The sequence below is a fragment of the Castor canadensis genome, chromosome 7 (genome assembly GCF_047511655.1).
Source record: "Castor canadensis chromosome 7, mCasCan1.hap1v2, whole genome shotgun sequence".
Classification (NCBI taxonomy): Eukaryota; Metazoa; Chordata; class Mammalia; order Rodentia; family Castoridae; genus Castor; species Castor canadensis.
The window spans coordinates 77,810,910-77,955,088 of record NC_133392.1 but is presented as its reverse complement, the minus strand read 5'-3'; the positions used below and the strand labels follow the sequence as shown (position 1 = coordinate 77,955,088).

At 44.4% G+C, this 144,179-nt stretch overlaps 3 protein-coding genes across 3 annotated transcripts; all 3 read right to left on the bottom strand.

Moving 5' to 3' along the window:
• Positions 1 to 26,162: 26,162 nt before the first annotated feature.
• On the bottom strand, positions 26,163 to 42,895 carry C7H10orf53 (chromosome 7 C10orf53 homolog). The gene is made up of 3 exons (XM_020160088.1): positions 42,799 to 42,895; positions 26,906 to 27,025; positions 26,163 to 26,227 (listed from the first exon to the last, which is right to left on the bottom strand). The coding sequence occupies exons 1-3, from the start codon at positions 42,893 to 42,895 to the stop codon at positions 26,163 to 26,165; spliced, it is 282 nt and encodes a 93-aa protein (XP_020015677.1).
• A 10,768-nt stretch (positions 42,896 to 53,663) lies between these two features.
• Positions 53,664 to 111,635, bottom strand: Chat (choline O-acetyltransferase). Its single transcript, XM_074079555.1, is given in 18 exon segments — positions 53,664 to 56,789; positions 58,777 to 58,914; positions 64,397 to 64,459; positions 64,614 to 64,755; positions 66,329 to 66,451; positions 68,595 to 68,723; positions 69,563 to 69,663; positions 72,969 to 73,138; positions 97,092 to 97,269; positions 99,281 to 99,461; positions 103,395 to 103,448; positions 104,734 to 104,852; positions 105,483 to 105,674; positions 108,662 to 108,771; positions 110,639 to 110,717; positions 110,720 to 110,830; positions 110,949 to 111,048; positions 111,562 to 111,635. Coding segments are annotated over 18 exon segments (2,322 nt in total). The 3' UTR covers positions 53,664 to 56,531.
• A 676-nt stretch (positions 111,636 to 112,311) lies between these two features.
• Positions 112,312 to 114,649, bottom strand: Slc18a3 (solute carrier family 18 member A3). The gene has a single exon (XM_020160086.2). It carries the CDS (start codon positions 114,284 to 114,286, stop codon positions 112,685 to 112,687), a length of 1,602 nt encoding a protein of 533 aa, XP_020015675.1. The 5' UTR covers positions 114,287 to 114,649; the 3' UTR covers positions 112,312 to 112,684.
• Between the last annotated feature and the right edge of the window lie 29,530 nt (positions 114,650 to 144,179).

The window sequence follows — 144,179 nt, the reverse complement described above, 5'->3', positions numbered from 1 at the left end:
TAAAAAAAAAAATAGGAATGAAGGCCAAAGAATTCTACCAAGAGAGTAGAACAAAGACTAAAGAAGAGACATGGAGGACGTATAGATTCCCTGGCAAGAATCCTAGGAGAAACATGATGGATGCTTCTGCAGGTGGACTGGTCTGCCTCTTGACAGTTTTGATGTCAATATCCTCACTGTGGTGTTGCAAGATGGTACCATTGGGGGTGTAGGATTTATTTCCTACAGCTGCATATAAATCCCTTACTGTGTGAAAGTAGTTAAAATGAATTGTTTGTTATTGAGTTGTCACAGTTGCTCATATAAACTACATATGAGTCCTTTATCAGATACATATTTTGCAAATATTGTCAGTCTGTGACTTGTATGTTGATTTTCTCTAAGAAAAATTCATGTTTTCATGAAATGTAATTCATTATTTTTAATAGTATGTGCTTTTCTGTGTCTGTCTTGGTACATTCAGGCTGTTGTAAACAGATGGATTATAAACAAAAAAAGTTTATTCCTCATAGTTCTGGAGTTTGGGAAGTCCAAGATAATGCAATGACAGAGTCAGTGTCCAGTGAGAGTTCACTGTCTTGAAGATGCTGTATTTTGCTGTATCCCAGTGATGTGAAAGGCAAACTAGCCCCCATAGGCCTCTTCTATGAGAGGGAAAAGCCCACTCATGAGGCCTCCATTCTCATGAGCTAATCACCTCCCCAGGGTGATTACCTCCACAGCTCCTAACACCATCCCCTTGGGGGTATTTCCACATATGAATTTCAGGGTACACAAACTTTCAAACCATAATGATGTCCTAACTAAAAATTGGTTTCTAAAACTGATGCCACAAAATTTTTCTATTTTTTCTTCTATATAGTTCATAGTTTTAAGGCACAGAAACATGTTTTGAGTTATTTTGCATATGGAGTGAGGCGTGGGCCAAGATTTAGTACCTCCTATACAATGCTTGATTGATCCTGTACAGTTGTTAAGAAGACTTATATCATTGAATTAACTCGGCACCTTTCTGTATGTACAATTATTGTGATTCCATTACATAGCATCAAAAATGAGAAAATGGCTCCTGTGATAAATTCTCCGCCCGCCTAGCACGCATGAGGCCCTGAGTTCAAACCCCAGTGCCATCAAAAAAAAAAAGAGAAAATGGGCTCAAGACCAGTATAGTGAGAGTATAAGTGAGTTGAAGATTAATAAGTGGAGAGTTATAAATTACAAGGCTTAATGCTGTTAAGAGTCAAATTTCCCTAGATCTACAGATTCTATACAGTCCCCATCTGAATTACATTAAGCCATTTAATAGAAATTGACAGGTTGATTCTAAAATTTATATGTAAATATTTAGATATACCAAACAACTTTGCAAAGGAAAAGCACAGAAGACTTACATTACCTAATTTCGAGATTTAGTATAAAACTGTAATAGTCTGCTGAGATTTTGATTGGCATTATGGTGAATCCACAGATCAATTTCAGGAGAATTGATACCTTCTAGTCCATCAGTATTTTCTAGATTTCCATTTATCTTTAGAAATTCCACTTAGCAGTGTGTTACGGTTTTCAGCATATAGGAATAATATGTGTTTCGCTATATTTATCTAAATATTTCAATATTTAGTCATTGTAAAAATTATTTTTAAGCTTTCAATTTCTAACTGTTAGTATATTAATAGGCAATTGATTTTTATATGTTTGGGACTATGCCTATCAGCTTTAATGGTGTTTTAAAAAATTACATTATCTTGGATTTTCTACAAAGGTAATCATGCCATCTGCAAATCCAGTTTTGTCTTCCTTTGTAATCTTTCTGCATTCTGTTTTCCTCATCTTATTGCACGGGCTAAGACTGCTATAATATGGGAATGCATTTTGGCTTTCATCATTTTTTTCCTTGAGGTGCTGGGGATTGAACCCAGTGTTGCCCATGCTAGGCAAGTGCTCTACCACCAAGCTACCTCCCCGACCCAGTCTTTCATCACTAAGTTAACTAACGTTTTTTTCTTGGGTGTCCTTTATCAGGCTGAACAGAATTTTCTACTCCTGTTTGCTGAGTGCTTCTTTGCATCCTAATAAAGACTAATACTTATTCTTACCTACTGAGATGGGCATCCTGCTTCTCCTTTTTGATCTATCAACAAGCTACAGGACATTGGTAGGCTTTTGAATAGTAAGTGAATTTTGCATTCTTTGAATAAACCCATGTGGTTATGATGTGTTCCTTGTTTTATATGTTGATAGACTTGACTTACTAAAGTTTTGGTTAGGATTTTTGCACCTATGTTTATGAGAGATATGGTTTTGATACATTTTTTTCTTGTAATATCTTTTTGAAGTCTTAAAAATTGTTACATTGTTTAAGATTGACAGTTTTTTTCAATTGTTTTTCTTTCTTTTTCATTTGTTTTTTTAAGACAGAGTCTTCCTATGTAGCCCAGACTGGCCTCAAATTCTCAATCCTCCTGCCTTGGCCTCCCAAGTGCTGGATTACAGGCATACACCACTGAACCCAGCTTTGTCAGCTTTTGATATCACTCAAGAAGTGTTCCATCATCTCCTATTTTCCAGAAGAGATTACATAAACATTATATTAATTCTTTAAATGTTTGGTATAATTAACCAGTGAGCTCACCTAGCCCTAGAGATTTCTTTGTGCAAAGGTTTTAAACCATGAATTCAGTTTCTTTAATAAATTTAGGACTATTTGTGTTATCTGTTTTCTCTTGAGTGAGTCTTTTAGTTTGTGCTTATGACAGGCTGAATTGTGTCCCCCTAAATTAAAGTGTTGGTCCTAACTGCCAGGACCACAGAATGTGACTACATTTTGGAGATGGGGCGTTTACAGGGGTAATTACGTTAAAATGAGGTCATTAGGTTAGTGTCCTAATAGAAAGAGGAGATAAGGTCACAGACATGCACAGAAAGACACTAAGAAGTCACAGGCGGAAAACAGCTATTAACAATTCAAGGAAAGAGGCTTCAGAAGAAAACAACTCTTCCAAAACCTCGATCTTGCATTTCTAACCTCCAGAATTTTGAGAAATTTCTGTTGTTTAAGCTAATCAGTCCATGGTACTTCCTTACAACACCCTGAGCGGACTGATGCAGAGTCTTGCAATGAATTTGTCCATTTTAGACTTGTTGGATTTATTACCATAGAATTATCCATAGTGCTTCTGTATTATTTCTTCAGTGTATGTAGACTCAGTACTAATGTTTCTTCTTTCATTCCTGATTTTGCCAATTTGTGTCTTCTCTGATAAGCCTGACTTCAATTTTTAAAATTTTTGGATTTTTGAAAAACCTGACTTTGGGTTTTATTGATTTTTCTCTACTTTTTTCATTTTGTACATCATTGACTTCTCATCTTACTATTTTCTTTGCCTTATTTTAGGATTCATTATGAGAGTTTTAGCCTATCAGTTTCTGCCTACATCTGGTTGCTTTCTGATGCCTCAGACAATTGTTTGTTTTTACATTTTGTCCTGTTTGTAAATTCTTCTGGCTGAGGTTGCTCTTAATATAAGCTAGAACCACCATTTCTGAAGGACAGTTTGGCAAGAGGCACTAAAAATTCATATGCCTCCATTTCTTAGTTTCTGTTCCAGAGATGTTCTTACATATGTGCAGATACAGGGAATACAAAGATTTTCCAGTATTGTTCATAATAGTGAAATAATAAAAACCCTACATATTCTACTACAAGGGTCACCAAGCTTTTTCTGCAAATAGTCAGATAGTAATTTAGGCCTTGCAGGCCATAAAAATCTCTAGCAACAATTTAACTCTGCTGAGGCAGTACAAAAGTAGCCTTCAATGCATAAATGAATACATGTCTGTGTTCCAATAATACTTTATTAGTGGGCTCTGAATTTGAGTTTCATATAATTTTCATGTACCACAAAACATTCTCTTTTTTAATACCTTTAACCACTTAAGAATGTAAAAAATATTCTTAGGCTACAGATGATATAAAAAATAGGCATTTGGACCAGATGCAGCCTGTGATTCTGTGATTCATAGTTTGCCAATCCTTATCATATTAACTATACACAAGTCATTTGTTTCTTGAATTTTAATTTCAAAATAGTTATAGATTGACAAGGAGTTACACAGATAGTACAGTGATCTCATGTACGCTTCACCTAGTTTCCTGTACTGGCTCCATCTTATGTGACTGCAGTGTAGTGTGTGTGTGTAGTTTTACAACATTTTATAACATATATGGACTTGTGGAACAAACACTGCATACAAGAGGCATATTTATCCATCACTACAAAGATCTGCCTGTGCTACCCATGTGTGGTCACCGCCCACTGTCCCTGACCCTGGCAACCATTAATCTCTTTCCACATATATGGTTTGTCATTTGAGGAATGTTATATAAATGGAATCACACCATTTTTGCATGTCACCTTTTGAAACTGGCTTTTTTTTTTTTTATTTAGCAAAATGCCCTTACCTCTAAAAGGTAAGTTTGTGATCAAGAAAGCTAAAAGCAGTAAGTTGAATGCTCTGATTGTATGGCATGTTTTAGGCTTTAAATTGCGGTTACTGATTTACTCAGGATTTCCATCTTGTCACTTAAGGAGCAATTTCTATCATTTTATATCTTGTATGTTTAAATTCTCTGACAAAGCATCTGGTGTGGGGTCTGAAACCTCCATGGCCTGGTTACTACTCCAATTTGCCTCTCTCTCCAGCTAAGAGCTGGACTGGATTTTCTTATAATGACATCTTTAGCCAAAAGGTCCTGAGATGCTAGGGAGTGAGCAGTCCTAAGGAGTCCCTGGAAATGGGGCTCCAGCTGCAGAAATGACAGCAAAGTCCTTCCCTTGTCCCCACAGCAGTCAATGATTCCCTGCTGCTAAATAAGTACACTAAAGGGTCAGGGTCTCCTGGAGTGAAGCTAGCTGGAGAACCACACCTGCCACCCTGGGGATCTTCAGCTACTCTGAACCCTGCAAAGAAAAGGACTCCCTGAATTAGGAAGGCAAAGATCTCTGCTGGACAGAGCCAGATCCACTGAGCTGCTTCCTCTACCATCCCTGCCTGGGGATCTCAGCTCAGCCCACGGTGGGGAGGGACAGTGAGCATTTGCTTTCTAGGGTGGTGGCCAAAATAAAGACTTGGGAATTGTAAGGGTCTGTATTTGACCATGCTATAACATTTACTGTTCTTTCTATTTCTTAGATAACAAAAATATCTCAAATATAAAGAAAAGAGGCTATGAGAACAAACATCAAAAACTCATCAACCTTGATCAAATCCTGATGTCTTGCTTCACATTTTTTAATCATTTTTACATTTACTTACATGTGTATACATTATTTGGGCCACCTCCCCCCCTTGTTTTTAAAACAATAAAGCATAACAACTAAAAGTTGAAACTGTTATTTTTCATATTGAAATTTACATGCTCCCTGTAAATTCTGGAATCTGATCCTGGACAGTTAAGTACAACAGTATCCTTTTCTAAACTGTAGCTTACTTCTTCATTGTATTTATCCTTCTATTTATTTATTTATTCATTTTGCAGTACTGAGGTTTTAACTCAGGGTTTCAAGCTTGCTAGACAGGTGCCCTGAAGCTTAAGCCACACCTCCAGCCCTTTTTTGCATTGGATATTTTGTAATGGGGTCTCATTTTTTGCCCAAACTGTCCTGGAACTGGGATCCTCCAAACTTCAGCCTCTCAAGTATCTAGGATTATAGACACAAGCCACCAGCCCAGTTTATCCTACCTTTTGTTGAATAAAAGTTTTAAATTTTCTTGTAATTCAATTTATCCTCTGCTGATTTGAAAGCAATAAATATTGATATTCTTTTTAGTGTACATTCTAAGGGTATGATTTTATGTTATTTAGTATTTCCGAACTCCTTTTTAACGAAGGAACATCACAAATTTTATTTTATTTATTTATTTATTTATTTTTTATTTTATTTATTTTTTTCTTTTATTATTCATATGTGCATACAAGGCTTGGGTCATTTCTCCCTCCTGCCCCCACCCCCTCCCTTACCACCCACTCCGCCCCCTCCCTCTCCCCCCCACCCCCTCAATACCCAGCAGAAACTATTTTGCCCTTATTTCTAATTTTGTTGTAGAGAGAGTATAAGCAATAATAGGAAGGAACAAGGGTTTTTGCTGGTTGAGATAAGGATAGCTATCCAGGGCATTGACTCACATTGATTTCCTGTACGTGGGTGTTACCTTCTAGGTTAATTCTTTTTGATTTAACCTTTTCTCTAGTTCCTGGTCCCCTTTTCCTATTGGCCTCAGTTGCTTTTAAGGTATCTGCTTTAGTTTCTCTGCGTTAAGGGCAACAAATGTTAGCTAATTTTTTAGGTGTCTTACCTATCCTCACCCCTCCCTTGTGTGCTCTCGCTTTTATCATGTGCTCAAAGTCCAATCCCCTTGTTGTGTTTGCCCTTGATCTAATGTCCACATATGAGGGAGAACATATGATTTTTGGTCTTTTGAGCCAGGCTAACCTCACTCAGAATGATGTTCTCCAATTCCATCCATTTACCAGCGAATGATAACATTTCGTTCTTCTTCATGGCTGCATAAAATTCCATTGTATATAGATACCACATTTTCTTAATCCATTCGTCAGTGATGGGGCATCTTGGCTGTTTCCATAACTTGGCTATTGTGAATAGTGCCGCAATAAACATGGGTGTGCAGGTGCCTCTGGAACAAATTTTAATTACCTGTCAGTAAGTCTTCTTTTCATCCGTTTACATGAATTCAACATTGTTCATCACAGAGATTGTTATTTTAATATGACTATTTTTATTGTTAATTCAATTTAATGACCCATGCTTAGCAACTTCTCTTTCAGTTCATTTCACTTCAGACTGAAATACAACCTTATATTTCATTTTCTGATGATGTGACATCTGGGGCCTTGGTGACCCTGGAGGGACTGTTCCTATTATCCCATTCCTAGAGATAATAAACAGCTTCCCTGAGAGCTGGCCTTTCCCAGGCAAACCAGCAACTCAAGAGCCCACACCCCAAACAGCATCCCTAGAGCCAAGTACCTGTGCTGAGTGATTATTCAAAGCTTGCTGAAATTATTCAAACTAGCCAGTCCTAAACCTGCTCACCCTCCCTGTCTGTTCCTTCACATGGAAACCCTGGAGGCCCTTGCCCACATTTTACTTTCACTCACTCTGCACCCTGACTGTCCTGGTGCTTCCCTCATGGCTCGCAATGTCCTGTCCTGTCTCCTGCTTGAAAGGACCTCTGAGAATAACAAACTTCTTCCTTCATGATGATCCACTCTGAGATCCTTCCCTTCAATTCTGGAAATTTCTCATCTATGCGTATTTTTTTCTATTTTCCCCATTTTCTGCTTCTGAACCCTTGTTAAATGTCAGAACATCTCAAAGTAGATTTCAGGTCTCCTGACTGCTTTTTCAAATACATCTTCTTCATTTCTGTGTCTCTGTATCTTGAGTCTTGGGTGAATTCTGCAGAACTGTCTTCTAATTCACTGTTTCTCCTCATCTAGTTTCTATCTAGAATTTATTCTCTTCATGGAGTGTTTAAGATTGTCAGTGCCCATACTTCTTTGGGATTTCTACATTGTTCATAGCTACTTGGTATTTCCTTGTAGTACGTATCATTCATTTCTACCTGTTTAAAAGTATTGGATTGTATTTCTAATGAGTGTTATTTTTCAAAATATCTTTGAGCAGCTTTTAATTTTGAAGAATTGTGAGAATATTTGTTTGTTTTGGTGCTGGGGAATGAACCTGGGGTTCATACATGTTAAGCAATGCTGTTATCATTGAGCTCCCCCCCGCCCTATTCAAACTGTTTTATCAACTTAATTTTATCTGTAGTGAGTTTATATTCCAACTGTTGATTTCATTGACTTTTTTTCTGTATTTGTGTTCTCCCTTCTATGTTATACTGCTGATTAGCTGGCTTATTTTAAGTAGGTTGTTTCAATTTGTTTTGTTCTGTTTTCTTCTCTTTTCTGCCTTATCTACCACTTTTGCATTTTTTTGTGGTTATCTTCACTAAGCCACAACTAGGACTCAGCATTATCCACTAGTCCCCCTTATCCTTAGGACACATTCTAAGAACACCCCCCCCACACACACTGGATGTCTGAAAACTTGCATAGTACCAAAACTTACATACTCGTGTGTTTTTTCCTGTCCATCCATAATGAGGGTAAAGGGTAATTTACAGATTAGGCACAATAAGAATTTAGCAATAGTAACTTGCTGTAGAGCTTAGCAACCTCAGCGTGTGATTTTTTTCCTTGTTGAGGACTTGTCTCACATAATGGAAACACTTTACGGCATAGCTGAATGCCAGCACCTACTCTTCACTTTAGGGTTACTGAACACAGTTACAGCAACTGTCACAGTTGGGCTGATGACCAACATGGCTCCTAAGTGACTGGCAGGTGGAAGTGTACACAGCATAGATATGCCGGACAGACTTACATCCCACTCAGGACGGAGCAGATAGTGGAGATTTCAACAATCTTCTGAGAATGCACGCATTTTAAAACTTACAAATCATTCGTTTCTGGAATTTTTCTTTTCATATTCTCTGATCACAGTTAACCATGAGTAACTGACACTATGGGAAAGTGAAACTGGAAAAGGAGACCACTGCAAATTAAACTTGATCATAAGTACAAATGCATAGGAAAACACAGTTCACACAGGGTTCGGTACAATTCCTGGTTTCAAACATCCACTGAAGGTCTTGGAATGGATGGGGTGGGGAACCACTGGAGTGGAAACTTATGGCTTCTGTGGTGATGCCAGAGAGATCCTAGTCATTTAGGCTTTGGCGCAGCCTTCTGTTTTGGTCCTGGCGTCATGGGCAGTGAGTTAAAGTTTGTTTCAGCCCTACTTCCTAGCCAGTGGATCTTAATGTCTGACTTTAAGTGGGGATACAGGAGCCAGTGCTCCAGCTCACAGGGTATTTTTAGTCCTGTTACCTTGGAAAGCCAAACTCCCAGGTTTGTCCCTGCTCTGGCTCCATGTGGCTGCTGTACCACCCAATATATTGGCCTTCTCTCTTGTTTTAGTCTCAAAGATATTTATCTTTTTTTGAGCTGACAATCTTAGAGTGCTCCTCTTTTAAAATGTTATCTGTCACTGTGCTGAATTTGGAGCAGAGGGGCATGCTAAAGGAGGATGATTCTTTGACAAACGCCTTGGCATTCTTTCACTGTGGGTCACAGAAACGACCTGTGGAATTGCACGTAGGAAGTCTGAGGGGTCAAGCATGGAGTGGAGGGATGTGCCCAGAATAATTCTGGGCATCTGAACCACAGGAATTAATGGAGAGCCTGGTGTGTGCTCTGTTCCCAAGATGAATTCCTAGATTTCTAATCACTTTTAAGCATCTTTTCACTGTCTCTGAGTCAAATTCCAGGAAAGAATATCTGATTGGTGTTTCATCGGCCATTCGTATCTTTCTTGGAGTAAGTGATTGACAGTTGGCCTAAGACTGTATGCAATGGGGGATGAGCCCCCAATTAAAATTGGCACGTGGTTTCCAGAAGGGGATATGGATGGTGGGCAGAACAAACTGTAGGTGCCCATTCCACATGCCACCAAGGCAGTGTGAGGACAATCATATCATCTGGTATGTAATTTATCTAGTGCCTTCTAGCCCTTACTAAGTGTCAGCTCCTGCCTTTCAACCCTTCTGCTAATAACTCCTGTCCTCACCACATTCCAGGAGGCACATGTTACTTTCATGTTATCAATTAAGACATTGAGTCTCAGAGAGGGTAAGTAACTTTCCTAAAGCTGGGAGTCACACCCATATGGCAGGGTCTAGAGTCCTTTGAGCCACTGAGCCTTGCTGCCTCTGGACTGAGGTGCTTCTTCATAAGGTGTTTGTGAGAACTGGGAGTGGTTGTATGAGTTGAGCACTCAGCCCATGGCGTTATCAGTGCCCAGCCAAGTTGGTCAGTGTGGGTCTGCGTGGAGCTCACTAGATTTTCTGCATGTTTGGGAAGTGGGAGGGAATGATGGAAGCTAGTTCCTCTTCGAGCATCTGAGGAACTTTCTGACATAGTACTGTCGGAGGGGAATCTCAAAATCCAGAGGATGGAGTAGAACTAGGTTACAAATTACTTACCTCCACATGCTGTTCATCACTTCTCTTTCCAACTGAAGTACAAAGTGAAAATACCTTTTGGTCATTTCCTTCTTGGTACTAAGAAAGGCCAAAGAAAAAAGCTGTATGGCTTCATTGCAGCTGCTTGTAAAAAACAAACTTTATGTTTTTCCTAATGGGAAAAATAATATATGTCCTTTGAGTACAAATGAGAAAGTTTAAAAAAACAAACAAAAAATAATAATCTCTAACCTTTACTGATGGTTTACTGGGTACCAGTGGGCTCTTCTCTTTATATTATTTCATTTTATCCCCCTAATAGTGTCAGGGGGGAGTTGTTATTATGATTCCCATTTTATAGGTGAGAAAACTGAGAATTGAGAGACTAAGTTTTCAGTAATCCAGATAGTAAGACGGGGACTGATTCACGCTCATCTCTGAATCTTTGCTCTAGAACTCCACACATTGGGTGATTGATAAAGAAACAAGTTTTGTCTTTTTTTGAATGTCCCTATTCCATCAAATGACATATTCCTGTCTATGTAGCATCCTAAAGCATTCTCCCAAACATAAGTGTGCCCCCAGCTTGTCTTGTTCCATGAAGGGATTTGGGGCACTTGTCAGCCTGTTGAAATGCGTGTTTTGAATATCTGTGCTGGGTGGGTCCAGGCCTCATCCAGCATACATGTCATGATGTCTGGAAAACAGCAATAGTCACTGTGACAAACTGAACAACACATTGGGAAAGGGAGCTAATTTCCCAAACATACCACAGTGACAATCATTTCTCTCAGGAAAATCACAGCATATACTTCTATTCCTTTGCCAAAAGCCCTGATGTGTTTAAACATCTCCACATCTAACAAAGCGAGTCGTAGTGTTCCCGACCACTTTGGCAGCTTTCTCCTGCGTTCATCAGCAAGCTGCTTGTCTGAGCCATTTTCTTAGCTTCTTCTGGGTCATGCAGACCTGGGTTTGAGCCCTGACTCTGCTGCCAGCAGCCCTGGGGTGTGGGAAGTGGATTTGGCTGTTTGAAATACTGTTTGTTTCACATAATTCAACACAGAACAGAGAATTTTGAATGTTTTATCTTAAAGAAATAACAAGTGTTTGAGATGCTGGGTAATCAAGTATCCTGAATTGATCGGTACCCAATGCACAGAAGTGCAGAAGCATTATACTGTACTCTGTAAAGATACATGGTTATTATCAGTCAATAAAAAAAATCCAGATAGCAAGGTTCGTCAGCTTACAGATTGGCGGGGACTCGGGAACATATTTGAAGAACCTGCCATGGTTTCCTCTGTCAGAACAGATGGCAGGGTGAATTCCCAGAACTGTGCTCACTTGGAATGGAGACAGGGGAGGAGTGTGCAGTCTGGAGAAAACGAGAGTTTGCTTCTTAAGGAGGTGGAAACAGGCAAAGTTTATGGGGAACTGGGGGAAAAAGGGAAGGACTGGTCTGGGTGGATGAGACAGAAGAGCCTCGGGGAGCCACGCAGCCTGAGGAAGATCATTCTTTTGCTTAAAAAAATTATCTTTAATTGACACATGTAATTATACACACTTATGGGCCAGGGTGTGATGATTTCATATACATTTTTAATGATCAAATATGTCATGCAAGATGCTTACTGTTTTTTGTGGTGAGATCCTCTCTTCTAGCTATTTTGAAATATTTTTAACTATGTCACCCTCCAGGTGGGTCAGGGGGCATGAAGGTAAGTAGAGGAATAAGTCACTGTGTCCTGAGGACAACATTGTTTTTGTCCTGGGAATTGAACCCATGGCTTTGCACATCCTAGGTAGGTGCTCTACCACTGAGCTATAGCCCCAGCTCTTTTTTTGTTAATTTATTTTAATTTTTTTTGAGATAGGATTTGCTAAGTTGCCAGGCTGGCCTTAAACTTGTGATCCTCCTGCCTCAGTCTCCCAAGTAGTTGTGATTACAGGTGTGTACCAAAATACCTGACTTCAGGAAAATGTTTATTTTTCCTCTCCTCTCCTTTCACAGTAGTGATTGAACTCTGGGCCTTGTGCCTGCTAGGCAAGCGCTCTACCAACTTGAATCACATTCTCAATCCTTTTGCTTTTAGATTGTTCTTCAGAGAGTCACACTCTAACTTTGCCCAGGTGGTTTGGGACATAAATCCTTCTACATTCAATGCCTACTGTATAGTTGGGACCACAGATGTATATCACCATGCCAGCTTGTTTCTGAGATAGGGTTTTGCTAACTTTTTGCCTGGGCTGGCCTTGAAGCATGATTCTGCTGTCTCCACTTTCCGAGTAGCTGGATTTACAGGCATGGGCCACCATATCCAGCTTGAGGAAGACTTTTAAAGCACTTGCTGTGGGTATGGCATAGAAGCCTTTGTTTCTCCTTAGGAAATCTCCCACAATTCGTAATTCGGGCAAGGGTTTCTCTGGGTGAGTGGCTTATTTAGAGGTTCCCCAAATAGGGGAGCAGCAATAGTCACCTCCTACCAGAGCAGGTGGGATTCAAGTCCCAGACTGGAGTGGGATGTACCAGGAGCTGCAGGGAAGTGACCTGTTGCTGTGCAATGGGTGGCCCTGGTTCTCCAGCTGTTCTGGGAAGGGGCTAATTTCATCTTGCTGAGTACCCACTGTTGTTTTGGGTGGCTGATCTAGTAAATGACATTTTGATGCCTAGTGGTAGAACATATAATTCATGCTGCCTAAGAAAGGCTGAGGCCTGAGTTGCAGCAGCAGCAGGGCAGCAGAAGCCTCACAGGCCACAGACACCTAGAGGCAGGGAGAAGTGCATCCTTAAAACAAGAGGACCATTACTGTAAAAAGGAGGAAGAGAGACAGCCAAGAAAACAGCCACTGTCCACCATAGTTGCTGAAGGAGAGAGACAAGTTGCCCCTATTCCCCACTCACAGAGTGTTGCCGGCCACCAGGACCCGAGGGAGACAGTTTTCTCCAGGAAGTCAACTGCTCCCCAGAGAGAGATGCCAAGAAACTGAGAGCAATAATTTGTACTACGCATTGTCCCCTGGGAGCATTTAGACACTCCCCAAGATGCTTTATGAAGCACGAATGCTGCACTGCCCTCTGGACAAGCCTATGGTTTCTGTTCAGGCCCAGGGGGATGGAATGTTGATCGCCTTCAGGTGTTGACTCGTGTGATTTTGGAGGGGTGGCTGGGTGACATGTGCTGTGCTAGGCTCTGGAGTCAGAGGTGCAAAAAATATGAAAGATGACATGGCTACCACTTTGAGGTGTTCTGTGCCCCCTCAGAAAACAGATACACACAGGTACAAGGTGCCAGGCATTCACTCAGCACCTGTGGAGCATAAGGGTTGCAGGAGACCAGAAGAGGAGCTACTGTTGTTGGGAGAAAAGGAATGAGAGGCAAGATGATATCAACAGGAGGCATTTGAGCTAGGCAGCATTTTAGCAGGTAGAATAGGGATGATGGGAGGACGAAGGCCAGGAAGTGCAAAGGGCCTGGTGCCGGTCATTTAGGGTTATGGGGTGTGCAGTGGACCAGTGGAGAGGGAGTGAGACCTGGACCAAAAAGCGTATCTAATGCCTGGTTGCAGAGTTTAGACTTTGTCTTTAGGGTGTGTTAGTCAGGATTTGTCACTGTGGGCAACAGAACTGACTCTGGCTGGGACAAGTCAAAAAGGAATTGTTGGAAAGGAAACCAGGGAGCTCAAAGAATTGCCAAGGAGCCTAAAGAAGTAGACTGGATAAAAGACAGAGACAAGAAGAGACTCTGAATCCAGAGGTATAGCCCAAGACATACCACACAACCAGGCCTTGTAGGAGCCCATGGTTATGGCTGCTGAGGCCAGACATGGCAGCTTGCACCTCTGACCTTGATGGGTGCTGGATGTGGGGTTGGCATATTTGCCATGGTTTCCTCCCAAAAATGGATGTGGATGTCATTGTTGGAGCCACAAATGCATCATCCTTCCTTTTTCTTTCCTTTTTTTTTTTTTAATTGGCAGTACTGGAGTTTGAACTTGGGGCCTTACATTTGTTAGGCAGGTGATCTACCACCTGAGCCATGACTCTAGCCCTTTGTGCTTTGATTATTTTTGAGATAGTCTTGTATTTATGCCTAGGTTGGCCTCATAACTGGAATGACAGCTCATGCCAGCATACCAAGCTTTTCTTTCTTTCTTTCTCTTTCTTTCTTTGTTTCTTTGTTTGTTTGTTTCTTTCTGTCTTCTCTCTCTCTCTCCTTATTAACATTTTTACTGAAATTTTGTTTAACATTTTTAAAACTTTTATTTGTTGTAGAAGCAGGATTCATTGTGACATTTACATATGTACACTCAGCTCTTTATTGGTTGAAATGGGGTCTCGCTAACTTTTTGCCAGTGCTGGCCTCAAACTGCCATCCTTCTGATCTCTACCTCCTGAATACCTAGGATTACAGGTGTGAGCACCATGTCTGGCCTTGCATTTTTTCTTTCTCTGTCCTTGTGCTGCACGTTCTAGAGTCAAGGTGTGACCCACTTTGCGCTCATTGCACATGTAACTCTGCTTCCAGCAGAATGTGGGCAGTTCCCATACATAACACGATGGTGGGAAGCCCCAAACTGACAAACACACAAGGAAGAAAGGGGAGATTTGCACTTTAGATTCTTTTAGCAGTCATGTGGAGAGTGGCCTGCAGGAGGAAAGTTTAGTGACTGAACCACAGGACAGGAATCCAGTACAGCAGTTTAGGCAGGAGATGTTGTGATCCCAATGAGGCAGAAATGCTGGTGCTAGAGTCATGTGCTTTAAGTGTCCCCAAAGATCCATGTATTAAAGAGAGAGAGGCACTATTGGATGGTGGTAAAATCTTTAAGAGATGGGGCCTAATGGGAGGTGTTCTACTCATTGGGACTTGCCCTTGAAATGGATTGTGAGACCCCAGTCCCAATCCCTGTCTTTCTTTTGCTCCCTGGTCTTGAAGTGAATCATTTATTCTGCCACTCACTCCTGCCATAATGTGTTCCCTTGCCACAGACCCAAAAGCAATGGGGTCAATTGATCAGGGACTGAAAACTCCAAAGTAAACCTTTTTCTCTTTATAAGCTTCGTACCTTGGCAATTTGCTGTGGTGACAGAAAGCTGATTAACTCATTGAGGAAAAGGTAGTTTGGTGATATATCAGAAGAAGAAATAAAATGATGAAGAAGTAATTATGGCTGCTCCAAGTTTCCAAATTAAGTAGGTCATTAGTCATAACTTTACTTTGCATGGAGGATACAGTTGGAAAAACAGAGTTGGAGAGCTGCACTGAGTTTCCCACAGGTTGCTGTAGGATATCTAGTTGGAGATGTTCAGGAGGTATGAGACAGCTGTCCTTTTTGGCTACTTACCACCTACTATCCCTCACTCAGTAAATGCATCCACCATTTTCCTTTTGGGAAACAAATCCCTTTCCCACTATCAATTCTATTGGTTCTAATAGGATTGGGTTCTTTGCCTCTCTTCCCCAGGAGTATGTGACCGGGCCTGACCAACGCAGGTCACAAAGATTGGTTTGAAATGGAAAGGAAAAGCCTTCTTTCCATTGGGACATCCAAGCCAGTGGGCATCATCTTGGAGCAGCTAGTGGCCATCTTGTGATTACTTTGACTTAACAAAGCCAATGCCAAATAAAGCTCAGCCAGGGGGCAGAGACAGGGACCTGCTGTCACCCACTGACCATTTGTGCCCAGCCATGATGGAAGCTGGCTTAAACAACTTGAAGATGAAAATGTCCTGGCTCAAACACTGGGATCTAGAATCTAGCACTTAGCAAAGATCAAGACTGAGAATGACATTAGGAGCTAGAGCCGAGCTGTGGGTGTGACTACAGAGTGCGGGGGAGGAGGTGAGTGTGAATAGAACCACAGACAGGCCATTGTTTGTGCACTGGTACAAAAATACATTCTGAAACACTTCTAGCTCCAAAGCATTATACCTAAGCCCTTCTTATAAATGTAATGTTTATTGCAAATTGAGAAAAACTCCAAAACAGCTAAAAACACAAGATCAATAGGGTCCCTTCCCCTTTCCATTTCCAAAGAAAACCACTGAGATCAGATGTTTTGGAAGCATTTTTTTTTCTTCAGAAAAAGGGAAAACAGATGTCTCTCTGAGGACAATTTCCAGATTACCCACTTCTCAAATGCCGTTGTGCCATGCTGGGCTCTAGTGCTCCTCTGGGGCTTCCTCAGAAAGTACAACAGTCAACAAGTAGTTTGGGATATTTCCCATTGTGAAGGAAGCATTTAACTCATTTAATCTATTTCCCCAGTGATGCTGAATCCCTGGCAAGCGTTTAAATAACCAGAACATCTTAAAGGCAAGAATCGATCAAGTCTTGGAGCCTGATCACCAGCTGCTCTGACCCCCTTTGGTGGTATTTAGGCTCTTGCTTAAATTTTGGTGATATTTGAAATCTGTTGCATGAACCTGGTTTATCTTATGTGAATGCTGGATAGTGCTTGCCACTCATTGTTGAAGTAGACTTCCAGAAGTTCAGCTTGGGGAAGTCACAAAAAGATCCTGAGTCCTATTCCAGTAATAGGAGGGATAGAGCAAGAAAGGTTAGGCTTGGGGGTCTCATGGAAGTGGGCTATGTCCTTCAACTTGGCCACTTCACCGGAGTGAGCCATCCAGATTGACCCTCACCTCTACTGAGACTCAGTTTCCCCATCTGTTGAATGGAGAAAATACTGTGTAAACTGGATTCACTGACATCAGCGAAAAAGGAGATCGTATCAGTTGTCCACACACTCTTTCAGTTGGTTCTTGTTTTTCTTGTCTGCAATAAACCTCTGCTATGCTGGGATCTGGTTTCTCTGTCAAGCTAATCCTTTATTTTTTGAAGCATTATTTTTGAATAGGTGATGTAATATGTGCAAATTTAAATTTAAATACACATTTAAAAAATAAAAGGACATGGAGTGGAGAGGTCTCCCTCTCACTGCTGTCCCACTGCCACCCTGCCTCCCACTCTGAAGGAAGTTGCCTCCTGTTTATTACTTTATGCAGATTCAGTGTAAATACCTATTTTCTATCTCACTTTTTCAGGAATTGTAACATAGGGTATCTACTCTTCTAATACCTTACAGCAATACATCATGGAGACCTTGCCATAGCACTTCTCCAAAGATCTCCCTCTTTCTTCTGCCTAGTCACATGGGACTTCATTGCATGAGTGACGCAGAGTGTGTAACCGGTCGCTTGTTAGTGAGTGTGGGGCAGGTTGCATCCAAGTTTTTGTTATGACAAGCCAGGCCGTAAAGAGTTTCTTTGTTCCTGCATAAATTTATATGCAGATATCTTTAGGATAAATCTCTTACAGGGTATAATTCTGAATCAAAGGATATATGCTTTAAAAATGTGTCTCTGGTGGTACTGGGGTTTGAACTCAGAACCTCACACTTGCAAGGCAGGTGCTCTACCTCTTGAGCTATCCCTCAGCCCTTTTTACTTTGGTGGATTTTTCTTATATCGTCTCCCATATGTGAAGCCCCTATCTCTGCCTCTACGTAGCTGGGCTACCACAACCAGCTTGTGTTTAAACTTTTTGACAAATAATGCCAGGTTGCTGTGCAAGCATTTTATCAATTTCTGCTGCTTCAGACATGAGTGTCTGTTTTCCATATCCTCACCGAAATAGAGTACTAGTGCTTTTCTGATTTAATATCTGTTTCAATTTGCACTGGTCTTATTATAAGTGAGGTTAAAACAACTTTTACTATGTTTAAGGATCCTTATACGTCCTTTTCTGTGAATGCTCACTCCATTTCCTTTGCATTCCCCCCCCCCACACCGTTGGCTGTTAGTCTTTTTATTGATCTGTGGGAGTTCTGTATGGATTAAAGATATGAGTTGAAAATGCTTCCCCATCCCCCATGTATTTTAATTTTTGATGCTATCTTCTCTTTTCCTCTCTTGAGACAGGGTTTAATTATATAGCTATGCTGGCCTGGAACTCAGTGTGTGGCCCAGAGTGCCTCAGCATGCTGGGATTACAGGTGTGCACGGCCATACCTGTTTTGCTGTTTGTTTTTTTGTTGTTGTTTTAAACACAAAACCACATGTATTCTTATTGAGTCAAATTTATCCATTTATGCTTGTCTTTAGGTTTTGAGTCATACTTAGAAAAAGTTTTTTTCTAAGCTTGTAAAATTTCAAATTTGTGATTTAATGTTTACATTTAAATATTTGGTCTGTCTCTAATTGATTTTAGGATAAGAGGGTAGGTGTGAATCCAACTTTCCTCCAGAGAGATGTCCAATTTTCCTGACAACACTTTTAGAATAAGCACTCTTTCCCAATCATTTGAAAAGCTTTATTATATGTTTGTCAATTTTTTGATTATGCTCTATTTTGGACTACTATTGCTTGATAATATTTCAACATAATCTTTACAATTAGTTTGTCTTGTTTTAAAAAATCCCTGTTGTCATTTTTAATGGGAAACAGGAAATATTTACATAGGGAGAGTTGATGTTTTATGATGAATCTGCCTGGCATATTTAGTGGGGTAACAGAGGTATAATAAGAGGAGGTTTAGAACTGTCTAGAAATGTTCCCAGACCTGAAACACTAACTTGTCCCAGGACTAGGCATCATGACCCCTCAGTGATGACTGCTGCGTGTGTAGCAGACACCCTGTGAGCCCTGACAGAGCCAGCACATGCAGCATGTGGCTGAGGCTGCTTGTCACCCTCCATTTGCCTCTTTCTCATCTACTTCTCTAACAAGGGGTTTCAGCAGTACCCTGCTGCTTGACTGAATGTCTCGACTGAATGTCTCCCACTCCCAGTTCCTTTTGTCACTGGGTTTGACCATGTTAGTAGAGGGTCATGTGGAGCTTCTGAGAATTCTTAAAAGAGAGGGGGCAAACCTTCTTGTCCTTTTCTTTTTTCAATTGTCTGCAACACATATTTGGTGACTGAAACTCATTAGTCATGATGGACAGAGGGCTCCAAGCTTAGATGACAGAACAGAAAGTAGATGGAGTCAGGATCTCTGGGGACTGAGGAGTTCTAGACTTTTATATTAGCCAGTGTTTTCCACAGAAACCAATCTGATGTTTGCATCTCTCTAGAAGTATATTGATGTGGAATTGGCTGAGAAGTCACACATCTGTTTCTTTCTTCCTTTTCTTTCGTTCTTCCTTTTCTTTTTTCCGTTTCCTTCCTTCCTCCCTCCTCCCTCCCTTCTTTCCTTCCTTCCTTTCTTCTTTCTTTCTTTGTTTTGTGTGTGGTACTGGGATTTGATCTCAGGGCCTACACCAGCCCTTTTTGTGAAGGATCTTTTCAAGATAAGGTCTTGTGAACTATTTGCCCAGGCTGGCTTTGAACCTCGATCCTCCTGATCCTTCTGAGTAGCGGGGATTATAGGCGTGAGCTGCACTATCTGCATCTGGAAGCTGGAGATCTTGGAGAGCCAGGGGCATAGTTTCAATCCAACTCTGAAGGCCTGAGCACCAGGAATACTGGTGGTGTGAGTTCCAGTTCATGTGCAGAGAACCAGTGACCCAGCTTGACAACAGTCAGGCAGGGGAAACAAATGCCCCACCCCTTGCTCTACTTAGGTCTCCAGTAGATCTGGATGAGGTTCACTCAACATGGCAGGGAAGGCAGTCTGCTTTACTCCATCTACTGATTCAAGTGTTAATCTCACTCACAACCCCTTCCCAGACACACCCAGAATAACATTTAACTAAATATGTGGGCACTCTGTGTCCTAGTCACATTTACTCATAAAATTAACCATCCCAGCTTGCTACTGCTGACTGCTTTCAGCCACTGTTAATTTGGACGTTTCCTCAATAGGGTGCTGAACTGGATCCACTCTGAGGCAGAGTGATATCTTCATGACAGAGCTTGTTGGCTAGGCAGAGGCATCCAGGAGACCAGCAAGCCAGCATCCTCAGCATGTCATACCATGTGGTGGGAAGTACCCATGAAGTTGAGCCTGACCCTGTCAGGGTGAGTTGGGTGGCTCCAGGGAGGGCCACAAAGAGGGTGTGATAGGTGAGTGAGGACCTGAGGGATGAGCAAGATTGTCACCTGGGGAACACAGCACCACAGACATTCAAGAAGGATGGCAGAGAAAGGAAAAAGCTGTAGTTTACTTTGAGGAACTGTGAGAACTTTGGGGTGACCAGATGACATGTGTGCAAGCTAAGGTCCAGGTCAGTGAAAAACCACAACAAATTTGGGGCACAATTTGTAGTAAAAGGTTATAGGAGTGTTCAGAAATATAGCTAAAATAAAGTCAATGGAAAAAAGAGGGTTTTATACAAAACTCAGGACAGTGGTTCTCAGCCTAGTTTCCTCCCATTCAACACAAGATCACACCGGTAGCAGGTGTTCACTAAGCTGCAGGTTTGCCTGCTGCATAGGCACCATGTCTGTTATACAGCCCCCACCGGAAGTGTCTGCACATTTGACAAGCCAAAATCTGATCAGTCCTTAGGGAGGTTCACACCACTCCTGCCCCTCCTCTCTACTGCAGTCCTTCCCTCAGGAGTCGTTACTCCCTGACCAACCCTCAGCTGGAGCAATGCAGGTCTGTACTGCCTTTTATTCAAAGTAAAAGCCCACCAGCGTAAATATGGATATTATAAGTAGGTATTACAGAAAGGCAAATAAATTTTAAATATACAACCTAAGTGCTACCTGGGTCTTCTTGGTTCATGGGTGCAAATGAAAGATTAGTGATAAAACTCCTAAAGTCAAAGAATCTTCTCTGGACAGGAGGGTGGTGGAGACTGTGTGTCAACGGTATTCCATGTCTGGAAGTCTCCCTGCTGCTGACTCACCCCCAGCAGAGTCCAGAGTTACCGACTGAGTTCTAAGGCCAGGGCTGCTGCCGCCCTGCTGTGTTGGGAGGAGTTCCCTTCCTGCAGGCCTGTGCCCCCATCCCAGGAGCAGAGTGTCACTATTGCTTGGAGTTTGGGTCTTAAAAGTAGGCCTCTCCATGCCACAGCTCAGGTGTTGCTGTTAACTGTTAGCAAAGTTAGCTGGAGGGCCACGGATAATTGGATATGGGGTACCAGCCTCAGAAATCATGCCAGCCTAGCCCCCAACCTCCCTTCAAGCTCTGGAGACCAGCTTTTCTCTCCCCACAGAAGTATTTCTAAGCCCTTCAAGGGTTCCTGGAATCCAGGCTCAAGAATACGAGGCCCAAAGGGAACAAAAATCCCATTTCCGCTCTCTAGGGATAGCCTTCCCTTCTCTTATTCCCTTCCCTTCCCAGAATGACTGACAGAGCACTGACCTCTACCTACAGGATATGGTCTTGCCCTGACATCTAATGCCAACTCTTTCAGAATGCAGATGGCCTTCTTACATCAGAATCAGCTGAAAGCACAACGCTAAAAATGCAGATTCTTAGGTCCCATCCCAAACCCGTTAAATCAGAACATAAGGAATGGGTTCTAGAATCTGCCTACAAGAGACTGTAATGTCAGTGTATTCCTTGGAGTTTGGGTTTGGAGAACATCAGCAGTACAGGCTGCACTGATCTCCCCCTAACTTGTTACTCCATGTGAACAGGGATCTGGGACTTACTATATTCTTCAGCTTCTGGATGTCAGCTGTTGATGCCCTCTGAAGGATCTCTCAAACAGGAACATACATTTTCACAATGGCCTGTGACTATGCAGTCAGATGCAGTCTAACACCTCAGAAAGAGGCATCCCCATCGGGAAGAATGACCCATGCAGTCAGCTCTTCCTAAACTGCACTACTGGGTAGGGCCACAGGAGTGGGTGTGCTTCTCAGGTGTCATTTCAGAGCTGTGCAAACAGACTTTGCTTTTTCTTTTGCATAAGCAAATGGTTGGGCCAAGCGTTTCACAGGAACAAAGAGTCTACACACACCACTGTTGTAGACAGGAAGGCTATGGACCCCTCATGATGGGTAGTCATGAAATTTATGGGGAAAAGGATGCTCAAACCAAAGGCATATCTGGAATGGTTCCAGGTAAACAGAAAGAGAGGATCATCCTGCTAACAGGCTGTGACATGCTTGGTTTTGTTTTTCAGTTGGCTTTGTTTTTTTTTTTTTTTAATTAAGCCAACACTTTAAAATCAAGTTTGAAGATCTGGGTGGTAGAACACATATCTAGCATGTGCAATGCCCTTGGTTCAATCCTCAGCACAAAAAAAAAGGGAGGAGGGGAAGCTAAAATAGAAATCCAGACTTCTAGTCTTTCTGGAAAAATTCAGAATATTGAGAGAGCCAGACCTACCTCCTCCTGCACACAGCAGCAGCATTTGAGCTAAAGAGGCAGCCACCGCTCTGAGCCTGGGCATCTGGTATCTAAGTCCATCCTGCTCCTCCTGACCCCTCTGTCCCCCCCACAAGGCACTCACTGTTCTGTCTGTCCAGTCTTCTTATATAAGCTTAGCACTCACCCTGCTGCTGCCTGGACCCTACAGGAAGATATCCAATCTCCCTCCTATGAGCCACATCACCAGTTCCCAGCCAGGACAGAACAGAGGGTCACATCACCATCTCATATGTCCTCTTCCACAAGGTCTTTAACTGTTCAAATGATTTGGGAAGAATGTCTTTCCATGCCTACGTCAGACACCTGGGCTAGCATTTTCTTGACTTTCACCGGGATTTGCCCAGCTGGTGTGTTTTTCATGGAAACTTGGCACCCACAGGGCATATGAATATTGTCACCTGAGCTGTTCCTTTTCTGTAACCCTATAATGCTTGCAAATCCACCAGCTGGAGGCCAGTGTTTTAAGGAAGGGGATTTGAGTGTCATATCCCAGAGTCACTTTGTCTGGGAGATATGTCCAAAGGAATAGCCACTGAGGGTTCAAGGGTCCCTTCAGGGTCCTTCCTGCATTCCCTTACTGCTGAAATGTCCCTGAAACTTACCTTAGGAACTGAGTTTTAACACAGTTATCTTGTATATGGCTTTGTGGTACTTGAATTTGAACTCAGAGCCTTGCAATTCCTAAGCAGGTGCTTTCCCATTTGAGATATACCCCCAGTCCTTGTAGATAGCTTTGTCGAAGGATTGTCTGTCAATGTTTTAAAGCATAAACCTAACAAAGGCAGCAGGTATGGCAAGTAGGGCCCCAGGGAACAGCCCTGGAAGACTCCTGAAAATCTGTTCTTTTTAAACTTTAAAACTTAAAAGATGATGAAAATTTAGCGATTCCAAATTTCCTTTTAAAACTATTGAGACAAAAGTATGCTTCTAATTTTATTGTAAGAAGACACGTTCCTTAGATGTTCCACTAAGAGTGACATTGATTTAGTATCTTTTAAAACTTAAAATGTGATTTAATTAAGTGGTGTTTTAAAAGCATTAAAAGGCACCCAGATGTCTAGCTTGTTGAAGCACAGAGTACTTTTGGCTTGATAGGGACCAAGCTGGGCTTCCTGGTTCTAGGCAGGGAGGGTGCTCAGCAGACAGAAGACAGAAGGAGGAGAAGCAGAAGGAAGAAAAAGGATGGGTGACTGCACATTTCCTCAGACATTTCAGAAAAGGAGCCCTTCTTAGCCACTGATGGAGGATGATTAGGTCACATGGTCCCCAATGGAATGGTGCTGCAAGGTAGTGGAATTGCCTTTCTAAAGAGATTAATGCTGGTCTCCCTGAGTGGGTTAGGTCTCACAGAAGTGGATTAGTTCCCTCAGGTGTTGGTTATTATTAAAAAGAACAAGTCTATCCCTCCTCTGGTCTCTTGCTTCCTCTCTCATAGGTGATATCATCTTCCATGTTGTGATGCAGCCAGAGGGCCCTCACGAGGCACTGTGTCATGCTGTTGGACTTTCCAGCCATCAGAACTGTGAGTCAAATCAACCTCTTTTCTTATGCATTGCATAGCATCAGATACCGAATCACAGCAACACAAAATGGACTGAAGACAACCCCTTATTCACAGTCACACACAAGAAGGAAGACTTTTCCTAATTTAGGACACAATGCTAGGTGCCAATAAAAGGATGAATGGATAATGAAAATGTGGCATATATACATAATGGAGTATTATTCAACCATAAAAGAATGAAATTATGTCATTTGCCAGAAAAATGGATGGAACTGGAGATCATCATGTTAAACAAAATAAGCCAGATGGAGAAAGACAAATATCACATATTCTTTCATATGCAGAATCAGAGGGACTGTTGGGGGATAAAGAGGAGCTAGAAACAACGGGGGAGAGTGAAAGCGAGGGTCATAGGGGAGTAAATATGATCAAAATAATTCATATGCTTATATGAAAACAGAATAATGAAGCCCATTAAAGTTTTTTAAAATGGGGAGAAGGGTAAGAAAATAATGGGGGGTGAGTTTGATCAAAGCACATTACATGCATGGACATATCACATATCATATGTGGATGGACAGATCACAATGAAACCTCTTTGTACAGTTAATACATGCCAACAAAATAATACACACACAGCGCTTGAGCTGGGGCCATGGTTCATGTGGTAGAGCACCTGCCTAATAAGCATGAGGCCTTGGGCTCCATCTTCAGTACTGCACAAAAAAATAAATAAATAAAAAGCAGTGCTGGGCAGTCAGCAAATGCTGTCGCACAGGAAGAAGCTTGACACAAAACAATGAGTTAATGTGATTCTGAATGGGTAAAATCAATTTCTGCATGTCTATGTCTTTATGAGTATTCAGACATAAATAGAAGAAACCTAAAGTGAAATATGTCAACAGATTATTAAATTTGTACTTTATTATTAGTTGTATTTTTCCATTTTTCTTTCATGACAATGTATTCCTCTTAGGCACCAAGATATTTATAATGAAACCACGAGAGAATGCTATATCTATAGTAACTGAAGGTGGTCTTTGGCAAAAGGGACTGAATCTTAGGGTTTTTAAAGATACCTGAAAACCAACACCAGACCCTGGAAGGAAGAATTTTTTCAAGCCTCAGTTTCTCAGTAAGGAAATGATTCAATATTTTTGAAGAGTTTTAACATTGAAGATTTATAATCTCTGCTAAGTGAAACTTGGGCAGGGGTTTTTAAATGATATATTCTGCTTCATCGCATGCAAGACGAAGCTTGTGCCTGTAGTTTCAGAGTCCTGTTGGTCTTTGTGCAGGAGGGTTTCAGCTGCCCAGGGCAGTGGTGAGGACAGCTCTGGGGGGCCGGGGCTCCTAAACTCTGAAAGCCCTGCTCTTTCAGCACAGGCTCCAGGCTTCTTTAGGGGGAGTCTGTCTTTGATCTAATGGGTGTGAGGCCCCCTTGCCATGATCTCAGCATTAGATCGGTATCTGAGTTTCTCCCCTCTCCCTTGCTCTATGGTTAAGAATATATACTACAGGTCAGTGTGTAGGACTTGGAAGTAAAATGAGTGTCATTTTGACATGACTGGAGCTAAAAACACCTTTATGTGGGCTGTGTTCTCCTCAAAGGGTCAGGGGAGTCACTTTTGGCTTCTGCTCAGGCCTCTTTCCTGCCCTCTTCAGAACGTCCTGTTGGACTGGCTAATGCAAAAGAAGGCAGATACTTTTCTTGTTTTAAATGAGGATAGCTGAAGAATGGAGTTCAGCTTATTTTATATTAGCAATTTAAAATATTTATTCCAATGAGAGCAAGAAGTAAATCTGTAGGAGTAGCCGGGTTTCCAAATACTATACTGACACTGACTTTCGGCTCAGACTTGCAAAAGCCTCGATTCTCACCGCCCCCAACCCTCTTTAATTTTACCTGTTTCTAGTTCTGCACCCACTGTAGAATGGAATGTCAAATGCTTCTGGCAACTGTGCGTTATTAGTAAGAAATGGCGCTCTGTTATTAGATTGCATTTTATTATTTCCTTCAGCTCAGTGTGTATCTGATATTAGACAGCTCTCCCTATGGGTTGAGACTGAAAGCTGCTGCCAGTGCTGTGGTTTTATTATTGTGCAGCTGGATGGGATGGATACCTGAGGTAGTATAGGCAAAGGGACAAGTGGTACCGTCTTATCCTGACTGGAAGAGCTCAGTGACCATGTGCCCGCAAAGCCCCCAGTACTGGCATCTCAGACTGGCCAGGAATAGCTGATGTGCGCTTTGTCTGTTCCACAAGGAGATCAGTAGGCATTTAGCACTGCAATCCTGGCAGCTTTGCACAGTGGGTCCAGTTTACCATCACCTCCTAGGGAAACATAAAATTTTGTTTTGGCCGGGTTTATACACAATTTGATGTTGGGCTTCCACCCAGAGTACATTTTCAAAGGCTCCAGGCATGTAAAATGTTAACTAGTCTGTTTTAATAGAGTCTGTGGATTGCAAAAGCTCTTGCTATTGAGCACAGGGAAGCAGGCACAGTGCCAGCCTGCCAGGCCAGAAGCCCTCTAGGGCAAAGAAATCACTAGAACGTTGATAATAATGCCACGTGCTAAAGGCATATCGACTCAAATTGTCTCAGTCAGTCTAGATAGGATAAATAGAATAAAAATCACTTTGAAAGAAAATAATAATAAAACACACATTATTAAAGTACAAAAAAACCAAACCAAAACAAAAAAAATCCCCAAACCCATTACCCTTAAATTCCATCATCTATTTGAGGTCCAGGGTTTAACTTCATTTTCTTTTCTCTTCTGTTTCCAGCATTCTGGAAAGAAGAGCAGTGACAGACAGCCCTTTACCATGTGTGGTTTAGGATGCTCTTCCTCACATGCCATAGGGTACAGGTCTCTTAGTACAAATTTAAAATAAAAAAAAAACCCAATTTGAATCTAGGCATGATATACTGACCATTTCAACTAGAATCGGGGAGACTCCTCAGACGGGGCAAAGGGCTAAGTGGAACCTTTGCTTCTGGGCTTACCAAACTCCAAGTCCTTAATGTTGCACTGGAAGACGATTTCCTCATTCACCAAGAGTTCCACCACATTCCAGTACTCTATTTCCTCTAGGATGACCTTGTGCCCATCTTTGGCCAACACAGCTAGAAAATGGAGAGGGAGGTGGGTGACATGGGGACAGACACCAGATTGACCTGATATGTACATACCTTCACGCACAACAGCAATTTATTTTCTTCCTGGTTGTTCATGGCTATCACTTAAATCACTTGGTGAGTGCTTCCCTGAAACTGGCTCCTATGTGCCCTCACCTTGGCTGGAAAGCACAGCAAGACAACTGAGCAATTCAAGTCTTGGATGCTAAATTACCCCAGAAGATCTTTAGGCAATGACCTTTCTCTAGGAGATGGCTTCTGGCTCTCCACAGGCTTAATTGCAGAGATTCCATGCTCAGAGTTGGCCAGCACTTGGGGGATTGGGCAACTTCTCACCCTGCTGATGAAAGTATTATAAATTTGTAGCCTTTCTACAGGGCAATTAGCATTAAAACCAAAACCTCAAATGTGTTTCTAGTTTTTGGCCCAGGAAAATTGCACTTGAAAGAAAAAAAAATCAGAAATACAGGTAGATTTTTTTTTTTACTAGAATGTCCTTTTCATGGTTATTATAATAACAAAATTCTATGAATAACCTTCATGTCTAACAATAAAAGGATGGTCAGGTAAACAGTGGGATGTCCATGTGATTAGATTTTATTTGGACACTTAAAAATGCTCAAGAACTTTTTAAATACTGAGAAGAGTACTTGTGGGCGGGTGGAGTGGCTCAAGTGGTAGAGTGCCTACTTAGCAAGCATGAGGCCCTGAGTTCAAACCCCAGTACTACAAAAGAAAAAAGAAAGCATAATACTTCCAATATAAACAAAAAATGAGGATACAAATATGTATAATACAGTATTAAGAATATATAATCCAGTATCAATTAAAACATGTATGTAAAAAGAAAAACATCAAGTGGTTATCTCTCTATATGAATCTTGCTTTATGAAACCCTTTTCCTCATTAATCTTTTAGCATTTTTCAGACTGACTGTAATAATCAGAAAAACATGTTCTTTAAAAAAGTTAATGGACTTTTTATTTTTACCTTTGGAGTGTGCAGTTTGGTTATCTATATATTCAAGGCTCCTTCTCAGAGACCAGGCACAGAAAAGCCGTTAGGTTTTGTGGAAATGCAAGTGTGTGTGACGTAGGAGAAATAATCCGCATTGAAAAGCCCAGTGCTTGATTTTTCTCCAACATGGTTTCCCCCAATTTTCTTGGAATATTAACCCTGAACTTCCACCTTACAGGTGGTGTGCCAACTCACCACCTTGGGCAGTCTGATGAGAATTTTGTTTAAGATAGAAAGAGAAATCAGATGGGGCCATTTTCTTTTTAAAAGTCTTAGCATTTCAATCAGTCTTAGATGGAGAAAAACAGACATTTATTGTCAGTTAATTGCATTTAATTACAGAGACAATTGCTGCTTGAAAATGTTGGCTTGTCCACCACTTCATCTTTCAATCAGTTCAAGAACATCCAGCCCCAACTGTGAGCATTTTAATTGTGTGATTTTAATTTCACTTCTGGAAAGAAACTTCAGAAAGACTCAGCCAGGATCTCCATTAACAAGACAGCGCTCCTGGGGCACCAATGGTGGCCCTAATTGACTTTTGTCAGATAACGCCTCTCTCTAAAGAATTCACGCATTGTTTTCTTGGCATATTTGTGTCATCGTATCCTGTGTAAGTGTCTTATTCTTAAACATCTTTGAAGAAGGCACTCAGCGTGGCCCAATGACTTGTTTAATGAAGCAGTCGAGATGCTTGGAACGGCAGTTGATTGTCTGGAGAGATGTGAGGACAGTCCACGGGCAAAGATTCCTGGGCTCACATGGTCCCTGAGTGGTGCCCCCTCAGAAGGGAGCAGCTGCAAGTGGGGATACAACCTGGTGCCCATGACTTTTGGCTTTATATGGTCTGAAGGCAGTCCTGGAGACAGGCTTCAATCTGACAGGAAGAAATCAGGAACAAAAAGTCCCATTTCCACCTCGCACCCTACAGTGGTGGGGGACAAGACACTGCCGCTCTGCTATCAACACCCAAGCTAGCTCTCTCAGGCCTGCGGAGTTCTGGAGGGAATGAGGGTTCAGATATGGGGTGTGTGTGGAGGGGGCAGCCCTGCAGGAAGAGACCCTGGGAGGTGAGCACATGCAGCCTGCTAATGTCCTCTTCCTGCAAGCCTCTGGGTTTGGAGTTTATTTTATGGGGATAACATCATTCTTAGAAGCAGGATTTAATCCACAAAATAACCTGCCCTATGGGGGTGGTGAATAGTGAGGTTCCATTGCACCTATGAGCAAATGGAGCCCCCACAGGAAGACACTCTCTTATTGTCCATCTCTCTCACATTCTGCCTTCTAGGGGCTTTGTGGTCTGTAAAGGATGTGACCATGAGCCCATCGCTGCCCCTCCTCCAGGTGCCTGCTGTTAATACAGGCTCCCTAAAGCAAGGGGCTCAGAACAACGCTGGGCACCACCAGCATGCCCAGCGACTCTTGTGCAGCAGAGTGATTTGTGTTAGAGTGATAATTGCTGCAAGATCTACATCATACATTCAGCCTCAGGACACCATTAGTCCAGGACTTGCTGAGCCGGGCCGTGGGGTGGCCAGTGCAGGCTTAAGGGATCAAAGAAGAAGGAAGTCCGGAATTCCTGCAGCTCATCCAAATGCCACTGCTCAACATGGAGGACTCAGGTTTTCCTCTGAGCTGATGTGGGATTGTCTCCTCAAAGAAAGGTCAGCTAAATATACTCCCCAAGAAAAGGCTGCAGAGGTAGTGGCTAGGCTCCAGCATAAATCAACCAGAAGCTGGAAGACCACCCGCAGGATGTGCATCTCTTTGAAGTGGCACCTCATTCTTCAAGGGGGTTCTAAGTGAAGGGAAGGGACGTGGGAGTGGCTCTGTCCTCTCCATGCTGGTAGAACTGTGCACCATCTGTGGAGGATTTAAATGCTGCCGGGGAGGAAGTCAAGGTATACAGACAGATTGCTTTCCTCTTCTACTTAGCACAGACACAATGCCAACCAATGGCCTTCAATGAGTGCAGCTAATGCATAGCTAGGGTTGGGAGAATGGCACTTCGAGTATCTTAGCTAAATAAGGACGGATTCTATTTTTAAGGGTCCATTTCAATTCCTTCCAGTTCCTTTGAGTGGGTCATTTGGCAGGCTAGAGTACAGCAGGCACGGAGCAACGGTGGCCAGGCAATTACTTATAACTCTTTGTTAAGCCTTAGTTTAGCTTCATCAGTATTGAGGCCATAATGGAGACACTTATTTTTGCTGAGCTATTATAATTCATGGATAATAAAGAAGGAACAAGAGTTCTCAGATTGCTTAAGGCATGGTAAGTTCAGAAAAGATCAGGCATCTTTCTAAAGACAGCAGGGATTCGGGAAATGATAAAAGGCTATGATTTTTTAAAAAGTAACACACAGAATTCAAATGCAGATTTCACAGCAGAGGGCTTGCAAATAGACCTGCTTGCTGTGATGGGTCTAAAGTGACCGGGAGGGGTGGGGGACAGGAAGGGGGAGCAAATGTTCCCTGCTTTGTTGCTATTAACACCCTGGCCCTTGTCACTGGCCTCAGTGCATGTTGGCAGTCAGTATTAGATGAGTTACCAAGCACGATACACAGAGCTTACTTTACAAATCAACCACCTGCTGATACCTTGCAATCCTCAAGTCTCCTTGAACCACAAAAAATGCTCCCCTGGATTTTTTTCTAAACACTCCGTTCCCATCCCTCCTGGGGCAGGCAGCCTGTGCTGGTGGCCTTGACTCTTTGCTCTATGTTCTTTGCACAACTTGCCCTCTCCAAGGTCCCGAAGCCATTCACACATTTGGTGGCTCATCAAGTCTCATCTCCCAACCATTCTTTCTTTCTTGCTTCTCCTCTCCTCTCCTCTCTCCTCCCCTCCCCTCCCCTCCCCTCCCCTCTTCTCTTGCTTTCTTTTCTTTTCCTTAGACAGAGTCTTGCCTGGAACTCACAATCCATCTGCCTCAGTCACCCAAGTGCTGGGATTACAGACACACATCACCACACCTGGCTCTTTCTGGCTTCTTGAAAACACTTTTTCTGGAAAAAACATTTTAGATCTCAAAATTTTTATCAGATTATAAAGGTAATGACTCATGACTTTTTTTCTGCTGGGTATTGAGGGGGTTGAGCGGGAGGGGGTGGAGTGGGTGGTAAGGGAGGGGGTGGGGGCAGGGGGGAGAAATGAACCAAGCCTTGTATGCACATATGAATAATAAAAGAAAAATGAAAAAAAAAAAGCTTAGAAATTATAGAAAAGGCCAAAAACTTTAAAATCACAATTCTTCCCCACTCTCTTGTCTTTGTCAATGGAAGTGGGATCACTTCCCTGGAAGTGCTTTCTCCCTTAACACTGTGTCGTGGTGACCCAGACCTGTGAATACATAGCCTGTTGCATTATTGTTCACCACTGCATTGTATTTCACATGTTGCATGTCTGCAATTTATTTAGCCATTCTGCTTTCTGGTTGTTTCCCAATTTTTGTTTTCACCAAGAATGTTGTGGAAAACATAAGTAGCACACCTCCTGTGTATATGCAATTTTGTTTAAATAAGGAAGATTTTTAGAAGTGGAATAACTAGATTGTACAGTTTGGGTTACATTTTAATAGACACTACCAATTTGCCTTCCAAGGTCACTGACCAATTTGCCTTCCCATCCAGAGCGTATGAGAATACTGGTGGTCTAAGTCCTTCATTAGCCACAGGCTCCTTTGTCTGGAAAGATAACTCTTGCTTACCAGTTTGGTATCCATGGGCCACTTATCCCCATCTCATCTGCCTTCTTGTGCATCGACATTCTCCCCCACCTCAGTATCACACCATCTCTGGCCTCTCCTGTCAACACTCTCTGCCCTTCAGAGGTAGTACCTCCAACACCTGCCATCCCCTTGTTCTCTTCTCTTTCCTGCTTCCTTCATAGTCTCCTCCTGTGCTGCCAGTGTTGGCTCCCTGTAGATTGACTTACTTAATTAACATTTATCCATCCTTATGATATATAGGCAAAGCAAAGACTTAGCGCCAGGTGGAAGCTGCCCTGGAGAGCTCGAGCCGGGAAGTGGGTGTGGCTGGAGTAAATGAGGGGACAGGGTAACTGCTGGGAACAAGGGAATGAAGTCAGCCAAGTCACATGGAGTTTAGCAGGGTGGTCACATGGAGCTGGGAGATATTGGGATGTTCTTGGAGTTGAAGACCACCCTCTGATTCAAGTTTACAGTGTTGTTTGGCTTTGGTCCTGAGAACAGGGGACCAGGGCAGACACAGGAACTCCAATCAGGAGGCCAGGGGAAGCATACAGGCCGGAGGTGATGGTTGTTGGATGCAGAAAGTAGAGTGGAGGAGGGAGGCTAGAAGGGGTGAAAAGGATTGGATTATGGAAGTGTTTTGAGGACAGGGCTGGGGGAGATGTGAGAAAGAAGAAATGACTGTAACACTTGGCCTGGGATGATAGAAAGAATGGAGAGGCTATGACCTGAGGTGGGGAGCAGTCAGGAGCTGCTGGGGTGGAGTGTTATTAGGGTCCAGTTTGGCAATCTTGAATATACTCAGTATGAGGTGTCTCCTTGACTTTCTGCAATGAGAGATCCCCATTAAAAACACGCACTTGGAATTCATCAGCGTGTAGATGCCGTTTAGAGCCAGAACTACTCCTAACTCAAATCTCCTGCTTTTACCTTTCTTCTAAGCCCTAGAACATAATTGTTCACTGCTGACTTAACTTCGTAATTCATTTTCCCATTTCTCCTCCACACATCTCTTCCTTCAGAATTGGCCTCTTAAAGTAAAGAATGATCTCATCATTCTTCAGCTCAAGAACTTTTGCTGGCTCCCTGTTGCCAAGGCCAGAAGAGGCCCAGCTCTCTTGCTGCCAAACATGTCCCACGTCCCCCTCCTTTTCCCAAGGACCCCCTCAGGAATAGTAAGAACACTGTTAAGTTCTTACTATGTGTGGGTGATGTTCACTCCATGCATTTCTCATCAGTGAGGCAGGGATTCATGTTCTCCTCTGCCCACAAGTAAACTGAGACTCAGAAAGGTAAAATATTTCATTGTGATTTTGTTCACAAGGCCATTAAATGATGGTGACTAGCTCAAGACTGTATTGGATGGACTTCATAGCCCCTGGGCTTCACCCTTGCTCATGCTAGCTCCCTGGCCACAGTGCCAAGAATGTTAGCAGGAGACAAGTGACCAGGGAGGTGACTGAGAAAGAGATAGGGTTTGTGAACCAACTTGGTAAAAGACTTTTCCCCTCAACACTTATGAGTTGTACATCTAAGAAAATGTTCACTTATGCATTCTACTTTAATATAATATTGGCATATGATGTAATTGATTATATATGACCATGTTGATTGCGGAAACAGTAAGAAACATAATTAAAAGTGTCTGCAGCCATCAACAAAATTGTAGAGTAGACAGTCCCCAGTTCCTGTATCTCCAGAAAAATATCAAAACACAACCAGAAGTATCGGAACCAACTTTGTCAACGCTCTGTGAAACAATCAAAGGTCTACAGCAGCCATGCGAACACCAATAAGGCAGAGGCAACGTTAAAGCAGCAGAAAAGCTTTGTGGCATTTTTCACTTGTCCTGGCCTGACCTCTTCCTGATTTGGTGGCAGTTTTGAAGACAAGAGACCACATTCCTGCTATGGACCTCATTCTTAATTCCAGAGAGGGCAGAGTACATCTTATTTGCAAATGCTTGTGTTTGTGTGTTCTAACCCATCTGTGGGCTTTCTTTAGGGCTGTTGAAAGGCAATTGTCTTTGCCTACCTTGGAACTTACATAGGGTAGAAAAATCATTGAGCAGCCCTAAAATACTGTACAGCAAATGAAAGACCCACAGCTACCCGGAGAGTTGAGACATGCAATATAGCTCATAAAGCCAAAGAGGAAAAGCCAGAGAGAGGAGAGAGAGAGTTTCTTTGGGAAATTAGAACATTCAAAAGTGATCATGTATACTGGACAGTTGAGAAAGCTGAGGGTTGCCTAGGGCAGGACACATGCTCAGAAAAGACTGGGAAGTTCCTGAACTTTCACCACTGTCTGACCTACAGGCTCAGTGAGAGCAGGAACCAACAGCTGAGGAGAATTGCAAGCAGCCTGGCTAAGTGTCAAAGGAGCACCCATTCAGAGCCAATACACAAAAGAGGGAAAGGTTTTTGTCTCTGGATCGAAGGAAATGTTAGTCAAAACACGGACTGAACACAAGCCAAACCTTTGAAAATTGACAAGGGCAAACTCTGAGGAAGGAGGAGAATCTCATTTACAGACAGAACACATTCTAATATTTGAATAACCAGTTTTCAGCAAAACAATCAGAAATCAAACAAAGAAATAAGAAATATGACCCATTCAAAGGGAAAAAATGGACAGCAATTGTCCCTGAGGAATCCCAGATGTTGGGCTTACTTTAAATCAACTCTCTTAAATATTCTCAAAAAACCAAAGGAAGCCTTTGACAAAGAACTAAAATGTACCAGGAAAATGTTATATGAACAAAATGAGAATATCAATCAAGAGATAAAAATTCTAAAAAGGAACCAAACAGAAGTTCTGGGGTTGGAAAGTATAATAAACAGAAGTTCTGGAACTGTAAAGTATAATAACTGGAATTCAAAAATTCACAAGACACTTTCAACAGCAGATTTGAGTAAGCTAAAGAAAGAACCAGCAAACGTGAAGACAGGACGAGTGAGTTTATCCAATCTGAAGAATAGAGAGGAAATATAATGAAGAAAGATGAACAGAGATTTGGAAAGGTGTTGGACACCTTCTTTAACAGCGTATACATGCAGAGGGAGAAAAGAGACAGAAAGGGGCAAAAAGAATATTTGGATAAATAAGGACTACAAACTCCCCAAATTTATCAAAAGTCATGAAAATACATATCCAAGAAGTTTGACTAACTACTAGCAGGATAAACTCAGAGAGATCCTAAGTGTCCCACTAAGACACACCATAGTCAGAGTTTTAAAACTCAAAGACAGAAAATCTTGAAAGCTTAGTGAGAAAAGTGAGTCATCATGTGCAGTGCGCCCTCAAGATTAATGACTGATGTCTCATCAGAAGCCATGGAGGCTAGAAGGCAGTGGGATGGTATATTTAAAATGCCAAAAAAAAAAAAAAAAAAAAGAAATTCTGTTATATTAGTCAGAGTTTTCCAGAGAAATAGAATCAATAGGAGACTTATGATGGTTATATCCTGATAAGCTCACTATAAGTTGAAAATACGATGAGTTGAAAATGTATTTAACACACCTAATCTACCAAACATTATAGGTTATTAACACAGTTGTGTCCCCTCATGATCACGTGGCTAAGTGAACTGTGGCTCACTACCACCATCACAGGAGAGGATCACACCATGTATCATTAGCTCAGGAAAACAGCAAAGTTCAAAATTTGACGTGCAGTATCTATAGGATGCATGCTGCTTTCATGCCATTATAATCCATAAATCAAATTATAAATTATTATAAGATATTCTATCTATCTACCTACCTACCTATCTAAACATATTTATTTAAGAGAATGGCTTAGAAGTCAGGCTGGAGACCCAGGCAGGGTTTCTAAGTTATAATCTTGAGAATTCTTTGTTGTTTGGGAAACCTCAATCTTTGTTGTCATAAGGTCTTCAATTGGTAGGAAGAGGCCACCCACTTTATGGAGGACAATCTGCTTTACTTCAGGTTTACTGATGATAAGTGTTAATCACATCTAAAACATACTTTACAATAACCTTCAGATTACTATTGACTACACAATTGGGCGCCATCACAGCTGTCAACTGCAGACTCTGGCAAAGCTATCTTTCAGGAGTGAATAAGGAGTCAAGACATTCCCAATGGACAGAAGCTGATGGCATTTGTCACTAGTAGACATGTGCTATAAGGAAGACCTTCAGGCTGGAATCTTTGGACCCTGGACAGTAACATGAAATCAAATGAAGAAACAAAGACTACTGTAAAGGTGACAACACAGGTAAATATAAAAGAAAGTATTACTTCACCTTTTGTTCTTAACTCTTCATTTTTCCTATATGATTTGAAAAGCAGTGTCTTGCTGTGTAGCCCAGGCTGACCGAAAACTTGTGATCATCCTATCTCAGCCTTCTGGTAGGGATTACAGGCATGTTGCAACCATGCCCAGCTCTATAAATCTATGTTAATGAGTGAATGTAAAGATTTAACTCGTGACAGCAATGTAAAGGAAGGGTAAAGAGATGTACTGGAGCAAAGTGTTTGTATATTAGTGAAAACTAAGTGTGCATTATTTAAAAGTAGTTGTTAAAAGTTTAGGATATTAACTGTAATCCCCAAGTTACCCACTAAGAAAGTAACAAAAAATACAAAAAAAAAAAAAAGGGAATCAAGTGGTATACTACAAAAAATCAACTAAACACAAAAACGGCAGCAATAGAGGAATTGAGGAACAAAAATCATATAAGACAAACAGAAAACAAACAGCTAAACCGCAGAAGGGAAGTGTCTCCCTATTAGCAATTACTTTAAATGCAAGTGGATTAAATTTTTTATTAAAAGGCAGATTAGCATAATAGATAAATCCTTTTGTATGCTGTCTATAAGGGACTCGCTTTATTTTTTTTCTTTTTTGCAGTATTGTGATTTGAACTCAGGGCTTCATGCTTGCAAGGCAGGTGCTCAACAGCTTTGAGGCATGCCTCTAACCTCTGCTTATTTATTTCTTAAGAGATTCACCAAGTGGTCAAAAGTGAAAGGATAGAAAGATATTCCATGCAAATAATGACCAAAAGAGATGTAAGTATCTATGTTGTTATCAAAGTAGATTTTAAGAGAAAAAGTTTAAGAGACAAAGATGCACATAATGCATTAATACAAAGTTCAATCCATCAGGAAGATATAATAATTATAAACACGTACATAAGTAAGAACAGAGCCACAAAACATATAAAGCAAAAATTGACAGATTGAAGGGAAAAATAGTTTTACAATAATCTCTGGGGACTTTGATGCATTGATTTCAATAATGGAGAGAACATAATACACAGATGATCAGTAAGGAGCTAGAGGGCTTGACCAGCACTCTAAACTAACTAGACCTTGCAGATGTACATGGAACATTCCACCAAACAGCACAGTACATATTCTTCTCAAGTTCACAGAGAACCTCCTCCAAAACAGACCATATTTAAGGCCACAAAACAAGTCTTGATAAACTTAAAAATGACGAAATCTTACAAAGTGTTTTTCCAAATCACAATGTCATGAAACCAGAAAACAATAGCAGAAGGAAAACTGGAAAGCTCATAATGTATGCATATTAAACAATATCCTCTTAAGCGACCAGTCACTCAAAGAAGAGCTCACAAGGGAAGTCAGAAAAAGAATTTGAGATGAGTGAAACAAAAAACACATGATATCAAAACTCATGAGATGTAGTGCTCACAGGGAAATTTATAGCTGCAAATCCTTACATTAAAAAAGATCTCTAATCAGTAACTTAGGTCCATCTTAAGGAACTAGGTAAATAAAAGTAGACCATCTCCAATGCTAGCAGAAGGAAGAAAATAATGAAGATTAGAATGGAGATAATAAAATAGAAAGCAGAAAAACAAATGGAACTGAACGTTCTTTGAAAAGAGCAATAATATTGGCAAACCTTTAGCTAAATTGGCTAAGGAAAAAAGAGAGAAGACTCAAATAACTATTACAGTGAAAGAGGGAACAATACACCTGACTTTATAGAAATAAGAAAAGATCAAGAGGATACTAAAATCAACTAGATTTAGGTTATCATTAGACAACCTAGATAAAACAGTTGAATTTCTATAAGCACAAACTACTAAAACTGTCTTAAGAATAATAAAAATCTGAATAGACCTATGAGAAGTAAAGATATTATATCAGTAATCCCCCCTACCAAAAAAAAAAAAAAACACCCCAGGACCAGATAGTTTCATTAGTAAACATCACCCAAAAGAACTAACACAGATATTTCTGAAACTCTTCCAAAAACTAAGAGAGGAGGTAGAACTTGCAAACTCATTCTCTGAGGCTAACATTTTCTAGATGCCAAAGTAAAAGATGCTGTAAGAAAATTATACACCAAGGTCCCTCATGAATATTCATTCAAAATCCTCAGCAAAAACTAACAAGCCAAATTCACCAGCATAGCAAAAGGATTATGTACCAAGACCAAGCAGGTCTAATCCCAGGAATGCAAGATGTCCACCATATGAAAGCAATAAATGCAATTTATCATATGAGTAGAAATGAAGGGCAAAACCATGTGATCATTTTAGTCAATCAGAAAAGGCATGTGACAGAACACAACACCTTTTCATGATAAAAAATAAACAAAAACCTCAACAAGCTAGAAATATAAGGAAGCTTCCTTGTCATGACAAAGCCTATTCACATGAAACACCCACAGCTAGCACACTCACACAAATAGAGCAAAACCTTTTCCCCTAAGATCAGCAATGAGGCAAAGATGCTGGCTTATACCACATCTATTCAACTTAGAATTGGGATCCTACCAGAGAAACTAGGCAAAAAAAATCAAAGCAAAACAAAAGAAAACAAACAAACAAACAAACAAAACCATCCAAATTGGAAAGGAAGAAGAAAAACTATCTCTATTTACAGATGGCATGATCTGTAATGATCCAAAAATCTCTACTGTCTACAAAATGAAAACAAACCCTGTTAGTGCTAAAAATGAAGTCAGCAAAGCTGAAGGAGACCAAATTAACACAAAGAGGCAACTGTACTTATAGACACTGGCAATGAACAATCTGAAAAGGAAATTAATCCACTTAAAATAGCATCTAAAAAGAATAAAACACTAAGGAAAAGAATAGAATACTAAGGAATAAATAAAACAAGATTTGCAATAAGATGCAAATCTTGTACATTGAATGAAAGCTACAAAAATTGTTGAAAGAAATTAATGAAGACCTGAATAAATGAAAGTACATCCTGTGTGCATGGATTTAAAGACTTGATATTGTTAAGATGACAATACTACCCAAAGCATTATACAAATTCAATATGATCCCTATTAAAAATCTCATAGTGTTTTTTAAGAAATGGAAAAGCCTATTCTAAATTTTATACAGAATTTTTAGGGGCCCAGAATAGTCAAAACCAAGTTGGAGGACTCACATTTCTTGATTTCAACACTTACTACAAAACAACAATAATCAAAACAGTTAGTACTAGCACAAGGGTAGGATAGAGAAAAATGGAATGGAATTGAGAGCCTAGAACCAAACCTTCACACTGATAGAGGTAAATGATTGACCAGTTCATTTTGATATGGTGTCAAGACCATTCCAAGGGTAAAGAACAGTCTCTTTAACAAATGGTGCTGGGAAAACTGGATAGCCATATGAATAACTTTTGGATTAAGTTGGAGCCTTACATTACACCATATACAAGAATTAACTCAAGGGCTTGAGGCATGTGATAGAGTGCCTGTCTAGCAAGCTTGGGTCCCTGAGGTCAAACCCCAGTCCTGAAAACAACAACAACAAAACTACAAAATGGATCAAAGATCTAAATCTAGAAATTTAAAAAACTTTTAAAATAAGACCTTAGAGTATAACCTTAGATCTGACAATAGTATCTTAAACCTCAGAGCACATGCAACAAAAGAAGAATAAACTGGACTTCATTAAAATTAAAATTTTTGCACATTAAGAAAGCAAAAGCACAACCTATAAAATGGGAGAAAATATTTGTAGATCATACATATGTTAAGAGTCTAGTATCCAAAATCTATAAAGAACTCTTCCAACTCAATAACAAAGGAACAGCAGCCCAGTTTAAAAAAGGGCAGAGCATCTGAACAGACATTTCTCCGAAGATGTACAGACAGACTATAAGCACATGAAAGGATGCCCAATATCATTAATTTTAAGGGAAATGCAAGTCAACTCCATGAGAAATCATTTTATACCTATTAAAACTGGGGATAAATAAAGCAAAATCGTAAGTGTTGGGAGGACTATGGAGGAGCTGGAACCCTCACGCATTGCCGGAGGGATGAGAAATGGGTCAGCTGCTTAGGAAACACGACGAAAGGTCTCAAAAGTCAAACAGAAGCTGGGCGTGGTGGTATGTGCCTGCAGTCCCAGCTCTGGGGAGGCTGAGATAGAAGGATCTCCAACTTGAGGTGCATGTGGACTACATAGCAAGTTCCAGGCCAAGTTGGGTAACATAGCAAGCCCCTGTCTCAAAAAAAAAAAAAGTTAAATACAGTTATCATATGATTCAGGACTTCCAATCCCTTGAAACAAAGGGACTCAACCAGATATCTGTTCACTCATGTTCACAGCAGCTCTATTCACAATAGCCAAAAAGTGGAAACCCAAGTGTCCATCAAGAGATAAATGGATAAACAAGCCTGGTATACACCTATCACAGAATATCATTCAGCCATAAAAGAGAGTGAAGTGTAATGTGTGCTGCAACATAGGTGAATCTTGAAAATATGCTAACTGAATTAAATCAATACAAAAGAACACATATTGTTGGCTTAACTTATTTGAAATATCTAGAACTCATACAGACAGAAAGTAGATTAGAGGTTATCAGAGGCTGGGTTGGGAGGAGTGACAGTTATTATTGACTACTGCATATAGAGTTTGGGGTGTTGAAATAGATGAGTGATGGCGCTATAATACTGTGAATGTAATTGATGTCACTGAGTTGAAACTTGAAATGGTTAAAATGGAGAGTTTATACATTTTACCACAATTTAAAAATCGGAAGACAAGAAATAGCTGACCTGCCAGAAAATGTGGAGGTAGGATGTAGAGGGAGGAGCTGCCCTAAATTTGGGGCAAAGAACAAAAAAAGTTCTACAGAAGTCAGGAGGCTGGGGACAAAGCGAAGAAATACAAAAGCTGTCACCTTGAGTGTCTCTTCAGCTGTCTAAGATCCATGTTCTCTTTAGAGAAATGCTGTAGCTGTGGGTCTCAGAATTCAGGGGACAAAAGCTGAAGGTGGGCTGTGTGGTGAGCGAGTGATGGCAGGAAGAGAAGCCGGTTACTGGGCTGTGCCAGTATTTTAAGCATCTCTGTAAGACACTGCTGTGCGCTGGACTGTCCTCCCTTCCCCTTGGGTTGTGTGTGCATTGGAGACTGGGCCTTGAGGAGGTAACCGGGGCTTTATAAAAAGAGAGCACTTTGCCTGCTGCCCTCACCTTTTCCTCCACCCACCCGAGAGGGTGAGGAAGAAGGCAGCTGTCAGCAAGTCAGGAAGAGAGCTCTCAACCAGGGCTTGACCTTGACCAAGTACTTCTTCCTTCCAACTGTAGGGAGATAAGATTTCTGCTTTTGAGATCAGCCAATCTGTGGCATTTTGTTTTGGCAGCCCTAGTACACCAACACCAACACTGAGCTGTTTACACCAGAAATGTCTTAACCATTCTCCCAGAAAGCAACATTCTCTGCCAGATGAGGTCCTTCAAATTTGAACTCAAATACCACTTTCACCAGAAGCCTCCCCTGATTGCTGGGCCAAAACTGATTTTTCATGTCCTCTGAACTCCTATAGCATTTTTCCAGGAAGATCTTTAGTTTGGATTGTATAATGGAGTTCACCAAGTCTCAGTCCTGGACTCTCTTCCACTCTGAATGTTCTCCTGTAACTGGATCATTCCTTTCTACTTCCAGTTTGGACTTTTCTTCTGATCTCTAGAGCTGCAGATTTGACTTTCTACCTCCACCTAGGTAAGCTACAAACACCTGAAGTTTAATATGTCTGAAATGGAACATGTTCCTCCAAATTGTCCCATCTTTGCTGTTTTCAGTTTTGGTGGAAAATATTTCCATTCAGCAGTCTCTAGCAAACCCTGATGGGATCCAGGTGGCATCCTCTTTACCCTGCCTGCCATTTCCACCCTCTCAGGCTGTACAGTAGCTCTTACTTTCAGCCACTGTCCCCTTTATGGCTGTCCTTTCCAGGCTCTCCTCTCAACTGTGGCCCACCACGGCAGCCCTTAACTGGCTTCCCTGCCTCCCCCCTTGGCAGCTCTAACTTGCTCTCAGAGCAGCCCTGCCTAAAGCTTTTGGTGGTCCTGCAGGATCTGACTCCTGTCTCTCTGTGGCCTCCCCTCTCACTGATTCAGCAACTCCAACACGTGATCATGTTGCTGGCTTTCGTAGGTATCAGTCCTGCCTGGAGAGCCCTCACCTCTCCTTACCTGGTTAGTTTCTACTTATCCTTTAAAGCTCAGCTTAAATGTAATTTCCTCAATGAGTCTCCCTTAATTATGAACAGTCACAGGCCCACTATGGGGAGATTCCCATGGTACCCTCTACTCTGTCACTTAGTAGTCAACAATGGGAAGACTGCAAGTGTGTACAGCATTGTTCAATGGTAATCCCTCAGTACCCACAAGGGTCCCCCCTCCACACACTAGATGTTCAATAAGGATTTGCTACATGAATGAATGATCAAGGAATAGAATCTCAGCACTTGTCATTTCCCAAGTTTCCCAATTCATAAAGGGGGGTTAGGTAATTTTTTATATTAAGATAATGTGGGTAAACTGCCTGCACTCAGTGGGCCCACATCTCAGGTTTGTTCTCACTTTTATAACCAAGCAGGGGAAGATACTAAATCACCCTGGGGAGTCTGGCTCTTGGAAGACTTCCTGGAGGAGGTGGCTCTAGGTTGGGGGCTGAGGAAGGAAGAAGGTCTAGGCAGACGTTTCAGACTACAAGGATACCGGAGCTGGGGCACACAGATGGTTACGGAGCAAGGTGACCCACCTTGCAGGCCCTCCAGGCGGAAGGTGCGGTGTTCCACCGACAGGCCCGCCGCGCTGTACGGCCCGTAGCGCATGGTGACCACTGCGTTCTTGGGCATGAAGCTGCAGTCTGCGGCCAGGCCCGCGGCAGTCAGGGATGCCGCGCGGCACCTGCTGCTAGGCAACCGCTCGTCCCTGTGCGGTGGGCGTGGCCACGCGCGGGGCGGGGCCAGAGAGAGGCTGGGGGCCTCCGCCCCCCCGCGCCCCTCCCCCCCACGCTGGTGCACTGCCCTGCGCTGAAGTTGCCCTACCGAGCCTCCAGGCAGGTGACGCAGCAGGTGTCAATGGTAACTAGCCATATACCCATAGCTATAGGAAGTTTGTGACCTGCTGGTGCTAAGCACAAAATCATCTCATTTGATCAGAATGCCATCCCTCTAAAGCGAGTTGCATTTTGTATTTACAAAACGAAGGCTCAGAGAGGCCAAGACATTTTCCTAAGCCAGGCAGGGGTGTCCTTTGGACTGGAAACCATTACCTTTCTCTACTTTCTTAACTGTTTTTGAATTCAGTATATAAATATATATAAATAAATATATACAGTGAATTAAAAAACAGGCAAGTACATATATATATATATATATATATATATATATATATATATATATATATATATATATACTGGGGCTTGAACTCAGGGCCTACACCTTGAGCCACTCCACCAGCCCTCTTTTTGTGAAGGTGTTTTCGAGATAGGGTCTCATGAACTACTTTCCAGGGCTGGCTTTGAACCATCATCCTCCTGATCTCTGTCTGCCTCCTGAGTAGCTAGGATTACAGGCGTGAGCCACTCGCGCACAGCTCAATATATTTTTAAATCAATTCATTTTCCCCCTTTGTTTGAAACTTGTTTCTGTTCTCTTACTATAATGAGACAAAGCTGTAGGATGGCCAAACTCCCGTTCCTTTGTTCTGCTCTGCCAGTTAAAGAACATCACCACCTCTATCCTTGGCTTCTAAAAAACGTCTCCCGCTCCCCTGCTCAGAGGAGATCCGGCGCGTTCAGGGTGGTATGGCCGTAGACCGCACCCCTGCTCGGGATCCGGGATGAGGGATCACTACACGCCAAGAACTTGGACCCTCGAATAGCTGTCCTGAACACAGCCCACCAACCAGCATCAGTCTATGACAGGAGCGAAAGGAAACATCCATTCTGTACCCGCTGAGATTTGGGGGTGGTTTATTGTAGCAATTAGCCAAACCTAACAAATGCATTCTTAATTTCTAGAAATCAGTGGTAGTTGATATTTTTATCCTCCTTTTGGACAGTGCAATGATTTAAAGATCTTTTCCATTAATTCCTTTCTCAACATACGCTACTGTTGCATTTTCATTTCTCACCATGTATACAACCTGTTCTACTATAACACCTATTTCTTTGAAGAGGATTAATTTATACATGGTTGGTAAATAGAGGAAGCATAAATTTTTTCCCTCAACACATTATTTTGCACCATCAAATAGCAGTATATGAACTCCCCAACATACTGAACACAGCAAACTCTGGAGGAGTGCAGAACTCCTGGTGTTATTGTTCTTTCTGCTGGTACAGTATGGCCACATGCCCTCCCTTGGAAGGACCTGTTGTCTCATTCTCTCTAAAATCTGTGTGCTTTTCAGAAGGCAAGAATCCTTTAGTCACTGTGATATTTTCACTTAGTAGAAATTTAGCTTCCTTGCATTAACTCTGCTAAAAATTTTTATAAAGATTGCCATTGCTTTTTTTGGTTACTTTTTTGTTTTCATGTTTCTTCAGCTCTTGCTTGTATGGTTTCACCATAAGGCGCCTTTGTGTTTCTTTTTATTTATCCTGCTTGGGATTTGTGAGATTCTTGGAACTGAATGAAGGTCCTTCTTCAGTTTTGGAGAAGTTTGAGCCTTTGCTTCTTCACATATTGCTTATGTGACATTTTCATATCTCAGGGACTCTACTTAAATGTATGCTAGACCTTCTCACTATGTTCTTTGTCTCTTTTGTATTTTTCTCTTTCCCTGTGTCCTTCATCTGTATGTGTGCAGGCATGTGTACTGTACACATGCATTTGTTCATTTTTATATATTATCCACTTTACTAATTTTCTTTTCAGCTGCATCTTAGCCAGTATTAAAGCCATCCACCTGGTTATATTTTTAATTCTAGAATTTTAGTTTGTTCCCTTTCAAATATTCTGTGCCATTTTCAGTTTCTTGCCAAGTTTTCTGGGTTGGTTTTTTAATCTCCTTGATCATAGTAAAGATAGTTATTTGATAGCTTGTGTTTGAGAAGTCCATTGTTTGGAGACCTTGTGTTTCTTTTGCTGTTATTTGTTTCTGCTAATTTTATCTTGTCACCTTAAGTGTCTGGTTTACTTTAATTGTGTCCCAGGTTAGTCATTGTGGGGCAGGCTAGCAAACAGGGAAAATAATTTATCAGGGGCTCTCTTCTCTTGCAAACAAAGCTAACAGGCACCCCAGCTGGCCTGAGCCAACTCTACAGCAATAAATACCCTGGTGATTGTAAATATAATTGCAAGATAGTGTCCAGAAGAGGTACCTCTTTGGGCCTGCCTTGCTTGTAAAAAAAAGGCCTGCGCCCAATTTTGTCTCCCAGACTAAATCCTCTTACTTAAGACCTCATGAATATCAGTCACATCTCATACATACAATTAAAGACCAAATATTAGCATAAGCACATGCGCAGACTACCCCTGTTATGTGATAGCTGTGTTAATATACCTGCCAGCCACCCTAGCTCCTCCCTAAGGACTGCCCAGATTTTTCCTGTCTTACAACTTATGAAATGGACTTAAGAAAGAAATTAATACTTCTGTGCCACCTGGCAGGGGCCCACCACTTCCCGTGAGGTGCTTCCTCTTACTCTTTCTTCCTTTTCTTTCAGTAAGTTTTGCAATTTGTGTCTCTGTTCAGGCAACACAAGGACTTGGCGTCTTCTGGACTAGTGTCTTCTTAGACTACTCAACCCAGTAAGTATTTGAACTCAGGACGCCATCTACTCTACTATGTGAGCCATCTCCCCAGTCATATTTTGCCTTAGTTATTTTTTTGGAGAAGGTCTTAGACTCCCTCCCACCCCCAGGGCTGGGATGACAAGTGTGTACTACCACATCCACCTCAAGAAGATTTTTTTAAAAAGTTGTATGCCATATTTTTCAAGATTTCTTTTGTAGGAACCTAGTCTGAATTAACTAGACTACCATTATTAAAAGCAAAAAATTTTCCTTGTTGAGAATTTGACTGAAAGTGCATTGAGTCAGGAGATCAGTTTAGACAATCAGATGTCTTTCTGAGGCTTTCTTGTTCTTGGCTTGGACTACATCTCCTTTATTTAGATCTTGCTCAGTGTCTTTCAGTACTGGTTATAGTTATTTGCATGTAGTTTGTTATGCATTTGTGAGTTTTGTTCTGGGAGCTATTTTATTTTATTTGTTTATTTTTTTTCTTTTATTATTCATATGTGCATACAAGGCTTGGGTCATTTCTCCCTCCTGCCCCCACCCCCTCCCTTACCACCCACTCCGCCCCCTCCCTCCCCCCCCAATACCCAGCAGAAACTATTTTGCCCTTATTTCTAATTTTGTTGTAGAGAGAGTATAAGCAATAATAGGAAGGAACAAGGGTTTTTGCTGGTTGAGATAAGGATAGCTATACAGGGCATTGACTCACATTGATTTCCTGTGCGTGGGTGTTACCTTCTAGGTTAATTCTTCTTGAACTAACCTTTTCTCTAGTACCTGTTCCCCTTTTCCTATTGGTCTCAGTTGCTTTTAAGGTATCTACTTTAGTTTCTCTGCATTGAGGGCAACAAATGCTAGCTAATTTTTTAGGTGTCTTACCTATCCTCACCCCTCCCTTGTATGCTCTCGCTTTTATCATGTGCTCATAGTCCAATCCCCTTGTTGTGTTTGCCCTTGATCTAATGTCCACATATGAGGAAGAACATACGATTTTTGGTCTTTTGGGCCAGGCTAACCTCACTCAGAATGATGTTCTCCAATTCCATCCATTTACCAGCGAATGATAACATTTCGTTCTTCTTCATGGCTGCATAGAATTCCATTGTGTATAGATACCACATTTTCTTAATCCATTTGTCAGTGGTGGGGCATCTTGGCTGTTTCCATAACTTGGCTATTTTGAATAGTGCCGCAATAAACATGGGTGTGCAGGTGCCTCTGGAGTAACAGTCTTTTGGGTATATCCCCAAGAGTGGTATTGCTGGATCAAATGGTAGATCGATGTCTAGCTTTTTAAGTAGCCTCCAAATTTTTTTCCAGAGTGGTTGTACTAGTTTACATTCCCACCAACACTGTAAGAGGGTTCCTTTTTTCTGGGAGCTATTTTAAACCTAGGCTTTTCACTGGTGGAGTGGCTCAAGTGGTAGAGCACCTGTATTGCAAGCATGAGGCCCTGAGTTCAAACCCTAGCACTGCCAAAAGAAAAAGAGTTACTATATAAACCAAGTCTTTTCAGTTGGGATTTTTGTTTGTTGCTGGTGTAGAAAATGAAATTGACTTTTATATAGTGATGGTATATAAGCTACTTTTATCTTATTTATTATTTGTTAACTTATTTGTTGATTCTTTTGGGTTTTCTATGTAAACAGTCACACTGTTTGCAAGCAATGACAGTTTTACTTCCTTTATAAACTTTTCTTTTTTTTCTTATCTCATTTCACTTGCCAGAACATCTGTTACAATAAAAGCAGTGATAGTACATATCTTCTCGTTTGTATTGCTTTTGAGGAAGGGTCTGGCTAACTTTGTCCAGGTTGGCCTTGAACTCAACATCCTTCTGCCTCTGCCTCCTGAGTAGCTGGGGTTAACAGGCCCTGCTGTTATTTAGCTGTTTGCTAACACTGAACTACCTACCTTGGTCACTGATGTGTATATTTTCTTACATACCCTTAACATTTATTTGCTTAGGATTTCTGCATATACATGCATGAACAAAATTTGCCTGTTTTCTTTATTATATGTCTGAGTCTGGATTGAATATTACACTTTATATTAGCCTCAGAGAATAAATGAGGGAGAATAGAACACAATTAAAATGATCCCTTCTTTGAAAGTTTGACAAAATTTGTCTCTCTCATCTTTTTTTTGTATCTAAGTTTTGCTATATTCTCTTTTATCTTTTAAAATGCTATTGACATTATGTCAACTTTTTATTCATAATATTATTTATCGCTGAATTTTGCTTTTTTAATTGGTTTTACCATACTTGTCTATTTTGTTTGTCTTTTCACAACCCATTTTTGCTTTGCTTTTATTCTCTAATTTTTTTCTTAAAAGCTATTCCTATATTTAAATAATTTTTTCCTTCTACTTTCTTTGAGTTTATTATTTGGTTCTTTTTCTTATTTTTAAAGTTATACTTAACACATCTTTCCTATCTTCTGATAAAAGTATTTAAAGCTATTTAATGTCCTATAATCACATTTGCTATATACTAGAGGTTTTGAAATACAGTGTCGACCAAGTAGGCTTCATCCCAGGGATGCAGGGGTGGTTCAACATACGAAAATCAATAAACGTAATAAACCACATTAACAAAAGCAAAGATAAAAACCACTTGATCATCTCAATAGATGCAGAAAAAGCCTTTGATAAGATCCAACACCATTTCATGATAAAAGCTCTAAGAAAATTAGGAATAGAAGGAAAGTTCCTCAACATTATAAAAGCTATATATGACAAACCTACAGCCAGCATTATACTTAACGGAGAAAAACTGAAACCATTCCCTCTAAAATCAGGAACCAGACAAGGATGCCCACTATCTCCACTCCTATTCAACATAGTACTGGAATTCCTAGCCAGAGCAATTAGGCAAGAAGAAGGAATAAAAGGAATACAAATAGGTAAAGAAACTGTCAAAATATCCCTATTTGCAGACGACATGATCCTATACCTTAAAGACCCAAAAAACTCTACTCAGAAGCTTCTAGACATCATCAATAGCTATAGCAAGGTAGCAGGATATAAAATCAATACAGAAAAATCATTAGCATTTCTATACACTAACAATGAGCAAACTGAAAAAGAATGTATGAAAACAATTCCATTTACAATAGCCTCAAAAAAAAGTCAAATACCTAGGTGTAAACCTAACAAAAGATGTGAAAAACCTCTACAAGGAAAACTATACACTTCTGAAGAAAGAGATTGAGGAAGACTATAGAAAGTGGAGAGATCTCCCATGCTCATGGATTGGTAGAACCAACATAGTAAAAATGTCGATACTCCCAAAAGTAATCTACATGTTTAATGCAATTCCCATCAAAATTCCAATGACATTCATTAAAGAGATCGAAAAATCTACCGTGAAATTTACATGGAAACACAGGAAGCCACGAATAGCCAAGGCAATACTCAGTCAAAAGAACAATGCAGGAGGTATCACAATACCTGACTTCAAACTATATTACAAAGCAGTAACGATAAAAACAGCATGGTACTGGCACAAAAACAGACATGAAGACCAGTGGAACAGAATAGAGGACCCAGATAGGAAGCCACACAACTATAACCAACTTGTCTTTGACAAAGGAGCTAAAAATATACGATGGAGAAATAGCAGCCTCTTCAACAAAAACTGCTGGGAAAACTGGTTAGCAGTCTGCAAAAAACTGAAACTAGATCCATGTATATCACCCTATACCAAGATTAACTCAAAATGGATCAAGGATCTTAATATCAGACCACAAACTCTAAAGTTGATACAGGAAAGAGTAGGAAATACTCTGGAGTTAGTAGGTATAGGTAAGAACTTTCTCAATGAAACCCCAGCAGCACAGCAACTAAGAGATAGCATAGATAAATGGGAGCTCATAAAGCTAAAAAGCTTCTGTTCATCAAAAGAAATGGTCTCTAAACTGAAGAGAACACCCACAGAGTGGGAGAAAATATTTGCCAGCTACACATCAGACAAAGGACTGATAACCAGAATATATAAGGAACCTAAAAATCTAAATTCTCCCAAAACTAATGAACCAATAAAGAAATGGGCAAATGAACTAAACAGAACTTTCTCAAAAGAAGAAATTCAAATGGCCAAAAAACACATGAAAAAATGCTCTCCATCTCTAGCAATAAAGGAAATGCAAATTAAAACCACACTAAGATTCCACCTCACCCCTGTTAGAATAGCCACCATCAGCAACACCACCAACAACAGGTGTTGGCGAGGATGTGGGGAAAAAGGAACCCTCTTACACTGTTGGTGGGAATGTAAACTAGTGCAACCACTCTGGAAAAAAATTTGGAGGCTACTTAAAAAGCTAGACATCGATCTACCATTTGATCCAGCAATACCACTCTTGAGGATATACCCAAAAGACTGTGATACAGGTTACTCCAGAGGCACCTGCACACTCATGTTTATTGCGGCACTACTCACAATAGCCAAGTTACGCAAACAGCCAAGATGCCCCACCACTGACAAATGGATTAAGAAAATGTGGTATCTATACACAATGGAATTTTATGCAGCCATGAAGAAGAACAAAATGTTATCATTCGCTGGTAAATGGATGGAATTGGAGAACATCATTCTGAGTGAGGTTAGCCTGGCCCAAAAGACCAAAAATCATATGTTCTCCCTCATATGTGGAAATTAGATCAAGGGCAAACACAACAATGGGATTGGACTTTGAGCACATGATAAAAACGAGAGCACACAAGGGAGGGGTGAGGATAGGTAAGACACCTAAAAAATTAGCTAGCATTTGTTGCCCTTAACGCAGAGAAACTAAAGCAGATACCTTAAAAGCAACTGAGACCAATAGGAAAAGGGGACCAGGAACTAGAGAAAAGGTTAGATCAAAAAGAATTAACCTAGAAGGTAACACACAGGCACAGGAAATTAATTTGAGTCAATTCCCTGTGTAGCTATCCTTATCTCAACCAGCAAAAACCTTGTTCCTTCCTATTATTGCTTATACTCTCTCTACAACAAAATTAGAAATAAGGGCAAAATAGTTTCTGCTGGGTATTGAGGGGGTGGGGGGAGAGGGAGGGGGCGGAGTGGGTGGTAAGGGAGGGGGTGGGGGCAGGAGGGAGAAATGACCCAATACTTGTATGCACATATGAATAATAATAATAATAAAAAAGAAATACAGTGTCTATCATTTTTCTATAAGTATTTTAATATTTGTGTTGTGATCTCTTCTTTGATGAATTTTGGAATTAAGTGTTCCTTCAGTTCTGAAATACTCTAAGCCACTTTCTCTTTGACTAGTTCTTTCCTTCCATTCTCTCTATTTTCTCCTTTTCAAGCTCCTACATGTATGTTCTATCTTCCTTGTATTTGTTTAATAATTTATTTAAAAATACTAAGTGTATCTATTTAATAGTTTCTTTTGACTCATCTGTTATCTCAAGCCTTTGTGATGTCATCTCTCCTGTTTGCCTTATCTGCTGAGTCATTTCATGTGTTATTTGTATTTTCTGACTGTGAACTCATCTGCAAACATCCCCTGTAGGCGTTGGTATGTTCCAGGTGAAAAGTAGTTTTGTATGTGATTCTTATGAGTTCCTTTGAGCCTTACTGACCCAGGCCAATTAGTATTATTACTTTTTGGTGGTTACTGGGGTTTGAACTCAAGGGCCTCATGCTTGCTAGGCAAGTGCTCTACCACTTGAACCACTCTGTCAACCTGTAATAGGCCAATTTGACCTTTCAAAATTATTGGGTTGGCATTCTATCTTTACACAGAAGTTATGTAAATCCAGGTTTTTCATCTGCCCGTGGCACAAGTCTGTGGCTTTGATTTCTTATAGGTGTATTGCTCCTATCTACAGCCCCGAGTGAATGGCAGGCTTCCTTGTTCCTCCCTTGGGTTGATGGGTCTGGTTTGATCCACATGCAGCTCTGCTTACTGCTGTGTGCTGTGAGTGTCCTCCTCTTTTTCTGGAACATGAGCATTTATTTTGCTGCTTCTGAACTCCATTATCTATTTTTAAGGAAATTCCCTTTTGAGTGTATGTTTCTGAAGGTGGAGGGAGCCCTTCTGCATCTTCAGCTTGCCATATTGCTGTACCTTAATTAGAAATAGAGACTATGGACAGAACTCTGGGGTCCATTGACATAAGGGACAGATGTAGGAAGAGAAATCCCTGAAAGAGATGGCCGAGCATGCCTAGAACAAGGAGAGAGTTTGTGTAGAAAGGCTCTTCCTTTCATGATATGAGGCCAGCTCTTCCTAGGAATGGCACACTGTTCATCCTTCATACTTGAGTGACTTTTCTGAAAGCAAAAAATCTGAGAAACACAAAAGCAGGGAGAAGGGTTGGATTTATAAAGGGAGCCCAAGGCACTGGTTTCTCTCCAAGGAGAGCTGCTTAGGGGTAATTTGGAAACTTCTGGGTGCTCTTGTGTAATTCAGAGGTTCTTCCCGGCATTTGTACTCATGGGGAGGAGTGGCATTATTTTGTATGCAGGAGTTGGCTTCCTGATTGTGCTTTTCTCTCTCTCTGTTGTCTGTCTTCTTACTTCTGAATATTTGGGAGCCACCTGTGACATATATAGTAGATAAAAGCAGATCCACATACTTTGAGCCTCCACTCCTACTAGAATATTCTTAGGCATTACCTCTTTGAATAATTCCTTCCCCACATTCCAGCCAGCAAATCCACACACTTCAATGTTCCTTTTCCACTCTAATTGTACTTTTTTTAATGGTACAGGGGCTTGAACTCAGGGTCTCACGCTTGCTAGGCAGGTGCTCTACCGTTTGAGCTACTCCACCAGTCCATTTTAGGCTCTATTTGGAAAGCCTCTATTTGGAGGAATCATGTTCCAGTATTGTGAATTGCTGTACCCATGGAGAGGATCTTACAGCTTGGAGTATAGCTGTGGACTGGGCAGAGCAAAGGAGTGTGCCCATGTGTCTGCAAGCCTGCAACGAGAAGGCTAGGGTTTTACAATGCTTCCTTCATTTTCAAGCAATAACCATGTCACGTCACCCCACCTCAATCTGAAAGTGAGCAGTGCTGATCTTAGCATTCCACCTTATGGGTGAGGATTCAGGCATAGAGAGGTAAGGAGACTTCCTCAAAGCCCATGGCAAGTAAGGGCTTATTGTCCAGGCATCTGAGCCTGGTGTTTTCACCTCCACTTTGTGCTGCCTCCATGTTGTACAGGCATAGAGGGAGTCATCCGTCTCTACACCCAGGTTCCTGCTGACCTGACCATATTCAACTGACCACAGATGTTCTGTGAGGCCACTTGCCCTTCATCTCCACTCCATGGTGGTTTGTCATACACTAGGAGAGACTTAGTTCCCTCCTCCCTTTACTTTCCTGGCCATATTATCTTTTATTTTGATTTCCTTTTGAGACAAGCTCTTGCTATGTCCCTCAGGTTGGTTTCAAACTGGGCTCAAGCAGTAATCCTGCCTCATCTTCCTGAGGAGCTGGAAATGCAGGCGCACGCCACCCTGCTGCGTTTCCTTGTGTCTTTTAGACATCCACCACTGCTGCTGGAGGAGCCCAGACACAGGCCAAAGGATTGCTGACCCTCTCACAGAATTTACAGCATTGTATTTTACAGCACTGTTGGGAGGAACAATGGCAGCCTCATCTTTCTTGGAATTACATTTTATTGAATTCAGACTCACAATCTTTAAATAACTTGAATAGAATAGTCTCAATATACAGTTCTTTAATCATACATATATTTCTTTAAAGCACAAAACTATAAATTAAAATGGAAAGGCTATAAATACACATATACATATTGCCATAAATCTAGAACTATTTTATAAAAATAAAACTCAAATATTAACTTTATATATTTTGGCAATTTAGCAGAGTTGTAAGTAGCCACATTAACTATGCATCACTGTTCTAAATGTCTGTCTCATTGTCCATCTCTTTGGGGACACATGGTCTCCTTTCCCAGGGTCCCCACAAAGGAGCCCATGGCCATGGCTCAGTGTTGCCTGTGCATAAGGACGGAGCACACCTTCTTGTTCATGGAGGGGAAGACCAGCTTCCAGCCCCTTCTTCAGAGAGAGGAGGTGTTCCCTCCAGCCGGGTGTCTACCACTCATAAGTCTCAAAGCCCTCACTGTGCATGACTTGATATCTGAGTTAATGATGTGAGTTCCCTTTCCCTGTGCTCAGATAACAGCAGGTATGAGCTTTGTTCTCTCAGATCAGTGTTAATAGTTGAAAAAAAAATCTCTGAAATAATGCTGAGGAATGCCATCCCAAAGGTGGACGCTGCTGCCTACCTGCTGTGCAAGGTCTTGATGCACATGATCTCCAACCCTGGCAAGACAGGGACGTTCTTGTTCTCATTTGACAATGGAGAGAGTTGAGTCTCTGGACAGCTAAGTCACTTGGCCAAACTCAGTGGGGCTGCCTGACCCCAAAGCCAGAGTTCTGTGCCTGCTCAGAAATCCATGGAGGGAAACCAGTAGAGAACTCAAATCTACCTGGGGTCATAGAGTGAGATCACACAAGTGGCTTTGGATCAACTTACAGCAGGTGAATTGCTGGTCCCCAGGAACCCCTGGGGCCTTTGGGCTGCAATTTGCCAAGGGGAGCTAAAGGTGGACATAAAAGGGAAGGAGTAGAGACCTGTAGAACAATAACTTAAGTTTGTGCATTGGAAGGCCAGTTCCTCATCATCCCGTAGAGAACTTCTACATAAAGCTAGGGGCTCAAGGACTTCCTTGCTCCAGGTCTTTGTGTTCTCAAGGAGTGGAGCAAAGGCCAAATATCTGCCCACTCAGCCCATGTGCAAGGTGCAGAGAGCTTTCACAATGATCCAAAGAAGGGACACTGGCAGGGGCCTTGGGCCATGGTGGACTGCTCAGAATGACGTAAAGCCCCACAGAATTGGGGAGGAGGATTTCCAGAAACACTGCAGAGGGGATGGAGCAGCCTAGTGGGGGAATGGACTCTGGCTGCCCTATACTTTCTGCACTTTTGAATTTTAGGGTTGCTTTAGAGTTCTCATTAAAAAGTCGAACTCATTCATAGTTGAGAGTAGAATAGTAGTTACCAGAGTCTGAGGAGAGTCGGAGGAAAGAAGGACAAGGAAACAGGCTAGTCAATGGGTACAATGCTGGTTAGATAAGAGGAATGAGCTCTGATGTTCCATTGCACAGTAGGGTGACTATAGTCAATTACAATGTCTTGTGTATTTCAGAGTAACTAGAGAGAGCATTCTGAATGTTCTTACCACAAAGACATGATCTGCCAATTACTCTGACTTGATCATTTCACAATGGATACATGTAGGAAAACATCACATTGTATCCCCAAATATGTACAATTGTTATCTGCAAATTTAAAGTAAAATAAAACTTAAATTTTTTAAATAAAAAAGTGCCCCGACTTTAAACGCCTCTCACACCTCCTCTACGGTAACAGCCCCTAGGAGAATCTCAGCCTTGACTCTGCCTAGGAGGGGTGGTCTGTCAGGACTGAACTGTCTTGCCCCAACTGGGGGTGTCTCCGAACACAGTCATTCTCTCCTCCCAGTCCCTCTCTCTCTGCTAGCTGTTCCCTTGGTCCCTGAGGCCAGTGGAGAGGCTGGTGTTGGGCTGCTCCTCACGGGTTTTGATCATAATCTCTGGGGCATTCTCCAGATAAAGGAGCCACAGTCCTAGGGGTGTCCTGCTGGGGCCGCTGAGATCATTTGGGAAATTAATGTCAGAGTAGATTTTTTAAAACCTCTCTCTTGAAAACAAACAAAAAAGAGATAAACAATAATAACAGTGATGGAAAAACCCCAAGTTTCCCTCTCTGTTCTCCTGTCTGGGCATATTTAGCGGGAAGCAATGTGGCAAAGAGTCAAAAAAAAAAGTGCAAATGACTGGGCCCAGGAATGGACAAGTCCACTGCACACCCACATGTATGAGTGCCTGCTTGTTCTGGCTGTGTGATTTCCTCATTTGGGACTGTCCCTAATGCCTCCCGGGATGCAGAGAGCTACAAAGACTCCAGGGCAGACACAGACAATCTTTGTTTTTTTTTCTTTCTGAATAGCTGGATGTGCTGATCTGAACTTAAGAAAGGATGCCCTGCAAGGCAAAAGGAGAGATGTATTTGGGCACATGTCAGTGTATTTTAAATGAACTTGGGGTTCATTTAAATGAACTTGGGGTGTATTTTAAATGAACTTGGGGTGTGTGTGTGTTTTAGGGTGCCCATGGGACTGCAGGGCTCAGGAGAAGCACTGAATGGCAGGATCAGATGCTTTGAATATGAAAACAAAGCCGCTGCTCCTCCCAGAAAGCAAAAAGGTAATGACCCGGAGCTAGCCTAGGTCTTGGTCTTTGTGATTCACTTGGGCATATGGCAACTAATAGGGTGACTCATTTTTTCCTTGGCCAGAAAGATCACCTGGACACGCTAGGTCCTGCTGGGAAAGGGAACATGAACATGGAGGGAAATCCTTGGTGTGTATCCCCCAGCTCAGCCAGGCTGCCTCTGAGCCAGGCTGGTCTTGATGCCTAGGGAACAGGCCAGATGCCACCTTCAAAAGTAATGACAATTGCCATGCATTAAGTAGGGATGCTTTCTTCCAACACCCTGGCTCTGTGTGATGCCTTTGTGTGGCCTGCAGGTTGGGCCCTGAGGACAGAAGGTACAGAAAGCTGGAACAAGGGATGGGAGGGGTTTGGCAGGGTATGGCAGCCACTGAGGGCTGGGATTGGGAACTTGACATCTAGTGGAAGATATCACTGGGTGGGTCTCCTGGCTTTTTACTTCGTGGCCAGTGGTTTGTCCTCAGCTGGCTGTAGTGTGCTACAGAGGTCTCTCATGTCAAGGAGGCTTGCTCCCACAGCTTCTGCAAACTCTGCAGAAGAGGTCTCCTTGCAGTTGTGAAAGCTGGAGATGCAGAAGAGGATGGTCTCAGGCTGGGGGTTATAGCAGGCACCATACCCATTGGGGACCACAGGACCATAGCAGCAAAACATCTCCATGGTTGTGGGCACCTAGAGGAGAGCATAGGTCAGAAGCAGCTGGTTCTGAAATGCAGCCTGTCAACCAGGTAGAATGAGACACCTTCCAACACCTCTGGCTTCTCTGACTGTTCTCCAGCCCAGGGATTTCAGTGATTTCAACAGATCAATTGATTGCTTCAGCCTGGCTGGACACGGCCAGAGTCATAAAAACAAACTCATCTAACTGCATGGCTTTGGAAGGACGGACAGGGACCTCAAACCCACTCCCTGGCGGGCAGTCTGCTCTACTTGTGGAGCCAAGAGCTCCCAGGGTGACCTGGTGCTGGGGCTTGGTCTGAGTCTCTTCTTCACCTGGGGGCCATTTGAGGCACTGTAGCAATCAGGGTAATTTACTAAATGGCACCCTGGTGGCACCCAACAGTTAGATGGCTTCCCACAGGGAGTAATTTATGAACTGGAAGAAATCTGGCCCATCTTCTCTTGATTTCCCCCAGATCCTTAATTACTGTCAGCATTGCCTGGCTGGTCTGATTTTTCTCCCCTCAGCCTGGCCATGCACAATTACCCAGCACGGGGTGTTTCAAAGGTTGCCATCAACTAGAGTTTTAGTTATGCACCTAAGCTGAATTGAATTTAGAGGGCTAAGATTTTGTAAGATCACAAACAAGACAGTGTGTTTCTGAAGGCGTTCAAGCCATAAAGGCTACTTTCCAGTTGGAAAACAATCACCAAAAAACTCACACTCCCCAATTAATTTTTTTTAGCTAGTTCTAGGAGACAAATAGGAAGGATTCTTGGGCAGGTTCAGGGTCGGGGTTTGTTTTAAACCCACAGGTTTCTGATGCTGTGTTCTCAGACCTTCTGAAGTGACACTGGCCATTTTAATGGGGCAGAAAAAGCCATTAGTCTTGCTAATAGAGTCACTGCATTGTCAGATAAATTTGCCGTGCAATAGCCAGAGGCCATAAAGCCATTCCAGAGCACTTTTTTGACCATGGATGGTTTCCTAAGGAATTTATGCTGTTGTGTTCTGTCCACATTTATTCACATCTGCAAGCTCACAGCCATAATGACAAAATCAAATTACCGAGTGGGCTTTTATCCTCAAACACAGCTTTATCATGTCCAGACACTCATGGATGAGGTGGAGTTTTAGTAAGTTGACTTGTGGGGTATTCCTCCCTCAACTTGGGCCTCCTACTAATGGATTCTACCCTGTCTTTGTGACAGAGGTCCTCCAACACACAGGCCTGTCGCAGCACTGGCTAGGAGATGTTGGGTTGCCAGCTAATCTTCTGTCATTGGCCTGGTCCTTCATAATAATGCCCATGATCTATTTGGGACCTACATCCAGGCCTGTGGGATTTCAGAGCCTATGGTCCCCTCTGTGGATTACCACCTCTCAAGTGGCAGATTGAAAGGCAGTACTGCATAATGGTTAGAGCCCCAAGATGGGTTGTGTTCCCATCCTGTTCTCACCTTGGCTAAGGGGACAGAGCGTCTGTGGTCACTCCCATTTAGAAGATGAGGAACCAGTGCTCTGAACATTTAGATCATTCTTCTGAAGGTGACATAATTCGTAGGAAGCAGGGTCAGGTTGGGGAGGGAGGATGGGGAGAGGATTGTTAGTGGCACAGGGGTGCAGTTGCAAAGGAAGAATGACCTCTAATGTCCTGTAACACAGCAGGATAACTATAGTTGTCAGCAATTATTTGAGTATTTCAAAATAGTAGAGAGGATTTTCAATGTTCCAAACCCAACCCAACATCTGAGATGACAGATACGCCCGTTATGCTGATCTGACCATCACACACTGTATTGCAACATCACACTATACCCCATAAGTACATACAGCACTTTTCATGTGCTGGGTCCAGGGACTGCTAGGCTCCATATAAGACTGGCCGAGTCAGGACTTGCTAACTCCAGTCAGGGGATGGCAGTCACTAATTACTTTTTAGAAGGCTCACTGGTTACGAAGGAGCCTCTGGTCCAGGGCTGTGTGCAGGGGCTGTACCTGGCTGGTGGAGAGGACAAAACGGTTGCTCATCAGGTAAGTTTCATCTGTGAACATCTCGGGCAGCTCCTTACACAGGTCCCGAGCCAGCTCTCGCAGTGCTAACAGGTGGTTGTCGATGGCCATCCCTGTTATAGCCTGGGAATTGGGGACAGAGAGAAGGAGATGAACCATGAACTCTTGGTGCCTCCTCTTCCCCTCCTCTCTCCTCCACAATGGTAATGGTGACTCCAACAGTCATGACTGGCATTTACCCAGCACTTGCTACAGACAATGTAAGTGAGTAGCCACCCACTGTGGACTACTTTACTATACAACCTCTGTTCCTTAGGCTTTTACCTACTTCTTTATCCACAGGAGGAGTCTAGCACAGGTTGGGGGTCTATCTTAAGGATGCCTGAGTTAACAGTCAGTAAGTCCCAGCATCCACTAAACATCTGCATCCACACCGTGCTCTAATGGAAAGAGTGGCCCTGGATGGGCCATCCCAACCACAAAGCTGCTAGGGCCAGGGAAGGAGTTTGGGGAGAAGGCCATGTGCTGGGTCCAGGGACTGCTAGGCTCCACTTAAGCATGTGGAGGGGTAAGCCTGGCTGTGAGAGTGCAGACTTTCTCAATACAACCAATGCTTCATTGTCCAGCAGGAGATCAAGGGAAAGGGTTAGAGGGCATCAGGTTCCCTTGAGTCTCAGTCACTTTGTGGGCCCCAGATTGATACTCTTAAATTTAGATTCATAATCTAAGAATCATTTTGACTTAGGAACCAGATATCTGAGCAGAGGCTCAGCTGATATTTTCAAGGGGAAAGAGCTACTTGACTGATGAAAGTTTTTTTTTTTCTTTTTATCACAAAGATAGTTAAACTCATGTCAAAGAATGGGGTGATAGAGCAGGAGCTCCAAAATCTCAGTGAGATGGAGCTCAGGGATGGTTGTGTGGCTAGAAGTGGGGCCAGAGCACTTGGTCTACATCTCTCCCACTTGAGGCTGGGTATGTAGCATACACAGTTTTTTGGTTTTGCTTTTGATTATGTGTTTATTTAGGACAATGTTGCAGGCTGATGGAGACTCAGGGCCATACCTCCCTACAGCAATAAACTTTAAGTTAACATCAAAGTGGTTGTAACTTGGGGTTTCAAAGTTATGCAAAATGGCCATTTAGCTGCTAGAGCCCCACCCAGGAGGAAAACTTTCCCAATGAACCTCGCTTGGGTTTACCAAGCACGTTTTGGGATTTGACAGCCGTTCCCTTTCAATGGAGACTGAATGCATAAACAAGGCAGAGGCCTTAGTCTCTCATTACAGTCTGAAAAGACAAGTTACAAAACCACAGCTTACTTTATTTTTAATTAATTTATTCCTGTATTGTGGTGCTGGGATAGAACCCAGGGCCTTACTCTTGCTAGCTAGTGCTCTACCACTGAACTACACCCAATCCTACAGCTTACTTTGGATGTGTCTCAGCAGGACAGACAGGAAGCACTATGTGCCCATCCGAACAGTAGATGGCTCTTTTCACTCTCTGGTTACCTCTATTTAATCTCTGGTTTGTGTAGGTCTGTAGAAACAAACTCTCTGTAGAGCAGCCAGCCCACCTGATTTCACCATTTCTGAACAAACTATAGCAAGAGAGAATGTGCAAAGAGTTGTTTAGACAGAGTAGTAATGAGCAAAAGGACTCCAGGTTCAGTCCTCCCTTCCTTCAGGGAAACTTTGAATTCCAACTCTATGCCTGATGCTACTGGGTGGTGCAGCAAGCATGGAGAACGGAGCAGCTACAGACTGAGCCCTGGTGGAGCTCGTGGTTAGTAAGGGTGGATGTTACCACTATGCAAATAATACCATAACCTGAGATAAAGGCTGGGAAGTAAAACATAAGGTAATAAAGTAGTGAGACAGGACTTGGACCACCTCACCCCTCCATTGGAATTTCCTCTCCCCACCACCACTACCAAATACATCTGCCAGTTGTCAGGAGGGTCCTTGCTTCTTTCTTCTTTCTCCTCTCTCTTCCCTTCCCCAGCCAAATGGGCATCAGCTTTGCTGCCAGCCATCATCACCACCCCCCTCATATTTCTGAGACAGTTATCCTCATTAAGTTAAAATAGATAGCACAACAGAAGTCTGTAGCAATGCATTGGAGGATATTTTTCTAAAATTTTTCATAAGTTTGTTTATAGTTTAAAAATCCAAAGGCTTGCCTCACCTTACTGGCACTGATTCTCACTCTACAGTGGCAATTCCCTGCCACCCTTTCTCTATTTCTTTTGATATCTATTTACATTGTTCCAAATCCATGCTTAGAGTGCCATGGCTGCCTTTTCCTGTTTTACCTGTAATCTTCTTTTTATAGAAAAATGAAACTTTATTTTTTTATGCCTCTATTCCTCCAACACATTTCCATTCTTTCCATCTTCCCAATAAAGTTAGGTTTTTAACTCTTTGTTGTTTGATCAACATACAGTGTTTGCATAATATTATGTAACCATTCACAGTTGGGTCAAGCAGTACACTATGGCTAGATTTCCTTATTGACTGTTTTATTTTTGCCAGAAATGGTCATCTTTAAATATTGTGTTTTTTTTTTACCTGTTTGGCTTTCTATGTTAATTGGTTCCTAAATTCTCAGCTAGAATTTCATCTTTCCACTTAAGTTCTTGCTCCTCTGTGATGACTGCTCACTAGGTCTGCTGAACAGCTGTCAGCTTGTGAGCTCCTTTTGCTATCATCCTAGGGAGTCTTTCTACCTCTGTCTTGCAGTTGAATCTTCTGATTTTTTGGAGCTTATGAGTTCATCTTTTATATTTTATTTTCTCACGCTATATCCTCCAGTAGAATTATGAGAAACAATGCTAAATAAGTAAAAATTGCAAGACCTCATCTGTCTAAAATTGTTTTTATGCTACCTTCAAACTCAATGAGAGTTTAGCTGGGTATGGAGTGTGGGTTGCAGATTGTTTTCTCTCAGAATCTGAAGGCATCGTCCCTTCTATCTTTCACCTTCCTATGACGCTATTAAGAGGTCAATAATATCTTCATTCTGATATTTGTATTTGGTTTATTTTCTCTGTGAGATTTTAAGACCTTTTCTTTATTTTTAGTATTGTGATATTCCTTGGTATTAATAAAAGGTATTTGGTGAATTCTCTCAATGTAGAAACTCATGTTCTTCAGTTCTAGGGAATTTTCTTGAATTATTTTGTTGGTGGTGTGTCCCCCTTTTTCTGAACAAGTACTATCTAGAATATTGTCCTTTGGGACAAAGCTTCCTCTCTCTCCTGGTCTTCATCTGTTTGCTTGGTATTGAGGGGAGATCTCTCACCTTATTTCTCAATCTTTCCACTGACTTTTTGCTAACATATTCTCCAAGGAGTTTTCATTTCCCGAAAAATATTTTTAGAGTTTCATGTTCTTATTTATAGAATTCTCATTTGTAAAATTCAAATCTTGAAACTTACTGGCCAGTGTGACAGTGTTAAGATGCCTTTAAGGGGCCATGAAGGCTCCTTCCTCTTGAAGGCTTTTCTAAAAGAAACTTCAGCCCTCTTTCCTTTTTACTTCCTGCCATGTGAAAGCACAGTGTTCCTCCCCTCCACAGAATGAAGCAACAGACACCATCTTGGAAGCAGAGAGCAGCAACCTCACCTGCTGACCCTTTGATCTTGGACTTTTAGCCTCCAGAACTGTGAGAAACAAATCTCTGTTCTTTATAAATTATCCAGTCTCAGGTATTCTGTTATAGCAGCAGCATCTTCTTTCTCATTCTCTTTGCCTTATTGCCCTATTTATAGCTTAAAAAAATCCTAGACTTTTATGTTGGAAAGGTTCAGAGTGAGTGACAGTAAACATTTGTATCCAGCCTGCCATGTTGAATCAGAAGTTCATGACTTCCTTTCAACTTCTCACCCCTGCCCAACTGCAGTTCTCCTTGAATGTTCTATAACTTCCTCTTGGCAAGCACCACCCTCAGCAATCCTTCTTCTCCGCCCACACTGGAGTAAGCTTTATCACAGGAAATGCAACATCTCCTACTCCTCTTTCCTTTGCAAACTGCATACATTGAGCTAATTGTTTCTTCAGGTGTGTCTTACTCTCTTGAGATTATTTGCATTTACACATGCTGCTCCCTTCTTGGACCATCTTCCCTTTTTATTCTCAAGTCTCAAACTGAGCACTACTTCCTCTGGGAAATCTTGGCTTTCCCAAGCAGAGGAAAGAGCTACTCCTCCATGGTCTCTGTTACTTCCCAAGGGCTCTTTTCACATGGGATCAGACTTGACTTTGAAAGACCTCTCCCTCAACTGCATGCTGAATTCCCCAAGGACAGGGATAATGGATGTCAGTTTTTGTTTCCCAGCACCTAGCACCCTGCTGGATAAAGCAGAAGAACAAATAAACAAAAATCCTTGAATAGGAGATAGGGTACTTGCTATAGTTTGGATTTGAAATGTTCCCCCAAAAGTTCATGTGTTAAAGGTTTAGTACCCAGCTTGGCACAATTGAGAGGTTGGAAACATTAAGAGGTGGGACTTTTCAGGAGGTCTTCCAGTCATTTGAGGTGTGCCCTTGAAGGAGATTGTAGGATCCTAGCTGCTTCTCTTCTTCTCCCTCTTTTGCTCCCCTGACATGAGGTCAATGTTTTTGCTCCACCATGGGATCCTTGTCACGATATATTGCCTCACTACAGGCCTAAAAACAATGGGGCCAACTCACCATGGATTGAAACTATTGAAAGTTTGAGCCAAAATAAACTTTTCTAATTCAAAATTGATTTTCTCCAGTATTTTGTTACAGTAATGGGAAACTGACTAATATAGTGCTTAATTGTCCCCAAATAGAACAAACACATAATTATACAGATGAACTAGGGACCTAGTTAAAGGAAAGTCTTTACTGACTAGTTCCAAAATCCAGAAATACATTGTACTTGCTTTTAAGTATATAGAATGAAATTTGGTCAATCCATTTTTATAAATTACATAATCCTTCAAAGACTATTTTAGCATGATTTGAAATTAATATATTGATCACTAGTTCAAGCAATGCTTATTCTCCATTGTTTATATGCAAATGATGGCATTGCAGTGCCTGAAAATAAATTATTTCCTTAAACTAGAGAAAAATTCCCCTTATAATTTTGATTGTACAATTAATGATTGCACTATGAATGTTCCACTCATAAATAAATAAATACACAGACGACAAGAGGCAAAATCAGCCCAGGTAGGATGAATACTGCCTCCCCTGCAATTGTGCAAGGGGCATGCGTACCACTCCAGGCTGCAGCTGTATTCTCTCCTATTTGACTTCTCTCATATAAACTGTAAGGTATGACATAGTCTATATCCTGTTATTATCATTTTGGTTATTTCAAATACCACTCATTATACTCTTGTGAATTCAGTGAAAGAAGCAGGAATAGCGCATTACCTAAGTTCTAAAAATAAAAAAAAAAAAAGGAAGCTTTGAGAGGGAGGTGGCCTTGCTGAGTCATTCACACCCTTGAGGGAATTCTGTAAAACTGATTGAGGCTGGGCTGTTCACATAGGGTCTTGTGCTGTGGCCTCAACTCTTGCAGCTCTGGCCATACTCGTTTGCTTGCCCAAGGCATCATCACTCACCATGACTGTGTACTCGGTCTGGGCTAGGATGGCTGCCTTCAGGAGCTGCACCTTCTTGGAATCCTGTTGACAGAACAGAGGGTTGGTGTACAGGACATTAAGAGGCTGTTCAATGGCAAACACCCAAAGAAGCTGGTGACCTGGAGCCCAGAGGACAGGCAGTCCACAGTGGCTTCACAGGTCTCCTTGTTTTTCCTCAGGATGGAGTGTGACTTACTGGTATGACAGACTTATGGTCAATCATGGCTCTCACAAAAGCCAGGGCCTCTGGAGTGGCTGATCTGATGTTGTCCACCCGCCCCTCCTCGAATCGGCGAATGGAAGCACTCTCATAGGTGGGAACTAGTCTCCGGTGGAGCCTGCGTAAGATAAAGGTTGAATGGTGGATGTTAATTTATTCTCAGGGGCTCAAAAATGCTGGAAGAAAAATAGCCTCAGCAGGCTTTATTTTTACAGTTCTGACTTGACTTGGTGTAGTATTTCATTTTAATGTTAATGGAATTCGGAAGGAGAACTCCCAGAGATGAATGTTGGGGGGTCTCTAATATGAAGAGCCATGTACACAGTTTTATATATTGGGGACACTGTGTTGATATAAAGAAGTGACTTTGTTTCCAATCTGTTGAAAAACCTGGAGTTTTCTGAGACTCAATGAGTGTTTGATTAATAGCCAAGAATGGGATAATTGCGCAATTAATCATTCACACCCTTGAGGGAATTCTGTAAACTGATTGAGCCATGACCTCTGTCTGAAGCAGGGAGGGATCTCAGAGGTGGTGAGTGTGAACTGCTGCCCTGGCCCACTGTTCTAGGGCACCCACGCCTGTGGGCAATGTGGCTGTGCCTCTCCTGTCTTCATGGAGTTGGTTGGAAGAGGCCATTCATGTGACCCAGATCAGAGGTGTGTTCGGCATCTCTATGATGGTTTTGGCATCCTGGCCACCTTGGCAGAGCTCATGCTCCTTATGCATGAGAATCAGGTGAGCATCCCTAGACTTGTGCACCTGTCTGGCCCACTCCCTTTTTCATCAGTCAGTAAAGTTCCTGGTATTGAGAGTGAGGGAGGAAAAAAGACACAGAGCTCAGCAGGGACAGTGACAGCCCAGAGTCACACAGAAAGTCTTGGCCCATGAACTAGGCAAGGTGGTCCACACAGGCCTCTGAAGGGTAGTATCTGGGCTGGAGGTGAGTGGAATGGGAGGGGAGAGGCACAGCCAGGGCAATGACTTGGAGGGAGGGCAGAGAGTTTGTGGGAGGGTCTCAAGCATGGTAGGAGGCATTGATAGTAGGCAATACAGTCTGATTTGCATATTTCAACGTTCATGAAGACAGTGTTATAGGAGCAACCGTGGGAGCAGAGAGCCTTGGGGCACATGCTGCAGTTGGCTGAGCTAGGGATGACAGTGACTTGGGAGGTACTGATGGTGGTGGGGGGAGGGCAGAATTGTAAGACATTTGGAGGACAACTGGCATGGAGGTATGGGAGTGAGAGATAGGGAAGGGATGAAATCAAGGATAGATCCAAATCTCGGTCTGGACCAACTAGAGGCCCACTGGTTCTAGGTCCTGACCAAGGTTAGGAAGACTGGGGAGGAGCAGTTGCAGCTACATGGGCTCAGCTGGGCTGGATAAAACCAGGATGAATAGTAACCTTCATACCTCACGGTCCTCCTTGCCCACCTGGCTCTCCTTAGCTCTGTGCTCCAGAGCCCAGGATCATGGCTCTGGTTCCTTGACTGTGACACTCTTCCTGAGGTTTGAGCTGTACTCAAAATCCAATTCCTGTAATATCTTGTCTGTACAGTTTGCTTTGGTCATCTACTGGACTGCTGGACCCCCAAAAAGCCAGGCATATCTCCAGGATGCTTCTAGGATCTAAAACATCTTGGCAGGAAGCCCACAGGGGCACAGGTTCATCCTGCTTTTGCTCACCTGTAGAAGGCCAGCTGGAGGGTCACCTGGATGAAGGCATCAGGGCTGCATTTCTGCTTCTTAATGAATGTTTTCCCATAGTGGTCAAACTTATAAACAGTGAAGTCCAGATTCTTTACAATTCTATAGAAGAAAAAGAATAAATGCTTTAATTATGTGAAAAATAGAACATACATGTGGGCTGGAGCCATGGCTCAAGTGGTAGAGCACCTGTCTAGCAAGTGCAAAGCCCTGAGATCAAACCCCACTACCACCAAAAAAAAAAAAAACAAAAAAAAACCAACACACGCTGCCGAGGCCACCCAAGTTTCTAAGCCTGGTGCATGTCCTAGTGCTTGGGAAGGTAATGACTCACTCTCTGTCCTCTGGGAATACCTTGGGGTGTTAGAGATGTGGCAGAAGGTATGCAGGACCTCTGAGCAGAAGGCGAACTCTGGCAGGGGGTGGCCCTGCTCTAAGGGGAAGGGGGAAGTGGGTCTGGCTGCAGCAGGGAGGTGGGAGAGGCAATAGGAATGAGAGACATTTGCATGGGCAGGGCAAGCACTGCCCACAGAGTCCTAGCTGCCTGCCCTCTGCCCACAAAGTAGGCCTGAAAGGAGCCATTCATTGTGCCCCGTGAGGTATGTCAGGTGTCCCTGTGGATTCTTGGCCAGCCTAGCATTTCTCAGCTGACTGCCCAAGCACCTCTTCACCAAGACTCATCAGTGCTATGCTATGGGCACAAGGGCATGGGGCCTGGCTTCTTGTCATGGTTACCCACCAAGGGCTGCTCATTTGGGACTTTATCAGTAACTGAAAACCCATCTGATTCAGAAGGTTCTGCTGGGCCTCCATGACGTGCCTGAGTCTTTGTCACTGTCAGAGTAACAGGAAACTTCTCTGTGTTTACAGGAGACTCTTGAGTCCTGGCCACCTCCATATTGACTGGTCTACTCTTTCATTATAGGTCTGGGGTCTAGGCTGCCCATGGGAGCAACACCAACAAGGTCCCTCTGTCTGTTCCTAGCCACGTGTGAGCACAGAGCTCTGGAAGGGGGAGAGAGGATCTGCTCTCACTCACATCTTCTCCTGGGATCTCCAGGTGCCCTGTCTGCCCCTCCTTGAAATATTCCCCCTCCCTGACATGAGCTCAGCACTCAGGGGGCCATGCCAGGTGCCAGGACCCACAGAGACTCAGAAGAGCCTAGGACACTTGGGAACTTGCCCATCAGTCCTGCCTTTTGTCAGACTGTTGTAACAGCAACTTGGAAACCTCCCAGGCTCTGCCCACTCAGACCCCACCCCCTGCCATGGGCTGCTCACCCCACAGCTCCTCCTCCTGCACAATAAGGTCCCAACTTCCCTTTTGTGCCCTAACTCTGGCCATCCTCTCACTTTATGAATCTGTACAGGCTTGAACAAGCTGCTTTTCTGCCTCTTCCTTATCTACCTATACTCCAAACTGCTATTCATCCTTCAAGGCACACCTCTGCACATCCCTACCTCACTGCCTCGGCAGAGTTCAGCCCCCATTTCTGGATTCAGGTCTGTATGCCTGGCTTGAGTTTGGGCACTTCTTTTACCTGGGCTCTGCTTCCTCCACTAAAGTACTCTATGGAACATCAATATCTGTGTTCCCAAAGACTTACCACAGGTCTGGCACACACTAGAGTTCTGCACATTTGATCCATGCTTGAGTAAATGAATGAATGCATTCATACTCACTTACCGAATGAGGGAATGAACAATGACCGTCCTGCTCTGGTTGCCAGCCCGTGGCTCCCACCACACATTGCTGCTGACCCTGACCCTGCCCCTGGCCCACCCAGAAGGGCTTCCAGCCCTCCCAGGCCTCCCTGCCTGGGTCCATTAGGGCCTGAACCAGCCCCTCTCCTGGAGAAAAAGCCCTGCTTATCAAGTTGCAGTGTAAACTCAGGCAAACTGAAATAGCTTGGATTCAAATGACCTATTCAAACCAGTTGTTTATTACTCCCCCAGAGCAGGGAATGGTTTCCTGGCCTTGACTGTGCTCAATCAGGTGAAACCTGCAGAAAGAAAATAGCTCCATTTTGCATTTTATGGAAATGACAGGAACTTAAGCAAGGTTACTCCTGAGAGCTACAACTCGCCCTTGGTTTGACTGTATTTCCATGAGGGGTGGGGTGGGCAGAGCTCTGAGAAGAGCAGAGCTGCCAGGGGCTTTGGAAACTTCCAGGGTGCCTCAGCAGCTGGGGGTAAGAGATGCAGGTGGCCCTTGGAAGATCACCCAGAGGACTGATCACCTCACCGTTGAAGTTTTTCTGCTGAGGAGGCCAGGTGGCCTTGAATTTCCGGAGAGCATTTCCACCTCAGCCTCCTGGGGGCAGGAAGCTCACTGACAGAGTCAGCTCGCACCAGCTTCTTGCCGCTCTTCATCCTGTAGGCACAGAGAGGCGACCTCCTGAGGGCCTGGACCTGAGGGCTGTAGGCAGCATTGCTTCTCTGCCCTCTGCAATCATCTAGCTGCTGGTATGTGCAGCCCAGAGCTTCAGGGGGTCTGAGCTGCACCCCCAAATCACTGTGTAGATGAATAAACCGAGGCCACCCACATCAGTAAGTAGCAGAGCCAGATTTCATTCAGTTCCACCTGACTCCCAAGTACATTATTTGTTTTCATTTGTCACAGTGTTTCACCGATAACACTTATATAAGACTGGGAGAGAAGGCAGCTGCAAGCTGTGCTGTTCTGTCTACAAGAAGTGGTTTGGTGTAAGTGACCCTGCAGAGTTTTGTGAACGACATTGAGATCCTATACGCAGGGAGAAGATGCTAGAAGAGAATGAACAAAAATGTGAAGGAAGAAAGAATGTAGTGTGTTCAAAGGACAGAGAACCCCTTAGTCCCGTCAGCTCAGAGGCTGTGGAGGACCCAGCCTGGCACATGAGTGGCTCAGAGACCTGCCTCTGTGCTAGGCCGTCAGCCACCCAGCCCTGACCCAGAGCCAATAATGAATATTGATCTGGGTTTCCCCAATCAAAGCAGATGTTCCTGAGAATTCCTTGCCATGCCTTTCTTTTCCTGATGGTTCTAAACCTCTTTCCCAGTTTGTGCCTTCCATCTGTGACCTGTGAAGCTGCATTCAAGCTACTCTCCAAATTCTTCTTCTACTAAGCCATTTTCCAGACTAACCGCCCCCCCCACCGGTGGCCACCCCAATTTTTCCTTGTTTGGCATGGCAGCCCTGGGTGGTCTTCCTCTGCCCTGCGCCAGACTCACATGTGCCTGAGCAGGTGCTCTGTGCACTGCACCAGGACGATGCCATCAAATGGGGAGTGCTCACACACCACGCCACACGTGCCATCGCGGCCCACCACGAACTGCAACGGGAAGAGGAAGGGGAGCTGATCCTGGAGTCAGCGTTCCAAACCAGCCCCTGGGCCCCAGGTTGCCACCCCCCCACACCTCTCAGGGCATCTCTCCCCCAAGGCACATTATTTTCTGAAAAGAAGGCTGCGGGTGACTTCAGTGGTCTGATAATCTGAGTCTCAAGGCACTACTAACTGGACAACCTCCTCCAGGTTCCATGGCTGAAGCAAGCCAGGCATTCTAAGTGAGCTCACACAAGCCTGGGCATGTTGTTCTTGGGGACAGGCAGGCTCCTTCCACTCCTCTCAGCCCCATTTCCTCTAACCATGTGTCACAGACACTATCCTGCAGTGCTGTGACCCAAATGGTTCCTGTTTGTTTTGGCCACCGTTGATTTTATTTCCAGGATCTAGAGTAGTGTCCACCCCCGAAGCAGATGCTGGGTAATTGTGTCAGATGAGTGAATTCAAGATACTGATCTGATTTGGATGGCACGCAGGTTCCTAGGGAAAAATAAAAGCCCGTTGGCAGGAAAGGGTACGGAAGATGATCCATTGACTGCTGCTGGATCCCAGCTCTGCTGTGCTACCACACAGCTGGGAGAGCTTCCACAAGACCTTTTGACTCTGCAGTTTGCTGTCATTTAAAAAGGGCACAGTGAGGCCCAGCTCACAGGATAGAGATGAGGAGTGGGGAGAATGTACGTGAAGGATCAACAGACACATAAAGATTACTTATGACTTTTTAAAAATGACTTTACAAAGACTATATTTAGCTGAATTGGAAAAGGAATAGATTCTGGGCACAAAAGTACTGGAAGAAAAGAATGAGAAGGACAAGGTTTAGAACCCACATAAAGAGGGGATGCCTGGAGCTTATCACACACAGAGATGCTGGTCTCCCATCCATCAGTGAACAAACAAATGAGCTAACAAATGATCGAGCTCTCCAGGTCTTTACTAAAACCTGGTCCAGGGGGACTGCAGTCTCTCTTACTGGCGGCTAGATGCTGGGATCTTATTGTCATTCAGCAAACCAGCAAGTAAAAAAATGAACTACCCACAGAGCTTCTGTGCTGGTCCTTCTTTCTCCTCCCCAGCATCCCCAGTCTTTCTGTGCTGAGACCTGTCATGGAGCCTCTTTGAAATTCTTGGCACCTAATTTTCTGTCATGCTTATGAAAGGAGCCTGGAGACTAGCACATGAGACACACCCAGAGCAGGCAGGAAGGGGAGGCTATGCCCTCTCCCAATGTTAGTGCCTTTCTATCCCTGTCAGTAATAGGAAGAGGGAAAACAGTATCTTTTAAATCTTCTCCAAAGACTTCCTATGTTCTGCATCCTGTGCACCCATTATATCATGTCATTCCCACAGCTGCACTGTGAAAGATTGCCAGCCATTAGCACCCTGAGGAGGCTAAACAGCCAGCACGGCAGTGAGAGAGCTCACTGGGAGTAACAGAATCGATACACAAGCCATTAAAAAGGATCACCTGCCAAAGGCAGGGACAGAGAGAGAGGAAATGAGATGGTACCTTGAAACGCTCACCAAGGTGCGCTAAGGCAAGCCAAAATAGAGAGATGCTTTGCCCGCCCTTTTATAAGGCTGTTGTGAGAGTGTGGAAGCTTTAAAAATACACAAGATCAGATTGGGGACTGACATGTTGGTGGAAGAAAGGCTGGAGGACCAGGAATGAATGGCAAGACCCCATCTGTGTGAGTTTTTTTCTGTAGGCCAACATAGTGGTCATGATGTTTCTAGATTAATATGTGAATGGAAAAATTTGAATTATTTAATTTCCTTTTAAGACTTTACTTTTGCAGCAATTCTGGGCTGCCCTGCTTCTCAGGAATTAAGGACAGTGTATTGAAACGGCCAGGCCAGATGGTGAACATTCAGAAAAAGTGACCTAGCAGGCAACACACCAGTTCCTGCTAAATGTGCTGGGGGCTGGCTGGGAAGAACTGCAGCTCTCTCTGACCCTGCCAAGCCCCCACCTTATGATGTGTGACATGAGATGGCCCAGAGGTTCCTGCACAGGCTGCAGCTCAGATACTTGTTTCTGAGAAGAGCCCTAGCCAGTCCAGAGGTGGCACCAATAGCATGTCTTGAGAAATTCAAATGGCCAAAAAACACATGAAAAAATGCTCACCATCTCTATCCATAAAGGGAATGCAAATCAAAACCACACTAAGATTCCACCTCACCCCTGTTAGAATAGCCATCATAAAAAACACCACCAACAACAGGTGTTGGCGAGGATGTGGGGAAAAAGGAACCCTCTTACACTGCTGGTGGGAATGCAAGCTAGTACAACCACTCTGGAAAAAAATTTGGAGGCTTCTTAAAAATCTAAACATAGACTTGCCATATGACCCAGCAATCCCACTCTTGGGGATATACCCAAAAGAATGCGACACAGGTTACTCCAGAGGCACCTGCACACCCATGTTTATTGCAGCACTATTCACAATAGCCAAGTTATGGAAACAGCCAAGATGTCCCACTACTGACAAATGGATCAAGAAAATGTGGTACTTGTACACAGTGGAATTTTGCTAAGCCATGAAGAAGAATGAAATCTTATTATTTGCAGGTAAATGGATGGAACTGGAGAACATCATTCTGAGCAAGGTCAGCCAGGCTCAGAAGACCAAAAATCATATGTTTTCCCTCATATGCAGAATTTAGATCTAGGGCAAATGCAGCAATGTGGTTGGACTTGGATCACATGACAAGGGGAGAGCACATACGGGAGATATAGGAATAGGTAGAGAACCCAAAACATGAAAGCGTTTGATGTCCCCACTCCAGAGGAACTAATACAGAAACCTTAAAGCGACAGAGGTCAACATGAGAAGGGGATCAGGAACCAGTGTAAAGGTCAGGTAGAGACGAATCAACATGGGTTGTAATGCATGTGTACATGAAAGCAATGCTTGGAATCTCTCAATATAGCTATCCTTAACTCAACTAGCAAAAACGCTTTGTCTTCCTTATTATGCTTATGTCTTTTCTTCAACAAAATTGGAGATAAGGGCAGAACAGGTTCTGCCTGGAAGCGAGGGGGGGAGGAGAGGAGAGGGTGGGGGAGAGGGGAGCAGGGGGGAGAAATGACCCAAACAATGTATGCACATGTGAATAAATGAATAATAAAAAAAATAGCATGTCTTGGGTGTCTTCAGCCACTCCAGCCCCATCTGATCCAGCAGCCAAGGTGGCACAGGACAGTAGATGCACTGGTGGCCAGCTCTGTGTATGACTGTGCTTTTGCAGGGCAGATCACTGGGGAGGGGAGGGCGGGACATGACGCTTACCTGCAGGGACTTATCATACCAGCGGTTTGCCCCGTTCTTGCTGCAGCCTCCACCATGGAGAAGCTGCAATGCCCTGCTGGTGTCGCTGAGATCCCCGCCGCCAGGGGCATCCAGGCACACCAGACAGATGCAGCGCTCGATCATGTCCAGGGAGTCCCGGTTGGTGGAGTCTGTGAGACAACCAAGCACAACCTCAGCACCTGTTCTGCCCAGGCCTGTGGCCTCACAGAGCCCCACACAGCGCCATCAGCTAGACTGTCCTGAACCTCTGTCCTACCCCAGTGGTCTCCGCAAGAGTTCTGCCCTCCGGTGGCAGGCAGTTCTGCCCCGAGTGTGTGGGCCATTGATTCTGCCTGTCAGGGTGAGGAGGATGCTCAGAACTTCAGGCCAGCATCCTGCAGGGGAGACCCCAACTCCTTCATCAGCTGGCACCTTCTCCCTGGCACCCCTGAGCCACACCTGTGCATAGGCATGCTTGTTTGTCCTCAACTATGATTTTCGAACATATACATTCATCATTAAGTTTTAAACTTGGCCAGTTTCACATGAAAATCCGAAGGAAAAGTGTTGCCTGCCTCTCTGTGCCCAGTTATTGGTTCAGAGTCAGAACTGCAAACAAAAAGGCCTGGTTGCTCAACTCTGAGCTGATGAGCTGGTTGGGATTGCTCCAGGCATGTGGGACTCACCTGGACAAGGAGACTGAAAGTCACTAGGTGTGCAGTGCAGGTGTCACCTGGGAGCCCCAGGCCCAACCCTCAGATTGCTTCTTCTGCTAAGTCTTTAAGGATTCCCAGGCTCCTCGACCTTCTCCTACAGAAAGGGGGCTTCCAAAGCCACACAGCCCCCAAAGGGTGTCCCCCCAGAGGCACTGGATGGAGGAGTCAGGCAAAGGTTTGTGATCACCCCATAGGGGACAATGGACTTAGGGGTTCTTCCAGCTTGTGGAGCCAAGCTGGCTGGCTGGGCTGCCTGCTACTTCTCCCACCAAGCACAAGGAAGTTCCCAAAGCCAGCCAGGCAGGACTGATCATGGCTGCCCTGTGTTTCCCTTCCTCTAAATATGAGCCTTTACTGTGGTGACCCCACTGGGCATGGGGGCAGAAAGCCTATCTTTTTATTTAAAGTTCACCTAACCCAAATTTAAAAGTCCACCAAAATCAAAGTTTAACATTTTGGCTTAAAATTTCAAGGAGCTGCACCAAGACCTCAAGGGGAGGGCCACACATCACCCAGAGATTTTGCATTTGGGGCTGGATACAGAGACAGGAAGAGGGGCTAAGTCACCCCCAGCCCTGAGAATACTAGCTGCAGAACACAGCACCCCTTCTCCCTTTATTTATAGGACCCTGGTTTTTTGATTGGCACATGGAATTCCTATTAAAACTACATTTCCCAGGCTCCTTTGCAGATGGAGTTATGAAGTATCTCAAGATAGAGAAACACTGTATGATAACATCCAAGAGAACTCATATATATAATCTAGCATGTGCTCTTTGCCCTTCTTCTCACCATCCTCCAATTCTGCTGTCTGGAGACATACATGCATGGGTATGTATGATGGCTGGAGCTCTCACTTCTACTTTGCCTGATTCCTTCTCTCAGGTCTCCTTAATACCTCCTGGGTACATGGCCACCTATGCTTGTCCCTGCTCTGCTTAGTTGATTTCTCTAGATTTATGAGAGTTGTCCACAGATAGCCTTGAGAGGAGTCTCCCATCTCCACTCATCCTTTCTTGGAAATCCCTGGGGAAGTAGATAACCCACAGCACACCTCCTATTCTGGAAAGGCAGTGCATGCTTGGACCATCCCCTGAACCATTCACCTTTCCTGCTTAGGATAAGCTCTAGGAAGACTCATATTGTCAGGAGGCCTTTAGATCCTATGATGGCCTGGCTGTCTCTGGCCTTCCACATTTCCTGCCTCAATCTGATCAGAATCCAGGCTTTGGGCCATGAGCTGAGGGTCTAATGGTAAATGAGAGCCAGTTGGAGCCTTGGGAAATGTGCTGTGCCTTAAGTTTCCTAACATGACCATGTCACCCTACTCAACCTGCAATAGCTCTTACTGCCCACCAAGGGGATCCAAATTTCTAAACATGGCACTCTGGGAAACATGGTTTACCCTGTCCCTGCTCTGCTTGACCTCCTCCACAACCTCCAGCCTACCTCCAGCCATTCTCTGGATGCCTGTGCACAGTCTATCTCCTCATTATCCCTGGCTGTTCCTGGGTCTGGGGCCCATCTCCTACTCTGCCTATCAGAGCTGTGCTGGTAATATTCTCCCAGAGCTATCTACACTTGTAACAGTGCCAACCTTGCCCTTCTGGACTCCTGGTGCCTACAGCATACAGGCTCTACAACCTGCTCAGTGCAGATGTGGAAGCTTGCCAAACTGGTCTCACCCAGTACCTGGACCCAGGGCTATACCACCCCTCTGTGTGCCCACTACCTCCTGCTTACAGGGTGTGATCCTGCCATCACCCCCAGGCTCCCATGCTTTCAGCAGTTGTTGCTGTTCAACTCACATTCAGCCCCTGGAGCCCTGGCCTGGTCCCATTCCCATGTCTTGGTTCACTGAGGGTGAGGCCACAAGGTGGACACAGGAAAGGTGGTAACAGACTTCAGGGTGCTTTCCTCAGCCCAGTCCTGGGTGGGTCTGGGATCTGTGCACCCAGCTCAAAGAGGGACTTGGAGGAGCCCAGGTGGCTAACAGGAAGATCTGCAGCCTCTTTGAGGTCAGGAACCACTATGTCCACACATCAAACCTCATGGAATGGTGGGGAGTACAGATGGAGGGGAGGCTGGAAGCAGGGTAGGGATTCCTTCTCTCTGCAAGGGCTTCCACCCTACCCCTCTGTCCTCTGGTAGCATCCCTGAAGATGGCCATAGTGTCCAGCCCCACACTGTGTGCTGTGCTGTGAGCCCCTTTGGGTTCCCAGGCTGGCCAGTGCCCTTCAGAAATGGAGAGGCCTTGGCCAGACCTGGGTCAGATTCAGATAAGCAGAGAAGAAGGAGAGGCATGTAAGAGGGAGGAGATAACAGGTGCAGGACAGGTGGGACAGATGTGGGGGACAGATGTGGAGGACTGAGAACAGCCCAGGCTGTAGTTGGAGCTTATGGGGTAGCAGCTTGGCCTCCAGCTTGTGGGTAAAGCCTTCAGTATTCACATGAGCTGAATAACACAGTGATGTGAGGGTATTAACCAACCTTTGCTGAGCACCTACTGAATGCCAGGCATGTTCTAAGCATACATATCAATGACTATGAGACAGGCATCGCTGTGTGCCTCATTTATAGATAAGAAGCAGAGAAACCTTAAGCCATTTCAAGACCTCATTTGCAAAAATTATTCAGTAACTGGAGGGAGCTGGTTTTGGTCCAAGGCATCCAATACCCATGCTCAGGTTGGGAGCAGATCATCAAGGGCTGTGAGTGGCAGGCTCTGAGAAGTGGACTCCAGCAACAGGGAGTCACTGCAGGACCTTGGGCCAAAGGTGACATGGTCAGAATAAAGTCAAGGATACCCATCAGCATGGGGAAAGCATGGGCCTGGAGGCCAGAAGGCCAGTCAAGGGCCACAGACAGCTTGAATGATACACATCTTGGCTCTATTGGCTGTGCCTTAGAGAGCTCAATGCCTTCTCCAGGGCTTCTTATAAACAGCCCCAAGAATTGTGTGGGTAGGCAGGCTGCAGCCCTAAGAAGCCCCCTGAATGTCTGCCTGCTGGAGGCTGGAGCAAGCTTGGGTGGGAGTAGAGTCTTGGCGCATTCCTTCCCAGCTGGGCAACAAAAGGCTGGCAATAAGAAAGGACAGCTTTCCCAACATCAGTGTCTCTTCCAGGCTGGGAGAAAGATCTTACAGGAGGGGCTGAGGCCTTGCCATCATGTGTGAACTGTGTAGGGCTCTGCAGCTCAGCGCCACCCGACAGGAACCAAGTTCGGGCTCATTAGACAGAGTGAAATGGGAGCAGGACAGCAGAGCTAGAAGCCAGGTGGCCTTGCAAATGAAGTCCCTGCACACAAGTGCTATTTGGTCAAATGCTGACAAGTTTATTGTGTAAGGCAAAAAATGAACTACACCCAAACTCATCCACCATGACTCTAGCCCAAATGTAATGGAAATGCAGGGCGGTGGACTGGAGGCTTGTGGCGGGAGCTGTTTGTCTTGTGGCATCCTCGTAGAACACACCAGGGTGCGCTTAATGTGGTAAATCAATCTTCCTCATGGAGTCCCTGCTTAATAGTGAGAAGTAGGAGTTGAGTAATAAGGCTCTGACACAAGCCCACACTCAAGGGCTGATTGCTTCAGTGGTGCAGAAACTCCAGAGTCCTGGAGGCCTTGGGGAGCCCTGTGGCTACAGTTGGACATTGGAAGCTTACAGACTGACTCAGGTGAGCAAAAATACAATGCACACCTACTACCTCTGCCTTTGGAGGGCTGCAGAATCTTGGGTGCTGCTCCCTTACAGGCATACCTGTGCAAGCACACATACATGTATGGCTTTCTCTGGTACTCTGCCTTCTCTGATCTGCTACCAGAGAACTGGCATAGTCAGATTGTACCAAGCTGCCTGCTCCCCCTCACACAGTCCAGGGAGACTGGACTCCTTCTCAGAGGCCCAGAGTTTGTAATATTTTGACATTTCCACTTGAGCCAATTTCTTCCCCAGCTCTTATATCTCTTTTTCAGGGGTAAATCTGCCACAACACACCTCATATTCTTTCCTAATCTATGGTCTGGTTGGGTACTTTCTATGTTCCAGTTCTTGGAAACTATGAGATTCCAACTAAAGTATTTCTTGCCCAGTGAAACCTGGCTGTTGCATATTAGAACTTCTTTGAGTTGAGTTATAAAAACCTCATTGGAAAAGCTTATGAGGGAGCATCTTGAGCTTCTAGGAAGATGGAGCAGGCTCTTCTCTATTCCTTCCATTGAAATCCCTGGCCATTACATTTAAAACAAGGAGGGAGGAAAGAAGACCAGCCAGCAACCTCAAAACCTAAAAAACCAACATGGTGGCAGGTCCTCTAAGTGTGATGGACCTATCTTTGCAGGAATGTTGTCATCAGCAAATTCATATACTGGAGCCCTCACCTCCATGTGACTTATTTTGAGAAAGAACTTTTAAAGTGTCAATTAAGATTAAATGAAGTCATAAGGGTGGGGCTCTGGTTCAATAGGGCTGATGTCTATAAGAAGAGGGAGAAGCTGGGTGGGGCGATGGTGCACATCTGTAACCTCAGAACTTGGGAGGCTAAGGCAGGAGGATCATGAGTTCAAAACCAAATTGGGCTACTTAGTGAGACTCTGTGTTAAAAAAATAAATAAATAAAGGACAGACCAAGGATGTGATCACAGAGAAAAAAGGAAAGGAAAAGAAGGCCATGTGAGGACTCAGTGAGAAAGCCATCCCAGGAGAGAAGCCTCAGGAAACATCAACCCTGCCAATACCTTGATCTTGGATTTCTATCTTCCAGAACTGTGAGAAATACATTTCTGTTGTTTAAGTCACCCAGTCTGTGGTATTTTGTTATGGCAGGCCTAGCACACAAATATACTGGGCACTTGTTCCCCTAAAATATTTCAGACTTATAGTAGAAAAAGTCGGCAGCATAAAATCTCAAATGTGTATAGAAACAAACAAATAAACCCCAACACAAGTCTGCTTTCTCTGTCCAAAAAACCAGAAAAGGGGAAGCCTCGCGAGACATAAAACTTTTAGATAATAGCCATTTTTCTTCAGTCAAATGTCATAGGAAAACTGTCCTTTCCCTCACAACCCTCCAAATTTCCTATCCTCCACCACTCACTGCCATCTAAGGTCAAGTGGGAGCTTAGACTTCTACTGTCACTTGTCGGTACTGAGGCACTTTGACCTTTGGTAGTATCAGAGAAGACATGGTCTCACATGGAAGCTGGGATTTGCATCTCTCCTGGGTGGTAATCAGACCTCCTGACTGACTCCCACACAGCATCAAAGGAAACCACATAGGAGCATGAAACTCCATCCCTACCCAGCAGTAATAAGACACACCCTCTCTCAGAGATCAATAGAGCTCAAGCAAAGAACTTGGATTTCTACCTTCAGCTGCTACATCAGTGGTAGAGAGAGCCAGCTGAAGCAGTAGGTTTAAAAAGGACCAGTGTCTCTTAACACAATACATCCAAGCTTCCATAGGAAATCACACATCATGCCAGGAGCTTGGAAAATCTCAACTTCAGTAAGAAATTATGGATGTCAACGCTGGGATTACAGAAATGATACTATTATATCATTTATCACATATTTTAAAGTTAGTGATCATAAAAATACATCAATATGCAGCTTTGAAAGCATTTAAAACAAATGGAGAAATAAGAAAGTCTCAGCAAAAAAATAGAAATCATCAGAAATAAAAGACAGAAATAAGAACCAAATAGAAAATTTAGAACTGAAAAACATATAAAGCTCAGTGGATGGACCAAAAGCAGAATTCAGCAGAGAAGAGAATCGGTGAACTTGAAGATGGAACAACAGAACCTGGCCAGCCTGAACAACAGAGAAAAAGCAGACTAGAAAAAAGTGACCAGAGCTTAAGAAATTGGTGACATAAAAGATCTAATATTTTGGTTGGAGGTGTGGCTCAAGTGATAGAGTGCCTGCTTAGCAAGTGCAAACCCCTGAGTTCAAAAGCCCAGTACTATAAAAGAACAAACAAACAAAAAATATAACATTCAGGTCATCAAATTCCCAAAAGGAGGAGAGGAAGAGAGCAGAGCAGAGAAATCATGGCTTAAAAAAAATCATATTTGGCAAAGACATAAACTTAAAGATTCAAGAAACTCACTTAACCCCAACCAGGACAAATTAAAAGAAATCTACACCAAACTTGTGAAAACCAAAGGCAAAAAAATACATATATTGAAAGCAGTGAGACAGAAATGACATTTTTATCTACAGTAGAAAAGCAGTTAGAATGATAACAGGTTTCTTATTAGAAACTATGGAAGCCAGAAGAAAGTAGCTTAATATTTTTTGAAATCTGAAAGAACTGTATCTATACAACATGTCCTTTAGAAGTGAAGGAGAAAATTAGAACATTCTCATATGTTAAAAAAACAAAAAACAAAAAAACCAACCAAATGGGGTATAGTTCAGTGGTAGAGTTCTTGCCTAGCATGTACAAGGTACTAGGTTCCATTCTTAGCACTGGAAGAAAAAAAGGGAGAATTTATCACTAATAAGACTACCCTAAAAGAATCTATAGGAAATTCCTAAAAAGAAAAGAAGTAATTTAAAAAGCGAAACACTGGGACATCAAAAAGACAGACCCAGAAAAAGGGCAACCACCAAGTAGGCTGCCCAGCCCAGAACAGGGCCTGGGCAGGGGAAGGTTGGTGCATGGCAGTCACTACAATGAACAAATGCATTTTCATTTCCATTTTGAGTTTTTTTTAGATTATGACTCAGTGTTGGAGCAAAATTTATAGCAATGCCTGAAATGGTTCTAAATTTACATGAAGGAATTATGTTAAGGTAATTATAAAGCGGGGAGAGTAAAACCATGGAAAAGGTAGTAAACTTTCTATAGATCACTAGAACTGGTTACATTTCAACACCAATAGTCTCTTATAAGTTGTGTATAAATAAGGTAATACTTATAAGAAATCCTAGAAAATGCTATACAAACAGGTAACATTAAAAACACAATAGACACATCAAAATAAGATTCTAAAAAATGTTCATGTAACCCCCATATAAGCAAAAACAAGGGAACAAGAATTGAAAAAAAAGTATTCAAAAACAAAGGAAACAAGAAATAAAATGGCAGAGATAAGCCTTAACATATCAATATTACATTAAATGTAAATGATCAAAATTCACCAATTAAAAACAATATTGGCAGGGTATAAAACATTCTGCAAGAAACTCTCATGAAATATAATGATATAGGTTTATTTTAAGAAAGGAAAAAGATATATCATGCAAACATTAATCAAAAGAATACAGGAACCACTATATTAATGTCAGATAAATTTCAGAGCAAAAAAACTACCAGGCATAAAGGCATGTTACATAAAAATAAAGGATGAATCCTCCCAAAAATAAAGGGTAAATCTCTCAGGAAGACATAGCAATCCTAAATAAATATGTATCAAATGTATCACAAGATATGTGAAGCAAAAATTAACAGAACTAGAAGGAGAAATAGGGAAATCCACTACTGTACTTGGAGATTCAATACCCTCCTGTCAACAATTGATAGATTAGCTAAACATAAATTCAGCAAGGACCTAGAAGAATTCAACACCACCAACAACCAATAAGATCAAACTGACGTTTGTAGAAATCTCCACCCAAAGATAGCAGAATAGATACTCTGCTCAAGAATCCATGAAATATATGCCAAGAGAGGCTATATTCATTGTGTACCAAACAATCTTCAATGAGTAGAAAGAACTGAAATAATTCAAAATGTGTTCATTATCTGACTATGATGGAAACAAAATAGAAATCGGTAGTGGAAAAATAACTGGAATCATCCCAAACATTTGGAAACTAAATACCGGCCTTGTAAACAGTCCATGAATCAAAAAGGGAGTATTAAGGGAAACAATTTAAATACACTGAAATTAATTAAAATTAAATTATATCATATCAAAAAGTTTTGAGATACATCTAAAGTATTGATGAGAAAAATTTATAGTACTAAATGCTCAGTAAGTCTGGAAAAAGAGAGAGGGAGACAAACACACAGAAAGAGAATGAAAATCATTGATAACAGGAATGAGGTAAGTGATACCACTGCAGACTCTGCAGACATCAAAAATACAATAAAAAAATACTGTGAAGCAACTCTCCACACATAAATCTGACAACTTAGATGAGCTAGGCCAATCTTAGAAAAGTATAAACTCCCACAATGCACTGAATATGAAATAGATTATTTGAGTAGACTTACAACAAGTAAAATTGAATTTGTAAGGCTAAGGATATAGGTCAGTGGTATAGCATTTGCTTAGCATTCATTGGGCCATGGGTTAGATCAACACCACTGAAAAAAAGAAAAAAGAAAAGAAATTTAATTTGTAAGTTTAAAACTTAAAAAAAGATATCTCCAGGACCAAGAATTCTATCAAGCATTTAAAGAAGAATTAGTACCACATCTACAGTCTTTTTCAGAAAATATAAGAGAAGGGAACACTTCCAATTTAATTTATGAAACTTGTGTCACTCTTATGCTAAAACAAGACAAATACAGTACCAAAAAAATCAATAAGAGAACCATAAAAAAAGCATCTTCAGGGGCTGGGGGTGTGGCTCAAGTGGTCAAGCACCTACCTAGCAAACTTGAAGCCCTGAGTTCAACCCTAGTACCGTGAAAACAAAAACAACAAAAAAAGAAAGCAATTACAGACCAATGTCCTTCATGAATATAGATGCAAAAACACTGAATATGTTTGCAAATAGGATGAAGCAATGTACAAAAATGATATACCATGTCTAAGTTGTGCTTATTTCAAGAACACAAGGCTAGTTCAATATTCAAATTCAGTATTCAGTATATCAACAAACTAAAGAAGAAAAATCACATTATTATACTCATTGATAGGGAAAAATCATTTGGCAAAATTCAATGCTCATTCATGATGAAATTTCTTAGGAAACTAAGAACAGAAGGGAACTTCCTTGACTTGGTAAAGAATAGCTACAAAAAATTATAGCTAACTGTTAGCTATAAATATACTTTTACATTTAAAGGTAAAAGATTGAATGCTTTCTCTCTAAGATCAGAAAGAAGACAAAGTAGCCACTCTCACCACAAGTATTCAACATTGTACTGGGAGTTCTGGCCAGTACCATAAATTGAAAAAAGGGGTTTACAGATCATAAAAAAAGAAGTGAAATTGTCCCTATCTTTATATGATATGATTGCTTATCCTAAGTCATCCTTAGGACATCCTAAGTCATCTGTAAAGACAACCAAAAATCTTATAGAACAAATAAGTGAATTCAGCAAGGTTCTAAGATATAAGATCAGCCTACAAAAGACAATTGTGTTTCTGTATACCAGTGACAAACACATGGAATACAAAGTTAAAAATATAGCACCAATTACCATCATTCAAAAGAAATTAAATACTTCAGTGTAAGTCTAACAAAAATATATGGTGTTTGTATGCTGGAAGTACAAAACAAGGATGAAAGAAGTCAAAGAACACGTAAGTAAAAGGAGAGACACACCACGTCCACACTTTGGAAGACCTAACATGGTGAAGTTGTTAATCCTTTCCAAGTTGAAACATGGGCTTTAGCAGAGTTTCCATCAAAATCCCAGCAGGACTTTTCATAGATAAAGAGAATTATCTAAAAATCTATGTGAAAAGGTAAAGGAAATAAAATAGCTAAAACAATTTTGAGAAAGATTAGTTAGAGGAGTCAAGACCAATTGCATAACTACATAATCAAGACTGTGGAACAGAAAAAAGAACCCCAGCCAGTGCCTATGTTTCACATCTATAATCCTAGCTATGCAGGGGGCTGAGATCAGGAGGATCAAGGTTCCATGCCAGCCCAGGCAAATAGTTCATTAGACCCCATCTCCAAAATAACCAGAGCAAAATAGACTGGAGGTGTGGCTCAGAGTGCCTCCTTTGCAAGTACAAATTCCTGAGTTCAAATCCCAGTCCCACAAAAAAAAAAGAAGAGAGAATCTCAAAATATTGTGCCCCACTGACATTGAAAAAGGCACAAAGACCATTCAGTGGAGGATGACCAACAATTTCAACAAACTGTGCTGAAAAGAATGGAAATCTGTAGGTAAAAGAAGAGGAAAACCTTGACAAATATCATACTTTATAACAGAAAATAGACTGGGCCTATCATCCTAACTACTCATGAGGCAGAGATCAAGAGTTCAAGATCAGCCTGGGCAAATAGTTCCTGAGACTCTATCTTGGAGATATCCAACACAAAAAAACACTGATGGAGTGGCTCAGGTGGTAAAGCACCTCCCCAGCAAGAGTGAGAGCCTGAGTTCAAGCCCCAGTAACACAAAAATAAATAAATAAATACTCAAAATGGACTGCTGACCTAAACATACAATGTAGTATTGCAAAACTTGCAGAAAAAAATGCAAGAGAAAAGCTTTGGCATCTAAGCTGAAGCTAAGACTCCTTAGACCTGACAGTTTAAAGCATGATCCATAAAAAGAAAAACTGATAAATTGAACTCCAACAAAAATTACATTTCTTCACTTATTGGAATGTAAGAGATGTAAAGCAAATTAAGGACTAGGAGAAAATATTTGCAAACCATGTTTCCAATAAAGGACTCATGTCTAGAACATATAAACAAATCTTAGAACACACAGTAATGAACAAATCAAAGCCCTAAACAACCCAATTAGAAAATGGGTAAAAGACATTTCACCAAAGAGGATACACAGCAAGTTAGCACATGAAAAAATATTCACTGTCATTAGTTATTATTGAAATACAAATTAAAACCACCATGAGAAACTACAACACAACTATCAGAATGGCTAGTATGTATATACATCTTGACAGCACCAATGCTGGAGAGGATAAAGAGAAACTGAATCACTCACACATTGTGGGTGGGTACGTAAAATGGTACCGTCACTCTGGAAACATTTTAGCAGTTTCTTTAAAAGCTGAACATTCAACTATTGGTGACCTACCAATTTCATTTCTGGAAAAATGCCCAGAAAACTTACATTCCCATAAAGCCTGTACATCAATACCTAGAGTAGCTTTGTTTGTAATGGCCCCAAACTGCGAACAACTCAGCTGTCCTTTGATGGGAAAATAGTCAAAGAAACTAGTACATCACACAGTGGAATTCTACTCAGCAGTATAAAAGAATGGGCTATTTACACATGCAATGGTTTGAGTGAATCTCCAGAGAATTATGCTAAAAATAAGAGCCAATCCCATCAATCACAATGCTATATCAAGATTCCAAGATGGCAGCTAGAGGGAGGAAGCAGAAAGCGAGCCCCCTAAAGTACAATCTTGGAGAGATGCTAGAGATATACCTTACAGGAAAACCACCAAGAAGAGGCAAAACTTTGACTCCTCCACACCTCTAGCCTGCACACAGCATCTCCACTTCACGTTAAACAGAGACTAGGAGGGTTCCCACGACGCTGCCAAATGGCAGCACCCAGACGGCTTGGGAAGATGGACTTAATTCACCCATCAAAAGGCACCACTTGACGAAATGGATTAAAAAAGAAGATCCAACAATTTGTTGCTTACAGGAGACCCATCTCACCAACAGAAATAAGTATAGGCTTAGGATGAAAGTCTGGAAGAAGATTTACCAAGACAATGGCCCCTGAAAACAGGCAGGAGTAGCAATACTTATCTCTGACAAAGTAGACTTCAAACCTACATTGATCAAACGAGATAAAGAAGGACATTCCATACTAATAAAAGGGGAAATAGACCAAAAGGAAATAATAATTATCAACCTGTATGCACCCAATGTCAACGCACCCAACTTCATCACACATACCCTGTAAGACCTAAATGCATATATAAACGCCAATACAGTGGTTGTGGGAGACTTTAACACCCCATTATCATCAATAGATAGGTCATCCAAACAAAAAATCAATAAATAAATCCTAGATCTAAAATATACAATAGATCAAATGGACCTAATTGATGTTTACAGAACATTTCATCCAACTTCTACACAATTTATATTCTTCTCAGCAGCCCATGGAACCTTCTCCAAAATAGATCATATCCTAGGGCACAAAGCAAGTCTCAGCAAATATAAGAAAATAGAAATTATACTGTGCATACTATCTGATCACAATGCAGTAAAATTAGAACTCAACAACAAAAGTAAAGACAAAAAACATGCAAACTGCTGGAAACTGAATAACTCATTGCTTAATGAACAATGGATCATTGATGAAATAAAAGAGGAAATTAAAAAGTTCCTGGAAGTCAATGAAAATGAAAACACAACCTACCGGAACCTATGGGACACAGCTAAGGCATTCCTGAGAGGAAAGTTTATAGCCATGAGTGCATATATTAAAAAGACTGAAAGATCCCAAATCAATGACCTAATGATACATCCCAAACTCCTAGAAAAACAAGAACAAGCAAATCCCAAAACAAATAGAAGGAGAGAAATAATAAAAATAAGAGCTGAAATCAATGAAATAGAAACCAAAAAAACCATACAAAGAATTAATGAAACAAAAAGTTGGTTCTTTGAAAAAATAAACAAGATCGACAGACCCCTGGCAAACCTGACTAAAATGAGGAGAGAAAAAACCCAAATTAGTAGAATCAGGAATGCAAAAGGGGAGATAACAACAAACACAATGGAAGTCCAGGAAATCATCAGACACTACTTTGAGAACCTATATTCAAATAAATTTGAAACTCTAAAAGAAATGGACAGATTTCTAGATACATATGATCATCCAAAACTGAACCAAGAGGATATTAATAAACTGAATAGATCTCTAACACAAAATGAAATTGAAGCAGCAATCAAGAGTCTCCCCAAAAAGAAAAGTCCAGGACCTGATGGGTTCTCTGCTGAATTCTATCAGACCTTTAAAGAACTGATATCAACCCCCCTTAACTGTTTCATGAAATAGAAAGAGAAGAAAAACTGCCTAACACATTTTATGAAGCCAGTGTTACACTTATCGCAAAACCAGGCAAAGGCACCTCCAAAATGGAGAACTATAGGCCAATCTCCTTAATGAACATTGATACAAAAATCCTCAACAAAATAATGGCAAACCGAATTCAACAACACATCAAAAAGATCATTCACCAAGACCAAGTAGGCTTCATCCCAGGAATGCAGGGGTGGTTCAACATACAAAAATCAATAAACGTAATAAACCACATTAACAGAAGCAATGACAAAAACCACTTGATCATCTCAATAGATGCAGAAAAGCCTTCGATAAGATCCAACACCATTTCATGATAAAAGCGCTAAGAAAACTAGGAATAGAAGAAAAGTACCTCACATTATAAAAGCTATATATGACAAGCCTACAGCCAGCATTATACTTAATGGAGAAAAACTGAAACCATTCCCTCTAAAATCAGGAACTAGACAAGGATGCCCACTATCTCCACTCCTATTCAACATAGTACTGGAATTCCTAGCCAGAGCAATTAGGCAAGAAGAAGGAATAAAAGGAATACAAATAGGTAAAGAAACTGTCAAAATATCCTTATTTGCAAATGACATGATCCTATACCTTAAAGACCCAAAAAACTCTACTCAAAAGCTCCTAGACGCCATCAATAGCTATAGCAAGATAGCAGGATATAAAATCAACATAGAAAAATCATTAGCATTTCTATACACTAATAATGAAGAAACTGAGAAAGAATATACGAAAACAATTCCATTTACAGTAGCCTCAAAAAAAAATCAAATACCTAGGTGTAAACCTAACAAAAGATGTGAATGACCTCTACAAGGAAAACTATAAACGTCTGAAGAAAGATTGAGGAAGACTATAGAAAGTGGAGAGAACAAAATTAGAAATAAGGGCAAAATTGTTTCTGCTGGGTATTGAGGGGGTGGGGGGACAGGGAGGGGGCAGAGTGGGTGGTAAGGGAGGGGGTGGGGGCAGGGGGGAGAAATGACCTAAGCCTTGTATGCACATATGAATAATAAAATAATATAAATAAATAAATAAATAAACAAACAAATAAATAAATAAATAAAAAAGAAAGTGGAGAGATCTCCCATGCTCATGTATTGGTAGAATCAACATAGTAAAAATGTCCACACTCCCAAAAGTAATCTACATGTTTAATGCAATTCCCATCAAAATTCCAATGACATTCATTAAAGAGATTGAAAAATCTACTGTTAAATTTATATGGAAACACAAGAGGCCACGAATAGCCAAGGCAATACTCACTCAAAAGAACAATGCTGGAGGTATCACAATACCTGACTTCAAACTATATTACAAAGCAGTAACAATAAAAACAGCATGGTACTGGCACAAAAACAGACATGAAGACCAGTGGAACAGAATAGAGGACCCAGATATGAACCCACACAACTATAACCAACTTGTCTTTGACAAAGGAGCTAAAAATATATGATGGAGAAAAGACAGCTTCTTCAACAAAAACTGCTGGGAAAACTGGTTAGCAGTCTGCAAAAAACTGAAACTAGATCCATGTATATCACCCTATACCAATATTAACTCAAAATGGATCAAGGATCTTAACATCAGACCACAAACTCTAAAGTTGATACAGGAAAGAGTAGGAAATACTCTGGAGTTAGTAAGTATAGGTAAGAACTTTCTCAATGAAACCCCAGCAGCACAGCAACTAAGAGATAGCATGGATAAATGGGACCTCATAAAACTAAAAAGCTTCTGCTCAACAAAAGAAATGGTCTCTAAACTGAAGAGAACAACCACAGAGTGGGAGAAATTATTTGCCAGCTACACATCAGACAAAGGACTGATAACCAGAATATATAGGGAACTTAAAAAACTAAATTCTCCCAAAACTAATGAACTAATAAAGAAATGGGCAAGTGAACTAAACAGAACTTTCTCAAAAGAAGAAATTCAAATGGCCAGAAAACACATGAAAAAATGCTCACCATCTCTAGCAATAAAGGAAATGCAAATTAAAACCACACTAAGATTCCACCTCACCCCTGTTAGAATAGCCATCATCAGCAACACCACCAACAACAGGTGTTGGCGAGGATGTGGGGAAAAAGGAACCCTCTTACACTGTTGGTGGGAATGTAAACTAGTACAACCACTCTGGAAAAAAATTTGGAGGCTACTTAAAAAGCTAAACACAGATCTACCATTTGATCCAGCAATACCACTCTTGGGGATATACCCAAAAGACTGTGACACAGGTTACTCCAGAGGCACCTGCACACCCATGTTTATTGCGGAACTATTCAAAATAGCCAAGTTATGGAAACAGCCTAGATGCCCCACCACTGACGAATGGATCAAGAAAATGTGGTATCTATACACAATGGAATTTTATGCAGCCATGAAGAAGAACGAAATGTTATCATCCGCTAGTAAATGGATGCAATTGGAGAACATAATTCTGAGTGAGGTTATCATGGCCCAAAAGACCAAAAATCGTATGTTCTCCCTCATATGTGGACATTAGAACAAGGGCAAACACAACAAGGGGATTGGACTTTGAGCAAATGATAAAAGCGAGAGCACACAAGGGAGATATGAGGATAGGTAAGACACCTAAAAAACTAGATAGCATTTGTTGCCCTTAACGCAGAGAAACTAAAGCAGATACTTTAAAACAACTGAGGCCAATAGGAAAAGGGGACCAGGAACTACAGAAAAGGTTAGATCAAAAAGAATTAACCTAGAAGGTAACACACACGCACAGGAAATTAATGTGAGTCAATGCCCTGTATGGCTATCCTTATCTCAACTAGCAAAAACCCTTGTTCCTTCCTATTATTGCTTATACTCTCTCTTCAACAAAATTAGAGATAAGGGCAAAATAGTTTCTGCTGGGTATCGAGGGGGTGGGGGGAGATGGAGGGGGCAGGAGGGTAAGGGAAGGGCTGGGGGCAGGGGGTAGAAATGACCCAAGCGTTGTATGCACATAGGAATAAAAAACGCTATATCATTTCATTTATATAATGATCTTTCTCTGTGTGTGAGATAGGGTCTTGCTATGTAGCCCATGTTGGCTTTGAACTCCCAATCCCCCTATTGCTACCTCCCAAGTGCTGGGATTACAGATGTACATCACCATACCTGGTCTATAATATTCTTAAAACAGCAAAATTATAGAAATGCAGAGCAGATATATAGTTGCCAGAAGTTAAAGAGGGGTTGAGGTGGGGCAAAAATGGGTGTGGCTTAAAAGGGTAACACAGGGGGTCCCTTAGGGTGATAGAATACTCTGTATCTTGGCTGTCAATGTCAATATCCTAGTTGTCTTACTGTGCTACAGTTTTGAAAGATAATACCATTAAGGGAAAACAGGGACATATGAAATCTCTGTATTATTTCTTAGAACTGTATGTGTATCTGGGTTGTTCCAAAATATGTTTAATTTAACTTAAAAAAAGATAAAGAAAGAAAAGAACAAGAAGTGCTCTTTCTGTTGGTTCTAATCACTAGCAGAAAACACAGAGTTTTCATGCTTCCAGAACTGGGAAGAAGGGTGCAGGTGGGGAAGGATAGAGATACAGAAATGACTTCCCAACTGCCTTGTACCCCCAATATTATTAAGCTACACCTAAAATGGAAAGTGGTGACCAGAGACATGGTGAATAGGGAGAAGTCAAAAAGGTGTGTGGTATGTGGAGAACAGGGTTGGCAAAATGAACCCCAGAGTTAGCAAGGTTAATAAGGGTTAGGATTGCACACAAGGAACAACGGCCATTGCAGCCTGAAGGCCAGAGGGCCACTGACTGTGACCACATGAGTAGTGCCCATTCCACAAGTGCCAATTTTCTAGTTCACCAGATTTTTCCAGAGAGGTTGTAGGCCTTGGGCAAAGTCTCCCTAGAGCGTTTCCTAAACCTAATAAGAACTACTATTTAGTGAGCACTCTCAGTGTGCCAGACACCCTTAGCAGCCATGCTCCAGTCCTACCCACAAGGCAGGCTGCTATCTCCGTGCCTTAGTCCAGGAAAGCCAGGATGAGACAGGGCAGGCGCAGGTCAAGGCCAGGCCTCTTGCCCTGGACCATTCGCCTCTCTCTGCTTGGATGCTTTCACCCACAAAGGCCTCTGTGTTTCTACTGTTGGTTGTGGGGGGGGATAGCCCAAGCCCTCTCCAGAGAGAGAAAATCACATTCTGCCTCGAGAGCACAGGAGGTATTTCTGGGCCAATTAAATCAGAGAGGCTGTTATTGCTAATGTGTAATTGGTTTTAAAATCAGCAGGCTTGCCTAGCTCTGAATGACAATATTTAAACAGCAAAATGCCCCTATCCTGAGTGGTTCTTGTAAACCATGACCGCAGCCTTCTGTAGCTGCAGCCACCTTCTGTCGACTCCCTCCTTGGAAGCAGTGGCTCAGCTCTAATTGGCTGCTGGGGATAAATATTTACGGGACTGTGTAAACGGAGAGCATCTGCCTGTGAGGTCTGTTCACAGTGTTCAAAGGATCTCCACGCAGCACCCAGGAAAGCTGGTGGGCTGGAGGGGGGGGCTGTCCAAGCTGGCCATCTTTTTCCTATAAATTGACAAGCACTGTAGTCTTCCAGACTCGGGGCAGAATGTCTAATTAAATTTCCAGACTAGGATAACGGTGTTAGCTCCTCCTGGGTTCAGGAGGCCACAGCTTCGCGATTCAGTGGTGAGGGAGGCTCTGAAAGGATGTGTGCACCCCTTCTGAGACCCCAGTCTTGTCTTCTGATCCCTTCACACACAAGTGCTGTGGACCTCGGGCTAGGGAGATGGGTACCCAGTGTTCCCCAACCACTCCCTTTAAGTGCAGGGAACAACTCAACCTATGGGAGACACAGCTGCCTCCACTGTTCAGAGGGGAAGGAATTGCCACCTCACAGGCATAAGGAAGACTTACAAGGGACAGAAAACATCCAGAACAAGGTCATACACAAAGGGAGAGCTTGGGGCATGGCAGCAGCTCCTGTCTGAGTTAGTGGGCCCCAAATCTGGGCTGCACACAAGGTCAGCAGGGTGCTTTAAAAATAAGATTCTTCCAGCCACTTCCGTCCCACTGGAAAATCACTGGGGCCCAGGAATCTGTCTTGTTTTTTAAAGAGTGCTCTAGATGAGTCTTATGTCATCAACCATCCCAGTCTGCAGCCAGGGCTGAGTCATACTGACCTTAGTCCACCTGGGCTGGACCTCAGGTTCCACTTCCTCCTGGGCTGGGACAGGCTAGGGTTGTGGCCTCCACTTTCCCTCAGGAAATGCTGTCTGAAATGCTCCTTTGGTTTTAGTCTGATTGCCTCCCCCACCCAGGAGGGTATGTGGCATTGGGCCGGGGATGTTGGGGGTGGCTACAGTGATAAAAGGCACACACTCCAGCATGGTATCTGAGTGAAATCTGTCTGAGGAGCACTAGGCAGGGTGGGGAAGGGCCTGGTTTCCCCAAGTGGGCTGTGCCATCCTAGTGGTCTGTGAACTTCCTCCTTCCAAGTTCCACCCCTTATTGTTAGGGCAGAGGTTCAGGCTGGGCAGATTGAGAACTCACAGAAGGGACATATTCTGGGCCAGTGAATGATCAGAACAGTGTCTGGAAGGAGAAAAGGTTGCTGAAATGAAGGAGAGGGGCAGACAAGTCCCTGCCCTGCTGGCTCTCAGTTGATCACAGGAGACCTCAGAGGCATGTTTTGTCTGAGCACAGTCTCTATGATCCAACCTTCCACCAGGCTGAGAGGAGCTGGCCTGGCCCCAGGCCTCCTGCTGGACAGTGCCTGCCTGCTTCCACCCCTGTCCCAAGGAAAGAGGCAAGACTTCAGGGCCTCAGCTAAGAGAATTAATCTATGATGCCTTGAAATAACTCAACCCATTTCTGCTGTTAATCTGGGTACTTCTGTGGACCAGAAAGAACCCAGCTCCAACAACCACTACCAGCCATGAGCAACCTCCTGGCTGAATTAATTAAGAGCATTGCTGACAATGAAGATCTCCATCCTCACTGGCTCACTGGTACTTCCACCCCTCACTTCCACGTGTCTCTAAACATACTTGGTCCTCATCTCCTCTTCTTTCCTCCTCCCTGTGGCCTTCATGACACTTGCCTTATGACAGGCCATTCCTGGCATGAATAACCTCTCCTGTGCATGACCTGTTTACCTGCTTCAACTGGAGGATGGTGCTTTGGGGGGCTCCAGTCCCTATGGTCCTGTCATGGGACACTGCTGTTTGCCTTCATACTCATGTACCCTAGATGGCTTCCTTTACCCACTTCTCACTTCTCAACTAGCCCTCCTTCCTCATCCTCTTCCATCTGGAGTTGGAGCTCTTAGACTTTTAGTCCCCTTGGTATTGTTCCCTGATGCTGAACTGCATCAGTCTCTTCTTAACTCCCCACCATGAAGAAAGACCTGGACTCCTGGGCCACCTTCTTCCCCATCACTACTGTACTCTTCATTCTCTGTAACTTGACCATTCACGTGGGTGATCTGGCCCTCATTCTCATCAATCAATTCCTGGACCCAACTACTTCTGATAGTATAACCTCAGCATTCACTCCCATGAACACATCCAGGAACTTCTCCCTACCAGAAACCCACCGCCTCTGAAGTCTCTACTTCATCCCACCCTTTAACAACACTCCTGACTTTCTGAGTCATATTCTGTTACCCTCTGGACACATCTCACCTTACCGAGACTTCTATTCTCACTTCCTATTATGGGCTGAATTGTATCCTCCCCAAATTGTTGAAGTCTAACCCCTGTCACCTCGGAATTTGACTATATTTGGAGATTGGACCCTTAAAAGCTCATTAAGTTAGGTGAGGTCATTAGGGTGTTGAATGGTGTCCTTATGAGAAGAAGAGATTAGGACACAGACACCTGCAGAAGGATGACTATGTGAGGACTCAGGGAAAAGACTACCTCTACAAGGTGAGAGGACTCAGGAGAAGTCAACCCTGTGGGCACATCCATCTCTGATTTCCAGCCTCCAGAAGCATGAGCACAAGACAATAAATTTCGGTTATTGATGCCACCTGGTCAGTGGCACTTGGTCATGGACGTCTGAGCACAACTCCTTACTCAGGTCACATTCCACATCATGACCATTCCTTCTGCACCCCCCCACCCCGAGTTATGTCACCAACTCCGGCAGAACTCACTGACTCACCTTCTTCTTGCCTGAAGCTGAGAAGCTGAACATTTCGGGAACGGGGTTGGAGGGAAATCCCATAACACAATTTTAACTAATTTCTCCTAAAATTGATGACTCCAGATACTCCTATATGGACCCTAAACAGCTCTTAAATCTCACCAAATGTCCAAAGCAAGAGGCTACCTCATACATTGCTTTAATTCCTCTTTGTCTTCAGAATCCCATCTCTGCCCCCTCTGTGGCTCTGCTGATCTGAAACCAGGAGACTCATACTCCCATCCCTCCTGCCATGATTGCTGTGCCACAGGTCTTGGGACAAGTTTTGTTTTTCCAAAACAACAAAAGTTCTTATTCTTTCAGTTCCATCTCTTTTTGTGTTGGCAAGCATTCTACCACTCTGTTGATCTCCTCCCTCCTTATCAGCAATTCCTTTTACTGGATCACTTTCTTGTACTTGTCTACACACATCATGAGCTTGCCTCTCTCTAACTAGAAACACTTCCCTTGACCCTCATCCTCTTCCAGAAACTGTCACATTTTTTTCTCTTTCTTTTAATACTCAAATATTGGAATAGACTCACCCACTCTCGCTGGTTCTGCTCAATAACCACCTCATCAACAATTTCTTTCTGCTGTTGGACTATTCACTCCCACATACAACCATTTGTTCTTCCTACTCCTCCAGCCTGAGCCTTGTCAAGTTCACTGTCAATGTCAAGATTCTTAAGCCCAGTGTCCTATCTTTCCTTGGGCTTTCAATAGCATTCCATGTAGTTGGCCATTCTCTTCCTCTCTCTTTAATCTGTGACTCAGCTCCTGGCTTTTCTGTACATCATGAGCTGCTGTTTTGTATTCTCCTTTGTATCTTTCTCTGTCTGACCTCTGGGACCCTGTTCTCTTATTGCCAGATGATCTCATCCAGGTCCACAACTTTAAATATCATTTAGGTGCTGATGGCTCTCAAATTTATATCTCTGTACTGACCTCCCTGGAGCTCCAGACACATAGATCTAACCTGACATCTTCCCTTACATGACTCAAGGCACTTCAAATCAAATGTGCTCTGACAGGATTTCTCTATTTTCAATCCCCTCCCCACCTTATGTCCCATCTCAGTAAGTGGTACCACCATCCATTCACTGGCCCCAATTAAAAAAACAAAACCAAACAAAATAGGAATTCCTCTTACTTCCCTTTTCCCTGCTTTGAGATACATCTAGACCCATGCACATTTTTCCTTACGCTCAGCCCTCGCCCACGCTGCCTTCGTTTCACTTGAAACTGAAATCATTTCCGAAATGGTCTCCCTGTTTGCCTTCAGTGGGCAGTTGCTGCTCAGGGAGGAGGACTCTGGGAGGAATTGGTTGCCTGCTGTGTGGATGACACAATCAGCGGTGCTAATTGGATTAACCAATTTGCCCAAGGGGAGGTGCGTGCATTCGCTCCTTTCTGCTGAACTTCCCATAGAAACAGCACTTCCATTCAGAAAGCCAGATCAAGTGCCATTAACAAATTAATTCCGATTAGCGCAGACCTCAAGGCAACCCGGTCAGTCATCTTGGGCCTGGCCTGCTAATAAAGTGGAAAGAGTACTGGAAGCAGAGGTGATTATTCTGATGCCTGTCTTTGTCCCTGGAGGGGAGAAGAGTGGGATATGATTTCATGACTGTCTCCTGAGGGAATTAACTCACTTTCAAATGATAAATTATTAATTCTACAACGTGGTGGTCATATCCTTGAGAACAGATTTGCTTCACACCTCTGTCTGGCCCCTGCAGCTCTCTATTTAAGACCAAGCATTCAGCAGGTGCCCAATAATTAGATGAAAGAATAATTAGTTGTCAAGTGGGAAATAAGTCTGGGGCCTGGTTCCTTAGTAATCCTTCACTCTTTTATTTAACAAATGCAGCACAGCAGATTCAAAAGTTAAACCAAACAGACAAGTTCCTGTTCCCCCAGACTTTACAGACATGGGAGGGAGCAGAGACAACCAGCATTAATCCAACAAATGCAAGGCTAGCAAGTAACTCAAGATAAGAAAGGGGGGTCAAAGTGACAGTGTGCTGATGTGAGAAAAGGATGCTCAGGAAGGGTCCTGACACCTGAACTGAGCTCTGCATGATGAAAGGAACCAGCTGGCTCTGAGGGAACCTTCTAGAGAGAGGGACTAGAAAAGGCAAATGCATGCTGTCAGAGAGTCAGGTGCCAGTACCTCCATCCAGCATAGTCATTTCTGGTAGCCAACTGCTCTTCTTGTAGTCCCCAGGGCAGGGCAGACATGTTCCTGTTGAGTGGCTGGATTTGCCCATACCTGTCAGAGTGTCTGGACATGATTCTTTCATCTCTCTTGCCCTTCTCACTCGTGGCACAGAGCTTTGTTCCATACCTACTTTTTCCAACAAAGTCTTTCAAAATCCTAATTAGAAGGGACCTCCCTTCTCTCTCTCATGTCCCACAGCACTTATTTGTCACCTCCAGTCCCTATTGCTTTATATGGGTAAACATAGTATTCTTATATATTTGAGTCTCCTACCCCATGCCCTGTTCCTATCATCAAGCTAGTCAGTGGCGGAGGCCTCAACCACTGTGTGTGAGTTACAGAAACACAGGGCATCTGAATGGATTCCCTGGTCCTGTGCAATTCCTAAGGGTAGATGACAGCTCCTTGAAGTTCTGCTTCTCATCCTAGAATGTCTAACATGGACAAGAAAAGAAGGCACTCCATCCGGCTCCAAGTAGGGCTGGCTTTGGTTTGAAAAATAATTTCCAGAGGATGATTAAAAAATTAAGACTATTGGCTTTGTTATGGGAAGGCTTAGAATCTTTCACAAGAATAGTAGCCAGCTAGAGGGATGAGGGTTGGCTTGAAGAGGAAAGGTGTCAGGACCAAGAAACCAAATGAAGGAGATAGCAAACTGCTCTCCCAGAGAGGTGTGCCATCCCAAAGCCCCTGAGTGGCTGAGTTTATCAGCAACTCAGATGAGCATCAGCCCAGCCCCACCAGTAAAACACGGCTGCTGACTATAATCAGCCTTCCTGCCTCTCAAAACCTTCCTGCCCCCCCAGTTTTTCCAGATTTCCCACAACTGCAATGCTCCTTCGTCTCACCCAGAAAGCTAGAATATCATCCAACAAAACACAAGTGTGTAATAGTTGCCTTCAGCTTCAAGGCACCCCGCTGACCCATCCTGAGTCCTGAGGTCCCCAAGCTATGGCTAATGGGGATGAGGCTGAGGTGTCCAACCCTGGAGGAGGGAAGGCCAATGGGCATGAGGATGAGATGAACGTGGAGATGCACTGGGCACTGCAGCTAACCTTTCACGAGGACAGTCCTGGCCTGGGCCCACTCGCTCCTCCCGTCTGACGTCAGCAGGCCGATTGGAGGCAAGCGTTCATCCTCGTTGGAAGCCATTTTGACTATCTTTCTCAACTGAGTGAACAGATCCCCCTCACTGAGACGGCGGAAATTAATGACAACATCCAAGACAAAGAACTGTGGGGGAAACAGGTCAAACACGTCACTCTTGGCAGCCAGCCCAAAGTGCAGGCCTTCATTGCGCCTTCACAGCTGAGCTCAGGATGGGGGATGCTCAGGCCCATGGTTCCCAAGGTGTTTGATGGCTCCGAATCATCCCAGTTTGGTGAACAACCAAATGCTGTTCACTGTACTGGACTCCACACTGTGCCCCATCCCCCTTCAAAGATGGCCAGATTAAAATTAGTAAAAGAAAACTTGCTTTTGTGGTTTCTAGTTCATGCAAAACCATTATGTTTACAGGGAATGGAGTATAAATTGGTATAACCACTGTGGGAGGGCAGTATTTATCAAAAATAAAAATGTACATACCCATGACTTAGCAATTGCACTTGTACATGAGAAACACATCCATGTGCACTGGAAGACTTATGATGGAACATGTGCATAGCAACCTTTTTTGCATTAAAAATAAAACAGTAGAAGGAGCTTCACTGTTCTCCAGGAGGGGAACAGCTAAATAAAATGTAGTGTTCTCAACCAGCTCAGAATGAGCTAAAAGAAACTAGCTCCAGATAGTGCTATGGAACTAGATCTCCAACACACTGGTCAGTGGTAGGAAAACAAAAACAAAGCAAGCTGACAGATGAGATGCATGGGAAGATCAAAATGGACAAACAACACACAAAAGCCTTTGTGCATCCATGTGCACGTACACATGTTTATCTGCATGGGCTTTATATGTAAATACCGTGGTGCTGTGGTTCTGCAGCTCCGAGAGCCAGAGCATTCAGCGGTGTAAAGGGTCTCTTTCTCAATGCAGATGAAAGCATACTTTCCAGCTGATTCACATGAGTACCTATTCCCCTGCCCTAAGCTGTGTGCAGAGCAGGCGCTCCAAGGTTGTTTCTGTAGGGTGTGGGTACCGTACCATGTGCAGACTGGGAAATGTTGGGGTTGACTTTTGAATGAAGTCAGAAAAAGGTTTTCATTTTGTGGCTGGCTGGCCAAGATGTCAAATGAGCTGGGAAACCTCCCGTTGGCCTTCAAACCTGGGCACAGGGCTCACAGTTGTCCTCAGATAACAAATCTTCACTGATCTCCCAATTTACTAAAGATATGAGATAAGCCCAAGAAGAAAACGTTACAGAACAAGCACGGTGGTGGAAGGGTAACTCTGAGGTGAATGTCAAACTTAGGTTTTAGCAAAGTAATAAAAACAAACAACAGAAAGAAAACACCCCTTTCAAAAAACCCACAAAACAAAACACTATTTGTCATATGAAATATTTTTGTGTAAACTCAATACACAGAATATATAGTGGGTGGGCACTAGGAAGGGGTCAGAGCCCTCATGATCAGTCTTTTCCCCCACCATGGGGTCCTTACTGGCTCCATGGAACCCTGCCTGAAGATCTGAGGTACAGGGCATTGACCAGACCTCAGGGTCCTTCTCACTCTTTTACAAACCATTTAACTTGTTCAAGTCATACTTCATCAGTCAAATGAGGACTCAAGGACCCCTCTGCAGGGTCATTGTAGGATTAAATGGGGTGAATAAGTATTAAGTACTGGGTCCTGTCTGGTCCATGTGAAGTCTTGTCTATCAGTCCCTGACTTTGTCCCTTTGTCTGTGTGTGGCCTCTACAAAGACCATGGGCTGAGTGACTACATGGAAATGAACACATGTTGTGCAGGTGGACAGCCAAAGCAACACGGGGACTCCTTCAGAATCCTCAGTCCATCAATCAGTTCTTCAACCTGACTTGGCTCCACAGGGCTGAAATGACCCCAAGGAGGGAATTCCCTAACTCTCCTTGTTCTTAAAAGACAGCTGGTAGACAGAAGTGGGACTGACTGTGAGTAGGAGACACCACTTTGGGGCCACTGTGCCCCAGCTCATGGTGTGACTCAGGGAAGTGGCCTGTGAACCCTTGAAGAAGCAAGAATGGACAAGCACACCTGGCCACTGCATGCCTCACACCCTCCCTGAGTCTAAAGGCTGCAGAAGTGACATGGGGCCATTTACCTGGTTGCAGCAGGCCACAATAACATGCTCAGGCTCGGGCATGATGCTGCTTTTCTGAGCCACCAGTGTGTCCTGGGTGTGGCCAGGGAGCCGGTATGAAGAGAAGAGTCCATAGTATTGCTTCATACAGAGGGGTTGCCCTGACAGCTGGCCCTTGGCACAGTCAGTGGGGATGGAGTGGCTGGAGGGGAAAGAAGAAGGCAGCTGTGAGAGGACGAGGAGGGGAAGAGAGGGAATTAAGATTGGTTTTATGCTAATTTTTTTTCTTTTTTTGGTGTTGAGGATTGAACCCAGGGTCTTGTGCATGCTAAGCAAGTGCTCTACCATGGAGATAAATCCCCAGTCCTCTATTATAACTTGATTAGGCTAAATGGGTCACCACACTCAGAACTGATCACAATGTCAGTTGCAGAGCTCAATTCTCCATTTTTTGAAGTAGTGGAACACCCCATTTCCATGGCCCTGGAGACCCTCAGTGTTTCCTCAAATCTCCACTACTCCACCCTCACACCGGTTTCAGGTACTGCATAGGCAAATCTTGCCATTTAGTCTACTGTACCTTTGCTTATCTTGGTCTTTCTTTGGCATGCCTTCACTCCTACTTACCCCGGCATTCTACAGTTCTGTTTAGAAAATTCCTTCTTCTCCTTCAAGAGCCTACTCTTGTATCATCTCTCTAGCAGCTGAATCTCAGTTAAAGGCAGAAAGTTCTCTTTTTTTTTCCTGTGGTATCTGCATGACTTGTGTTTATCATTCCTTCCTCTCTTCCATTCATCCATCCATTCATCCACCCACCATGCATTCATATGTCCATCCATCCATCCACCATGCATTCATTTATTCATCTACTCATTCATCAACCCATTCATCCACTCATGCAGCATCCATCTATCCATCCACTATCCACAAATCCACCCATCCACCTATCCACCTATCCACCACTAATACATACATACATACACTCGTCCACCACCCCTTCATCCACTTTTCCATCACCTATCCATCAATCCACCATCCATCCATCCATCCATCCATCCATCTTTTCTCCCTTTCAGCCAACAAATTTTGCTGAACACCTCCTCTGTGCAAGGCACCATTCTGGGGTCTGACCATACAGTGACAAACAGGACATGATTTTCCTACTCTGAGGGGATACAAGTCCTGGGTTGTGTTGGTGAGAAGTAGAGTACAAGCAGCAAACAGGCAAAGAGGAGAATTTCAAGTAGTGAGCCTGAGTGACTGGTAAGGGCAAGAGAAGGTGTCTGGGGGACATTCTCGCTGAGTCCTAAAGGTAAGAAGCTGCCATGGAGGTGGGCAGTGTGGAATGTCCCATGACACTCCCACTGAAAGTAAGGGCATTACGCTAAACTGTCATGACTGATCTATGATAGAATGAGTGCAAGAATCCAGCAGCATTTGTAGCAATGTGATGAGAATTTTGTGTTGAATCTAATAATAAAACATGTGGTCTTAGATTTTATATCTTTGTAATGTTTTTCTAGTAATTCACTTTTGGTAAAAAAAAAAAAAAGATCCCTCTTCAGAGATAGATTGAGAAGCACCAGTGGGCCAACAGAAGTCAGAAAAGAGGATGGTGAGGAGAAGGCTGGAGAGGTGGCCAAGGCGCGGTCCTGTGGACTGCAGTGGCAGAAGCAGGAGTTGGTGGCTTACGCTTGGAGCAGTAAAGGCCCCTGGAAGGCCTTAACAGTCAGGGGAATGATTTGGAGCTGGGGACTGAACTTAGAACCTTGCCCAGATTAAGCACACACCCTACCACTGAGCTACACCCCCAGCCCTGTTTTGTTTTTCCAATGACTCTGGTTACATGAGAAGAGTGGGTCTCAGGAAAGGCAGGAAGAAGGCTAAAGCTGAGATGAGAAAAGTGATGTGAGCCAGAGAGGAAGGAGAGAAAAGGGAGGGGAGGCTTGGAGGGAGAGTGGCCATATCTGAGCGTGGATTAGACGAGGGGGGAAGGAGAACAAGGTGCTGCAGGGGACTTCTGAACGCTAGGACCTACTAACTGGGGATAGGCCCTTGCACGTAACTGAAGGGTAAGGCAAGGGAGGAGCAAGTTGAAGGTGGGAAGGGCTAAAAAACTCTATTAGACTGCTTTGCAATGGCCAGCAGACATCCCAGTTGGGTTGTCTGGAGCTCATGGGAGCAGCAAAGCTGAACTTTGTGTCTGTCTTGCCCAATATCTGAGAACTGGTTGAGAGCAAGGAAGAGGCCTAATTTCACTTCCTCTTCCTGGCATCAGTACAATGCAAAGTGAATGAATGAATGAAGTGTACACAACAGGCACTTGGGCAAAATTCCTGCCTATGACACTTACAAGCATTAGACACAGAAATCTTATATGCGTGGGCATGCGTGTGTGCACGAAATGCTCACACACAAGTGCTTACACACACATACAAACAACACACACACACATGCATGTACACATACACATACATATACATATGAACATACATACACGCACACACACATACACATAATATACACACATACACAATACACACGCATACATACACACATACACACACAATACACACATACATATACACTTATACACACATATACACACACATACACACAATGCATACACATATACACACATACACACATACACATACACACAATACACACACATATGCACACATGCACACACGTACACACATGCACCCCCATATATATACACACATACACACACATGCTCACACACACAAGTGCTTACATACACACACACACACACACACACACACACATGCACCCACAAGAGTGTCAGGGCCAAGTCTGTCAGTAATGGATGTTCCAGTGAACAGGGTGGGGCCCTCTCTCCTCCACTGTGCCACTGGGGTGCTATAGGGACAAGGGTCTCTGAAGATGGAGACTCCATGTGAGCAGGAGTAATGAGTTCTGTGAGGGGGCAGAGCACTTCCTGAAGACAGAAACAGTAAAGGAAATACCACAGGAGATGACAGTCACAAGGTTGGTGGTGATAGTCACAGTGAAAGAAAGGCACAGTGATCTGGCATTGGAAAGGAGCAGGCAGAGAGTGCCAAGGAGTATGTAGTCCATACCCACAGTGGACAGCCTGCTTGCACCTTGTTCAGGTCTGAGAGCTTACAGGTGCACAGGACAGTCACTGCTGTCCCTTAGTGAGGCTGCCATTTGTGTTCCCATTAGACAGACAGGGGGCAAGAGTTAGAAGCCATCAAACTCACTCCAGATCAACCCTCCCACTATTGTGGGGAACTGAATTCAGAATCAGGTCTGAGGAACCCAGGACCTGAACCCTAAGCTTCTCTGCCTTCTAAATCTGCCCCTTAAATCTGACCCCTCTTCTCCAGAGGGGCTGTGGTTCTGAGCTTCTTCCCCAAGGCTGAGTAGAGATTGAGTTGAATCCGGTTGAACAGAGAGTTCCCCTTGTTCCTTCTTTGCTGTTACCTTCCATCTGTGTGAGCACAGGTAAATTACTTAATCTCTCTGAGCTTTAGCTTCCTTACTTATGCAAATAGATGCCTTGGGCCCCTCCCTCATTTCAGTATCAGTGCCCTTATATTCTCTGCCCTTATATCCTCCAGACCCTTTTCTTTTCCTGCTGTTCCGAGACACCCTGGAGTTGGTCCAAGAGAAGGACATTTCTTCTAGAATCAAAGATAAGCCATTATGTCTAGGCAGTTCTCTCCACCTGTGAGAGGAGCCCTGTGTCCACTGAGCTTGGTGGGAGTCAGGATGGCTCAGAGACCATCTCTCCAGTATGTTCAGCTAAGCTCGCATGACCTTATACCTCTTCCTTCTATACTGTCTGTGTGTTCTCTAGACTGCAGACAATCTAATTCACACTACGGAAAAACAGAGGAGATATGGAGAGAGGGGGCATTTAAGCAAGATCAGGGAAGGATGGTATTTACTCCAGGAAAGGAACACTTAATGGTCAGGTCAGCTGGCTGAAAGCCATCCTGATGCTAGGAAATGGGCAGTGGGATTTGTGATCAGCACAGGTAAAAAAGACAAGGTCTCTGCCTTCTGGAGCTCCATGTGTAGCTCAGCAGGGAGACAGCCTGTCCAGAGCAGGGCCCTCCCCTTCCTGGGCTGGGCCCAATCTTACCTGTCCAGCAGAGCCTTGTAGGTGAGCACACCAGAGATGAGGCTAGCTGCAAACCTGCAGAGGAACAGACATAAGGCCTCAGGGATCCTCCCATCCCCACCCCACTGTGCTTCCTGCCCTCCCTCTCTCCTTCCTTTTGTTCCTTCCTCCTCCTATCTACTTGTCTCCTTCTCTGCTCTCCCCATGGCTTCTTCTGTCCCAAACTCACGAATCATCCACCATATGCCAGGCCCTGCTGCCCCTCCCCTATTGCAGTCAGCCACCACAGAACCTTGGATTATAAATGGTCCTTTGGTGAGAACTGGGGGTGGAGCAACTCTGGGGGGCAGAAGAGAAAACCAGAATCATTTTGGGGAGGAGGAGGAATGAGAGGGAGCCAGGAAAGGCCCCAGAGTGGCAGGAAAGGTCTGGAAAGTGAGGGGTGGAGTTCTTCTTAGCCAGTCCTGAGGTTGAACTGGGCTGGGCACCTGGAGTTCTGGAAATCCAGTCTCTGGGAGACGTCTATAATGTGGTTCCCTTACTGTCTAAAAACAGGGAAACCAAGTGCTGGGTGGGGACAGAAAGGCCCCAGAGAACTGTGCCAGGGGACTATGCCATCTTAACTGACCATGGCTGATGAGGCCCGGCTTCATTGCATGGGGAAGGGAAATGCCCCTCAGATGCAATTTGAAAAGTGGTTTTCAGAAATTCATCCATCCACACACTTCCTTCTGCCAGAGGAGTCCCCAGCTGCAGGGGAGAGGGAAGGCTGCCCGCAGGTCAGGGGAGTTGGTCCTAGGGGACCAGTGTGGTTGAGCCCTGCCAGAAGCTGCAGGACCCTGCCTCTTCTTCTAAGGCCACTTGGTCCCATTTTGGTCTCAAGAGCAGGAACTCTGACAGATGCCAGCAGGGAGACCATCCCCCCTCCTCGCCTGCCATTACCATGTCCTCAGTGGGCCCAGAGGCCCTTCCAGCGGCTCAGTGAGCTCTGAAATTGCAGCAGATGGTTCCTCCCCCTCTGGAGTCTGTTTGGAACTGGGCTCTAGAGAGCACAGAGGCACTCTCAGGCACCTGGAGTTGTGTGATAAGGTGACAGAATACACACCTGCCCTCAGGGCCTCGGCTGGGTCGAGACTGCTGTAGGGTTCCTAGAGCCCATGACCCCCATCACTGCTCATCTCAAATAAATATATTTTGAGGATGACCACTTGAGTAGCTAGCTTGACCATGGCCTAGATGTGCTGTCTCAAGGCATCTGACCCCAGAAACCTCAGCCAACACACTACTTTGGTACTGGTGCCCTGTTCCCTACCTTGGATGGGTTCTCAAAACTGCAAGCCCAGGAGTACCGTGGCCTTACCTTAGCTGGTCATTGGTGTCTTGGAAGTGCTGCTGAGCAAAGATCACAGCTGGGCTGGAATTGACTGGCAGGGCCAGACGGTTGTTAAGATACATGTCATTCAGCCAGTACTCGGACACCTGCCGAGGAGAACAGGAAGGGGTGCCGTTACCTCCTGAGGGTACCCTACCAGTGGAGGTCACAGTCCCATCCTGGCCACCCTGAGGGAAGATTGGGGTACCTTACTGGAGCATTCATTGACTCTTCTCACAGAAGAGTCACAGAAGAGTTCACTGAGCCTGTTGTGTGCTAAGGGCCCATGTGCTCCCAGCCCTCCAGGACTGTTGTCCATCTCTGGCCCATACTGTCTCCTTTCTTCAATCCTTTCCCATCCTGGATTTTTGGTGATATATCCCTGTCTCTGCCTGTCCTTATCTGTGTCTCACTCCTGTCTGCCACTCCTCTCTGCTTCCCTGACCTTCCCATATTCTCCTAGTCCTGTCTCCCATCTCTGTATCCTCTCTCTCCAAATTCCCTTGTCTCCCAGCTATCCCCCTCTTCCCCATCCCTACCTCTCATCTTGCCTGTCCCTCTCTCTTGAACTTTGCTAACCTCCAACCCATGCTGTTTGTTCCCAACTATCCCATCCCCACATCTGCCTGGTCTATGTCACCTACCTGCCCCTTACCCAAACCCTTCATTTGTCCCCACATCTGCCTCTTGCCCCACTCCAGGGGGTCCCTTGTTATCTTCCTCCCAGCAACCCTTACCCAGTTGGCTGTCTTCTCCTGCCGCTCCAAGAGTTTCTGCTGCAGGGTCTCCCCGAGGCCACCAGGGGCTCCAAACTGCTGCACGATGGCCTGGCTCTTCTTGAACTGCTCCTCTGGCACCAGGTGCCACATGCACTGCAGGTAGGTGGCCAATGTTTGCTGCAGGGGAGGCACTGGCAATTTGGGCAGCCCCTGGAAGAGAGGGGGTTCACAGGCACTCACTGTGCCTGTCCATCTGTGTGGCCATGCCTGTCCTTGGGTTGGTCCCCGGATGTGTCTCACTCTATCTCATCCTGCTCCCTATCCTGGGACCTGTCTGTTTTATTGGGCTTGACTCAACAGAATTATGAATTAAGGACCCTCCTATTTGCTGTCCCTGCCCCCTACCATGCTCAAGTTCCAGGAAGGCACAAAGTGCAAAGAAAAAGACCTTGATGGTGACAATGGACAGACCTAGGTTCATACCCTGACCCTGCTGTTGATCAGTTGTGTGACCTCTGGCAAGTCTCTTACCCTCTGGCACTGCTCAGTTTCTTCCCATGTAAAATGATCCTGTCATAGGATGAAAGGAACAACAAACCCTAAGATGAAAGATTATGGATATTGTTGGCTGCTGGTCATTTTTTCTTTTGGTGGTACTGGGGTTTGAACTTAGGGTCTTATGCTTGCTAGGTAGGAGCTTTGCCATTTGAGTCATGCTCTTTTTTACTTTAGTTATTTTTTGGATAGGGTCTTGAGTTTTTTCCCTAGGCTGGCCTCAGACTGATCCTCTTATCTAAGGTCTCCCATGTAACTTGGATTGCAGACACACACCACCATGGCTAGCTTATTTGCTGAGATGGGGTCTCACTAACTTTTTGATTAGGCCAGCCTAGAACCTTGATTCCCCAATTTCTGCCTCCCAAATAGCTGGGATTATAGATGTGTGCCACCACACCAGCCCTGCTTGTCACTCTTCATGTAGGAAATGTTCCCAGATGGGGCTTCACAGTATAACTGTTGTCCAGACTAGAAGGGTATACTCTTATGGAAAGAGATGGATGGGGCAAAGATAGCTTTGGGTGGAGATGTGGTTCCATGCTACTCTAGTGACCAGAGTTCTATGAAATGCTTCCTGGGGAACTCTTTGTTATATGCCTCCCAGACATGAAACCCAGGCAGGAGATTTGTTCCACGTGGGGACTGGAGTGGGGTGGGAGGGCAGTAGAATTCCTTCTTGTCCAAATCTATCCAACCCTCATTTACTCATTCACAGGACATAAGTAACAACACCTACCTGAGAGGGACACAGAGAGAATTTAATGACAGAAATAACTGGCTCAAACAGGCACATCATAAAGTATTGTGACATTACCAGCCTTATTACTCTAAAAGAAATCCCAAAAGGAAACTTGTAATCTTGGGAGCCCAAAGTGTGGCTAGAGTCAGGAACCCCTGACCACTGTCCTCCTACATAGGTCTTGAGCTTCCAGTTGACCGCCACATTTGTCAAGGAGTCTCATGGGTGTCTTCAATTTTGTCACAGACAGGAAAGAGATTTTTATCCCATTTACATGTGAAGAAAAGAGGCCCTCAGTTTGGACAGCTGAGTCCCTGGCCATTCTGAAATCTAACTTCATCCTACATTCTTTGTGCTTCTTTCTCCTGGGTTGTTCTCTCCTTTCCTCTCACTCCCTCCTTTCTTCTCTTCTTCCTACTCAGCCCCAAAAACAGGAAAACGGGACTTTTAATATTGTTGCTTGAATTGTACACAGTTGGTGGACGTTGGGCTGCCTTTCTTCAGGAGTTTCTCCTCTGTGGGATGCCGAGTTTCCATGACGCAGTCATGAAAGTGGGCTGTGGAGTGAAGGGGCCCCACTAAAATGCACCCCTTTCTGCTCCTACTGCTGCTCCCTGCCACAGGTGGAGCCTCTGAGTATGTGCTGATGGATGAATGACAGTTGCCTATACCTGTCTCATCCTGTCTGTGGAGTTCACTGCTCTGGCAGGGGGTGGAGTGTCAGCACCAACTATGGGCTACTCCTGCTTTAGGGAAGGATGCCAGGACACGTCTGGGCAGCAACCTAGGCTGCTCAACCCACTTCCAGCCAGCCAGGTTCAGTCTCTTCACCCAGCAACTCTGATCCCTCCTTCTGCTGCACTTCTAGGGGGTCTGTGTGGGAGGACAAGCATCTACAGAAAGCCCAGCTTAGCTAGAGGCCTGACCCAAGAGCACCAGCAGGTCTGGCTGGAGCCACCACTAGAAAGGCAGCCCTTTTTCCAGCCTCTCATAGTGCACTGGACCTCAGCAGTAATGAATAAAAAGGAATGAAGCAGGAAATCTTAATTCAGACAGCTCAGCCCTGGGGTCTCCTCTTCAGATCTTCTGGACATCTGACTCCAAACCAAGGGACTTTGGCCCCTGAAATCCTGAGTCTCTGGTCCATATACTTTTCTTGGGCACTTCGTGTGAGCCAGCCCCTGGACTGGACTCAGAGGTGAAGAAGACACAGAGCCTGCTCTCCAGGAAGCCACAGTCCAATGCAGGGGATTAGGGAGCAGGACATGGATTGTAAGTAACAACAAAGGTGTGGCTAAGCTGTAGAGGTCAGGGCAGTGAAGCAGGACAGTTTCAAATGAAGGCCAGAGGGAGCAGGAGGAGGCATGAAACAGAGGGACTGGCCCATGCAACAACCCGAAGTCAGATGTATTACTCCATCACTCTGGGGTTGGTAGTGTGGGAAGAAGGATGCCTGCTCAGAGAGGATGGTATTGTCTCAAACCAGTGAAAAACATCGTGCTTCAAGTTACAGGGTTGAACCGGTAGCAGCGACTGGGGCTGGGATGTGGCAGAGCTTGGGATAAGGAATTCAGTCCCATCCTAAGCAACCTCACTGGACTCAAAGTCATGAGAATAGACCTTGGGATGGAGGAGGGGATGGAAAGAAGAGAGATAGCATCTGCAGTGGTCACAGGCTCTCCCTGGCCTCAAGATTAGGAAGTTTTGCAGTGGGCACTCCTTAGCACCCCAAGGACACTCCCAGTCTCTCCAGGCCCTCCCTGGGCAAGGTTGCAGTCTGGGTGTCCAACTTTAGAAGAGTGCAGGGCTGGGGAATGGGGAAAGTGCTGAGGGCCAGTCCCACACAGGACTATTCTGGGAGCAAGTGCATGTGAATCAGGATAGCAGGGATAAGACAGACACTCACAGGCTCCTCCTCACCGCTGGCAGTTTTTGCAGTTGTCTTTTGTGAAACTTTTTCCAGGATGGGCATCTTGATGTCTCCTGATCCGGAATAGCAAAGGTACAGACCTACAGACTGAGAAGCAGAAGCATCACACAAGAGCCACCCAGTCCTGCCATGATCCCCTCACCTCCCACAGTCTGACGCCTGCCCTGTGAGGAACCCAGAGCCTGAGAGCAGTGTATAAGAAGGAGCCTCATCACAGGCATGGCTCCAATCTCAAATCTCAGACCTGCCTTCTTGGCCACAGTGACCAAACTGAGTCCCCAAGTCACTTGAAGAGTGGGTCTTCAAGTGAGCCCCTAGCTGGGACCTGATCTCACAACACTGCTGCAGCTCAAGGCCAACTGATCACCCCAAGGCAGCACAAGAAGGAGCAGGGTCAGGTTTGCTTACTCCCAATGAGCAGGGGGTCACCAGTCGAGCACTGGCTTGGTTCCTGTCTAGTACTCAATTGGTGTATGCTTTCCTGATTACAATCTCTTTTCCCACTAGACTGTGAGCTTCTGAAGAGTAAGATGATGCCTGCTAAGAAATTCATTTTAGGGGCTGGCATGGAGTTAGCAGACTGTTGGTCAGCTGGAGAAAGGAATGCATGTGAATGAACCTCTTAGGCCAACTGCAGGTGGTACTCTGGGATACAAGGGCCTGGGTGAGCTTGACTTTGGTAGTCTGGTCATAGAAGTGAGCCAGGCCAAGAAGGGCAGAGGCCACTTTTTTATTCTGTGGGGGTATACTTTTTACCTTTAGATCACCCCACACCTAAATTTGTATAGGAGCAACTCAGAATTTCCATCAACCCATTCTGTCTTCTCTCTCGAGAGCCTAAAACTGATGTTTAGTGTACTCCATCACCACTACCAACCATACTCATACACAAACACAGCCCAGGTGCTAGCTCAAGGCTCAGTTCACCCTGGGGACAGACATCCACAAAGATGGATGAACCAGGCCTAAGGATGGAGAATACTGGGAATGTCTGGCCTCGCTGGGGAGACGATAGAAGGCCCATGCAAGTAGGTACAGGAAATTACAAGTGGATGATCCTTAGATCCTATCATGCCTAAGGACAGCAGGTGCTGCCTTGGACTGCAGAACTGAAGGTAGCAGTGCTGGAGTGAAGGTTTACCTTAGCACCATGCAGTTCTGAGAGGGGGCACCAGGACAAGGTCAAATTTATAAAGGCAGTCAGTAAAGTACAGACAATGAAGCCAATGCCTCCTTTTGCACTGGCTCAGCGGCTCTACCCCATAGGGGAAAACAGTGGTCAGGCTTCAGAGCCAGAGATACTGCATCTTAGAGAGGAGCAGATGACTTCCTGATAGTTCCTCCTCTTCCAGAACCTGGCAGGTGAATGACAGTATGTCTGTCTGTTTGCCCTCCTATCCTGGTCCTGCTTGCCTAGCTTGCCAAGGCTACCGGAAGGGGTCTCTGCTCTACCCTCGAGCTCCAACTCCAGTCTGGTCCAGCATCACAGGTCCAGCTGCCTCCCAGTTCACACTGGCCACATTCAGCGGCTCCCTCCCCCACTAACCCCCCCCTTTCTGCGAGGGTCTGGAGAGAGCTGGACTCCAGTCAGCACTTCAGGAATGAGACCCACCGACCCTCGGGCTGGACACAGAAAGCACAGACCTCTGTGTTTAGTAGATGTGGCTCTAGGTGAACTGAGACTACAAGGAAGGAGAGAGAGTTGGTCAAACCTCTCCAAGCCCAAGCACCCAAGCTGCAGAATGCCGCAGCCTCTTGGATGTCCCCCGACGGCCACTGCCTGCCCAGATGTGGTGAACTCCCAGAGTCCTGCGGCCTCTCAACTCAGGCGCTGTCCCTGGATGGACAGCGCCACAAGAGGGACAGCGCCTCAGTGCCTCGCGCTCAGTTCCCTGGGGCTCCTCTCCCCATGCCGCGCTCCGCCCGCCCAGCCCCGGCCCTTCTCACCTGCTATCCTGGGCTCTGCTGCCTTGGCCGCCGCCGCCTCTCCGCACCAAAAAGGACTGAGGGCGGGAGTGTGAGCCAGTAGGGATACGGGCGGGGGTGGGGGGGCGCGTCAGCAACGTATGGGTTGGGGCTGCCGCCTGGGTCCGTAGTAGAGCCTCCGACGTCACCGGGTCCCAGCGGCCGCCCGACTAGCTGCAAGCGAATCGGCCGCGGTCTTCTTCCTCGCATTCCTCCTCCCTCCCCTCTCTCCCTTTTCCTTCCCCCTGCCCCTCCTTCATCTCTCTTCCTCTGTCCTCTTTCTCTCCCCCACCCGGCACCCCCGGCCCCGCCCCACGATCCCGTTTAGCGTCTCCGGAACCTGCCTGGACGACTTCCCGGACAAGCTCTTGCACTGGCAGCAGCATTCAGGTCTGAAAAGGGGCGCCTAACATTGTCCTGCCCATGTCGGTTGCCCCAGGCTCCTCTAGCCCCCAACTCCATCAACGCCTCTGTAACTGTATATGCAGAACTCTAGGGGAGTAATGGGTCCGAGGAAAGCACTGGCCTCCTCCCCACCTCTGGCTAGGTTAGACTCATACAGTCCCTGTTAAAATCATCACCATCATAATAATTAATAATAAACAACCTGCTTGCTGATCACTGTAGGACCTCCCTCTCCTTTGCCATCCCATTCCTGCTGGGGCTTTGGGGTGGGAGGTGGAGGTGAGGTAACACAGACCGGGCCCACTCTGATGGCAAAGCCGGGACTGAATAGGGACACTCAGTTGGAAGAAGACGCTCCTCCCCATATAGGTGCCTCCACAAGAGTACATACAGAGGTATTCACAAAGACCCCGCTCAGACACACACACACAGCCAGATTAGCAAGGAAAGACGTGCACACACCATTAGGGCAGAGTACTCACAGGTGACCCTAACCCAACCTCCCCTCCACGCTGGAATTGGAGGACTTGGTGGCGGCGGCAGTGGCGGTTCCAGGACTGAAGGCGTCCGGCATACGCGAGTCCAGGGCTCCTACGACGAGGACTCAAGGATGGGAAACCTGCCTGACAGCTCTGGACAGCTACTTTCATTCAGGACGGGGTAGGGTTGGGGGTTGGTACCACCTGCCACATTCCCATTCCCTCCCTTCGTGAGTCAAACCCGTTAACCGAGACCCAGCAGACGCACCAACTGTTCTCCCACTCCTCATAGGATAGAGCCTAGCTCTTTAACGAACACATTAGTCCAGAGGTTGGTTCCTGAAAAACGGGACCCATTTTTCTTCCTCTGCCAGGAGCAGCTCGGTCCCTACTCCTTTCTCAAAGCCTGGACGGGGTGCGGTGCGGGTAGGAAGAGAAGCTTAACATAGGCTCCCTGGAGCTTTGTGGTTTGGGGCGTGTCTTTAAAGGGCAGGGCTCAGCGTGCACAGCCGGCGAGGAGCCTCAAGCTCCCCCGGGCGGCATCCCCGGGAGCTACGCTGTGCTTGGAAAAGTGTTCACTGAGAGCAACACGTGCTTTAGGGTGTCCGTGGGTGAGAGCTCTTGCTGAGTCTGCCTTCTTTGTATCCCCCTTTCTGGGTAGCAAAAAAGCCATAGACTTTCACAAGTCCACCAGACTCAGGCATGGAGACCCATGTCACCCTCCCGTCTGCCCACCCCTCACCAATAAAGAGATTCGGCCTCCTCAGACAGAAATAATTTATTAATTGGGCCGGAGGCATCGCGGTGCATCAGGCCACGTTTGGTACTGGAAGAAACGGAAGGAAGGACAGACAGACGCACAGCTATATACTGGGGAGTTCCGAGGTGATGACCCGCACACCTTTTCACCTCTGCCAGGAGCGCAATCACTTCTTGATGCTCCATGTCGCATTGGACACAGGGAGAGAAACAGAGAATGGGTTACGGAGAGGGGATTCCGGCTTGGAAAGTCGAGACTGGGGAGGGGCTGGGGTACTTGGTGGAGGAGGTGGGCCCTGAGCCTGAGTTGGCCAGTGCGCTGTCGCAGAGCAGCCACCTTGACCCAAGAGGGAAGGGCGAGTGGCCTGGAGGAGCAGCGGGGCTGCTAGCTGCGGGTATAGTAGTAATTGTAGTCGTCCTCACAGCCGTCAAAAGGGCCAGGTGGACTGCAAGGTTCGCCGTCCCCGCCTGGCACCGAACGCTCACGTAGGCGCACCGCATCGTACAGACCCTGCGGCGGCTCGTCTAGCAGCACGTCCCGCTCAGAGCGAGAGCGCGTCAGGAGGCCCACATTGCGAAGGAGCAGCAGGACTGGCGCATAGAGCAGGTTAGCCAAGCCCATGCCAAGGCTGAGCTGCTCAAAGCCAAGCGAGTGCACGATATGGCCTGCCACTATGGGCCCGAGCGCATAGGCCACGGAATAGGCGATGTCAGCTATGGCATAGACGCTGCCATAGACTGAGACGTGGCGCACGTCCACCAGGAAGGCGAGCGTGGGCAGCAGCGCCGTGTCCACCAGTGCAATGCCGAAGCAGAGGCCGCAGAGGGAAACCACTAGCGGCGCGAATGAACGGCAAGCCGGCACAATGCACGAGCTGGCGCCGATCACCACCAGGCCAAGGGCGCCATACAGCCACTGCAGGTGTGGGTAGCGTGCAGCCAGGCGCACGGTGAGGTAGACGCCTAACACGTGCGGCACGAAGGCCGGCAGCCAGACCATACCCATTTCCCACTCTGACGCCGCCATCGTGTGCTTCATCCACGTGGCTATAGTGGGCTCGAGGAAGGCAAGGGGAATGTTACAGGTAGTAAGCGCGCCGGCTACCACAGCAATGTAAGGGTCCAGCATGAGGCGGTGGATGGGCGTGCCCACTGGCAGGTTGGCCCGCGCCCGTGCAGCAGCCGAGAAGGGTTTGGCCACCGCCAGCAGCAACAGCGCGTCGAAGAGCGACACGGCGGCAAGCACTAGAAAGGGAACGAGTTTGCCGGCGAACTCGTAGAGGATGCCCCCGAAGGGTGGCGCCACTAGACTTCCGAAGCTGATGAAGGCCAATGCCACGCCCAGCGCGCGGCTGCGTTCCGGCTCCTCGGGATACTTGTCCGCGATCATGGCAATGCCAGACGTGTACGCGAAGGCTGAGCCCAGGCCCTGCAGGCTGCGCGCCGCGAACAGGGTGGCGTAGTCTTCCGCGAAGGCGAACACGACAGTGGAGGCGAACATGACGCCCAGCCCAATAAGCAGTGGCACGTCGTAGCTCATGCGATCAATGAAGGGCCCGCTCAAAGGGTTCACCAGCAGCTGCAGAATGGCTTTGGAGGCAAACAGTACCCCGATCTTCATGTCTTCACTCTCCGTGGGGTAGCGGGGCCGCAGAGTCGACCAGGGAGGCCCGGCAGCCGTCGGGGACTCGGAGGTGTTAACCCAGTAGGCGCTAGCATTAGCCAGAGTGGGCGGCGGCAGGGTGGGCTCCCATAATACCTCGGAGGCCAGGGTGGGACTCTCGCTGCCCCCGCGCATATGAGCGATGTAGTCGGGCACGATGGGCACGATGACCATGTATAACATGTTGTCCAGTAATAGCGCCACGCACACGATGACCAGCACCAGGCGCCGCTGCCGCTGGGGCTCTTGCAGCGCCGCGCCCACCGCTTCTGACAGCTTGGTGGCCGCCGCCCGGGCCTGGCCCGCGGACGCCGTGGGTTCCATGCCCCTATCCCGCTGCTCTTCCGAGGACGCCTCCACCAGTGTCCGGCGCGGGCGTTCCGCAGTGCAGAGACTAGGATGAGGAACTTCTTCGGAGGCGCGGTCCTAGCCGTGCAGCGCCCCCCACCCCCGTGCCTCAGGTAGCTGCGGGGCTCATGTCCCCACGCCTAAAGAAAGCCAAGGACTCTGTCCCGCGAGGCGCCGCCGCTGCTCTTAGCTGATCCAGCGACCCGCCACCGCTGGGCTCAGGTGCGGCCGGGGAAGCGGGCACGCAGAGGGGCTGGGCACGGAGACTGGGCGCGCTGTACCCAGGGAGCGCCCGCAGCAGCCCCTGCCGCGCTGAGAGGCCGCCCACACCGGCCGAGGGGCATGCTGCCGCCGCCCGCCCGCTCACTCGCCCCGCAGCCGCGCTCCCCTCCCTTAGCGTCGGCTGTTGCCTCCTCCTCCGCCGCCGCCTCCTCTTTTTTTCCCTTCCACTCGGGGCTGTGACGCTGCGAGTCTCGGCCCCCGAGTGGTGTCCGGGCCACTTGCGTCGCTCATGCTAATGCGACGTCGGCGGGGCGGGGGCCGAGGGCGGGGCGCAGCAGGGCCGGGGTCCTCTTCCCAGATGCTTCAGGGCTGGGTACCCCAGGAAGGGGTCTTAGTGAGAAAGAATCCTGAACAAGCCCCTAGAAATGGGTGCGTGGTGGGAGGGGCCGGCCCTCTGTTCCTCCCCACAACCCTCCCCCCCCCCACCGAGTTCTAGGACCTGCGGATTGATCGCCCGCTCTTCTCCCCCTGGGATGGGGACACGACAATCGGTTCCTAGGTTCCTCGCAGCCCCACGAGAGAAGGGGCAGCCGGGAGCTCGAGATCTCCGCCTCAGTCTGGATCTTGGCACGCAGCGGGCAGGGAGCCCCCGAGGTGAGCCGCGCTGCATCCATCTGTTCTCACAGCTGGAATGTGGAGACTCCATCTGAGGGGCATGGACCCCCAACCCTTTCTCTAGCTCCGCCCCCTGGTCCTTTCCACATCCCCCAGTCCTCCACCACCCCTACTCGCTGCGGGAAGGAAGGGGGAGGCTCAGAGACTGTTGGCCTGGTTCCGGTCTACTAGCCCTTCGGCAGAATGTCAGGACAGCTAATTCCCGACTATGAGCATGAGAGGACTGAGAGAAGTTGCCTCGCCCCCAAACAGGGTCCCAAATATGAGCACTGCCCCTCTCAACCTCCCGCACTGCCTCGTACCCTCCCGCTGCCTGGATTCTCCCTTTTTGCTTTCCCTGTACTGGTGCCCCAGCTCCGCCTCTTCTTCCCTCCTTCCTCTTCACCCTCTCTCCACTTTAACTCCTCCCAGGCCCTCTTCTCTCCTGACCAAGCCCCTCCCGTCGCTCCTGCAAGTCCCCACCCACTTTTCTACCGACCACCCCCTCCCACTTCTCCAGAGCCACCTCCAAGCTGTAGGTGGGCTCAAGGGTGGTGTGACCGGGGTCCTCTCGGGGCAATGAGAAACCTGCACGCGCTGTCCTGTTGCCCAAGCGCGGGGTAGGGCCCCGCAGCTTTGCTGTCAACACAGGTTCAGAAGAGGCTCGCCTTTAGAGAGGATGCACCCGCTGAGGCGCACAGTTCTCAGCTGACAGGCTGAGATGCCCAGCTTGACGCGTCCCCAGAAGAGATTTGACCCTGGATGGTACATGGAACCATCCAGTCCACAGGCTGGCAGGAGAGAGGAAGCTAGTGTTCTAGTCCTGCGCTGGCAGAAGAGAAGATCGGAGGCAGCTGAGGTTGAGGGGACTGACATTGAGATTACAATTCATCTCTCTTCCAGAGTCAGGGGAGCCTTCGGCCACAAAGCAAACCAGCATTAGAGAGACCTTCTTCTCCACTGGGCCCCCCCACCCCCACCCCTGAGGGGGCATCATGACTCTTAGGCTCTGGCGGTAGACACTTAGGATGGCCCCCAGCTCTGCCACTTAGTAGATAAGGGTACCTAGGGAGGAAGTTCTTCCCCTTTGTCCCTCTGCCCCTTTGCTTTGTCTGTAAAATGGAATAACAGTACCTACTGTGAAGGGGGGCTGGCACACAGTAAGAGCAATATTAGTACTCACTGTTGTTATTATCATTGTAACACGTGCTGTCTTATGCTTATGTCACAGTTGAGGGTCTTGTGAAGAATGATAAAAGACATAGAGGGCACCCTGGCTGGTTCCTCTGGGTAGGTGGGCATTGATAGGCAAGGCAAGGCTCTGTCTGGGTTGGTGGAGGGTGCAGAGTGCACTGGAAAGTTGGCTTCTGTCCCTGAGCCAGATGTGGGATGATGTGATGGAGACTAGAGCACCAGGGTGAAAGGCAACAGCCTTGCCAGCTGTTGCCCAATGTCTCCACCCACCTGAGCACCCCAGGAAAGGAGAAGAAACTCATCCACTTAACAACCCTGCCAGCACCTGCCCTACAGTGGCCGAACTGCACTGTCTGTGAGAGGGAAAGAGCCTAAATATGGGGACAGACCTGTTTCTGGATGATACTGGGTGAGTCACAGCCCCTTTCTGGTCCCCTGCCTCCACCTCTGCAGAGCCCACTTCTACAGCCTTCAGACAGACAGACATACTGTGGAAGGGCTCTTTTGGGCAAGAGAACTATTTTAAATTTTATCTGACAGCCTTTATTCAATACTCACACACTCTCCAACTCCTAATCTCCCCCCAGCTGGGTTTGTATGTTTATGTCACCTGCCTGGCTCACCAGTCACTTGAGTTTAGGATCTATGGGCTCTTTTGACTCTCCCATTATAAGGCTTTTAAAGGGGCACCCTAGCCTGTAGAGCAGTGATAGTTTATACATATGTTGTTGCCCTGTCTGATTAAAAACAGGATGTGGGAAAGGATTTAAGGCAGTTTTCTGGCTAGTGGCTGAAGAATAGTGGAATCATTTAGAAGAGAAGTTTTCCTGGTGCCATCCCAGGACAGAGCCTCTTCTTCCAGCTCTCTGTCCCACATAATAATTCATGATTGTTCCTGAGCATGAAGACAAGCTATCTCTAGACCCGTACCTAAGTTTTCCATTCTCCTATAGCTCAAGAAGCAGACTCATTTAGTAAGCACTTGTTCTCTGCCAGGGGCATTGTGTATGCTATTGTATTTTGTCCTCCCTCAATCCTAGAAGAGTGTGGTACCATTCCTCCATCACTGTGAATGAAGAAGCTGGGTCACTTACCTGAGATTCCAGCCACAGAGCCTAGATTTAAACCCAAGTTATGGGGCCTGCCTTGTGGTCCTCATGCTTCCTCCATATTCCCCATGCCCCATTATGGCCCTGTATGGCCCTGTTCTCTATCTGCAAGATGGCACACTGTGGCAGTGTAGGGGGGAGGGGCAGATAAAGACCCACAAGGAGAAGGAAGTTACAGGGCTGGTTCTCGCAGGAAGACTCAGGACTCTAAAATTCATTCCTCCGCTTCCAGATCAGAAGGCAACACCCACTTCAATCATTATCCCAAGAACTGCGGTGCAGGAGTCACAGGTAGGCAGGGACCCCCTTCAGCAAAAAGCTTCAGCTGAAGGCCCCTCTGAACTATGGCAGGATGTGGGAACACTTGCCTTCCTGCCCTGGCTGGATGGAGCTGTCCAGGGTGCTGGTTCCAGCCCTAGGAGAGCTCCATTATCTCTGTCTTTTTTTTTTTAATTTCATTTTTCTTTTATTATTCATATGTGCATACAAGGATTGGTTCATTTCTCCCCACTGCCCCCACCCCCTCCCTTACCACCCATTCTGCCCCCTCCCTCTCCCCCCTCAATACCCAGCAGAAACTATTTTGCCCTTATTTCTAATTTTGTTGTAGAGAGAGTATAAGCAATAATAGGAAGGAACAAGGGTTTTTGCTGGTTGAGATAAGGATAGCTATACAGGGCATTGACTCACATTGATTTCCTGTGCGTGGGTGTTACCTTCTAGGTTAATTCTTTTTGATCTAGCCTTTTCTCTAGTACCTGTTCCCCTTTTCCTATTTGCCTCAGTTGCTTTAAGGTATCTGTTTTAGTTTCTCTGTGTTAAGGGCAACAAATGCTAGCTAGTTTTTTAGGTGTCTTACCTATCCTCACCCCTCCCTTGTGTGCTCTCGCTTTTATCATGTGCTCATAGTCCAATCCCCTTGTTGTGTTTGCCCTTGATCTAATGTCCACATATGAGGGAGAACATACGATTTTTGGTTTTTTGAGCCAGGCTAACCTCACTCAGAATGATGTTCTCCAATTCCATCCATTTACCAGCGAATGATAACATTTCGTTCTTCTTCATGGCTGCATAAAATTCCACTGTGTATAGATACCACATTTTCTTAATCCATTCGTCAGTGGTGGGACATCTTGGCTGTTTCCATAACTTGGCTATTGTGAATAGTGCCGCAATAAACATGGATGTGCAGGTGCCTCTGGAGTAACAGTCTTTTGGGTATATCCCCAAGAGTGGTATTGCTGGATCAAATGGTAGATCGATGTCCAGCTTTTTAAGTAGCCTCCAAATTTTTTTCCAGAGTGGTTGTACTAGTCTACATTCCCACCAACAGTGTAAGAGGGTTCCTTTTTCCCCACATCCTCGCCAACACCTGTTGTTGGTGGTGTTTTTTATGATGGCTATTCTAACAGGGGTGAGGTGGAATCTTAGTGTGGTTTTAATTTGCATTTCCTTTATTGCTAGAGATGGTGAGCATTTTTTCATGTGTTTTCTGGCCATTTGAATTTCTTCTTTTGAGAAAGTTCTGTTTAGTTCACATGCCCATTTCTTTATTGGTTCATTAGTTTTGGGAGAATTTAGTTTTTTAAGTTCCCTGTATATTCTGGTTATCAGTCCTTTGTCTGATGTATAGTTGGCAAATATTTTCTCCCACTCTGTGGTTGTTCTCTTCAGTTTAGAGACCATTTCTTTTGATGAACAGAAGCTTTTTAGTTTTATGAGGTCCCATTTATCTATGCTATCTCTTAGTTGCTGTGCTGCTGGGGTTTCATTGAGAAAGTTCTTACCTATACCTACTAACTCCAGAGTATTTCCTACTCTTTCTTGTATCAACTTTAGAGTTTGTGGTCTGATATTAAGATCCTTGATCCATTTTGAGTTAATCTTGGAATAGGGTGATATACATGGATCTAGTTTCAGTTTTTTGCAGACTGCTAACCAGTTTTCCCAGCAGTTTTTGTTGAAGAGGCTGCTATTTCTCCATAGTATATTTTTAGCTCTTTTGTCAAAGACAAGTTGGTTATAGTTGTGTAGCTTCATATCTGGGTCCTCTATTCTGTTCCACTGGTCTTCATGTCTGTTTTTGTGCCAGTACCATGCTGTTTTTATTGTTATTGCTTTGTAATATAGTTTGAAGTCAGGTATTGTGATACCTCCTGCATTGTTCTTTTGACTGAGTATTGCCTTGGCTATTCGTGGCCTCTTGTGTTTCCATATAAATTTCACAGTAGATTTTTCAATCTCTTTAATGAATGTCATTGGAATTTTGATGGGAATTGCATTAAACATGTAGATTACTTTGGGGAGTATCGACATTTTTACTGTGTTGATTCTACCAATCCATGAGCATGGGAGATCTCTCCACTTTCTATAGTCTTCCTCAATCTCTTTCTTCAGAAGTGTATAGTTTTCCTTGTAGAGGTCTTTCACATCTTTTGTTAGGTTTACACCTAGGTATTTGATTTTTCATTATCTCTGTCTTCCTGCACCTGTGGCTTCCTGAACCCTTGGCAAATTCCTTCCCTAAGACTCCTCTATCTGAGCATAATTTACAGGCAAAAAGGGAACATCCCATCCAATCCTGTAGAAGAAAATAGAAGCATTTTTCTCTCCTCAACCAAATATGACAACTGTTGCTACAGGGTACATATCTAGTATTCAATAGGTATAAGTGAAGGAAGGAATTTATTTATTAGACATATAGAAGTACAGTATAATGTACCAGGCACTGTTCTAATCATTTTACAAATATTAACTCATGTAATCCTCTCCTCAACCTTCACTTTACCTTTTTATAGTCAAGGATGCTGAGGTGAAGAAATTTATCCATAGTCGGAGAGCTCTCAAGTGGGAGAGACAGATTCAGCATCAGGCACTTAGACACCATTTCTTTTCTGCTGTAGAGGTTGAGTGACAAGATTCACCTGACAGGATCTACCCTCTGCTTGATACTTAGGAGGGACTTCCTTATTATTTTGTATGGCTAGAGACCGCTTGTTAATTTGGGACTGACAGTCTTTTTTCTCATTTTATCCAGTGGACACAGCTATGGCCTCAGTCTGATAGGACAGAATAAAATTTGTTCCATGCTGGGTCAGTGTCATTGGGGATCTTAGTGGGGACTAGATCGTCAGGAGTCTGGAGAGTGGGACAGCTGCCCTGCACCAGTCCCTGGGTGAGGTCTGGTGCATGTGTATGAGGGGCTCTCAGATAGGTCAGGGGGTGTGGGTGCTGCTGTAGAGGGAGGTACCAGCTCAACCTGGCCCCATTTCTGAGAAGGTCACAGGACCATTTGTTGCTTCCCTGAGACGTCTTTCCCAGATATGTGAAATGCTCATGTTTCTGTGGAGCAGGTTGGTGTGGTGGTGGCAGTGTGTGGGTGGGGCACCTGCTCCTGATTTATTATTTCTTTGTCTCCCTGGGAGCACTTAAGTGCAGGCTTGGTTCCAATGAAGCTTATGAGCCTCTTTGGATTCCAGCACTGAGTGGGGGTGGGGTGCAGTTTGTTCAGGCCTCACTACTCCTCCCTTGGGTTCTGCCTGGGGAGGGCCTCACAGCCTCAGCATCACTTAATTAATTTAGGCTTCCACAGCCACATAGTCTCAGATTCAAAGGAACAGAGTGGCCCATGTGAGCCTTTCCCGGAAAACTGTGAGTCTGGTGGCTGGAAGCCAGAGGACTACGTGCCTGCCTGGCTGCCCTTGTCCAGCCTGTCCTGAGGGTCCAGACCTACCTCGTGCACAAGTCTTCTGGAATTTGTCCTAGTTGCTATCCCCCCACACTAGCCTGAGAGCTTCTCAAACTCAAGATCTGTGTTTGCTCATTATATATTCTGCACAGCCTTAGCCATGGCATTTTGCACTGGAACTGGTGTGTCAGTGGTTTTCAAATCCACCTTTACATTTATTAGAATGAATTAATCACATCAGTAATACAGAAATGCATTCTGCTCATGGAAATCAGAGCATTATAAATGTTTGGTCTCCTCTGCCACCATTAACAATTTTATGTGTATTTCCAAGAACTTACTAAACTCTTTTCTATAAACAGATATGATCTCATATCAAATTTAACAAACAACATTATGTTTAATCTAGTACATTTTAATGTAAATGTTATCATATACATATCATTCTGAAGTTATTTCCTTTTCCATTCAAACATTATATCAACTTCAGTCTAAACAAAAAGTTCAATTTTCTTAGTTGAACTGTAGTGAGGTGTTTTGTTGTTGTTGTAATAAACATACCAGTATTTCCCTGGTCTCCTTATTTACTGTTTCCCTATGGATGGACATCTGGGTTATTTCTGATTTGCAGGTATTACAATGAATTTCCTTGCAACAGGTATGTGGAGATGCTACCCCAAATGATGCACCAGTAACTGTGATTGCTGGGTCAATCCCAGAAATCTGTACACATTTTACATTTTAAAAGAAATTTCCAAATTGTCTTCCAAAGTGGTTGCATAAATATAGAGCCATGCCAACATTGCTTTTGTCAGTCTGCCGGGAGAAAACCTGTATTCACTATCATTTCAATCATTTAATTGCTTAACTGGCTAAGAACCTTTTCATATGTTTATTGGCCAGCTTTCTCTCTCTCTCTCACTCTCTCTCTCTCTCCCCCCCTCACTCCTCCTTCCTTTGTTTTTTTTGATGTGTGAATTGCCTGTTACTTTCTTCCTCTGTTTTTCTATTAGGTTGTCCTTTCTTCCTGAGTTGTAAGCATTCTCATTTTTTAAAAGGAATATCTTTGCCACTGACATGTCCATTGTAGATGAAAATTATTGCTATTTCTTCAATACTAGATTTGATGGCTTATACTTATTGGGCAAGATAAGTTAGAGTGGATGTGAGATTGCTGCATCAATTAAAACCCTCAGAGCTCCTTCATCAGCAGTGGGAGAGAGTCCAAGTTCTTTAGCTTGACATTAAAGGTCCCCTATCATCCATCTATCTCTTGGGTCAGATGTGATTCCCAGATTTGATTCCTGCTTGCATCACTTTCTAGCTCTTTAACCTTGAGAAAATTTACTCATATGCTTTGGATCCAGGGTCTATCCTTTAAAAAATCTTACATAGTTGTCCTTCTTTGCAAGTTTCTAACTCTGACCTTGGACAAGTTACTTATCCTCTCCAAACCTTTAGATGGGTGTCAATTCACCCATCTAAAAAATAGGTGGATTGACAATACAAAGGTGTGGTACATGAATATGTTGCAAATACTGTGTGCACATGTATGTATGGAAAAATGAGACCTGTTGAAACTTTTCCAGGAATGAGGGGAGGGAGGATAAAGGGGAATGATGGAGGGGATGAATTCAACTATGATATATTTGATATATTGTAAGAACTTTTGTAAATGCCACAATGTACTCCCAGCACAGTGAAAAAAAAAGTTGTGGTACAAGAGTATGCACCCTTCAGGATGGGGTCTGAGTGGACCCCCCTAGCTGGTATACTCTGAATAGTTGATTATGGAATGGATGAATAAGCCTGTTTGTCAGTTTCAAAAAGAATTAGGGCTTTCTCATTTTGCAAAAGTACTGTCAAGACTGGAATGGACACTTAGGGGAAACTGATGTGTTCCTGAAAACTACCTCCATGCACCCTGGGAGAACCAGGAAACAGCCCTTCTGATGGATTAGTCTGGTAGGCAAAAAGATATTGAAGAGAAACTGCAGTTTACCATCTGAGTTGTCTCTGTTGAGAAAACCAAGAAGATTGATTTAATGCTGCCAATTTTCCCTTGATCCCAAGGCTTGTTGTGACTGGAAAAGCAAGGTTTGATCAGCCAGTCACTTCCATTTTCAGACTTGAAAAGTGTGGCCAATGTAGAGAGAAGGCAGGTCCCTGGGCCTCAGAAGAAGGGATCTGCTCTGTGGCCCTGGCACTCAGTGCCCTGCAGCATGGCACATGGAGCAGCTCTGTGAAAATTGGAGGAAAGAGCTATTGTGGGTAGGTAGTGATCATTAGTTGCTTGATTAATGTGGCCATAAATTCAAGGTCATCTGTCTTCCACATGTGGTTGTGGATATGGATGGTGGAGATACAAGGAGGAGACCCCCTCTAGTGGGAAAGTCGAGTTTTGCAGAGCCCAAATTCCGCACCCACCAGCCTCACTGCAGAGTCCACAGGGTGGGAGACAGTCATGCCAAGGTCAGCCAATTTAAAAGATTGTTTGTTGAGTGGCTGCAGTCCAGCTTTTTCTGGCTACTAGCCGGTATCTTGTCCAGGCAAGTCCGAAGTGGGAGAGAGGCCAGGAGCAGTCACAGTGACAGTCTCGGCCTTGTGCCAGCCTAGTGAAGGCTTTTACATCATTAGCTTTCCATCTCTTCACACCCTGGGAGGTAAGTCCTCTGTGGGCCCATTTTATCAATTGAAGATCAGTAGCACAGAGGGTGGAGTAATGGGCCAAGTTCATAGGCTGTCTGCTCACTCTCAGGTGCTTGTCTGCTTGGCATGTGGTTTTGCTATTTGGGGGACTGTGAGATTCTTCTGTGGTCTTTAAAGCCCTGCCTTTTCCACAGTCTCCCACCCAGTCACTGTGCAGGATCAATGCTGCCATCTTCCTTTGGGTGTTGGGGATGGTCTGGCCCCAACACAAAGGGGCACCAGCCTTTATCTCATCCTTCCCCAGACATCCTGACTTCCACACTTGTTGGCTCTTGCTGGGACCATTGTAGCGGCCTTTTGGCAGATCCCTTACTATGGTGTGGACACCAGCTCTTGATCTTCCAAACTGCTTCAAGAGTCAATTTTGTAAAAACATAAATCTTCCCCATGGTGGGCACACAATCGAGAGCTATAAATCAACCAACCTCCTGCTTCAAATTCCCATTGCCTGGGGTCAAGTTCACCAGCTCAGCAAGGTTTTCAAGGCTCTCCTCCTAGCACTTCCTGCCACACACAGACTTGTTTGTTGAGACATCTAGGTCCTGTGGTCCCAGTTGCATCACCAACTGTGTTCTTTTTTCCTTTGTCACAGCAAAATGGGTGACTTTCCACAGAGCATGCTGGTGCTGGAATCATCAGGAAGGATGCTTGGTTGTTTTTAACCCATTTCACATCTCTCAAGCCCTCCATGGGGCAGACTGAAAGACTTACCTAGAATGTGTCATGTCTACGGGCCCCTTTGAAGTGAGGCATAATCCTTTTTTTTTTTTTTTTGTGGTACTGGGGTTTAAACTCAGAACTTCACACTTGAGCCACACTTCTACTCCAAGACATACTCTTTTTCAATTACATTTATGTTAAATGCTGGTCACAACCCACTAATTTAGTTTTGTAACTAACAAATGGCTGTTGAACTGCACTGCCTCACCACAGCTTTGCCATGTCAATACTATCCTCTCCCATCTTATTTGAGATGAAACTGAGATGCAGAAAAATGAGAGATGAAGTAACTTACTCTAGGTCATACTACTGAGTAGCAACAGAGCCAGGATTGGAACCTGGGCAGGTGGCCCCGGAACCTGTGCTCCATCTCCCAACAAAGGTCGCTTTGATGACTGACAGAAGCAATGGATATTCAACCCTCTTCTCATCCATGATCTGTGCTCAGGGGCAGGACTGGGATCAGGACGGGAGTCAAGAGTCACCTATAGAGCAGGACGGTACCTGAGCAGTACCAGGTGAACTGGCAGATGTGGGATAGTAATGGGCACAAGACTGTGGACTGCTAGACCATGACATCCCTTTCACTGTCCATGATGGCAGTCCAAAGATGGCTGATGCTTCCTATACATGATTTTTGACCCTCTTTGATTTGTTACCGCTGTTTCCTCAGCACCTAGCACTGTGTGTGGCACATTGGATGGCCAAATAGAAAGCAGCACATTCTGGAGACTGTTACAGGAAGGAAGATGCACAGAGCTCTGATCCTCTCTTGCTAAGGTTCAAAGATGTTACAACATATCTGAAGAATCTGGGAGCCTATCCTGTGCCCTCATTGCCAGATGAAGCCCCGAGAGGAGGTCTCCATGGGAGAAAAGATTTGAGCTGGTGAATGAAGAGCCTAAGGGGATCTTTACCCCAAACTCCTGGTGATATTGGAGGGCGGGGCTGGAGAAAATGTCTGTATCCTAATGGGCATGGATATGTGGTACAGGATACCTCTAATGGCATGCATCCTAACTGGCCATCTGGGTCAAGTTTTGTGGAAAGACATAACCACTGTTTTCTGAGCAGGGGAGGGGGAGTCTCCTGAATGATCCTGGAGTTTCAGATGGTGATGTGGACAGGGACTCTGAGACTTCATAGCTGGAGAGACAGGAATGCAGGTATGCCCTCTGTCTTTCCACAAGTGTGCAGGGACCAGGCAGCATGGGGCAATGGCTTGGGAAAGGTCACCTTGACACTCTGATTCAGTTGAAAAACATGACCTGCTTTGAGTGTCGAGAATAACCAGGGCATTGTTCCCTAGATAATTAAGATGCAATTTATTAAGCAGCATGTAAAGTCAGTGTCAAATTAATTCTTGATGAGACACACATGCATCCCTTACAAAGTCTGTATGGCTTGGAGTGGGTCATCTGTAGGTTTGTAAATGACAGGTGCCATCTCTTCACTTGAATTGCTCAGATATCATCTGGTAGCAGACTGCATGACCTGGAACAGTCCCATTTTTCCCCAGATATTGAGTCAATTGAAGACCCCTTTGTGGGGTCTTCGTTGGCCCAGTAGTTGATAGAATCAGAAAGCCTCTATCCTCCCTTAGTAACTGGAAGGAAAAGAACAATAGGGCAGGTCCCAGCCTGACCGGACTGTCTCAGCTATACCCAGTGAGGACTAGGCCCACTGAACATGCTCAGGGCTCAGGAGGGGACCCCCATGTGGAGGACTCCCAGAAAAACACTTTATATGTGCTGAGAGCAAAAGGCTGACCTAAGCTAGCCTCCTTCCCCTGAGAGACCCCCATAGAAGGATTGCAGAGAGCCCCTGACCCAGGATTGAGGGCATTTGTGAAAGGAAAGAGGGAGGAAGAGGACTGACTCTTCCCTGACTGGTGTGGTGGAGGAGAGGGGAAGACGGAGCTTCAGCCTCAGGCAGATACTCCTGGTGGTCCTGAAGGGAGCAGCCCTAGACTGCAGAGATTCCAGAGGCCAGATGGGCACAGTACCTGGAAGCCAACTGCTTTCCATGGCTAAATAAAGGGATTAATATAATGATTCCTTTGTTTAGAAACTTTCTTAAGTTTTTTGTCCCAGTTGTAAGATGATTGGTCTAAGGTAGGACCATTTTTTATATCTCTTAATGCTTTAAGCCCAATGCCTTCTAAAAGCTTGACACTGGAGTTCATTGCACAGGCTATGAAAGGTGCCTCTTTAAGGTTATTACCTGAAGAAACCAACAAGCTAACTGGGGATCCTTGCTACCTTGTTAATTTCTGCTCTTTGATGATGAGCGATATGTCACACCCTCCCAGGCCTTCCGATGTAAGTGCCACCTTCCCTCTGCTCAGTGTGCTTCCAACCACCATCTTTGCACCCCCCCCAAAAGCCATCCACTCGCCAGTCTCATTCCCTTACATCCCAGTTGTTTGCTCTGAGTCATAAGCTTTCCCAGACCCCCTTCTTTAAAACCCCATCCTGAGCACTTCTTATCTCTCTCATCTGATGGAAGTCCTGCGGGTGGCAGGTGGTGGCATGCAGAGACCTGTGAGGGGCTGTTGAATTAACCCAGAGGGAGGGTGGAAAAGATAGCGTCCTCCAAGAAAGCCAGAATTCAGGAAAGTCCCTGCCATGGGGGGAAAGTGGGCCACATGGAGGAATCAGTGCCACCTTAGAAGCAGGTCAGATAAGAAGGGGGAGGCTGAGATGATCATGAGCAACCTGGAGAAGAGACATGGAGGGGTGGGGACAGGGTTCACTGTCTGCCCTCTGTTAGAGTGGTGAATGCATCAAAGCCCAACTTGAGTGACCCCAGCCATGACCTCACCTCAGGGAAACTGACCTTTGACCCCATAGCCATCGGTCTGCCAGGCCTCTTTAGCTTGTTCATAGTCTCTATAGAGCAGTCATTGAGATGGGCTCCCCTCCTGTCCTGCATTCCGGTCACAGGGTTCTGCATTCCTTCTTCCTGGGCCTGGGGCCATGTTAGCAGAGAGCCTTCTTGGAAGGGGCCAGGCCCCACAGGAACTGGAAACTGCCAGTTGTGAACTCTCCACAAGGGGAGGGTGAAAAGTAGAGACTGCAACTCACAGATAGAGACCACCACTCACACAGCTGGCCCAGATTTTTGAGCTGTGTCCTCTGACAGCCATGTGTGGAAGGGAAGGAGGCACAGAGGGCCTCCAAATGGCTCCTTCAGGAGGGCTGGAGACCCCAGAAGAAGGAGGCAGCCAGGTGCTCTGTCCTGAGAGGGGGTGACCCTTCAAGAGCAGTGCAAGACAGACAATGCCCAGAGGAGGCCTTGAGAGACAAGGAGAAGGAAAGTGCTTGGGAGCCCTGGGTAGGGGAGAACAGTACTCACGCATGCAGCCATAATCCTAATAAGCACTTGCCATGTGCCTCTGGAACAGAGTGACACACCTGACCACCTTGTACATGGTCAGGACCAGACTCACAAATCCCTAGCTGAGACCCTGGGACCTCACAGTTCTCAAAATCAAGAATCTTAAATATTTTAGGGAAATAAGATGATGTACGTACTGTTCATGCTTGCCCTTTGTAATGTCCCCATGTAACCGGGGCTTAAAAGCTGCATTTGCTGAAGAACCCTGACTCCTTACTTGGGCCCAAGAATTAACTAAAGGCAGGAAGAAGTTAGATGATTGTGTCACCTCTTTTCCATAGAAACAGAAGGAATAAATTGACAGTGGGGTAAGTGTAACCGGGACTACAAAAGGGAGAAGCTTTTGGTGTAGCCAGCTTGCATTCTGGCCACTGTGTTCTGCTTGTTAGTCAAACTGACATTTTCCCGCTTTTGCCTACATGCTGGAGAGCCCGAAGTTAACACCCTTTACTCTTCAATGAAGCCAGGCATAATTCTCCCTTCTCTCTCTCTGACTGCCAGAGAAGTAAACCCGTCTGCCAAAACATACAACTTTGGAGATGTAGCACCAGTAAACCTGGAGAACCAAGGCTGGCATTTATTGCAGGACATGCATTTTGTCATGTACTTAAGCTGAGCTCCTGAACTCCCTCTTAGAAGGAGGGAATTTTCTCTCAAAAATGGCATCATAGAAATGAGAGGCTGATTCTCCCTACCCTCTTCTTTGTCCTTTCCTTAAAGCCCTACTCTCTTTATTTGTGAGTTGACATTGAGCCCAGGGGACTGGCTTTATTGTAACACCTGCAGGGCCTGGGAGCACCCCATAATCAAATACATTAATATTTGCTGCAGAGAAATGTACAAATATCCATATTGTGTAGGATAAATAAGGACCATAAATAGACTCATGTCATTTCAGGTCAGATTTTGCCACCAAATGACTTAGGTCCAGACAGGTTTTGGAGCCATATGAGTCACAAGAAATCTTTGGCTTTCAGTGCATTTTTGAATTTAAAATTGCAGTTAAAGGATTATGGGTCTGTACTGTCCCCAAACTGAGACTCTGAAGATGCCAGTGATGAGCCAGGGTCACAGAGCCAGGAGATGCCCTGCCCAGTTGGGCTTGGGCACAGGCTTTGCAGCTCTAGCAAGGGATTCTTAACCCATGCTATGGTTAGGCCGCCACATTTGTACAGACAGCAGGAAACTTTGGTTTCTAAAATCACATATGCTCAGAGATGAGTTTGTTTGGAATGGTGGCTGAGAAGGAAACTTCCAGTTGTCTCTGGAGGACCCGAGCTGGGGAGTCATTGAGGCCCAGAGAAATAGTCTCCATTTCCAACCTAGGTGATGGGACCCTGGCTCAAGTGATTGAGTGCATGCACATATGAGGTCCTGGGTTCAATTCCTAGCACCCAAAACCAAGTAAATGAAAACCAAAAACAAAACAAAAAAACAACCCTACTGAGAGGGTGAAGTAGGTGTGATGACTTGCTCCAAGTTGCAGATGGGGAAGGAGAAGCTCTCAAGATCTCCAGGTTAGTGAAAGCTGGAGCCAGATGCAAGGTCAGGTTCTGGCCGCCTCTCCAGCCTCCTAGGCAGTCCCCCAAGGGTGATGGTTTTGGTAGATCCCAGGTATGACTGACCTGGGGTATGGGTTCTCTCTGCTAGAGTCCTAAAACAGCAGGCCTAGAGTTCATGTCAACATCCACATTTCCAGTTTCTCCTGCAAAACAAGAACGTCTCACTGCTTGGGCCCCATTTCCACCAGGCTGTAGCCTGTCTGCTGAACTCCTGCGTGCCATAGGCACTCAAGTTTGTAATCTTTGCTCCACAACATCTCTGACAAAATGGGCATCATGTTGGTTCTTAACCTGCCAGGCACAAGGAACTAATGCTTTCTGAGGGAAGGGGACACTATTTCCACATGCCAGGGGCCTATGAGGCAGAATATCTCATACTAGATGTTCACATGTGATCATTTAGTGAACTTTTGAGAAATGTAAGTTTTGACTCCATTTTACAGATCTAGAATTTGAGGCTTGGCGAGGTTTGGTGACCTGTGCAAACCCCACAGGAAGATACAGGGCTGGGGCTGGAACAGATCTGCCTTCTGCTAGAGCCAATGTTCCATCCACTCTGTTCACTATTGCACCCAGACTAGTTTCCAAGGCTGTGGGGGCAATGTCATTTTGTTATCACTTCATCCAGTGGTCGCCAGTGGAAAACCCTCATGAAGTGTGACCGTGTGCACACCAGGCATTTATAGGAGGGACCAGAGTTGGTGGGATAGGGAGAGCCAGGCCTTGATTTTCTCTCTAATTTATCTACTGGGGCACTGTGGAAAGAGGGAACTCCATGGTGGGTAACATCTGGCTTCAGTCCAGGGCTGGAGAGGAGACAAGACACAGCAATGCAGACCCTATTCTGTGGAGTAGATCACAGAATTCCTTCCCAAGAAAATACCCACTTGATCAGGAAAGTCCCATTCCCAGGTAATCAGCAAGAGCAGAGTCAAGGTGAAAGCAGTGCCCAGGACAGGAGGACAGCCTGGGGGCTGTTCTTGTAAGCACAGGGCTCCCATCTCACCTCTCCCTGACTCAGACTGCACAGGAGGTTTGTAGTAGCAGGCATCTGAATCTGATACTGCATTTTGTTTCTTTCAAAACTAAGCAGTATAGTGGCTAGGCAAAGGATATTTGATAAAGTAAAGAAACCTATAATTGGAAGCTGGCTGCACCTGGCCAGAGGGTAGGCCAAAAGTTAAACCTGACTGTGCATCAGTTACTAGGTTAAGATGCAGATTTCGGAGCTGTACTCCTAGGCATTCTGATTTAATGGGCTCGAGATATGCATTTTTAATGAGTTCACAACAGGGCTTTGTTCGTCCAGACCTGGAAGTACATTGCGCCTTCTAGAGCTGGTCTGGTCAGCCCGTCAGAACCGAGGCTGGGATGATTCCAGCTGTGGTCTTTGCTGCCACTTTCTGGTCAACGTTGAGAATAACAAGCTCTTCTAGTTTGGGTCAATTTCACATTTCATCTGGCTTCTTATTTTAATTTGTTTCAGGTATCTTCACTGGAATAAATTCTTTTCCTTGTAAATTTCTCAGTGAAGATTTTATTTATTCTTAGAGCTTTAAATATTAGATTTTGGTAATGTAGCTTCTATCTCTATGAATTTTCTTTTCTTTCTTCTTTTTTTTTTTTTAGTAAAAGTAATAGTAAAGTTTATTAGGAGAGGAACAGGGAGGAGAAAAGTGAGATAAAAGCATTTCCTGTTCCCCGAGCAGGAAATGGGAGCAAAGACTCCTATGTGAGTTTTCTTTAAGGGTAACGATTACAAATTTATCTAGTAATAAATAAATTAGGCAATTAAAGTTTTACCTATGCTCTTTAACCTGTTGTGTTTTGTGCTGGTTATTTCTAACACATCTTTCCTTTTTTCCTCATAGGAAATTTCGTCAAAATGTGGCTGGAGTTTTAATGGCAGGGTCAACATGTCCTGCTAGGGTTGGAATTAGAGCTTTTTCTTAAGGAAAACTGAGTAATCAAAATATCAGAGTTGGAAGACTTGGATTTGAATTCACGATCTGCTGCTTGCTAGTGTGATCTTCGGTGAGTTTCTGATTTTCCAGTTCTTGGGGATCATTTGAACTTCTGTCTGCACAGCCCCCCTGCACATCATAGGTGTATAGGGTCTGTCAAGACTTGGGATGATCCCCTGTCTGAGCTGACTGTGCTCGGATGCTCTGCTCTCCCTGAAATAGAAACTGCAGAGACAACCTAATGTGAGGGGTTCATCACCTTCATGCCAGGTCACAAGCATACCCTGCAACATCCAGGGTCTGTCTGCAGGAATGGTGGGACACAGGTGAACCATATGGACCTGGTCCATGTCGCTGGTTGGCTTCCTTGGCATGGGTGGGAGTGTAGGGGGACTCTCTTCTAGGAACAATTGGGCAGCTGCTTCAGCAACAGGTAATGTTCTGACCTTTTATCTCCTTCCCTGAGGCACAAAAAATGTGGATTCATAGAGAGCCATAAAACTTTTCCTGAGCCTTATTTCTGGCATAAAGAGCCACCCCCATTTTCTTTATGGAGACACATGTCAAAAGAGTAAGTAGGATTTAAGAAGTGAATTCTATGTGTCTTCCTCAAACAGGTCATTAAAACTTGTCCCAAACAGAGTGAGCAGGATTTTTTTTAAGAAAGCAGTTTTTGACATTTATTGAGGCAGAAGTTACACAGCCTCCTCCCTCAAAGCAGGTTTGCAGACTACCTTTCAAAAGAGACACAGGGCTTCATGTGACTCAGGAAAGACAAGGGCAAGGCCTATGTCTACCTGACTCCAGGAGAAGGAGTCTCACTTCCTGGTTGTGCCGGACAGCACCAGCACTCTTCAAGCATGTCTGTGTCTATTTATTATGCTGTAACAAAACACCTGAGACTGGGTAATTCTCAAATGACAGAAATTTGTTTTCTCGGAAATTCATTTAGATGAAGCTGGGAAATCCAAGATTGGGGACCTAGCAAGGTTGCATGGGTGAGGGCCCAGTCTCTGCTTTCAAGATGGCACCACATAGGTGTTCTCACATGCAGAAAGGCTGAATGGCAAGAGGGGCTGACCTAGGTCCCTCCAGCCCTTTTATCAGGTTGCTAATCCCATCCTGAGGGCAGAGCCCTCATGGCCTAATCACCTTCGAAAGCCGCCCTCTTCTTAATACTGCTGCATTGGGAATTAAGTTTCAACACTCATACCATATCAAAGGGATTTCCCCAGGGTCTCAATGCAAGAGCACTGTTGTTACTTAACTCATGTCAGGGGAAGGAAGAGCTAGCCGACACCAAATGCCAAGCTATTCAAATGGTTGAAGTTTGACTTTGGTTTGCCTGACTTCTAATCCCCAACCCCTTCCATTTCCAGCAGCTGGCGATGTCTCTGAGCGATTGGTATTACAGACATTAATAAAGTTCCCTGTGAGAGGCAGGAACAGGTGCTGCATTAAACCAAGTGGAACAGGTTTAGCTGTGGGAGGTTGTTAGTGTTGTGCTGTGTTTTGCTCTAGAACATCCCTGAAATTTTATCCATGGTTTCCAAACTTACTTGACCACTCTGACCTTTTATTCCTCTTAAGATCATTTTACGGGATTAAATGTTTAAGATGTACCATTTTTGTCTCCTAAGTAAATGACTTGGGGATGGAAGTAGATGGCCAGTCTCAGTGACTAGGCCTGGGAACCTTCTGTGTTCTGAGGTTTCTTGAAGGAGGCCTGATCTTTTCCTCTTTGACCCATGATCTTTTGTAGATCACTCCTAGCCTGGGTGCAGAACTCTTGGGGAAGGTCTGACATGAAGGGAGATGACCAGAAGTTTGACCTCAGAGGACAAATGTGCTTGATGGCTGTATTGGTGAGGGTCGTCTAGAAACATAGAGTCAACAGAATGTGTAATATGCACAGAGATTTATCTTAAAGAACTGGGTAATGTGATTTTGAGGACTGGCAAGTCTGAACTCTGCAGAGCAGGCCAGCAGGATGGAGACCCAAGGAAGAGCTGGTGTCCAAATTCCCTCTTCCTCAGGGAACTGCTGTTTTTTTTATCTGAAGGCCTTCAATTGGTCAAATAAGGCTAATCACAGGATGGAAAGTAATTTACTTCACTCAAAGTCTACTGATTTAAATGTCAATCACATCTAACAACACCTTCATAGAAAGGTCTGGATTGGTGTTTGACCAGAAACAGCGCACTTAGGGGAACAGTTGTCTAGTTCTGCAGACATGAAGAACCTGTCCTGGAGCTAGAAAGTGTAGGTTTGTATGCCACGTGAGAATGTAAGGCAGCCCCATATCCTGCGTCCTGGAGACACTGTAGAGGTGATGTGCTGGGCTGGGAATGGTTAAACTGCAGAATAGAGCAGGGGCTGCTAAGAGGTGGGGAGAAGCCAGGAGCAGCCTCCACTGCCTCTACTGGGACCCAGTTTTCAGCTGACTTAGGTGCACATCTTGCTGTCACACTGAATTCTCTGGTTCTAGGTGACAATGTTCATTTTGCCTCGGTAATATTGGTTGGGATTGTTTCTTTGGAAGAAGAATACCTATACGTGTTCTGCAGGGGAACAGAAGGATCACATACAAAGGTGGGAAGCCAGCTCCTTAGTGGCTGGGCAGGTACAGGGAAAAGAAACATGTACTACAGAGGTGCAGAGTCCCTTCTGGGTCCTCACATAGACATAAGAACAAACAAGAGTTAGCTAGTTGTAAAGGAGAGGGCGGTGATTTTCCAGGTGAAGGGATGGCCCACATGAGAGGGAGCCTGGCCAGTCAGGGCCCCACAGGGAGGTGGGCTAGGGCTGGAGACTAGTCTATTCTGTGTTTCTACAACAAAATATCTGAAGAAGCTACTTTATAAGGAGAAAAAGGTACAGGCTTTGGAGTACAGTACAGGCCTGGTGGCCACCCCTTGACTGCATTACCCTAGGGCATGGATGGCAATAGCAGCTGTGGTGTGGGAGCAAATGAGTGGTTGCATCTTGAACCAGAAGCAAAGAGAGGAAGGTGGCACCTGAGCTTTTACAGCAATATTCTTGTTTAAACCACCAAGGAGTTCCACTAGAACAACCTTCTGAGGACAGCACCCCCCAGACCTAAAGACTTCCCACTAGACCCCACCTCTTAAAGGCTTCACTGCCTCCTACTAGTGCCACCCTGGGGACCAGGACTTTAACACAAACCATAGTAGTAGGGTGCTAGGCTGACTTGAGGCCTGTGCGTCTCCCACATTGTACCTGTTTTCAGCCTGAGCCAGAGTTCAACAAATGAAGCTTGGAGGGAGATTCCAGGCTTAAACCAGCATGGAATCAGGATGAGCTGGAGCCTGGGATGACTGCATTGGAGATTTGAATTTGCTTCTTCCACCCTTGACTATTCTTTATCTTGCTTGAAATAGCCGTGTGCATTCATTCATCCACTGACTCATTTATGCATTCATCCATCCATGTGTCCACCTCGGGTCGGTTTCTCTGCTGGGCAATGAGAATGCAGAGGAGCTGTGAGACCCTGCTCTTCAGGTTACAGACCCAGCAGCCTTTCGTCATGTGTCTCCAGGACAAGTTGCTCACTATCTTCCCTTATTGGTGAAATTGTGTTCACCTTCAGTGAATCCTCACTCTGTGTCTCTCCTGCTGATGGCGTGGCAGAGCCTACAGTCTCCCACCTGCTGCCTTGGACACCAAGCAGCTGAGTGAATGAAAAGGGTGAGCCAAGGTTGGTTGGGTGAAGGAATGCAGGAAAAGAAACAGAAAGGAAATCTTGGCAGCATGGACTCTCCTGCAGCCTGTGGTTCAGAGCTGAGGTCAGCTCCCAGCTTGCCTGCTGGATTCTAGGGTGCCCCACTCCACCCCACAGGCTTAGGAAGCTGGAGAAGTGCTAGCTTCAGGAAAGCAGACCCTGGTTGTGCCATCAGGAAGGCCTGGAGCCATCTGCCCTGGCCCATGCTTCCTCCACTGTATAGCTTGCTTTCATCCTCTGACCTCTGCCTCTGCTAACTGTGCTCTCCAGTGGGCAGAGATTGCATGCCCAGCTCAGGCATGCAGGAAATATGAAGGCTCTTTGTTCTGATCCTGCCTCTATTCTACAGAAGCAAGAGAATCCTAATAGCTAACACAGAACCTTTCTCCTTCTTCTATAGCTAAGGCTGAAGTTTGGGGGAAGAGAGAGCTATGGTTTGGATGTGTATCCTCCTGAATTCATATGTTAGGAAGTTAAACCCAAAGTTTTGTGTTAATGATATTTGGAGATGGGATCTTTGGCAGTGATTGGGTCATGGGGGCTCTACCCCACGAATGGATTAATCCATTCACAGGTTAACTAAAGCGTTATTGAGGGAGTGGATTAGTTATTGCAAAAGCAAGTCTGTGGTAAAAGCTAATTTGGACATATCTTGTGTGCTCCTCTCATCATGTGATGCCCTGCTCTGCCTTGGGAGTCTACAAGAGTCCTGGCCTGCAGAAGGCCTACCAGATACAGCCCCTCAACCTTAGACTTCCCAGAATCTAGAACTTGTGAGCAAAACAAACTCACATTCTTTATTGGTTACCCAGCCATTACAGAAAGAACAAAAAAGCTTCAGTCATTGATGCCATTTGTCCATGCAGGTCACAGGAGCAAGATGGGTGGCCTCTTTTATCTCTAATGCACCTCTGCTTACAGCCCCCACAGATCTATCTGCTTTTTATGCTTAAGGCTCAGCTGGAGGCACTGGCAGGGCTCCACTACTTGGGGAGCTTACCATCATTTCTTCCCCCGACTCGATAGCCTAAGAATGATTTTCTAATTGGTGGGAGAGGTGGCAGAATTGTTACCATTATTCATCCTATTTTTCCCCCAAACCTGTTATCTCTGTCATCTCGGGGTCTTCTTAGTTTTTGACTCAAAGACAGGAGCCTCTTCCTTTTTATAATCTGCTGTGGCCATTCTTCCTTTTGTGAGGCCATGAGCACATGTTTTCTTTCATTTTCTTTTGCTGTAGCATAATATGTAAGACTGGAAAACTTACAGAAAATAGAGATTTATTTTGGTGCATGGCTTCCAAGGCTTGGAATCACCATCTATTCTGTGTCTGGTGAGGCCCCTTCTTGCTGTGCTATAACATGGTAGAAGGCAACATGTGGCAAGACAGAGCCAGGTGTGTTAATTTGAATCTCTATTTCTCTTCTTATAAAGGCACAAATGATAGCATGGGAGCCCACCCTCATGATTTCATTGCTTTAGTTTTGGCTTTCAGTATCCCCCAAAGGCCCCCATACATTAGAAGCTTGGTTGCCACCTTATGGAGCTAGTAGAGGTGATTGCACCTGTAAGAAATAGGGCCTAGTGGTAGGTTTTTACTTGAGGATTTTGTGACTCCGCTGCCTTTTTGTTCTCTTTTGCTTCCTGGCCCTGATGTGAGTGTTTTTTCCCCAACACACTCTCCTGCCATAACATGCTGCCTCACCACAGGCCCAAAGCATAGACTGGGACCTCCCAAACTGTAAGATGAAATAACCCTTTTCTCTTCATAAGTTAATTACCTCAGATAGTTTGTTATAGTGATGGAAAGCTAACACATGCGCTTAATCCTAATGACCATCCAGAGGCCTTGCCTTCAAATGCCATTAACGTGACGTGGAGAACAAGTTTCTAAAACGGTATCTTTTGGGGGACACATTCAAATTATACCAATTTCCAGTGGGAGGGAACTGGGTGGAGTGAAGTAGGAATGGTCAGGGAACAATGTCACCCTCACTACAGTACAGCAGCTTGGCTTCCCAGGCCCCAAGGATGCCCACCTGCATCATGAGTGTCCTCTCAAATGCATGGCATTGCCTTGAGCTTGCACCAGCTGGTACCATTCCTCTTCTGGAATTAAATCCCGCCTGCCACTCTCTGACTGTGAACTCTGGTTTTTTGGATCCACTGATTCCCCTCTTGTCCCACCTGCTTTTCAGCTCCCTTAGGTCTCTACCCCTTCATTTCCTCCCAGTTTATCAGTCACTCCCTTACTATTGTGAAAATCAAAGTTAGGTCTTTTTTGTCAAAGAATTTAATGCATAGATGCCAGCTAAGCTCCCCAAATTGCTGCCTATGTGCTTTATGAAACGTTGCTTGACCCTGCAAGGTTCTTGCGGTCAGACAAAGAGCTGTTTACCGCCAGATGCCCTAATCCCAAACTTCTTGATGAGTAAAATGTCATCAGAGACCCCTATCTTCAGGAGACCTTGAGAAATCACTGTCTCACTGAGCTGTAAAAATGTCAGTGCTTCAGAAAACCTTACCCTTACTTCAAACAATAGTCAGCCAATTGGGAAGATTGTGAACCCAAACTTGTCCATCAGGGTGAGGGGCAGAGAGATGAAAACTGAGCTGACTCCCTGCTCAGTGTGTTCTCCCTATTAGACTGTGATCTGTGGCTGCACCCTTCTGCAGAAGTAAAACTTTTCTTTTTGTCTTGCTGAGTGACACCTGAGTGTTTCTTTGATCATCATTTGGGAATGACATTTCTAACACTGTGAAGCTCTTGCCATGGTATCTGAGGTAGATCAGGCAGGCATGAGCTGGTGTTTGGGTCCCAAGAGCTTAATCTGTGACAACCCACCTAAGGGGACCTAATAGGAACTACTGGGGTGGAGTAAAGTGAGCTGTGGGTCACATCCTTACAGAGTACTGTGTTACTCAGGCTAAAATTGCTCTAAGACACCAAAAGTTATGTGGCTTAAAGAACAGAGAAGTTTCTCTCTCACACCAAATTCCCAGGTGAAGTTTCCAAGTCAGCAGAATGTTCTGTTCTAGAGGGTTATTCAAGGATCCAGGTTCCTTTCACCCTATTTCTCCATTATCCTACAGGTAAATAAGTATCAACCTCGACTGCATATTAAAATCACCAGGTGAGATTTTAAAAATCCAGGCCCTAAGGTTTCATCCTCGAACAGTTAAGTCTGAATTTCTGAAGGTGAAACCTACATATCTGTGTTTGGGACATGAATGCACAAATGCATTTGAGAGACAGTGAGGGATTATTCTAGACCAAAGTTTCTCAAACTTGAACATGCATCAGAATTACCTGAGGGGATTAGCAAACATAGATTGCTGGATTCTACTGTCAGGACTTCTAATTCTATAGATTTCCCAGGAGCTGCTTCTGCTGTTCTAAGACCACAGTGCAAGAACTGCTTTCCCAGTTTTATGGTTAAAGCTGGGACTTGGCCCAGCAGTCTGTGGGAAGAGCCCAGATTTCAAGGCTGTTACCCTCCAGGAGGGTCCCAGCAGATGACCCCAATGAACCTGCAGTCACCCAACAAGACAGATGGAACTGGAATCCAGGGCTCACTTTTATTAGATGGCCAAGGAATTTATGCCTTCTTAATAATTAATAGTAGTAGTTATTATTAATTACTAATATATTAATTATTAACACATTAATAATTATTTCCTCTCTAAGGTTCAAGCCAACCTGGCTAGGTGGTGGGTTGTCTTAGCCTTTTATTTATTTATGTATTTATTGCTATAACATAATATCTGAGAGTAGGAAATTTATAAAGCCTACAGGTTTGTTTTTCTCACAGTTCTGGAGGCTGGGAAGGGCAAGAGCACGGTGCCAGCATCTGGTGAACGCCTTCTTGCTGTGCCATAACAAAACAGAGGGAATCACATGATGAGTTAGTGAGCAAGCCAGAGAAAGCTCACTTGTCCAACAAAGCCACCCCCTCAATAACTCATTAGCCCAGAAGGGGATTAGTCAGTTCTTGAGGGCAGGGACCCTAGCAGCCCCCATTATGTCCCACCTCTCAACACTGCTGCACTGGGGATCAAGTTGCTAACACATCCAAACCATAGTATGGAAATAGAGCTGAGAAACAGTGAAGGTAATGTGTATGTCTTTCCTCAAAAATACCTTATCTGCCAAGTGTCCTTGCCTGGGGCAGGGAGGGCCTAAGGAAGTTTCAAATTGGATAAACTTAGAAAATGCTTATTATAGTGAGATGAAAAGGAATTTTTATTATCCTGGAGTGGACACTTCAATGTGCAAACCCAAGGTTGGATTTGCTAAGCATGACTAGAAGAGTTACTGGATCTAGCTCAGATTTTTTAACGAAGGGTTGAAAATAAATAGCTGACAGAACACGTTTAAAAGCAGATGGAGAAAAAACAAAGTTGGTTTCTGTGGCCATTCTATGAATCCTGTCCACTAGAACAATGGATTAAATGATGTAAGTGAAAATCATGGGGCTGATAGTTGAGATGGTTGAAGGCCTATCCCTCCACAGAAATATTGGGAGTCTCAGCCAAAACTGCCAAAATCAAATTTGTCAGATCTTCAAAAAATATACTCCTGTCTTCTCTTCTTCTTTTCCCTCCTCTTCTTCCTTCTCCCTCTCTCCTGATGTTCAAGACAATTTCCATGAACACACTAGCTGAAAACAAGGACAAAGGAACAAATACTTTGGAAACCACACATGACAAAGAATATAAACTTAAAAAAACCAGCTTGAAATAGTCACTAAAAAAAATGAACAGCTGCAGCTCACAGTAAGCAGCAAAAAACAAATCCTGAGGGGAGAGAACAAGCTGATTCCCCAAGTTATTACAATATAATATTAAAAATTCCCACTTTTCAATAAAATATGAAGCATGCACATAAATAGAAAGGCATGCCCCATCCACAGAAGAAATGAACAGAACCTCTCCCTGAGCAAGCACAGCCATGGGATTTACCAGACAAGAAGAAAGAAGCAACCTGTCCTCGGTAAGCTTGAGAACTAAATTGTCTTCAGAAGCCAAGAAGGACACAGGCAGCAGGATGATATATCTAAAGTACTGAAAGAAAAAAAAGAAAACCTTGTCAACCAAGACTTTTGTATTCAGAAAAACTATCCTTTAAAAGTGAAGGAGAAATTAAGAGATTTCCAGATTTTTTAAAAAATGGAGTTTGTTGCTAGTAGCCCTGCCATACAAGAGATGCCCCACAGGCAAAAGGACCTGAGTTCAAACTCCAGTGCTGGGAAGAAAAAAAAAAGGAAATGGTAATGGGAACACTTCAGGCTGAAATGAAAAGACACAGACAGTAATTTATAGCCATATAGAAAAATGAAGAATTCTAGCCAAGGTAACACTACAGACGGAAATATAAAAGTGAGGTCAACCTGGGCTACACAATGAGATTTTTTTCTCCATCCTGACCTGTCTCTGGAACTCCAGCACATATATTCTACTTAATGGCTCCAACTGTAACAGTTTGCAGCATTTCAAATTTAAATGTCCAAAACTAATATTCTGAGCTCCCCCCATTGTTCCATGCCTATCCTATCTTGACTAATACAACCTTCTTTTGTGTGTGTGATGCTGGGGTTTGAACTCAGGGACTCTTGCTTGCTAGGCAGGAGGTGCTGTACTACTTGAGCCACACCCCCAGCCCAACAAAACCCTCTACAAAGCAAAAAAGTGGATCTTGTAGGAACTATGTAATCCAATTTTAAAACCCTTTTCATTGAGCTGACTCAAAATAAACCATTTTCAAGTGGCATTTTGTATGTTCAGAATGTTGTATGGCCACCATCTTTATTGCTGTTTTGGCTACAAGCATTGCTGTGCAAATATTTGTCTGAGTACCAGTTTTCAGTTCTTTGGGTATAAACCGAGGACAGAAGGTGCTAGACCAAGGAATTCTGCATTTTATTTTTATTTTTTCATTTTTTTTGCAGTACTAGACTTGAACTCAGGGCCTCATACTTTCTAGGCAGGCTCTCTACCACCTCAGTCACACCTCCAGCTGACTTTTTATTATTTATTTATTTTTGGCAGTACTAGGAGTTGAACTTGTATTTGACTTTTACGAAGCTGTACCACTTTACATCCCCACTGGCAATGTGTTCCAATTTCTCCAAGTCCTCACCAACACTCACTCTCTACTTTAAAAAAGCCTGCAGTCATCAAAACGATGTAAAGATGCTTTGATTTGCATTTCCTAGTGATTAAAGGTATTGAGCATCTTTCCATGTGCTTGTTTCATTTCTCTCTTTGGGGAAATGTGTATCCAAGTCCTCAGCTCATCATAAAATTGGGTTGTTGTCATTTTTTGGTTGAATTATAAGGGTTTTCTATATATCCTGGTGAATCTTTATGAGATATATGATTTGCAAATATCTTGTCTCTTTCTGTGGGTAGTCTTTTCATTTTCTTGATGGTGTCCTTTGATGAACAAGTTTCTAATTTTGATGAAGTACAATATAACTATTTCTTTTTTGTTCTTCCTATATAAGGAGCCAGTGTGAATCCATCATCATAAAGACTTACTTCTATGCTCTCTTTGAAGAGTTTTCTTTTCTTTTTTTTTTTTTGGTGGTGGTACTGGGGAATTGAATTCAGGGCCTGGCACTTGCTGGCCTTGAACCATGCCCCCAGACCTGAAGAGTCTGACAATTTTGGCTTTTGTGTGTAGGACTTTCATCCATTATGAGTTAATTTTTGCATATAGTATGAAGTAAGGATCAAACTTCATTCTTTTGCATGTGGCTATCCATTCAGTGGGTAAAAGGTTACACTATGTACATTCAAACAATGGGTACCATTTAGCATTAAAAAAAGGGAAATCAGGCCAAGGCAACTTCTATGTATATTGCTAAGCAGGAGAACCCAATCTGAAAAGGCTACATGTTGTATGATTCCAAGTATATGATACTCTGGAAAGGCAAAGCTATGGGGACAAGAAAAAGATCAATGATTGCCAGGGGTTGGGTGAGGAAAGGAAGAATGGGCAGAACACAGAGGATTTTTAGGGCAACAAAAGTAATCTTATAATGATGGATACATTTCATTATACATTTTCAAAAACCCATAGAATATATGCCACCAAGAGTGAGCGAACTCTGATATAAAGCTTGAACCCTGATATAAACTCTGGGTGAAAATTATATTTCAATGTAGCTTCATTAATTGCCACATATAAATATACAATTCTGGTAGGGAATATTGACAGTAGGGGAGGCTATATGTCAGGGGCAGGCAGAGTGTATGGGAAATCTCTGTACCTTCCTTTCAATTTTTCTGTGAATTCTTAATCTACTGTAAAAAATTTTTTTGAAAATCTGGTTTTATTTTATTCTGAATGTCGCATTACCTCTGACTTCCTAGCATCAAGCTCAAGACCTGGAATAGAGCAGGTGACCAATAGATGCTCATTAGGCAGGCAGGTGGGTGGGTGATGCATTGCTGTGTAGGTTAATGAACGGTTGGATGACTAAAGTGAGTTACCTGCACTGCTCAGGGTGACAAACTCCAAACCAAGAACCAGGCAGAGGCCGGAGCACACTGGATTGGTATCTGGAGTCCAGCACAGCAAATGCTGACCCCAGAGAGGCAGAGGGCTGGGATGGGCATAAGAGCCAGCCCAGTAGCTCTGAGGTTACTGAAGCTAGACAAGGGGAACTAGCTGTGACACCCTGTGAAGTATGGGTGTGCTGGGCTGGATCAGTGGCTCATGGTAGCCTCATGAGAACAGTTGGCTCTGGAGGCAGACAGTAATTGACCTTTTCATAATAATAGTCATTGTCTGTATTGAGGACCCCCTAGGGGCTCTCACATCATAGTTTTGAGCTGGGCGTGGTGTTGTGTGCCTATACACAGGAGCCTGAGACAGGAGGATCACTTTGAGCCCACAAATTTGAAAACAACCTGGCCAACATAGCAAGACCCAGTCTCAATAGAAAAAAGAAAAAACAAAATAAAACCACATGCATCCATTGTTTCGTTCCATCCTTGGAGTGTTCATACAAGGTGGGTGGCATAAACACGTTGGATCACTTTCCTCCCTTGGATTCCTAACAAACACTCTTCCCTTTCCAAGTTTTCTTCTACCTCAGTGGCTTGTTCTTTCCCAGGAGCCTTTGCTGGTGGGTCTGGGACCAGTGCTGGTGCCAGGCAGTGTGGTCACTACAGGGGGAACCCTGCCTGACAGAGCCTCGTTGTTCTTGGGACCTGGGGCCTGGATTTTCTTTTAGTAGGAATGACTTAGGGCTCTTGGGGCATTCTGTGGACCATCCAAATGCTCACTAGAGAGAAAGTGGGCTGTGTTAAAGACAGCTTTCCAAAGTGGGACGCACCTGTGAGGTGTATGGTCAAGAAGCCTGGCCTGACTTGCCCAGGAACCATGTGATTCTTGGGGTTTGAGGTTTGCATTTTGATATGTAAGTGTGGCAGAGCTGGGGAAATGTGTGACGCTGAACAACCCAGACCATTTTGTGGAAGGACTGTGAGTGACCAGGCCCTCAGACTTGATTGAGCATGGGGAAAATTAGGGCAGGAGGGGAGGGTATGAAGAGATTTTCAGGCCAAAGGGAAACAAAGGATATGTGTGAGCAGGTGCAGATTCAAGGCAGAGAAGTGGAGCTAATTTCAGGTTAGGGCTGGCCCATGGGATCTGGAGACTAATGGGGCATAGAGCTGGCAGCACAGGTGAATGGAAGGCTACTCAAACACTCTGCCGCAGGCCAGCCCATGGAGGTCCTGCCAAAAGCAGAAACCTGAACCTAGAATCTCTGGGGGTGGGGGTGGAGGTAGGATGGGGGTGGCACAGACCTCTGCTTCCCTTTGTCCTTGTTGTGTGACCTGAGACTTCAACTTGTTCATTTGAGAAGTGAGAGCAAAACAAAGCAATGAAGACC

Coding starts and splice junctions, on each gene's coding strand:
- C7H10orf53 (XM_020160088.1), bottom strand. CDS start 42,895: ATGCCCAAGAACGCAGTGGTCACCATGCGCTACGGGCCGTACAGCGCG. Junction 27,026..42,798: donor CCGCCTGGAGGGCCTGCAAG/GTGGGTCACCTT, acceptor TCCATTTTCTAG/CTGTGTTGGCCAAAGATGGG. Junction 26,228..26,905: donor CATTAAGGACTTGGAGTTTG/GTAAGCCCAGAA, acceptor ATGTTTCCCTAG/GAGGTGATGGTAAACTGGAC.
- Slc18a3 (XM_020160086.2), bottom strand. CDS start 114,286: ATGGAACCCACGGCGTCCGCGGGCCAGGCCCGGGCGGCGGCCACCAAG.